This window comes from Oncorhynchus clarkii, chromosome 28, assembly GCF_045791955.1.
Source record: "Oncorhynchus clarkii lewisi isolate Uvic-CL-2024 chromosome 28, UVic_Ocla_1.0, whole genome shotgun sequence".
Lineage (NCBI taxonomy): Eukaryota > Metazoa > Chordata > Actinopteri > Salmoniformes > Salmonidae > Oncorhynchus > Oncorhynchus clarkii.
Window position 1 is genome coordinate 17930586 of NC_092174.1, and position 124182 is coordinate 18054767.

The 124182-nt window shown below is 43.2% G+C and overlaps 2 protein-coding genes across 8 annotated transcripts; one reads left to right on the forward strand and one right to left on the reverse strand.

Annotated features, from left to right (window-relative positions):
- The first annotated feature begins 56175 nt into the window (after positions 1-56175).
- LOC139387611 (presequence protease, mitochondrial-like) lies at positions 56176-69811 on the forward strand. Of its 3 annotated transcripts, XR_011629196.1 has the most exons (28): positions 56242-56471; positions 56707-56812; positions 57071-57177; positions 57445-57596; positions 57680-57794; positions 57891-57987; positions 58120-58280; positions 58519-58645; positions 58953-59041; positions 59240-59368; positions 59517-59630; positions 59721-59817; positions 61012-61146; positions 61413-61551; positions 61639-61755; positions 62037-62166; positions 64007-64127; positions 64236-64312; positions 64506-64671; positions 64839-64939; positions 65046-65166; positions 65699-65755; positions 66062-66174; positions 66370-66492; positions 67364-67509; positions 67929-68031; positions 68218-68848; positions 69074-69811. XR_011629196.1 is itself a non-coding variant. In XM_071133979.1 (27 exons), the coding sequence occupies exons 1-27, from the start codon at positions 56425-56427 to the stop codon at positions 68309-68311; spliced, it is 3084 nt and encodes a 1027-aa protein (XP_070990080.1). In that variant the 5' UTR covers positions 56176-56424; the 3' UTR covers positions 68312-69811. The 3 variants fall into 3 exon arrangements, 2 of the variants coding, with proteins under 2 accessions (XP_070990080.1, XP_070990079.1); XM_071133979.1 differs by having other exon boundaries at positions 56176-56471; positions 68218-69811; XM_071133978.1 differs by having other exon boundaries at positions 56256-56471; positions 56636-56812; positions 68218-69811.
- On the reverse strand, positions 69801-115353 carry LOC139387612 (ATP-dependent 6-phosphofructokinase, platelet type-like). 5 transcript variants are annotated; one of them, XM_071133981.1, is made up of 23 exons: positions 107443-107554; positions 107048-107301; positions 96241-96314; positions 94425-94502; positions 92564-92753; positions 92141-92306; positions 91924-91968; positions 91605-91713; positions 90963-91058; positions 85597-85689; positions 85143-85268; positions 84846-84910; positions 84588-84657; positions 82246-82392; positions 78957-79027; positions 78713-78800; positions 76022-76174; positions 75010-75174; positions 73632-73693; positions 73115-73226; positions 72882-72981; positions 72563-72668; positions 69806-71395 (listed from the first exon to the last, which is right to left on the reverse strand). In XM_071133981.1, the coding sequence occupies exons 2-23, from the start codon at positions 107139-107141 to the stop codon at positions 71254-71256; spliced, it is 2352 nt and encodes a 783-aa protein (XP_070990082.1). In that variant the 5' UTR covers positions 107142-107301; positions 107443-107554; the 3' UTR covers positions 69806-71253. The 5 variants fall into 5 exon arrangements, with proteins under 5 accessions (XP_070990084.1, XP_070990083.1, XP_070990085.1 ...); XM_071133983.1 differs by lacking the exons at positions 107048-107301; positions 107443-107554 and adding an exon at positions 115118-115353 and having other exon boundaries at positions 69801-71395; XM_071133982.1 differs by lacking the exons at positions 90963-91058; positions 107443-107554 and adding an exon at positions 91316-91411 and having other exon boundaries at positions 69801-71395; positions 107048-107353.
- Between the last annotated feature and the right edge of the window lie 8829 nt (positions 115354-124182).

The window sequence follows — 124182 nt, forward strand, 5'->3', positions numbered from 1 at the left end:
GACAAACATTGACAGTAGAATGGTCTGTACTGAAGAGCTCAGTGACTTTCAATGTGGCACAGTCATAGGATGCCACCTTTCCAACAACTCAGTTCGTCAAATTTCTGCCCTGCTAAATCTTCCCCGGTCAACTGGAGCAACAGCGGCTCAACCACGAAGTGGTAGGCCACACAAGCTCACAGAATCGCACCGCCCAGTGCTGAAGTGCGCACCACATAAAAATCGTCTGTCCTCGGTTGCAACACTCCCTTGAGTTCCAAACTGCTTCTGGAAGCAACTTCAGCACAAGAACTGTTCATTGGGAGCTTCATGAAATGGTTTTCCATAGCCGAGCAGCCGCTCACAAGCCTAAGATATCCATATGCAATGCCAAGTGTGGGATAGAGTGATATAAAGCTCGCCGCCATCAGACTCTGAAGCAGTGGAAATGCGTTCTCTGGAGTGACGAATCACGCCTCACCATCTGCCAGTCCGACGGACGAATCTGGATTGGTGGATGCCAGATCAAATCCAATCAAATTTTATTGGTCACACACATAAACTCAGCAAAAAAGAAATGTCCTCTCACTGCGAACTGAGTTTATTTTCAGTAAACTTAACATGTGGAAATATTTGTATGAACATAAGATTCAACAACTGAGATATAAACTGAACAAGTTCCACAGACATGTGACTAACAGAAATTGAATAATGTGTCCCTGAACAAAGTGGAGGGGGTCAAAATCAAAAGTAACAGTCAGTATCTGGTGTGGCCACCAGCTGCATTAAGTACTGCAGTGCATCTCCTCCTCATGGACTGCACCAGATTTGCCAGTTCTTGCTGTGAGATGTTACCCCACTCTTCCACCAAGGCACCTGCAAGTTCCCGGACATTTCTGGGAGGAATGGCCCTAGCCCCCACCCTCCGATCCAACAGCTCCCAGACGTGCTCAATGGGATTGAGATCCGGGCACTTCGCTGGCCATGGCAGAACACTGGCATTCCTGTCCTGCAGGAAATCTCGCACAGAATGAGCAGTATGGCTGGTGGTAGGGTGGCAGGGTAGCCTAGTGGTTAGAGCATTGGACTAGTAACCGGAAGGTTGCAAGTTCAAATCCCCGAGCTGACAAGGTACATCTGTCGTTCTGCCCCTGAACAGGCAGTTAACCCACTGTTCCTAGGCCGTCATTGAAAATAAGAATTTGTTCTTAACTGACTTGCCTGGTTAAATAAAGGTAAAAAAAAAAAAAATAAATAAATAAATGTTGGAGGGTCATGTCAGGATAAGCCTGCAGGAAGGGTACCACATGAGGGAGGAGGATGTCTTCCCTGTAACGCACAGCGTTGAGATTGCCTGCAATGACAACAAGCTCAGTCCGATGATGCTGTGACACACTGCCCCAGACCATGACAGACCCTCCACCTCCAAATTGATCCCTCTCCAGAGTACAGGCCTCGTTGTAACGCTCATTCCTTCAACGATAAACGCGAATCTCACCCATGGTGAGACAAAACCGCGACTCGTTAGTGAAGAGCACTTTTTGCCAGTCCTATCTGGTCCAGCGCCGGTGGGTTTGTTCCCATAGGCGACGTTGTTGCCGGTGATGTCTGGTGAGGACCTGCCTCACAACAGGCCTACAAGCCCTCAGTCCAGCCTCTCTCAGCCTATTGCGAACAGTCTGAGCACTGATGGAGGGATTGTGCGTTCCTGGTTTAACTCGGGCAGTTGTTGTTGCCATCCTGTACCTGTCCCGCAGGTGTGATGCTCGGATGTCCCGATCCTGTGCAGGTGTTGTTACACGTGGTCTGCCACTGCGAGGATGATCAGCTGTCCGTCCTGTCTCCCTCTAGCACTGTCTTAGGCGTCTCACAGTACGGACATTGCAATTGATTGCCCTGGCCACATCTGCAGTCCACATGCCTCTTTGCAGCACGCCTAAGGCACGTTCACGCAGATGAGCAGGGACCCTGGGCATCTTTCTTTTGTTTTTTTCAGAGTCAGTAGAAAGGCCTCTTTAGTGTCCTAAGTTTTCATAACTGTGACCTTAATTGCCTACCGTCTGTAAGCTGTTAGTGTCTTAATGACCGTTCCACTGGTGCATGTTCATTAATTGTTTATAGTTCATTGAACAAGCAGGGGAAACAGTGTTTGAACCGTTTACAATGAAGATCTGTGAAGCTATTTAGATTTTTACAAATTATCATTGAAAGACAGGGTCCTGAAAAAGGGACGTTTCTTTTTTTGCTGAGTTTATTTAGCAGATGTTATTGTAGCGAAATGCTTGTGTTCCTAGCTACAACAGTGCAGTAGTATCTACCAAGTCATAACAATACGCACAAATCTAAAAATACAGGAATGGAATTAAGAAATATATCAGTATTAGGATGTGGAATGTCTGGGGCTCACGAGTGGTGCAGCGGTTTAAGACACTGCATCTCAGTGCTTGAGGCATTACTACAGACACCCTGGTTCGAATCCAGGCTGTATTACAACCAGCTGTGATTGGGAGTCCCATAGGGCGGCGCACAATTGGCCCAGCATCTTCCGGATTTGGCCGGTCTAGGCCGTCATTGTAAATAAGGATTTCTTCTTAACTGACTTGCCTAGTTAAATAAAGGTCAAAGAAATACATGTCGGAGGGGCATTGAGTAGAAATTTATACACAATATATACATATAAAATGAGTAAAACAGTATGTGAACATTATTCCAGTGACCAGTGATTCCATGTTTATGTACAGTGCCTTCGGAAAGTATACAGACGCCTTGACTTTTTCCACATTTTTCCACATAGTCTAAAATGTATTCGTCTGAGGAGGAGTAAAGATCGGACCAAAGCGCAGCGTTGTAAGTGCTCATGATGATTTTTAATTAAAACTCAGAACACTAAACAGAAAATAACAACGTGAATTTACAAAACCGAAACAGTACCGTGTGGCCCAAACACTCACATGGAAACAAACACCCACAAACCAACAGTGAAACCCAGTCTCTGATTCTCAATCAGAGACAACTAACGACACCTGCCTCTGATTGAGAACCATACTAGGCCGAACACAAAAACCAACATAGAAAAACAAACATAGACTGCCCACCCCAACTCACGCCCTGACCATACGTAAACAAATAATAAAATAACAGAACTATGGTCAGAACGTGACATGCTTTGAAAAAACAGAAATGCCTTATTCACCTAAGTATTCAGACCCTTTGCTATGAGACTCGAAATTGAGCTCAGATGCATCCTGTTTCCATTGATCATCCTTGAGATGTTTCTAGAACTTGATTGGAGTTCACCTGTGGAAAATTAAATTGATTGGAAATGATTTGGAAAGGCACACACTTGTCTATATAAGGTCACACAGTTGACAATGCATGTCAGAGCAAAAACTAAGCCATGAGGTCGAAGGATCGAGGGAAAGATGAACTGAGCAAAGTACAGAGGGAGCCTTGATGAAACCCTGCTCCAGAGCGCTCAGGACCTCAGACCGGGGTGAAGATTCACCTTCCAACGGGGCAACGACCCTAAGCACACTGCCAGGACAACGTAGGAGTGGCTTCGGAACAAGTGCGAATGTCCTTGAGTGGTGCAGCCAGAGCCCAGACTTGAACCCAATCGAACATCTCTGGAGAGACCTGAAAATAGCTGTGCAGTGACACTCCCCATCCAACCTGACAGAGCTTGAAAAGATCTGCAGAGAAGAATGGGAGAAACTCCTCAAATACAGGTGTGCCAAGCTTGTACCATTATTCCCAGGAAGACTTATAGCTGTAATCGCTGCCAAAGGTGCTTCAACAAAGTACTGAGTAAAGGATCTGAATACTTATGTAAATGTCATATTTCTGTTGTTTTTTATTCAAAAAACATATTTTTTATTGTGTGTAGATCGATGAGGGGGAAAAAAACAATTTGATCAATTTTAGAATAAGGCTTTAACCTAACAAAATGTGGAAAAAGTCAAGGGGTCTGAATACTTTCCGAAGGCACCGTAGGGCAGCAGCCTCTAAGGTGCAGGGTTGAGTAACCGGGTGTTAGCCGGCGAGTGAGAGTGACTAAGTTCAGGGCAGAGTACTGGGTGGAGGCCGGCTAGTGATGGCTATTAAACAGTCTGATGGCCTTGAGATAGAAGCTGTTTTTCAGTCTCTCGGTCCCAGCTTTGATGCACCTGTACTGACCTTGCCTTCTGGATGATAGCGGGGTGAACAGTCCGTGGATCGGGTGGTTAATTTCCTTGATGATCTTTTTGTCCTTCCTGTGACATTGGGTGCTATAGGTGTCCTGGAAAGCAGGCAGTGTGCCTTCAGTGATGCGTTGGGCAGACTGCACCAAACTCTGAAGTGCCCTGCAGTTGTGGACGGTACCTGGCGGGAATACAGACCAACAGGATGCTCTCAATGGTGCATCTGTAAAAGTTAGTGCGGATCTTCAAATCAAATCAAAAATCACATTTTATTTGTCACATACACATGGTTAGCAGATGTTAATGCGAGTGTAGCGAAATGCTTGTGCTTCTAGTTCTGACCATGCAGTAATATCTAACAAGTAATCTAACCTAACAATTTCACAACAACTACATCATACACACAAGTGTAAAGGAATGAATAAGAATATGTACATAAAAATATATGAATGAGCGATGGCCGAACGGCATAGGCAAGATGCAGTAGATGGTATAGAGTACAGTATATACACATGAGATGAGTAATGTAGGGCATGTAAACATTATATAAAGTGACATTGTTTAAAGTGACTAGTGATACATTTATTACATCCATTTTTCATTACTAAAGTGGCTAGAGATGAGTCAGTATGTTGGCAGCAGCCACTCAATGTTAGTGATGGCTGTTTAACAGTCAGATGGCCTTCAGATAGAAGCTGTTTTTCAGTCTCTCTGTCCCAGCTTTGATGCGCCTGTACTGACCTCGCCTTCTGGATGATAGCGGGGTGAACAGGCAGTGGCTCGGGTGGTTGTTGTCCTTGATAATCTTTTTGGCCTTCCTGTGACATCGGGTGGTGTAGGTGTCCTGGAGGACAGGTAGTTTGCCCCCGATGATATGTTGTGCAGACCTCACTACCCTCTGGAGAACCTGACGGTCAAGAGCCCGACAGGATGTTCTCGATTGTGCATCTGTAAAAGTCTGTGAGGGTTTTTGGTGACAAGCCGAATTTCTTCAGTCTCCTGAGGTTGAAGAGGCGCTGTTGCACCTTTTTCACCACACTGTCTGTGTGGATGGACCATTTAAGATTGTCAGTGATGTGTACACTAAGGAACTTGAGGCTTTTCACCTGCTCCACTGCAGTCCCGTTGATGTGGATGAGGGCGTGCATGAAAAGCTCTTTCATTTGGTCGACCTTGAGGGAGAGATTATTTTCCTGGCACCACCCCGCCAGGGCCCTCACCTCCTCCCTGTAGGCTGTCTTGTCAATGTTGGTAATCAGGCCAACGACTCTTGTGTTGTCTGCAAACTTGATGATTCAGTTGGAGGCGTGCGTGGCCACGCAGTCGTGGGTGAACAGGGAGTACAGGAGGGGGCTGAGCACCCACCCTTGTGGGGCCCCTGTGTTGAGGATCAGTGTAGGGGAGGTGTTGTTTTCTACGTTCACCACCTGTGGGTGCCCGTCAGGAAGTCCAGGACGTTGAATTGCCCCAATGCAGAGTGCCAACTGTGAAGGTTGGTGTTGGAGGTATTATGGTCTGGGACTGTTTTAAATGATTCGGGCTAGGCCCTTAGTTCCAGTGAAGGGAAATCTTAACACTACAGCACACAATGACATTCTAGATGATTCTGTGCTTCCAACTTTGTGGCAACAGTTTGGGGAAGGCCCTTTCCTGTTTCAGCATGACAATACCCCTGTTCACAAAGCGAGGTCCATACAGAAATGATTTGTCAAGATCAGTGTGGAAGAACTTGACTGGCCTGCACAGACCCCTGACTCAACCCCATCAAACACCTTTGGGATGAATTGGAACACCGACTGCGAGCCTGGCCTAATCGCCCAACATCAGTACCCGACCTCACTAATTCTCTTGTGGTGGAATGGAAGCAAGTCCCTGCAGCAATGTTCTAGTATCTAGTGGAAAGCCTTCCCAGAAGAGTGGAGGCTGTTATAGCAGCAAAGGGGGGACCAACTCCATATTGATGCCCATGATTATGGAATGAGATGTTTGACGAGCACGTGTCCAACCTACTTGGGCCATGAGGTGTAGCTATCGTCAAAACCCAGGTGACATACCAATCAAAGACAACTTTAACGCCAAGGGTCGTAGGATGAATTCCCGATGGGACCAACCATACGTAAAAAATGTATGCACGCCTGTAGGTTGGGTTGGATAAAAGCATCTGCTAAATGGCATATATTGAGTAATATAATCTTAAGTTAATTAATCATTTATACATGGAGATGCAAAACACTATTTCAATAATTTATTTATTGTCAACCGTGTTATGCTGCCGTTTGAGCTAGAGTTTTAACTCTGTATCCATATACAGCGAGCGTAAGTTCCCCGGTCCCATAGCTGTTGGTGGCTTACAGGGTTTCTATGGCAACAATGGGATGCACTCATGCTTGATTCCACCCGGCTGAGACCCTACTGTGTAGAACCTCAGGGGTAATTACATTCTACATTTTAGTCTTTCAGCAGACGCTCTTATCCAGAGCAACTTACAATTAGTGCCTTCATCTTAAGATAGCTTGGTGAGACAACCAGATAGCTAGCAGGGAGGATTGAAGAGCAATGACAACACAGAAGACATGCAGTTGAAGCTGTGTATTAATTAAGTGATAATGCCAGAGAAGCCGTGGTTTGGAGGATATAATATTTGCACAGGTGTTGTAGGCCCGAGACAAATAACTTAACTCGGAAGTATTGACAACGGTGTTTAACTGAAATGAAACAGAACAGAGAATCATGGGAGCAAACATACTGCAAAAAAACATACTGTATCCAGCAAAAATATATACAATAGTACAATAAAATAACTAATACAATAAATAATACAATAAAAAGCAAAAAATGTCAACTGTAATTGCCTTCAGAAAGTATTCACTCCTTAACTTTTCACACATTTTGTTGTGTTACAGTCTGATTAAATGTTTTATTAAATGTTTTTTAAAAAATGGGCCACTGGCCTACACACAATACCCCACAATGTCAAAGTGGAATTATGTTTTCGAAATGTTTACCAATTAATTACAAATGAAATGCTGAAATGTCTTGAAACAATAGGTAATCAACCCCTTTGTTATGGCAAGCCTAAATGAGTTCAGGAGCAAAAATAAGTTGCATGGACTGTGTAATAATAGTGCTTAACATGATTTTTGAATGACTACCTCATCTCTTGGCCCCAAACATCTGTAAGTTCCCTCGAGTCGGGTAGTGAATTTCAAACACAGATTCAACCACAAAGAGGAGGGAGGGTTTACAATGCCTCGCAAAGGAGGGCACCTATCGGTAGATGGGTAAAAATAAATAAAAAGCAGACATTGAATATCCCTTTGAGCATGGTGAAGTTATGAATTACACTTTGGACGGTCACTACAAATATACATGCGTCCTTCCTAACTTGCCGGAGAGAAAAGAAACCGCTCAGGAATTTCACCATGAGGCCAATGGTGACCATAAAACAATTACAGAGTTTAATGGCTGTGATAGGAGAAACCTGAGGATGGATCAACAACATTGTAGTTACTCCACAATACTAACCTAATTGACAGAGTGAAAAGAAGGAAGCCTGTACAGAATACAAATATTCCAAAACATGCATCCTGTTTGCAACAAGGCATTAAAGCAAAACTGCAAAACATGTGGCTAAGCAATTAACTTTTTGTCCTGATTACAAAGTGTTAATGTTTGGGGCAAATCCTATACAAAACATTACTGAGTCCCACTCTCCATATTTTCAAGCATAGTGGTGGCTGCATCATGTTATCGGTATGCTTGTAACCGTTATTGACTGGGGAGTTCAACACAGGCAAAATCCTAGAGGAAACCTGATTCAGCCTGCTTTCCACCAGACACTGGGAGATTAACTCACCTTTCAGCAAGACAGTGACCTAAAACACAAGGCCAAATCTACAGTGGATGTTCCTGAGTGGCCGAGTTAGTTTTGACTTAAATCTACTTGAAAATCTATGGCAAGACCTAAAAATGGTTGTCTAGCAATGATCAACAACCAATTTTACAGAGCTTGAAGAATTTTGAAAATAATAATGGGCAAATGTTGCACAATCCAGGTGTGGAAAGCTCTTAGAGACCCACCCATAAAGACTCCCAGATGTAATCGCTGCCAAATGTGCTTCTACAAAGTATTGATTCAGTGTTGTGAATACTTACGTAAATTAGATATTTCTGTATTTTATTTTCAACACGTGCACAATTGTCTAAAAACATGTCATCACTTTGTCATTATGGGGTACTGCGTGTAGATGGGTGAGAAAAAATCAATTTAATCCATTTTGAATTCAGGCTGTAACACAACAAAATGTGTTACATTCTAACAGGTAACTAAATTGAAAACTTCAGATAATGCCCTAAACTTGAGCAATTCCATAGAAATATATCAAGCCTCGGTATAGCTAGACAGTCAGTTTACAGACGTGGCACATGAATCAGGGCAGTTGTATGATAGTGCTGTTGCCTTTTCTGTTTCTGTCTCATTAATGTGAAGGTCAACACAAACAACCAATAGAGACATAAATATATTGTAACTATGACCCCCAGGTTCAGGCTAAATTCTCCACAGATCCACACTCACAGCCTCCTTTATTGGACGTTTCTATGACAATGGCAAGCTTGGTCAATGGCAGACGTGGATCGCCCTTAATAGTTATTAGTAAGCTGCTGTTATGGAAATACATTTGGTATGGAGTAACCCTTTCATGTTGTTTATAGTAGAGCAAGTGAGCCACGGACGTATAGGTGAATGGGCTTTCCCAGGACGGTCATTGCACTGTGCAAGCCCAGCCCCCATCCATCCCTGCCCTGTCAGCAGCCCCAGGGAGAGACAAAGATAATAATTGGCTCCAGTTTATTGTTGACTGGATTGTATTTCCCACATTTGATTTATTCATTGCCCCCTAACAGCACCAGTACAAAGGGGGTCATTCAACAAAAAAAAGGCAGTGATCTCATCCATGAAACATCCCTCTGGGGTTAGGCCCTAGCCAGCATGCAGAGTGCAGACATCCATTGGCTGCACCCTTTGCCCAGCTTAATCAGGTGTGTGTGTGTGTGTGTGTGTGTGTGTGTGTGTGTGTGTGTGTGTGTGTGTGTGTGTGTGTGTGTGTGTGTGTGTGTGTGTGTGTGTGTGGCAAGGGGGTTAGTAGTTTTTGAATACTTCCATTCATCCCCATGAATGATATAATCTACACTGTCTAGAACCTAAAATGGTTATTTGGCTGTCCCCATAGGATAACCCTTTGAAGAACCCTTGTTGGTTCCATGTAGAACCCTTTCCACTGAGAGTTCTACATGGAACCTAAAATGGTTATACTTGGAACCAAAAGGGTTCTACCTGAACCAACAATGGTTCTACCTGGAACCAATAAAGGTTCTTCGAAGGGTTCTCCAATGGGTGCAGCCGAAGAACCCTTTTGTAACCATTTTGTCTAAGAGTGTACAGCAGAGAGGCAGTTCACATTTAAAATCTAGTGTTGATGTGGAGGTGTAGAGGCTGAGAGTGAGAAAAAGAGAGAAAATAGAAGAGCGAGAGATCGAAAGGGCAATAAAGGGGGTTTCTCTAAAGTATGTTCATAAAAGAGAACGAAAGAAAGAGAGAGACCATGTTACCTCTAGAGACCATGTTTACAAGCATGGCCGGGATGCAGCAGGAACATACATTCCAATAGTTATCAATAAATATTCACTCAGCACTGAGACACTGGTTCTTTACTGCAATGGCAACAAAGCCTTTTTTTCCCCCAGATGGCTGATGACAGATTCGTGGACAGCGGTTGCATCCCTAATGACACCCCATTCCCTATATAGTGTACTACTTTTGACCTGGGCCTGTAGTGCACTATAAAGGGAATAGTGTACTGTTTGGAATGCGACCAACCTGTTTACAGTCACAATGCTATTGTTTTCCCGAACTGCAAGGGAGGATGACACATGGGGGGAATCCTTCAAACTTGACCCAAAGCCCCACTGTCTTATTCATAAAAGCAGCCCACAAAGGAAGAGACGTGTGAACAGATAGCAGCATTCTTTATGAGTACTGAAATGCAGTGTAGTACAGTGTAGTACAGTGTGTGGGGTATTGAACTTTGGAAAACCTAGAGGTTGTGGAGTACGTGCTTTGTTTCAGATTTTATTTTTTTGCAACAGTGGAAAGTCTTTACACTTGGCCTCCCATTTTCTTTATTCTGACATAAAATGCATTTTTTTTCTTACTCTTGTAGCGCTGCTGTCCTTAATCAACCAAAATACAATCCTACATTCATCCATTTAAAAAAAAAACATATTACATTTGGAAAGGGTAACTTGAATAACAGCAGTGCTTTTGAACGCAAACAAACCATTGGTTCTGACTGTTGGATGTGAATGTCCTGTGATGATGACATATTAGGCTATGGCAGAACCGCACTACTCAGACATTCCAGAGCATTTTACAGGCAGCTGGGGAATCACCATTTAGAGATTGTCATCTGTTGGGGATTTGACTCTGATCCCTTCAGTACTTACAGTACCATGTGCAGTACCATGTGCATTGTTGAGGACCGTACCCCATTCTATACATGAGCCTTTTTCTTGTTGACATTAACTTCAGTTGACCTTATTATTTAGAGAGAAAGTAGAAGAAGCAGTATGGTAATTCATATGTTTTGTCATCTTGAGAAATCCGTAGGCTTAGACACCAGAGGGGCATCCTGTGAAGCAAGCTATATCTACTCAGGGTTTTCTAAAGCTAACCAAGTTCATTTAGCTTCACATTCCAGCTCGGGCTTCATCCATACTACTAACGGTGGATATTGCTTATCCGCCTACCGCTAACTCGAGCAGGCTTGTAACTGTGTGTGCATGTCGCATGTGGTTAGTGGGACGGCAAAATATTAATTGCGACAATGCTGAACCATCAATCCATGGGTTAAGTCAATGCCACATTTTCATTTGTGCCGAAATCAAAATGAAAGAAAATTTTGCTTGCAAATTCAGCAGGCTATGGTGTGAAAGAGGCTTTTTAGAAGTGACGTCTTTATTAGATGAATTATCGTTAGTGCCGTCTTTATTTTATTACGTATCGTTAATGTGTGCTTATCAATGCACAAGCTCCTATTTTTCCCACATCTATCAATATATTTTGGACATTACGACTATTTAACACAATTTTTTTTTTGATTAATACAATTTTTAATCAGTCATCTTCCTCAAATGAAGGGGAGGGAATCTGATTTCGTTGGTGCTCAACTTGCAGCTCAGTCATTTCATTCAGGGTAAGTGGAGTTACTTCTGAAGGATTCATTGCCATAGAAATGTACCTGGCTAAAAGGTGAGCCATTTTCATGGGAACTGTTATCCCGAGTTGAACTCATAGTTGACCAGAGTTACCTCGCTGACGCCTCAAACCTGCTTCGTAAGATACCCCTCAGCTGATGTCAAACCCAACTTTTCTCCAAAATGTACACAGGAAGAGTAGAGAAAATGATGTGTGTGTGTGTGTGTTATTAGCTAGAGAAAGTCATTTTTCATTGTCTCAAATCTGGACCAGCTCCATGTCAAATATTTGATTAATAAGCGGACAGCAATAAGAGCACCTTGCAAGGGTCTGGAGGGAACTTCCACCAGAGAGTTTTGATATGACAACACAAACATTGGCCAAACCCTCTCAGTGTTCCTGTGTGTTATTACTCTTTGAACTGGCTCATGTTGCAGCTAAATAACAGATTTTAGCGATCTGGGGATGAGCATGATTTGAATAATGTTTTATGTCAGCTACTGGACCAATAATTTACCAACACAAGTCCACTACCTTCAGGGGAGGAAAGTGCTGTAATTTACTACCAAACCCCCCTCTCATGTACCTTGTGCTACATCGAATTCAGAGGGAAGGAAACCAATTTACTATATTTCACAAGCTGCAATTTGAAGCTGAATATCAAAACCTAGGCACACACTTCTGTTTTTATGTTTAGACAGTAAGGTCTTTGTTCAGTATAGTCTTTTTGAGACATGGTATTTAATTAGGTAATCTGTACCTTTACTGTATCAAAATAACAAAATATAGTGATTGATAAACAAAAAGGTATTTGATGTTTTTGACCATTTTAAACACAACACAACCACACGGGTGGATACTGTATAATGCCATTCAAATAATCAAAGATGACACAAAACAAGTTTCATAACATATTTCCATTGTGGTCCTCTTGAAAAGACATGAAAACATGAAAAGACATGAAAACGAAATATAGACAAGATTATAACATGAAAACAAAATACATCTCAGATACATGTCATCAATAGGGAGGAAACAGGTGAAGGAATAAAGCAGATGACCAAGTCATGTTCATTAATACAATTATACTTTCTTTATGCAGTTTTAAAGCATTTTGCCCATAACCCATTTCCTCAGGTTTATCTTAAAACTCCCCTAGCATAGTGATGGATTTTATATGGTTTGGTACACCATTCCATTCCTCTGTAACTCTGTAAGCTTTTTTCAGCAATGCTCCTACAGCACAGCGGTCGGATACTGGCAACACTATCTCTGGTGTGATGGCTATGAGAGTCTATAATGAAATTGAAATAACCAGATAAGGTAATGTATAACTTGAAAAAACATCAATAGCTAATCTGCACCACCCAGAGATCAACTGGAAGCCAGTTAAGTTCCCTACAATTCTTAGGACCAATGTGCATCCTAGGGCTGAGCTTGAGTATAATTCTCATCAATTTGTTTTGGGCCTTGGTCCTAAAGATTTTTTGTTATGTCACTGAACCATGAGATACAGGCATAGTCACAGTGGCACTGTATCGGAGATGTTGCCAGGGTCCTGATGACCTTCAGAAAGTTCACCTGTCATGTGTGGTCCAGTTCACATCTCAAGTATGTAACAGAGAACTTCTCCTTCACCGCTACACCATTATACTTGACAGAGAATTTGGAAATAGAGGTGTTATGGTGACTATATTACCGCCACACCAGCAGTCATGAGTCATGACCGCAGTAAAGTTCCACGTGACCATTGAGTCTGCACTCTGGAATGCTTTGGTAGTACCCAATTTGCTAACTACCATCAGATCCTAATGGCCTAGTACTCAGGGCTCTATTTTCCCTGCATCAGGTCCTAATGGCTTGGTACTCAGGGCTCTTTTGTCCCTCCATCAAGTCCTAATGGCCTGGTACTCAGTAGAGGTCGACCGATTATTATGATTTTTCAACGCCGATACCGATACTGATTATTGGAGGACCAAAAAAAGCCGATACAGATTAATGGGACGATTTTTTATTTATTTTTTACATTTATTTGTAATAATGACAATTATTAATGATTAATAATTAATTAATTATTAATAATGACAATTACAACAATACTGAATGAACACTTATTTTAACTTAATATAATACATCAATAAAATCTATTTAGCCTCAAATAAAATGAATTTGGTTTAAATAATGCAAAAAGAAAGTGTTGGAGAAGAAAGTAAAAGTGCAATATGTGCCATGTAATAAAGCTAACGTTTAAGTTCCTTGCTCAGAACATGAGAACATGGGGGTTCCTTTTAACAGGACTCTTCAATATTCCCAGGTAAGAAGTTTTAGGTTGTAGTTATTATAGGAATTATAGGACAATTTCTCTCTATAAGATTTGTATTTCATATACCTTTGACTATTGGATGTTCTTATAGGCACTTTAGTATTGCCAGTCTAACAGTATAGCTTCCGTCCGTCTCCTCGGGAGAGGAAGGGGAACAACCACTGCAAGTCTCAGAGCGAGTGACGTTTGAAATGCTATTAGCGCGCACCCCGCTAACTAGCTAGCCATTTCACATCGGTTACACCAGCCTAATCTCGGGAGTTGATAGGCTTGAGGTCATAAACAGCTCAATGTTTGAAGCACAGCGACGAGCTGCTGACAAACGCACAAAAGTGCTGTTTGAATGAACCTGCCACCTGAGCGATGGCTAGCTGAGCGATGGCTAGCTAGCAACTTACCTTGGCTTCTTACTGCATTCGCGTAACAGGCAGTCTCCTCGTGGAGTGCAATGTAGGTGGTTAGAGCATTGGACTAGTTAACTGTTAGGTTGCAAGATTGAATCCCCGAGCTGACAAGTTAAAAATCTGTCATTCTGCCCCTGAACAAGGCAGTTAACCCACTGTTCCTAGGCCGTCATTGAAAATAAGAATGTGTGCTTAACTGACTTGCCTAGTTAAATAAAGGATCAATAAAGGTGTAAAAAAAAAATAAATTGGCCAAATCGGTGTCCAAAAATACCGATTTCCGATTGTTGAAAACAATTAATTAATGAATGGCCCTAATTAATCGGCCATTTTGATTAATCGGTCAACCTCTAGTACTCAGGGCTCTATTGTCCCTCTAACCACTCTGACATCATTGCAAATGCAATAAAAAATCACATCAAACACATCATCAAAACAGTATCATGCTTTTAAAACTGTGATGAGCAATTTGAAGGAAGTTTCACAGCAGGTTGAAACTGAATGTAATACATGGTCATTGTGGATGTTGTTTCAAAACCTAACATAACGAAATGGACAGGGCTTTCTTTCTAAGGTGATAATTAATTCAAAACACTATCCGCATATTAGACCTTATGCATATGTATGAATTATGAACCCAAGCCCGAAAAAAAAACGTAGAATTAAAATGATCTTAGTGCCCTTATACAATATACTATATCACGCATGGCAAAGAAACATAAAACAAAACTGATTTAAGATGTATTTGGTACGTTATTGGTCTAGCGAGCTTATACTCCAAAATCAAACTAATTCCAGTGTTGACTGGTTACCTTATGCTACGTTCCAAAATGTATATCCACGAGTCTGGGAGAGAACGTATAGCCCTAGGTGATGCAATTGGTTCATTGATTGTGGAGGACGATTTTGAAAAGCCTAGTAATAGTTCAAATAAAATAAAAACTTTCAAAATGAAATAGTTGACACATTACCTTTAACTCTTGGAACTACCCATCCCGGATCCGGGAGAATTGTCATCAACTACTCTGTAATTAACTATACAGAATATCTCACCACCATGCGTTTCACCTTCTCCTCTTCCTCCTTAATTCCTTTCTCGAGCGCGCTGAGGGGCGCACGCTTCTAGCGACTAGCAATCCCGTATCCGGGAGCGTAATCATAGCCTCAAGCGCATTACCATAACGCAACTTTTCCTATTCATGAAAATCGCAAATGAAATTAAATAAATATATTCAAACACAAGCTTAGCCTTTTGTTAACAACACTGTCATCTCAGATTTTCAAAATATGCGTTACAGCCAACGCTAGACAAGCATTTGTGTAAGTTTATCATGGCATAATGCTATGCTAGGCTCTGCTGGCAGCAGGAAACATTTTCACGAAAATAAGAAAAGCAACCAACTTAAATCATTTACCTTTGAAGAACTTCAGATGCTTTCACTCAGGAGACTCCCAGTTAGATAGCAAATGTTCCTTTTTCCAAAAAGATTATTTTTGTAGGCGAAATAGCTCCCGTTTGTTCATCCTGCTTGGCTGAGAAATCGACCGAAAAATACTTCAACTATAACGCCAAACTTTTTTCAAAATTTGCTCCATAATATCGACAGAAACACGGCAAACGTTGTTTAGGATCCATCCTCAAGGTGTTTTTAACATATGTATTCGATAATATATCCGTCGAGGCAGTTGGTTTCTCATAAGAAGCGATTGGAAAAATGGCTACTCTGCGGGAGACACCATGTGACCACATTCCATATATGGTCCCTTACAGCCATTCTTCAAGGGAAATGCCTAAAAAGACGTCACAATGCTGTAGATACCTTGGGGAAAACGTGGAAAACGTAAGCTCATTCGTAGCTCATTCACAGCCATATAAGGAGTCATTGGCATGAGGCGGTTTCAAAAAATGCGGCACTTCCTGATTGGATTTTTATCTGGGTTTCGCCTGTAACATCAGTTCTGTGGCACTCACAGACAATATCTTTGTAGTTTTGGAAACGTCAGAGTGTTTTCTTTCCAAAGCTGTTAATTATATGCATAGTCAAGCATCTTTTCGTGACAAAATATCTTGTTTAAAACGGGAACGTTTTTCATCCAAAAATTAAAATAGCGCCCCCTATATCGAAGAGGTTAACAATTTAGTGAAATATGTTTCCTTGCGAAAACATGTTGCTATTGATGTTCCCGAACATATTTCACTTGGTTTCCCAAAATAAGCACGGGGTAGCTGCAGGAACAAGGTTGGGGAGCAATGACATACAGAATTTGGCGGACTGTCAACCGTTGCTATCTCGACTTCCACCGAAGCTGGCTCCTCTCCCTGTTCGGGAGGCGCTCAGCGATCATCGTCGCAGGTCTACTAGCTGCCACCGATCCTTTTTCCTTTTCAATTGGTTATGTCTGTCTTGTGTTTCACCTATGTTCGGTTTAGGGTAATTAGGGGGGAGTATTTTATCTCGCCATAACCTCTGGGTTTTGTGCGGGATTGTTACGTTGCTGTCATTTAGTTTGGGTTGCGTTGCGTTTTCTTGTGTTCAGGTGTTTTTTTCCTGGACGGTGTCCGGTTGTTTTGAGGCTACTGTTGTAGTCCAGTTTCCTGTTATTGGGACTTGTTAATAAAAGCTTCTTTTCGAAATTTGCTCTCTCCTGCGCCTGACTCCACACCCACTTCTCCTTGGGGAGATTGTTTGACATTTGCGCAGCGAGAGCATGCTCCCCAACCAATGGTTGATGCATGGAGTGAAATAAGTGTTCTTATATTAATTCCTCAGATGCTCATAATAACCACTTGCTGCTTAGGCTCTTTTCAACAGCAGTGACTGTGAAACCAAGAGGGCAGAATCATCTGCACACAGGAACAGAGGGCACGAACAGGCAGAGTCCATGTAATTTATGTAGAGAAAAAAAAGCAAAGGCAAGAAAAAGCTTCCCTGGTGGACACCACAGTTTATCTCCTTAGCATCAAACAAGTGTCTCGCCCACATCCACTCTTTGGACCCTATCAGTTAGGTATGACTTCACCTATAATAAGGAGTCAGTGCCAAAACCAATTGCTTTCCATTTTACAACAAAATATTATGTTTCACAGTATCAAATTATTTTTGAAGGTCAAGCATGACCATACCACAGAAGTTGCCTTTGTCAATTTCTTGCTTGATAAAATCTGTCAAGTAAAGTTAACATGTGTCGGTGGAATAGGATGGTCTAAAGCCAGACTGAAGTTCATATAAAATGGTATGGTCATCAATGTAAAATCTTTGAAAACATACTCAAATGACACTGGTCTGTAGTTCCCTTGTTCACAGTGACTTCCTTTTTTGTATAAAATAACAACTCTTGTATGTTTCAACTCCTGTGGTACCTTTCCATGTTGAATGGAAAGGTTGATGATGTGTGTTACCTAAGGTCCAATACGATCAGCATCATCACTCAGGAATCTAGCTGGGATTCCACGCTTCAAGATTGTTTAGATCATGTGAACTGGGATATGTTCCGGGTAGCCACAGAGAATAACATTGACATATACGCTGACTCTGTGAGAGAGTTAATAAGGAAGTGTATAGGAGATGTACCCACTGTAATTAAAACCTTCCCTAACCAGAAACCGTGGATGGATGGCAGCATTCACCCTAAACTGAAAGCACATTCCACTGGGTTTAATCATGGCAAGGTGACCTGGAATATGGCCGAATACAAACAGTGTTGTTATTCCTTCCGTAAGGCAATCAAATAAGCAAAGTGTCAGTATAGAGACAAAGTGGAGTCGCAATTCAACGGCTCAAACACAAGACGTATATGACAGGGTCTACAAACAATCACGTATTACAAACAGAAAACCAGCGCCATCGCGGACATCGACGTCTTGCTTCCAGACAAACTAAACACCTTCTTTGCCCGCTTTGAGGATAATACAGTGCCACCGACGCGGCCCGCTACCAAAGACTGTGGGCTCTCCTACTCCGTGGCCGACGTGAGTAAAACATTTAAACGTGTTAACCCTCGCAAGGCTGCCAGCCCAGATGGCATCCCTAGCCGCGTCCTCAGAGCATGCACAGAACAGCTGGCTGGTGTATTTACGAACGTATTCAATCTCTCCCTATACCAGTCTGCTGTCCCCACATGCTTCAAGATGGCCACCATTGTTCCTGTTTTCATATGGAAAGTAGTATGTTCAATAGAAAAGTAAAATGAGCAAGTGCGCATCCTCCTCGTCGCACGCCCACAGATTGAGTTCCAACTGTGACTCCTTGTACCAAAACTCAAAATTCTTCCTTGTTTTGGAAGAAACAAGTCTGAAACCTTGATCAAAGACTGTTGACGTCTAGTGGAAGCCATAGGAATTGCAATCTGGGAGCTGGAATTAGATAGGACCCATAGCTGTCCATTGAAAGAGCGTGGGAGCTCATAAAAACAAAATTCCGGTTGGCTTTTCTTTGGGTTTTCGGCTACCATATCGATTGTGTTATAGTCTCATACATTATTGTAACATTTTGACAAACGTCAAAGTGTTTTCTATCCAATGGTAAATATCCTGGCTTCTGGGCCTGAGTAACAGGCAGTTTACTTTTGGCACGTCAGTCAGGCGGAAATTCTGAAAAAAGGACCCTAGTGTCACACCCTGACCATAGTTTACTTTGTATGTTTTTATGTTTTGGTTGGTCAGGGTGTAATCTGAGTGGGCATTCTATGTTACATGTCTAGTTTGTCCAGTTCTATGTTCAGCCTGATATGGTTCTCAATCAGAGGCAGGTGTTCGTCATTGTCTCTGATTGGGAACCATATTTAGGTAGCCTGGGTTTCACTGTGTGTTGGTGGGTGATTGTCCTTAGTGTCTTGATGTCCTTGTTTGATGTTAGTTGACACAAGTATAGGCTGTTTTCGGTTTTCGTTTCGTTTATTGTTTTGTAGTGTTCATGTTTAGTCGTGTTTACGTTTGTTTAAATAAACATGGATCGCAATCGACACGCTGCAGTTTGGTCCGACTCTCATTCTCACCAAGAAGACCGTTACAGAATCACCCACCACAAACGGACCAAGCAGGGTGTCAACAGGCAGGAGCAGCCCAAAGAGGAGATGCGGAATAAGGATTTCTGGACATGGGAGGAAATCCTCGATGGGAGAGGACCCTGGGCTAAACCAGGGGAGTGTAGCCGCCCAAAGGTGCAGCGGGAGAAGAAACAACAGGAGCAGCCCAAAGAGGAGTACAGTATGGATTATACTTCTTGGGAGGAGATAGACAGGTGGGCGGTCGACCCAGGTAGAGTGCCGGAGCCCGCCTGGGATTCGATGGAGCAGTGCGCGGAAGGATATAGGAGAATGGAGTTTGCGACGCAAGCAAGGCGGCGCGGACGGAGGTCCGAGAGTCAGCCCCAAAAATGTATTGGGGGGGGGCTCAGGGAGAGTGTGGCAGAGTCAGGGTTCAGACCTGAGCCAACTCCCCCTGTTTATCGTGAGGAGCCAAGGAGGAGACCAGAACCAGAGCCGGTGTTGGAGGTGAGCGAAACAGAGACTGTGAAGGAGTTAATGGGGAAATTGGAGGAGAGAGAAATGAGGGAGTTGCTGTGTTGGTGCTTTTTGCATGGAATTCGCCCGACGGAACGTGTTGGGGATTTGATGGCACCTGGGTTAGTGCTCCATACTCGTCCTGAGGTGCGTGTTAGTCGGCTGGTGAAGTCGGTGCCAGCCTCACGCACCAGGCCTCCTATGCACTTCCCTAGCCTTGCACGTCCTGTGCCAACACTGCTCTCAAGATCTCCAGTACGCCTTCACGGTCTAGCCCATCCTGTGCCACCTCCACACTCCAGTCCTCCGGAAGCAGCTCCCTGCACCAGGCTTCCTGTGCGTGTCCTCGGCCCAGTACCACCAGTGCCAGCACCACGCATCAGGCCTACAGTGCGCCTCGCCTGTCCAGCGCTGTCGGAGCCTTCCTCCTCTCCAGCGCTGTCGGAGTCTCCCGCCTGTTTAGCGCTGTCAGAGCTTTCCGCCTCTACAGCGTTGCCGGAGTCTCCCGCCTGTTCAGAACTGCCAGTCTGCAAGGAGCTGCCAGTCTGCAAGGAGCTTCCAGTCTGCATAGAGCTGCCAGTCTGCAAGGAGCTGCCAGTCTGCAAGGAGCTGCCAGTCTGCATAGAGCTGTCAGTCTGCAAGGAGCTAACAGTTTGCATAGAGCTGCCAGAGCTGCCAGTCTGCAGGATGCCGCCAAAGCTGCCAGTCTGCAAGGAGCCGCCAGAGCTGCCAGTCTGCAAGGAGCCGCCAGAGCTGCCAGTCTGCAAGGAGCCGCCAGAGCCGCCAGTTAGCATGGAGCAGCCAGAGCCACCAGTCAGCATGGAGCAGCCAGGGCCGCCAGTCAGCATGGAGCAGCCAGGGCCGCCAGTCAGCATGGAGCAGCCAGGGCCGCCAGTCAGCATGGAGCAGTCAGTCAGCATGGAGCAGCCAGAGCAGCCAGTCAGCATGGAGCAGCCAGAGCTGCCAGTCAGCATGGAGCAGCCAGTCAGCATGGAGCAGTCAGAGCTGCCAGTCAGCATGGAGCAGCCAGTCAGCATGGAGCAGCCAGAGCTGCCAGTCAGCATGGAGCAGCCAGAGCTGCCAGTCAACCAGACTCTTCCAGATCTGCCAGTCAGCCAGACTCTTCCAGATCTGCCAGTCAACCAGACTCTTCCAGATCTGCCAGTCAACCAGACTCTTCCAGATCTGCCAGTCAACCAGACTCTTCCAGATCTGCCAGTCAACCAGACTCTTCCAGATCTGCCAGTCTACCAGACTCTTCCAGATCTGCCAGTCAGCCAGACTCTTCCAGATCTGCCAGTCAGCCAGACTCTTCCAGATCTGCCAGTCAACCAGACTTTTCCAGATCCGCCAGTCAGCCGGGATCTGCCAGAACTGCCAGTCGGCCAGGATCCGCCAGTCGGCCAGGATCTGCTAGATCCAACTACCTGCCTGGGCTTCCTCTCAGTGCTGAGCTTCCTCTCAGTGCTGAGCTTCCTCTCAGTGCTGAGCTACCCATCAGTCCCAAGCTACCTCTGTCCCGAGCTGCCCTTCTGTCCCGAGCTGCCCCTCTGTCCCGAGCTGCCCCTCTGTCCCGAGCTGTCATTAAGGAGGGTAACCTATCTAGGGACGCTAAGGAGGTGGACTAAGACTATTATGGAGTGGGGTCCACGTCCAGCGCCAGAGCCGCCACCGCGGACAGATGCCCACCCAGACCCTCCACTATAGGTTCAGGTTTTGCGGCCGGAGTCCGCATCTTGGGGGGGGGGGTACTGTCACACCCTGACCATAGTTTACTTTGTATGTTTTTATGTTTTGGTTGGTCAGGGTGTGATCTGAGTGGGCATTCTATGTTACATGTCTAGTTTGTCCAGTTCTATGTTGAGCCTGATATGGTTCTCAATCAGAGGCAGGTGTTCGTCATTGTCTCTGATTGGGAACCATATTTAGGTAGCCTGGGTTTCACTGTGTGTTGGTGGGTGATTGTCCTTAGTGTCTTGATGTCCTTGTTTGATGTTAGTTGACACAAGTATAGGCTGTTTTCGGTTTTTGTTTCGTTTATTGTTTTGTAGTGTTCATGTTTAGTCGTGTTTACGTTTGTTTAAATAAACATGGATCGCAATCGACACGCTGCAGTTTGGTCCGACTCTCATTCTCACCAAGAAGACCGTTACACCTAGCCTTATCCGACAACAAACTGTCTCTGCATTTAGGCAAGACAGAATGCATCCGGTTTGGTTCCAAACACAAAGTTAGAAACTCTTCCATTTAGGGCTGTGGCGTTCATGACATTTTGTCAGCCTGCCGTTCTCACGATAATTGACCATTAATTGGCATAAACACGTTTAGTATCTCCAGGCCTTCACACATGCAAGCTGGACACAAGCCGCTGATGTGTGCCTTTGCAACATCTACATTTTAAAAAGTATAATAAATAAACTGAATACACACCATCACAATAAATCTGTTCTTAATTTTAGTAAAGTCTAAAGAAACACTATGATATGAAGAAAACGTTTCAGAAGAACAGAATAGCTTATTAATTGGCTGCTGTATGTTACCTGGCTATGTTCCATGCCATAGGCTGTAGGCTTTTTGGTTTAGCTGACAAGTTATGCTTATAAGTCCAATGCCATTATTTTATATTATATGATTTTATAGTAAGAAGAATATAATTGAACTTAGCTGAATAAAATAGAAAGGACCATTCCGGAGTGAGTACACATATGATATGAAGTTAAGAAGTGGCTATATTGAGCGTAATTATTTGAAACAGGTCCTATATGTTAGATTTAGAGTTGTTTAGCTACTTTAGTTGTGAATGATACAAACCTTAGAATGTCTTAGAAAATAAAACATACATGAGCGGCATGATGCAACTATAGGCTATTGCTGATTTGAGAATCGCAAAAAAGCTTGTGCTCTGTTCCTTACCTCAAGCTGCACAGCTGTTTTCTCATCAAGTGATCATATTATCACCCATCAGCAGTGGTGTAAAGTACTTAAGTAAAAATACTTTAAAGTACAACTTAAGTATTTCGGGGGGGTATCTGTACTTTACTCTTTATATTTTTGATTACTTTTACTTCACTACATTCCTGAAGAAAATAATGTACTTTTTACTCCATACATTTTAACCTGACACCCAAAAGTGCTCGTTACATTTTGAATGCTTAGCAGGGCAGGAAAATGGTATAATTCACGAACTTAAAGAGAAAATCCCTGGTCATCCCTACTGCATCTGATCTGGCGGACTCACTAAACACAAATGCTTGGATGGTAAATTATGTCTGAGTGTTGGACTGTGTCCCTGGCTATCCGTAAAATTTAAAAACAAGAAAATCATGCCGTCTGGTTTGCTTAATATAAGGAATTTTAAATTATTCATACTTTTACTATTGATTCTTAAGTATATTTTAGCAATCACATGTACTTTTGATACTTAAGTATATTTAAAACCAAATACTTTTTCACTTTTACTCAAGTACTATTTTACTGGGAGACTTTCCCTTTTACTTGAGTGATTTTCTATCAAAACCTCTTAGGGATTGAGGACTGCTAGCGGTCCATCTGCGACAACTTCCGATGATATTGCAGAGCGCCAAATTCAAAATAAGAAAATCTAAATATTAAACATTTATGAACATACAAGTGTCTTACATCATTTTAAAGCTTAACGTCTTGTTAATCCTTACGCATTGACAGATTTCAAAAGGCTTTACAGCGAAAGCATGCCATGCGATTATCTGTGGACAGCGCCCCACATCAAAATACTTTTTCAACCAGCACCGGCTTCACAAAAATCACAAATAGCGATAAAATAAATCACTCACCTTTGAAGATCTTCCTCTGTTTGCAATTCCAAGGGTCCCAGCTATACAATGAATGGTCGTTTTGTTCGATAAAGTCCTTCTTTATATCCAAAAAAGTCTGTTTAGTTGGCGCCATTGATTTCAGTAATCCACTACTTCAACATGCATACAAAGGCATTAAAACATCTGCCGGTAAACTTTGTCCTAACAAGTCAAACAATGTTTCTAATCAATCCTCAGGTACCTTAATATGTAAATAAATTATAATATTTCAGACGGAAAGAACAGTGTTCAATAGAAAAGGAAAAAAACGAAGACCTGTCCTGATGAGAACACCTTATAAACTACAACTACTTGTTCGTTTTTCAAGAAACAAGCCTGAAACCATTTCTAAAGACTGTTGACATCTAGTGGAAGCCAAAGGAACTGCAATCTGGGTCGTTTTTTTTGTATATCCCATAGGCTAGCATTGAAAAGGCCTGTGACCTCAAAAAAAAACATTTCCAGTTGGATTTTCCTCACGTTTTCACCTACCATATCAGTTATGTTATACTCACAGACATTCTTTTAATAGTCCTAGAAACTTCAGAGTGCTCTATCCAATGTTACCAATTACATGCATATCCTAGCTTCTGGGCCTGAGTAACAGGCAGTTTACTTTGGGCACGTCAGTCATCCGGAAATTCAGGATGCTGCCCTTAGCCCGAAGAGAGTATGAGAATTGGGTATTTTTTCCACCACTCCATCAGACTATTTTCAATTTAATATTGTCTTTACTAATATGCAAAACTAGTTTTGATTTAGAATGACCCATTATCAAATGGGCAGCGACAGGGGGGAAAATATGTAATCTGTATGCACTGGAATAGTGACTGGAGGCTGCGCGCTTTCCCGCCAGTCTACTTCGGTTTTATAGCTGAGCATGTGCTAAAGAGATTAAAACCTCTACAGGATCAGTTTCCCCCCTGCGGGACGGTTGTGCTAAAGTAGCCTAATGTGATTAGCATGAGGTTGTAAGTAACAAGAAACATAGACATACCAGGACATAGACATGTCTGATATGGGCAGAAAGATTAAATTCTTGTTAATCTAACTACACTGTCCAAGAACGTGGCTAACGTGCAATCAGTGGAAAATAAAATTGATGACCTACGGTTAAGATTATCCTACCAATGGGACATTAAAAACTGTAACATCTTATGTTTTACCGAGACGTGGATGAAATATGGACAATATAGAGCTAGCGGGATTTTCCATGCACTAGCAGAACAGAGTAGAGGTCAACCGATTAATTAGGAAGTTTTCATAATAATTTGAAGTTTTCATAATAATCGGTAATCGGTATTTTTGGACACGGATTGTGGACAATTTTTTTTTTTTTTTTTTTTTTTTTTTTTTTTACACCTTTATTTAACCAGGTAGGCAAGTTGAGAACAAGTTCTCATTTACAATTGCAACCTGTCCAAGATAAAGCAAAGCAGTTCGACACATACAACGACACAGAGTTACACATGGATTAAAACATACATACAGTCAATAATACAGTAGAAACAAGTCTATATACGATGTGAGCAAATGAGGTGAGGTGAGGTAAGGGAGGTAAAGGCAAAAAAAGGCCATGGTGGCAAAGTAAATACAATATAGCAAGTAAAACACTGGAATGGTAGATTTGCAGTGGAAGAATGTGCAAAGTAGAAAATAAAATAATGGGGTGCAAAGGAGCAAAATAAATAAAATACATTCAGTAGGGAAAGAGGTAGTTGTTTGGGCTAAATTATAGGTGGGTTATGTACAGGTGCAGTAATCTGTGAGTTGCTCTGACAACTGGTGCTTAAAGCTAGTGAGGGAGATAAGTGTTTCCAGTTTCAGAGATTTTTGAGTGATTTTTGAGTAGGCAGCAGAAGGCTCGTAAGCATTAATTCAAACAGCACTTTCGTGTGTTTTCCAGCAGCTCGTCGCTGTGCTTCAAGCATTGAGCTGTTTATGACTTCAAGCCTATCAACTCCCGAGATTAGGCTGGTGTAACCGATGTGAAATGGCTAGCTAGTTAGCTGGGTGCGCGCTAATAGCGTTTCAAACGTCACTCGCTCTGAGACTTGGAGTAGTTGTTCCCCTTGCAGTGGCCGCGGCTTTTGAGGAGCGATGGGTAACGATGGTTCGAGGGTGGCTGTTGTCAATGTGTTCCTAGTTCGAGCCCAGGTAGGGTCGAGGAGAGGGACGGAAGCTATACTGTTACACTGGAAATACTAAAGTGCCTATAAGAACATCCAATAGTCAAATGTATATGAAATACAAATGGTATAGAGAGAAATAGTCCTATAATTCCTATAATAACCTCAACCTAAAATTTCTTACCTGGGAATATTGAAGACCCATATTAAAAGGAACCACCAGCTTTCATATGTTCTCATGTTCTGAGCAAGGAACTTAAACGTTAGCTTTTTCACATGGCACATATTGCACTTTTACTTTCTTCTCCAACACTTTGTTTTTGCATTATTTAAAACAAATTGAACATGTTTCATTATTTATTTGAGGCTAAATAGATTTTATTGATGTATTATATTAAGTTCAAATAAGTGTTCATTCAGTATTGTTGTAATTGTCATTATTACAAATGAAATAAATAAATACGTTTTTTTTTTATCGGATTATTAATCGGTACCGGCTTTTTTTGGTCCTCCAATTATCGGTATTGGCGTTGAAAAATCATAATCGGTCGACCTCTAGAACAGAGACGCTACATCTGGTAAGACGAGGGGTGGGGGTGTGTGTCTTTTTGTCAATAACAGCTGGTGTGCAATTTCTAATATAAAAGAAGTCTTGAGGTATTGCTCACCTGAGGTAGAGTACCTTATGATAAGTTGTAGACCACACTATCTACCGAGAGAGTTCTCATCTCTATTATTCATAGCCGTCTATTTATACCACCACAAAACGAAGCTGGCACTAAGACCGCTCTCAACCAACTCTATAAGGCCATAAGCAAAGGAGAAAATGCACACCCAGAAGCGGCATTCCTAGTGGTCGGGGACTTTAATGCAGGCAAACTTAAATCAGTTTTACCAAATGTTTACCAGCATGTCACATGTGCAACCAGAGGGGGGAAAAAAATCCTAAACCACCTTTACTCCACATACAAAGCTCTCCCCTGCCTTCCATTTGGCAAATCTGACCAGAATTCTATCCACCTGATTCCTGCTTACAAGCAAAAACTAAAGCAAGAAGTACCAGTGACTCGCTCAATAAGGAAGTGGTCAGATGACGCGGATGTTACACTACAGGACTGTTTTGCTTGCACAGACTGGAATAGGTTCCGGGATTCATCCAATGGCAACTAAGTCATCAGCTTCATCGATAAGTGCATAGATGACGTCGTCCCCACAGTGACTGTACGTACATATCCCAACCAGAAGCCATGGATTACAGACAACATCCGCATCGAGCTAAAGGCGACTCCATTTTGTTGATCCCTGCCTACAGACAGAAACTAAAACAAGAGGCTCCCACGCTGAGGTCTGTCCAACGTTGGTCCGACCAAGCTGACTCCACACTCCAAGACTGCTTCCATCACGTGGACTGGGAGATGTTTTGTATTGCGTCAGATAACAACATTGACGAATACGCTGATTCGGTGTGCGAGTTCATTAGAACGTGCGTTGAAGATGTCGTTCCCATAGCAACGATTAAAACATTCCATAACCAGAAACCGTGGATTGATGGCAGCATTCGTGTGAAACTGAAAGCGCGAACCACTGCTTTTAATCAGGGCAAGGTGTCTGGTAACATGACCGAATACAAACAGTGCAGCTATTCCCTCCGCAAGGCTATCAAACAAGCTAAGCGCCAGTACAGAGACAAAGTAGAATCTCAATTCAACGGCTCAGACACAAGAGGCATGTGGCAGGGTCTACAGTCAATCACGGACTACAGGAAGAAATCCAGCCCAGTCACGGACCAGGATGTCTTGCTCCCAGGCAGACTAAATAACTTTTTTGCCCGCTTTGAGGACAATACAGTGCCACTGACACGGCCTGCAACGAAAACATGCGGTCTCTCCTTCACTGCAGCCGAGGTGAGTAAGACATTTAAACGTGTTAACCCTCGCAAGGCTGCAGGCCCAGACGGCATCCCCAGCCGCGCCCTCAGAGCATGCGCAGACCAGCTGGCCGGTGTGTTTACGGACATATTCAATCAATCCCTATACCAGTCTGCTGTTCCCACATGCTTCAAGAGGGCCACCATTGTTCCTGTTCCCAAGAAAGCTAAGGTAACTGAGCTAAACGACTACCGCCCCGTAGCACTCACATCCGTCATCATGAAGTGCTTTGAGAGACTAGTCAAGGACCATATCACCTCCACCCTACCTGACACCCTAGACCCACTCCAATTTGCTTACCGCCCAAATAGGTCCACAGACGATGCAATCTCAACCACACTGCACACTGCCCTAACCCATCTGGACAAGAGGAATACCTATGTGAGAATGCTGTTCATCGACTACAGCTCGGCATTCAACACCATAGTACCCTCCAAGCTCGTCATCAAGCTCGAGACCCTGGGTCTCGACCCCGCCCTGTGCAACTGGGTACTGGACTTCCTGACGGGCCGCCCCCAGGTGGTGAGGGTAGGCAACAACATCTCCTCCCCGCTGATCCTCAACACTGGGGCCCCACAAGGGTGTGTTCTGAGTCCTCTCCTGTACTCCCTGTTCACCCACGACTGCGGGGCCACGCACGCCTCCAACTCAATCATCAAGTTTGCGGACGACACAACAGTGGTAGGCTTGATTACCAACAACGACGAGACTGCCTACAGGGAGGAGGTGAGGGCCCTCGGAGTGTGGTGTCAGGAAAATAACCTCACACTCAACGTCAACAAAACTAAGGAGATGATTGTGGACTTCAGGAAACAGCAGAGGGAACACCCCCCTATCCACATCGATGGAACAGTAGTGGAGAGGGTAGCAAGTTTTAAGTTCCTCGGCATACACATCACAGACAAACTGAATTGGTCCACTCACACAGACAGCATCGTGAAGAAGGCGCAGCAGCGCCTCTTCAACCTCAGGAAGCTGAAGAAATTCGGCTTGTCACCAAAAGCACTCACAAACTTCTACAGATGCACAGTCGAGAGCATCCTGGCGGGCTGTATCACCGCCTGGTATGGCAACTGCACCGCCCTCAACCGTAAGGCTCTCCAGAGGGTAGTGAGGTCTGCACCACGCATCACCGGGGGCAAACTACCTGCCCTCCAGGACACCTACACCACCCGATGTCACAGGAAGGGCATAAAGATCATCAAGGACATCAACCACCCGAGCCACTGCCTGTTCACCCCGCTATCATCCAGAAGGCGAGGTCAGTACAGGTGCATCAAAGCTGGGACCGAGAGACTGAAAAACAGCTTCTATCTCAAGGCCATCAGACTGTTAAACAGCCACCACTAACACTGAGTGGCTGCTGCCAACACACTGACACTGACTCAACTCCAGCCACTTTAATAATGGGAATTGATGGGAAATGATGTAAATATATCACTAGCCACTTTAAACAATGCTACCTTATATAATGTTACTTACCCTACATTATTCATCTCATATGCATACGTATATACTGTACTCTATATCATCGACTGTATCCTTATGTAATACATGTATCACTAGCCACTTTAAACTATGCCACTTTGTTTACATACTCATCTCATTTGTACATACTGTACTCGATACCATCTACTGTATCTTGCCTATGCTGCTCTGTACCATCACTCATTCATATATCCTTATGTACATATTCTTTATCCCCTTACACTGTGTACAAGACAGTAGTTTTGGAATTGTTAGTTAGATTACTTGTTATTACTGCATTGTCGGAACTAGAAGCACAAGCATTTCGCTACACTCGCATTAACATCTGCTAACCATGTGTATGTGACAAATAAAATTTTATTTGATTTGATTTGATTTGAAGGCTGGAGCTGCTGCTTTCAAGTAGCAGGAGACGAATCCGGATGCTTATAAGTCATCCCGCTATGCCCTCAGATGAACCATCAAACAAGCAAAGCGCCAATACAGGATTAAGATTGAATCCTACTACACCGGCTCTGACGCTCGTCGGATGTGGCAGGGCTTGAAAACTATTACGGACAACAAAGGGAAACCCAGACGCGAGCTGCCCAGTGACGCAAACCTACCAGACGAGCTAAATGCAATTTATGCTCGCTTCAAGGCAAGCAACACTGAAGCATGCACATGAGCACCAACTGCTCTGGATGACTGTGTGATAACTCTCTCGGTAGCTGATGTGAACAAAACCTTTAAACAGGTCAACATTCACAAAGCTGCTGGGCCAGACGGATTACCAGGACGTGTACTCAAAGGATGTGCGGACAAACCGTCAAGTGTCTTCACTGACATTTTCAACCTCTCCCTAACTGAGTCTGTAATAGCTACATGTTTCAAGCAGACCACCATATTCCCTGTGCCCAAGGAAGTAAAGGTAACCCGCCTAAATGATTTTCCGCCCGGTGGCACTCACGTAGGTAGCCATGAAGTACTTTGAATGGCTGGTCATGGCTCACATCAACAGCATCTTCCCGGACACCCTAGACCCACTCCAATTCGCATACCACCCTAACAGATCCACAGATGATGGAATCTGTTGCACTCTATTGCACTCCACACTGCCCTTTCCCATCTGGACAAAAGGAATACCTACGTGAGAATGCTATTCAAATCAAATCAAACTTTATTTGTCACATGCGCCGAATACAACAAGTGTAGACTTTACCGCTTACTTACTTAACCAATAGTGCAGTTCAAGAAAAATAAAATATTTACCAAGTAGCCTAAAATAAAAAGTAATTTCCCATCTGGAAACTTGTTGGTATTACAGACTCTGTCAGGGACAGGTTGAAAATGTTAGTAAAGACACTTGCTAGTTGGTCAGCGCAGGCTCAGAGTACACGTCCTGGTAATCCATCTGGCCCTACGGCCTTGTGAATGTTGACCCGTTTAAAGGTCTTACTTACATCGGCTGTGGAGAGCGTGATCACACAGTCATCCGGAACAGCTGATGCTCTAATGCATGCTTCCGTGTTGCTTGCCTCGAAGTAAGCATAGAAGTTATTTAGCTCGTCCCGGGTGTGTTTCTCTTTATAGTCTGTTATAGTTTGCAAGCCCTGCCACATCCAACGAGGGTCGGAGCCGGTTTTGTACGATTCAATCTTAGTCCTGTATTGACACTTTGCCTGTTTGATGGATCGTCGGAGGGCATAGCAGGATTTCTTATGAGCGTCAGGGTTAGAGTCCCGCTCCTTGAAAGCAGCAGCTCTACCCTTTAGCTCAGTGCGGATGTTGCCTGTTATCCATGGCTTCTGGTTGGGGTATGTACACACGGTCACTGCAGGGACGACGTCATCGATGAAGCCAGTGGCTGATGTGGCGTTCTCCTCAATGCCATCGGAAGAATCCCGGAATATATTCCAAGCTGTGCTAGCAAAACAGTCCTTTAGCTTAGCATCTGTGTCATCTGACCACTTCCTTATTGAGTACCTTACTGGTACTTCCTGCTTTAGTTTTTGCTTGTAAGCAGAAATCAGGAGGATAGAGGTATGGTCAGATTTTCCAAATGGAGGGCGAGGGAGAGCTTTGTACGTGTCTCTGTATGTGGAGTAAAGGTGGTCTAGAGTTGTCGTCCCCCCGGTTGCACATTTAACATGCTGGAAAATATTCAGACCCCTTGACTCTATCCACATGTTGTTAGGTTACGGCCTAATTCTAAAATCCCAAATCAATCTACACACAATACCCCATAATGACAAAGCAAAAACAGGTTTTTAGAAATCTTTGCTAAATTATTAACAATAAAAAATGGAAATATCACATTTACATAAGTATTCAGACCCTTTACTCAGTACTTTGTTGAAGCACCTTTGGCAGCGATTACAGCCTTTTTGGTATGACACTATAAGGTTGACACAAATATATTTGGGGAGTTTCTCCCATTCCTCTCTGCAGACCCTCTCAAGCTCTGTCAGGTTATTTCCAGGTCTCTCCAGAGATGTTCGATCAGGTTCAAGTCCGGGCTCTGGCTGGGCCACTCAAGGACATCCAGAGACTTGTCCCGAAGCCACTCCTGCGTTGTCTTGGCTGTGTGCTTAGGGTCATTGTCCTGCTGGAAAGTGAACCTTCACCCCAGTCTGGAGGTCTGGAACAGGTTTTCATCAAGGATCTCTCTGTACTTTTCTCTGTTCATCTTTCCCTCGATCCTGACTAGTCTCCCAGTCCCTGTCACTGAAAAACATCCCCACAGCATGATGCTGCCACCACCATGTTTCACCGTAGGGATGGTGCCAGGTTTCCTCCAGGTGTGACGCTTGGCATTCAGGCCAAAGAGTTCAATCTTGGTTTCATCAGAACAAAGAATCTTGTTTCTCATGGTCTGAGAGTTCTTTAGGTGCCTTTTGGCAAACTCCAAGCGGGATGTCATGTGCCTTTTACTGAGGAGTGGCTTCTGTCTGGCCACTCTACCATAAAGGCCTGATTGGTGGAGTGCTGCAGAGATGTTTGTCCTTTTGGAAGGTTCTCCCATCTCCACTGTTACGGATACAGGTGTCCTGTGTGTGTGTATGTATCCTGTGTTCTTTTCTCTCCTTCTCCCCTTACAGGTGAAAATCATCACTCCCCAATCAGTCACCAATCAATTATCAATCAGAAGACACACCTCCTCCTGTTTCCTACCCAATCACAGTTCCTTTCCCTTGGTTTAAAAACCCTGTCAGTAGTTTGCTCTAGAGCTCAATCTCTCTGTAAATGCCCTATGTCTGTAGATTGCGCTGTTTCACCCTCGCCCATATCGCTCTATCTCTCTTTATGTATTGAGCTATCTTTTGTTTGAGCACCTCCATATCACTTTGTCCTAACCTGGGAGTATTGTTTTTGGTTATGGTGGTTGTGTTTGTTTGCTGGTGGGAAAAGGGGGAACCAAGACAAGTCGCCCATGGGCATACACTACCCGTAGGTAAACTTAGTTAAATACACTAGTTAGAACTGGGCGGACCACTCACTGTATTTTTGGTTAGTTAGTTAGCTGTTGTTAAAATAGGCTAGTCTAGCTTAGGGGTGTTTTGGATGCTTATTGTTTCTTTCCTTGAGTCCAGCTCAGCCCTTTTTCCTGCCCCCCCCCCCCATTACTGTGTGTTTACTAATAAACCCTGAGTTTGACGGTAGATTTCAGTTGTGGTGGTTATTTCGTTCTCACTTTTACTTTGTCACTATTATAAATTGCATGAGTTATGTTACGGGTCTCGTTACCATCTCCCCTGTCGGGCCAAAAGGGATTCGTAACATCCACAGAAGAACTCTAGAGCTCTGTCAGTGTGACCATCGGGTTCTTGGTCACCTCCCTGACCAATGCCCTTATCCCCCGATTGCTCACGTTGGCCGGGTGGCCAGCTCAAGGAAGAGTCTTGGTGGTTCCAAACTTCTTCCATTTAAGAATGATGGAGGCCACTGTGTTCTGGAGGACCTTCAATGCTGCAGACATTTTTTTGGTACCCTTCCCGAGATCTGTGCCTCAACACAATCCTGTCTCAGAGCTCTACGGACAATTCCTTCAACCTCATGGCTTGGTTTTTGCTCTGACATGCATTGTCAACTGTGGGACCTTTATATAAACAGATGTGTGCCTTTCCAAATCATGTCCAATTAATTGAATTTACCACAGGTGGACTCCAATCGAGTTGTAGAAACGTCTCAGGGATGATCAATGGAAACAGGATGCAGCTGAGCTCAATTTCGAGTCTCGTAGAAAAAAGGGTGTAAATACTTACTTATGTTGTAAATAAGGTATTTCTGTTTTTTTATTTGAAATACATTTGCCAAAATTTCAAAAACCTGAGGGGTCTGAACACTTTCCAAGGGAACTGTATACTCCTCAAGAAACAAAGGCTATCATTCATTCAAGTCTAATCCCAGATTGCCCCTTTAAAAGTGTCTTGGCTTTCAAAGTGTAAAGAGAAGAGACAGAGATGGTGAGCTCATCATAAATGAGCTCATCGGGGTATCACAACTGAGGAAGGCATCATGGGTGACTGCATGACTCAAGGGGATTGCCTTCCCTGACACAATCCACTCCCCCCACCTTCTCTCACCACCTCCTTTACTACTGACAGCCTCTACACTTGACTTTGATCACATACCATTGCCAACATCAAATGCACTTGGTGACTTACACTGATACTGAATCATTGTGTGAAATACAAAAGGTAGAATATTAAAAAGTGTGTTTCAAATTATTAACACACATTTATCAAATACACTTCATATGCAATGCTAATTAATTAGTGGTATTTTATCTATTAACACAAAGAAACAAACTTGCCTGTGAGATATTTATTCTGTGTTAAAATTCTACATTTTGGTGACGAAACCAAGGTAACTGAAGATAGAAAGCATTTCTTATTCAGTGGGCATATTGTGAGGCTGTGTCAGATTTTCTTCAGACACATGAGACAACATTCTGCAGGTCTTGAAATCCAAGGACATCCTGGTTTATTGAGAACCTTTTTAAATACTGTTTGAATTCTAGGAACAACAGTGGCAGCATTTCAAATGGCACCCTATTCCCTATACAGTACACACGGCCCATAGGGCTCTATCAAAACTAGTGCTTTATATAGGGAATAGGTTACCATTTGTGACGGGAACAGTTAGGCCAACACAAGAAAACAAATCAACACATCAGCAACAATATGCAGTATTGAGCGAGACTGCCTGTAAGCATCCCACAATAAAAACTGCAAAATTGAGGCGGGTAAATCAGCTTGCTATTACTATCATCACTCAACTTCACGAGGTGTTCAATTGCCTTGATTATAAGTACAATCAGTTTGATCCAGTCTTATTGGTTAATCATGCCCCTTTCAGACCACTTGGGCAAGCCTTATCTGCTTCCAAAATGGCGCCTTATTCCGTATGTAAAGCACTACTTAAAAGTAGAATGATAGGGCTCTAGTCAAAAGTAGTGCACTATATAGGAAATAGGGTGCCATTTGGTATTAAACCATAGTGCTGCATGCAACAGTACTGTATAATTGACTTAAAACCTAACCCTTGTTGGAATGAAAGGGTAGCCTATATTTCCTATAAATGATTAACTCCCAACACAGGAAATGTAACGACACAATGCATACTGTAGTTCAGTGGCACTCTGCTCAGTGTGAGAGTGCTGGCTCCCATCCTTTTCTTTGTGTCTTTACACCCTTAGTAGCCTCAGGGTTGGGATTTAAATGCAGTCAGACACTACTGTATGTAACACTGCACCCAAGGGACTCAGGGATTGGCGCGCCAACAGGGTCAATGGGAGTGCACAGGTGCGTAATCTTACAGTTGGTCTATATGGCTGTGAATTTTTTATGGACTTTTTGTGTCTTTTTAGAAATGTAACAAATTCTCACAGAATTGTGGAGAGCAAGGTCTTTAGTACTTTCACTAGTGAATGGTTTAGAGATAGATATTGTAGGCAATATCACTGGGTTCAACCATATTTGAACAAACTGAAGTTGAGGGAAATATACAGTAAAATGTCAAATATACAGTACATATATATATATCGCTGTGATATCAAATCTGATGAAAGCTCAACTTCAGATTGTTCATATATGGTTGAACCCAGCGATATTGCCTACAATATCTATATATATACAGTGGGGCAAAAAAGTATTTAGTCAGACACCAATTGTGCAAGTTCTCCCACTTAAAAAGATGAGAGAGGCCTGTAATTTTCATCATAGGTACACTTCAACTATGACAGACAAAATGAGGGAAAAAAAATCCATAAAATCACATTGTAGGATTTTTAATGAATTTATTTGCAAATTATGGTGAAAAATAAGTAATTAAATTTAATTATTTTTCATTCTACATCTCCTAGTATTTTTAGCATCTTGGCATACATACCTAATACACCTCCATTTTTAGCCTCTGCTGTATTGCATATTGCATATACAGGTCAATATATCATCTACTGTAGGTGGAGGGAGGCATGTTGATAGCTCAACTTAAATGTCTGTTGTATTAAAGTCAAAGTGGGAATAGAAATTTGTTATTTTTTGGCCCATTCAAGTTCAGACTGTCATGGTTCCACCTGTCACCAGAGTGCGACAGAGACCGTCCTTGAGACAATAATGACACTCAGGTGTGTTCTATTACTAATTATGATTTCCCTTTTAAGAGAGGTGTGTTTTCTGTTTCATTTTGCAGAAGCTTGATTCGTTTGCCATGTGCTTTTGTCTCCAGAGTGAGTTTTTGAGCCCTAGTGTTTGTTGGTTTCTCAGTGTTACTGTGATCCTTCTGTTACCGTTTCTCAGTAAAGTATTTACGTTTATCCAAACCACTGATTCCTTGTCTGGTCTCTGCTCCTGGGTCCCAACCTCATCACGTGATACAGACATCTCCATAAAACCATAACAATTCTGGACAGAACCACAACAACCACTTTCCGGCACATAAGTAAAGGCTACATTATCTAATTTACTATACTGTTTAGATCGAGACATGGTTGAAAGTTTGTAGCCCTAAGTCACTGTAAGAACCGTCATTTGTTCATGTTTTTGGCCTGTCAGATGCCTCGATAAGACCATAAAGCTCCAGAAGGTCTGATCACAACCCCAACAAATATGTTCTGGCAAACCCAGAGAGTCCAAAACAACCAGTGAAGCAAAAGCAGTACAGACATGGCCAGAGTGAAGACGTGATATAAACTCAGCAAAAAAAGAAACGTCCTCTCACTGTCAACTGCGTTTATTTTCAGCAAACGTAACGTGTAAATATTTGTATGAACATAAGATTCAACAACTGAGACATAAACTGAACAAGTTCCCACAGACATTTCACTAACAGAAAATAATAATGTGTCTCTGAACAAAGGGGGGTTCAAAATTAAAAGTAACAGTCAGTATCTGGTGGCCACCAGCTGCATTAAGTACTCTAGTGCATCTCCTCCTCATGGACTGCACCAGATTTGCCAGTTCTTGCAGTGAGATGTTACCTCACTCTTCCACCAAGGCACCTGCAGCTTCCTTTACATTTCTGGGGGATTGGCCCTAGCCCTCACCCTCCGATCCAACAGGTCTCAAACATGCTCAATGGGATTGAGATCCGGGCTCTTCACTGGCCATGGCAGAACACTGACATTCCTGTCTTGCAGGATATCACACACAGAACGAGCAGTATGGCTGGTGGCATTGTCATGCTGGAGGGTCATGTCAGGATGAGCCTGCAGGAATGGTATCACATGAGGGAGGAGGGTGTCTTCCCTGTAATGCACAGCGTTGAGATTGCCTGCAATGACAACAAGCTCAATCCGATGATGCTGTGACACACCGCCCCAGACCATGACGGACCCTCCACCTCAAATCGATCCCGCTCTAGAGTACAGGCCTCGGTATAACGCTCGTTCCTTAGACGATAAACACGAATCCGAACGTCACCCCCGGTGAGACAAAACCGCGACACGTTAGTGAAGAGCACTTTTTGCAGTCCTGTCTGGTCCAGCGCCGGTGGGTTTGTGCCCATAGGCGACGTTGTTGCCGGTGATGTCTGGTGGGGGACCTGCCTCACAACAGGCCTACAAGCCCTCAGTCCAGCCTCTCTCAGCCTATTACGGACAGTCTGAGCACTGATGGACGGATTGTGTGTTGTTGGTGTAACTCGGGCAGTTGTTGTTGCCATCCTGTACCTATCCCGCAGGTGTGATGTTCGGATATTCCGACCCTGTGCAGGTGTTGTTACATGTGGTCTGCCACTGCGAGGACGATCAGCTGTCCGTCCTGTCTCCCTCTAGCGCTGTCTTAGGCGTCTCACAGTACGGACATTGCAATTTATTACCCTGGCCACACCTGCAGTCCTCATGCCTCCTTGCAGTATGCCAAGGCACGTTCACGCAGATGGACCCTGGGCATCTTTCTTTTTGTGTTTTTCAGAGTCAGTAGAAATGCCTCTTTAGTGTCCTAAGTTTTCATAACTGTGACCTTAATTGCCTACCATCTGTAAGCTGTTAGTATCTTAATGACCGTTCCACAGGTGCATGTTCATTAATTGTTTATGGTTCATTGAACAAACATGGGAAACAGTGTTTAACTGAGTTGAAATGTATTTGGTTAAGGTGTATGTAAACTTATGACTTCAACTGTATCTGTGACCAACAGATGCATATCTGTATCCCCAGTCATATGAAATTCTTAGATTAGGGTCCAGTGAATTTATTTAAAATGTTTGATTTCCTTAAATGAACTGTAACTCAGTTAAATAGTAGAAATTATTACATGTCGCATTCCTATTTTTAGTCAGTATATTTAAAAAACTAGGCTCCCAAAATGGCATCCTATTCCCTTTAGTGCACTACTTTTGGGATGCATACACAGTCATCTTTTTTTATATAGGAGTGCTACGACTCACCCAGTACAGTTTAGATTGGCACAGTAGCGATAATACGGAACCACTGAACCATTTAAACTACTGCTGACACGAATAAGTGTTCACAGTCCTCATTGTAGGCCGTAATGTATGTTGAAGTGCCCAGTCAAAATATTTGAGAGGCACTCAGAGTCATCGTCCCAAATGGCACCCTATTCTAATAGGCTCTGGTCAAAAGTAGTGCACTACAGAGGGAACAGGGTGCCATTTGGAGAGAAGCAGCAGCTGGAGCATCAGCAGCTCCACTGTACTGTTACTATTTTTTATATTGTGTTTCCTTGAGCCTGCCATAAGTCGTGGATATGAATTGTTTTAACTGCGTGGCAGGCAGACCTCATGGGATTTCCTCCCACTCAGCAGTAATGAGCAGTGCAGGCAATATTTTGCTTATAGGCCCATAAACAACATACTTATTAAGATGAAAGTAGCCGGAGGCACCCGGGCTAATTCAGACACGGTGTTGGTGCACGGTGCACTGGGGGGTGATTTCATACAGGCAAGATCCAGGGACATGCAGTTCTGCTAGCTGTTTCAGAAGCAGTCCATCAACTGGTATAACACTCAATGGAGCGAGCTTAGGGGAGTCTAGTTTTTTGGTGTGTATGTCAAGCCGTTGTACTGTAAAGCAGGCGGGAGGGAGACTTGGAGGGAGCTAGCCTATTAATAAATGATGCTATTGAGATCAAAGATGTCATAAATTGACTTGTGTATAAAGCTTCCCTGATGAGCTGAACTCTTACAGAGACCTCGGATGTACAAACGAGAAACTCAATTGGCATTAATAAGGGATCGAGAAAGCCTTTTGGAGAGTCAAATCTGTCAAATGAGTTCCCTTTTAACATTGAAATGTCAGACAGCAAGCTGCCTCTGCCTGCCTGTGGTGATACAGTAGGCTCAATTGTGTCAACTCCATAGCGGATGCTCAATGGGGAAGTTGCTTTGTGTTTGGTGGGTGGCGTTCAAAGAAAAGAGGATAACAAAGTCTGTTCAAAACTGAGTCCTCTCCTCTCCCAAAAATGTTCCTTTATTCTGGCGTTTACACACCACACACAAGTGCACGCACACGCACACACAATTACACACACAGCTATTCCCTCTTACACTGTGTTATCCATCCATTTTTGTGACTGTAGAGTCTGTTTCCATGGAAACCCAAGGAGAATGTGTTAATGAAAGACTTCTGATTATGTAATTCAAACAAAACATTCACCCTCACCTGTACAATAGTTCACTCAAGAGTTGACTTTAGTGATAATGCCCGAGAAGCCGGTGTTTGGAGGATATAATATTATTGGCCCGGGTGTTGTTAGGCCCGAGACGAAAACCGTGCCAATATATCCTCCAAACACGGGCTTCGAGGGCATTAACACTCTTATACAACGCATTACCAACATATTAAAATAACGATGATCATATTTTCATAAAAAATATATATTTTGATGAATTTATTCATACGATTTCATCCTTCCACAAGATATAGTCCCGATATAAATCTAGGGTTGCTACCCACCCGGCTGGTTGTTCGTTCTATCGTTTCAGGTTGCCAGAGATACCCAGTCATTAAGTATTTTTGTTTTAAATCTATGGACGTCCATTCTAAATGTTCCATTGCCATGATGGCTGGCAACGTTCCTATCCCTTGCTTGCTAGCTAGCCAATTTTGGCTAACACAGTTTTGTGTTTTTCTATTGACATTTCTTTGTATATATCCATAAACATGATGCTGATTAATGATTTTGACTGGCTGAGAAAAGCTGCCAGCCTGTCTGTCAGGTCCTGACTCCCGACAAGATCATTACCATAGGACATTTGGAGATCGAATTTCAACACTGAAACAATGTTGCATATGTCGGAGAGACAGACAGCAAGGTTATTACAAATCTCCGCTGTTGAAAGCCAAATCCTGGTCTAAAGAAATGGGAGATAATGTCTATATGCTTTTTACAGTGTAGATCTAGTATATCAATTGCCAGGCTGAGCTGATGAGACAGTGGATTGCGTAGTCAGATGGAACAGAGTGAATAGGCATGTCAATGTCATAGAGTTAGCCAGTGGTAATTTGTGGAATAGACACCTGCTGGAATGCTGTTTTAACCAATCAGCATCCAGGATTAGACCCACCCGTTGTATAAAACTTATTATAAACTGGGTGGTTGGAACCCTGAAAGCTGATTGGCTGACAGCCCCTAAATATCAGCCAGTATACTATAGGTATGACAAAAATATATATATTTTTTTACTGCTCTAACTACGTTGGTACCAGTTTATAATACCAATAAGGCACCTCAGGTGTGTGTGGTATATGGCCAATATACCATGGCTAAGGGCTGTATCCAGACATCCACGTACCGAAATTCTGTACATTACCTTGGATATAATGGATGACGAGGCGGAGCTGAGTACATTTTTCAAGGCAATGTACAGAAGAGAGGCGTTTATCTCAATTCTGCCAAAGAAAACAATACTAAAGCACACATTTACTAGTAGAAAAAAAAAAGTGTTTATATTTTCAAATTCATAATTTTTCATTTTTTAGTTGCTAGAGACGTGACCCCGTCGTTCTTTCAATTAGTTTGATATTTATTGATGCGACCCAGTCATTCGTTTTTTATGTTCCGTTGCCATGCTCAGTGGCAATATTTTTTTTACCTCGCTAGCACACTAGCTAACGTTATGGCTACACAGTCACGGCCTCTGCAGCCAGAATAACAGTTTTTTGCATTGCTTTTGTTTAAGCTGTTTATGCCGCTTATACCACAGTTGCCAAAAGAAACAATACTAAGCACACATTTACCGGTAGAAATCAAAATATATATATATATTTTAATTTACATAAACAAATTTATACTTTCTCATCTTTTGGTTAATAGAGACAATACCCAGTCATTCAATTATATGCTGACTACACCGGCCACGGCATGCGTCCGCATCGACACCAGACATGATCATGACATGCAGGTTTAAATATCAAAATTAACGCTGAAGTCTTCTTCTTCTTCTTCTGTGGATTTTATATGGCAACCAACTTTAAGGTGCATTACCGTGTGGACCTTGTTCATCTTTCAATCACCCACGTGGGTATATGCTCCTAAAAACCAGTGAGGAGATGGGAGAGGAGGGACTTGCGGCGCGTTCTATTTTACACACACGAGCAGTTTGGATGAAATGATTGAATAACATGTATGGGTACATTTATTTTGCAACGCTCACGCACGCAACGTGGGCGGTGTGGTCAGCATGTTTGTTTAATATTTATGGATGCGACCCTGTCGTTTGTCCTTTATGTTCCATGGCAATGTTCTTATCCCTTGCTTGCTAACTAGCTAGCACAGTCATGACCTCTGCAGACAGAATAACAGCAAAGTAGCTGTTTTCTATTGACATTCATTTGGATACATCCATACCAATGAGCTCATAATGCCCTATTCGCCTAGCATAGCTAGAAAAGTGTGGCTTCTTGTCAGAACAGTTGACACTGTTCATTTCTAGGAGATCACATTGCATATCAAACAATAGGCTAGAAGCTAGCTAAATAGTTTGTTGCTAGCAAACCTGCCAATACGACAATCGAATTCAAAAATACCAGTTGCTGAAAACCGCTGGTCAAACTAGAAACGTGGGAGGATTTGACAGCATAGCACCACTTGCGTCATGACTGCAGCCAACAGTAGGGACCAAAGAAATTCATGTTTACCACTCACCATGAGCTCATCAGATACTCCCCCAAAAAGTATCTGCCAAAACAAACAAATGCTAGCTAGATAACTGCGTTTTCCCTCATTGGACCTGCGTTTACATTTGTATCCAATTTCGGTGTGTGGTTGTTGGTTTAGCTTTCTGTAACTTTGAAGCAAGTAGGCTTATTGCGTCATGATTGCAAGGTGTTTATATATTTTCCAACTGTCCCTTTATCTGGTTTTACTGTCCAGTCTAGAATGCCCATGTAGCCAATCATAAACGAGTATTCACTAACGCTGTGGTATAAACATATTTAATATTGTGTATATTTTTCATGGTAAGCAAAAAAAGCAGCCTAATGGTCTCTAAAAGGATAGTCAATTCTCATGTTTATGAAACATGGAAATTCATATGTCAACAACAAGTTCAAAGGTCACTGAAACCTTTATGTTGTTGTTGACATACATACAGTATGTACCCTTACATTTGCCTTCATGAATGTTTGAATGTGCATAAGATGAAATGTAGTCTTATCTAATCTTCCATAAAAGGATCATATAACATCAAAACCATTTCCAGCTCATTAGATATCAGATGCACAAGGAGAACTATGAAAGGTTGTCATCTAACAAAGGGAAGCTTCTTTTAGCCTTTTCCCCACTGAGCTCTGAGCTCCATAATTTCTGCCTTTCCAGGTGAGTGAGCCCAGAGGCAGATAAGACTGTCACCGTCCACTAGATGAACCCAGAGCAGATCTAAATACCAGGGTTGTGTCCCAAGTGGAACCCTATTCCCTATAGAGCCCAGGTCAAAAGTAGTGCACTATGTAGAGAATTGGGTGCCATTTGGGACACACACAGAGAAACTACTGATGCACAATGATAACGAGCCAAGGACTCTGGAAGGAAGTGAGGCGCACATCAAATGCATCCTATGTCTCAGAACATCCTACCTGGCAACCAGTCATCCTACCTTCTAGTCTACTACCTCTGTCGTGCACTCACAAGTCACCGAAAGGTAGAGAGCATAATTGATAATTGTTTTGTTCCCCTGAGGTCGCAGTGAATTAATTTTTATATAAACACCCAGTTACACCCCCCCCCCCCCCCCCCCCCCCCCCCGCCCTCAGAACGACCTCAATTCGTCGGGGCATGGACTTGTTCCACAGGGATGCTGGCCCATGTTGACTCCAATGCATTACACAGTTGTGCCAAATTGGCTGGATGTCCTTTGGGTAATGGACTCGTACTGATACACACAGGAAACTGTTGAGCGTGAAAAACCCAGCAGTGTTGCAGTTCTTGACACTACCCGGTGCGCCTGGCACCTACTACCATACCACGTTCAAAGACAGTTAAATGTTTTTTCTTGCCCATTCACCCTCTCAATGGTACACATACACAATCCATGTTTCAATTGTCTCAAGTCTTAAAAATCCTTCTTTAACCTGTCTCCTCCCCTTCATCTACACTGTTTGAAGTGGATTTAACAAGTGACATCAATAAGGGATCATCGCTTTTACTTGGATTCACCTGGTCAGTTTGTCATGGAAAGAGCAAGTGTTCTTAATGTTTTGTAGACTCAGTGTATAGGGAATAGTGCAATTTGGTAAGCAGCCCATGACTCTGGTGAACAAGTCTGTGCATCTGAAATGAGCTGTGGAGAAAACACAGCCAGACATGGGCATAAAGCAAGGGTCGTAAATAGCATGGTCATTAATCTCTGTATGAGAGTAGAGTTGAGGGATTCAGGTATTACCAGGTCTGTGCCCAACATGGGTATAAGGCAAGGGTCCAGCACAGTAACAAGGGTTGTGTGGCCATTATTCTGTGTACGTGTGTACACCCATGTAGTTAGCAAGCAAGGGATAAGAATGTTGCCATGGAACATAAAGGACAAACGACTGGGTCGCATCCATAAATATTAAACCAACATGCTGACCACACCGCCCACGTTGCGTGCGTGAGCGTTGCAAAATAAATGTACCCATACATGTTATTCAATCATTTCATCCAAACTGCTCGTGTGTGTAAAATAGAACGCGCCGCAAGTCCCTCCTCTCCCATCTCCTCACTGGTTTTTAGGAGCATATACCCACGTGGGTGATTGAAAGATGAACAAGGTCCACACGGTAATGCACCTTAAAGTTGGTTGCCATATAAAATCCACAGAAGAAGAAGACTAAATGAGGAGAGATTACAAGGAACTAACTATGTTTCCCCTTTTATCTGTGGATTAATTGTCAGAGGAGAGAACACACAATTTTGTGTGACTCAAAATTGGTCAATAATCTACAAAGATCCAGCAAAAAAGGACCTTGTACATTTCAGGTAAAATAACAAGCCAATGTTTATATCCCAGGAACAATTAGCAAGCATCAGCAAGCTAGCTAGCTAAATGCCCATGACTGTTTTATACGTATTTTGACCACTCCCCAAATTAGTATAGTTGGTTCAGCGTTAATTTTGATATTTAAACCTGCATGTCATGATCATGTCTGGTATCGATGCGGACACATGCGCGTGGCCGGTGTAGTCAGCATATAATTGAATGACTGGGTATTGTCTCTATTAACCAAAAGATGAGAAAGTATGAATTTGTTTATGTAAATTCAAATATATATACAGTGCCTTGCGAAAGTATTCGGCCCCCTTGAACTTTGCGACCTTTTGCCACATTTCAGGCTTCAAACATAAAGATATAAAACTGTATTTTTTTGTGAAGAATCAACAACAAGTGGGACACAATCATGAAGTGGAATGACATTTATTGGATATTTCAAACTTTTTTAACAAATCAAAAACTGAAAAATTGGGCGTGCAAAATTATTCAGCCCCTTTACTTTCAGTGCAGCAAACTCTCTCCAGAAGTTCAGTGAGGATCTCTGAATGATCCAATGTTGACCTAAATGACTAATGATGATAAATACAATCCACCTGTGTGTAATCAAGTCTCCGTATAAATGCACCTGCACTGTGATAGTCTCAGAGGTCCGTCAAAAGCGCAGAGAGCATCATGAAGAACAAGGAACACACCAGGCAGGTCCGAGATACTGTTGTGAAGAAGTTTAAAGCCGGATTTGGATACAAAAAGATTTCCCAAGCTTTAAACATCCCAAGGAGCACTGTGCAAGCGATAATATTGAAATGTCGTTCCACTTCATGATTGTGTCCCACTTGTTGTTGATTCTTCACAAAAAAATACCGTTTTATATCTTTATGTTTGAAGCCTGAAATGTGGCAAAAGGTCGCAAAGTTCAAGGGGGCCGAATACTTTCGCAAGGCACTGTACGTTTTGTTTTTTTCCCTAGCACTACACAGCGAATTAAAATAATCAAAGCTTGATGATTAGTTGATTATTTGAATCAGCTGTGTAGTACTATTGCAAAAACCAAAATGTGCACCCATGGGGTGGCTCCAGGATCCAGTTTGGAAACCCAAACAAGTGCGATGACACTTGTGCCCATGTGAGGTTCTCTGGCACGTCGAATCAATTTGTGCTTCATAGAAAATAACATCTCTCCCCTCTTCTCCCATTAAATGTAATTAAAAAAACCTTGCCTTTAAGCCATGGTGAGTAGTGTTGGTCCCTTTTATGACGTTGGCTTTCTATCTCTGTGTAGGTACCCCTGTGAGGGAGTCTTATTGAGTGTGCTGATCTCTATGTGGCATGTCGGCTTTCTGTTGTCTTTCATTTTCCATTTTTATGTTTCTTCTGGCAGCGATAGGCTACATTATTGAATGGCTTTTTTTGTAGTAGATATTTTCTGCTCACTCATGCAATCTTAAAGTCACAGGGGACACACAGACAGTCTTTAATTAAACATTTCGACAAGACAAATACAATTCCATGCCTTGTTTGGCAGGTGTACCTTTGATTAAATAAATGTACCTTGAGAGTGAGATAAACTTACAGAGTAAAGCAAGAGAATGAATACCTATCTTATTTGTTTATAGCCCCATTTTCTAGTCCCTTTCCTTAAAAATCTCTTGCTGCTTTGTCAACAGGTCTGCTGGAGCTGTGATGGCTTTACACGGCTCCAGGCAACGGAGCCCCTGAGGAGAACAAGGAGCCAATCAAGGAGTGTCACTGAGTTAACAGTGCCTGTCTCTTGGGCAGCGGAGAACAAAGAACAAGACCCAGGGGATCCAAACTCTGGGGTTCGACTTTGGAAGCTTTCATTTTTTACAAAGTGGTATGAGGAATTATTGCATATGACAGTGATAACGAGTGTCTGCATATTGGGATTATATTGCTCTGTGAAGTTCTTTGCATTCCCCATTAAATATGCATGAATGTTTGAGAGATAAAAATGAATTTGGGGATTTTTCGACAACAATGTCAAAGTATATAATGATATTCCTGTCTATAATAACTCTAATGAATAATTTAAACATATGACAACATTGCATTAAAGGAAGCTTTTTAGAAACTGCCAAACAAGGTTTGCCTTTCATGACCGTGGCTTGTTAAATTGATATCGCTGTCAACTATTCGTTAAAAAAATCCTATGTGCTAGAAACACACTTCAAATGTGACACAAAAAAACCTGGCATTCAGGGTTACAATGTCAGATCACATCACATTAACTATTCTGTGTGATTGCCATTTCAAAAACAAATGTTGGCAACAAGTTGTAAATGAGAACTTGTTCTCAACTGGCCTACCTGGTTAAATAAAGGTGAAATAAAGTGTAGAGTAAAGGCTTACTGTTAGGAAGTCTACACTACTGTACATGTGCTCATAATCACACAATAGAGAAAGTTTACACCAGAGCCACAGCATACACCCCAAATGACACCCTATTCCCTTTATAGTGCACTGGTCAAAAGTAGTGCACCACATAGGGAGTAGGGTGACTTTGTCACTTCTAGGACGATTTCTACAGACTTAATCCCAAAATATCTCCAAGTTTAACCATCATTGTAGAGCCCTAGTTATTTTGTGGCTTTGACAAAGTAATTTCTGAAGACTATTATTTATGTAATGTGATTAGTGATTAATTTATGCCTGTCCCTCATTTTAAAGTCAACCCTGTTATGTGAACTGAACTCCCATTTTAATATGTGAAACAATTCCTTTTAAATATTTTTTTCTAAAGAAACAATTAACAGTGTAAAAGCAGGTGAGCTGGTTCTACTCTTTTTGGTAATTTTCTGGTGTTTTGTGGTGGAAAACTGAGTCAATTCGTTACCCATAAATAGACAGGCTAGAGATGTTTTGTGAAGCTTGCATTCAATTTCCACTCCTGTTGAATGCATTCAGTTGTGCAACTGACTAGGTATCCTCTTTCTATGTCCATGTTGCACACAACAAGCTTCCTTTCCCCCTGTCAAGAGGCTGATATGGCTGATTTAAGATGAAATCGTCAACCCTGTTATAGTCAACCGTGTTACTTTATTAGGCACTTAATAGGCACTTACTAATGTCATTTTTTACATTAGCCTCTTCAGATGGGAAAACATGTTTTTTGTTGAACGCGTTATTTATGACAGAATGTTCAAATTTTGTGAAATATAATTTTTTGGGGGGCCGAGTTACACTTCTCAAAAGGCACCTATTGGTGGAACGACCCTTGGGCTCTGAGGCAGACCTACCCAGTTCACAGATGCTAAACCTATTGATGATAGTATCTAATGACCGGGGGAGTTTTAAGAGCACCAATGCTTGCTCTAAACATTAACACGCATCACTTGCGGTACAGTTTTGGAAACATAAGGAGCAATCTTTCATATCAGCGAGAAATCGTCCGCAATTGCTAATAACCCGTCGGTAATCGCCAGACTATATGTGATAAAGTGAAAATCTGAGGCCCGCACCCAACTCTAACCCACTAATATAGAAAATGCGCTGTAGGTTACAACTATTTTTAAAATACTTTTTGCTTGATTTAGATGTTTCTGCTTATAATTTCCTGCATTATGGTAGGCTATTTGTTAGTCTATAATTAGATATGCGGCTTCTCTTCTGTCATTTTCCATAGAAGACTAAATAAACCCATTCTTACCAGAATGTCATTAAGAATGCATGCTTCAATCTAGTTTACATTGGTAAAGTGTTCGCTGTTATCTCTGCTTATTTCGGAGAAAAGACGTTTAGCGACCGGGGAGAAAATGCAATAACAAAAAAAATGTTTCTGATAAGATTTAAGTTCGGTTAGAACGCATATTTTATGTGGTTGAAATTCTATCCGCTTTCATGATGCTGATAAAGAGGGAAGCTTTACAGATGGTATCTAACGGCGCATTCGCATTCTCTCAAGATGCTGAAAGAAATCATTTTTCTCCACTCCTGTTCCCGAGTCAAAATGTAGCCTACATTTGCTGTATCATTGTACTGCAAGAAATGCTTAATTCTGCAGAGTTAATATAAAGGCTTTGTGAGGTTATACCTACAGTCAGTGTCTAGATTTCAGCTTCCATTTAGCCAATCTGAACAGTAGGCGACAGTTCCCTTGATATGCCATAGGCCTATTTGAAGTCCCCGTCTTGTAACTGGCATGTTAACGCGTCACAACCATCACACGTAACATAGCCACAACTGCTATCATCCTCTTTTACCACTTTACCAAACATTAGCCTACTTTCTTGGCCCTCTCTTCTCTTTATTTTCAACTTTCCATTTTGCAACATTTATTTTATTGCACTAAACTCAGACATGGTCATTTTGCCTCCTTGGATCAACATGAACTTTTCTGCCCGTTCCCAAACGCATTTGGCATATAGGCTATTTGGCGTGCGTCCGAGCTAAGTGATGTGTCAACCCGCACATCACTACTACACACCTTAATATGGTTAGCGTTCCCAACTTCCCACACGTCTATATTTCCATTTTACAGCGCTTGTTTACGGAAAACAGACGGAAGACAGAGTGGACTACCTGTGCTAATTAACCATCTGCGTCTCCGAACACCTGTGTGTCCACTACGGTCGATGTCTGCGCCCCCACGAAAATCGAATAAGCATAATACAAAAATCCCCCCCAAAAAAATCTGTTAGTTGAAGCTAGAGATAACTGATATATATTTCTGCATTGGATGCATCTCAATCCACCGCATGCCCCTATGTCGCACTTCAGCATCTGCAGTGAAATATTTTCTCACAAAATAGTCGGTAGTTGCTGAACGGTTTGGCCTTCAAACTATTATGAAAGATGAAAAATGTGACTCTTACAAACATGATGGTGTTCTCCGTTTTGCTCTCCGACCTCCACAAGTGTCTGGAGCAGTACAGCCGATCTGACAACTTCTGTCTGTAGTGTCCGAACAGTTTGGGCTACACACTAATACACCTCTGTGCAAAGGTGAGACTCATGAACATGTAAGTGTCAGTTGTTTTGCTCTAGGATGCCCACAGGCCTCACAAGACTTGTCTGAAGGTCCCCTAGTGCCAGTTGTAAAAAATTATGGAAGTATACAGTGCATTAGGAAAGTATTCATACCTCTTTACTTTTCCCACATTTTATTACAGCCTTATTCTAAAATTGATTAAATAGTCAATCTACACACAATACCCCATAAAGCAAAGCAAAAACAGGTTTAGAAATTTTAGCAAATAAAACACAGAAATATCATATTTATATAAGTATTGAGACCCTTCCCTCAGTACTTTGTTGAAGCACCTTTGGCAGCGATTATAGCCTTGAGTCTTCTTGGGTATGACACTACAAGCTTGGCACACCTATATTTGGGAAGTTTCTCCCATTCCTTGCAGATCCTCTCAAGCTCTGTCAGGTTGGATGGGAAGCACCGCTGCACAGCTATTTTCAGGTCCCTCCAGAGATGTTCAATCGAGTTCAAGTCCGGGCTCTGGCTGGGCCACTCAAAGACATTCAGAGACTTGTCCCGAAGCCACTCCTGTGTTGTCTTGGCTGTGTGCTTAGGATTGTTGGAAGGTGAACCAAAGTACAGATCTCTCTGTACTTTGCTTTGCTCATCTTTCCCTCGATCCTGACTAGTCTCCCAGTGCCTGTCGCTGAAAAACATCCCCACAGCATGATGCTGCCACCAACAAGCTTCACCGTAGGGATAGTGCCAGGTTTCCTCCAGGTGTGACGCTTGGCATTCAGGCCAAGAGTTCAATATCTTGGTTTCATCAGACCAGAGAATCTTGTTTCTTATGGTCTGAGAGTTCTTTAAGTTCCTTTAGGACAACTCCAAGCGGGATGTCCTTTTACTGAGGAGTGGCTTCCGTCTGGCCACTCTACCCCAAAGGCCTGATTGGTGGATTGAGGCGGAGATTGTTGTCCTTCTGGAAGGTTCTCCCATCTCCACAGAGGAACTCTGGCGCTCTGTCAGAGTCACCATCAGGTTGTTTGTCACTTCCCTGACCAATGCCCTTCTACCCTAATTGCTCAGGTTGGCCGGGCGGCCAGCTGTAGGAACAGTTTTGGTGGTTCCAAACGTCTTCCATTTTAGAATAATGGTGGCCAATATGTTCTTGGGGACCTTCAATGCTGCAAACATTTTTTGGTACCCTTCCCCAGGTTTGTGCCTTGACACAATCCTGTCTCGGAGCTCTACTGACAATTCCTTCAACCTCATGGCTTGGTCTTTGCTCTGACATGCACTGTCAACTGTGGGACCTTATATAGACAGGTGTAGGCCTTTCCAAATCATGTCCAATTAATTTAATTTACCACAGGTGTACTCCAATCAAGTTGTAGAAACATCTCAAGCATGATCAATGGAAACAGGATGCAGCTGAGCTCAATTTCAAGTCTCATAGCAAAGGGTCTGAATACTTACAGTGGGGAGAACAAGTATTTGATACACTGCCGATTTTGCAGGTTTTCCTACTTACAAAGCATGTAGAGGTCTGTAATTTTTATCATAGGTACACTTCAACTGTGAGGAATCTAAAAAAAAAAAAAAATCCAGAAAATCACATTGTATGATTTTTAAGTAATTCATTTGCATTTTATTGCATGACATAAGTATTTGATACATCAGAAAAGCAGAACCTAATATTTGGTACAGAAACCTTTGTTTGCAATTACAGAGATCATACGTTTCCTGTAGTTTTTGACCAGGTTTGCACACACTGCAGCAGGGACTTTGGCATAATCCTCAATACAGACCTTCTACAGATCCTTCAGGTTTCGGGGCTGTCGCTGGGCGATACAGACTTTCAGCTCCCTCCAAAGAATTTCTATTGGGTTCAGGTCTGGAGACTGGCTAGGCCACTCCAGGACCTTGAGATGCTTCTTATGGAGCCACTCCTTAGTTGCCCTGGCTGTGTGTTTCGGGTCGTTGTCATGCTGGAAGACCCAGCCACGACCCATCTTCAATGCTCTTACAGGTAATGAGTGGAGAACAGGAGGGCTTCTTAAAGAAAAACTAACAGGTCTGTGAGAGCAGGAATTCTTACCGGTTGGTAGGTGATCAAATACTTATGTCATGCAATAAAATGCTAATTAATTACTGAAAAATCATACAATGTGATTTTCTGGATTTTTGTTTTAGATTCCGTCTCTCACAGTTGAAGTGTACCTATGATAAAAAATTACAGACCTCTACATGCTTTGTAAGTAGGAAAACCTGCAAAATCGGCAGTGTATCAAATACTTGTTCTCCCTACTGTATGTAAATAAGGTATTTCTTTTTTTTTTCTTTTTAAAATGCATTTGAAAACATTTCTAAAAACCTGTTTTCTCTTTGTCATTATGGGGTATTGTGTTAAACGGAAGATGGACGCCACAAACAAGTTGTCACTGAAAAATACCATCGGCTGCAACCGTGTTAAAACCGGTTAAAACAGAGTACATATAGTTAGTGTGATTTTTGTATTCGGGCAATTATTTTGACATGATATGAAAATAGAGGGATTTATTTTTCCAGAACCATACCGCAAATGTTTTGCTTCCAGAGCCTACTCGCCTTTAAACAGAACTAGACATGTAAGGTCCTTGGACTATAAGGAGTAATGTTAGGCTCCTTTAGTCCATTATTGGGCTAAAGCAGCCCATGCAAAGCAAACTGGATCTGAGTGAGAGCTTCTCACTCACTGAATTCATCTTTGGGGAACTGTTCAAACAGCAGAAGGAGAATGTCCATGGGGTCCAGTCTAAGGAGAATTGTCCACTAGAGTGAAGCACAGCTTAGTTAATAAAAGCAATGGGGGAAACTGGAGCGATACAGAAGCTAATGGTATCGAATTTGAACATTTGGCTCTGATTAGTTATACATTTATTTATATTTTTTTCTCACAATTGAGGCTGCTGTGAATAGCCTACTTGAGATATACAGGACAGTTTTACATTTGAATGAAACAATTCCAACTGGGCCACAGAGGGATTTGAAAAAGCAAGATATTAAACTCTAGCAGTCTACCTGACTCAGAATATAGTGACTTTGCATGTTATCGACCTCTTGGCTCTCTCCAATTAACCTCAATCTCACAAGTGCTGTTCATTGTGCTGTTACAACATGGCAGATTTTTTATATAGTGCCACAGCATGGTTTTTACTGTGTCTGAATAAAAGAGAGCAGGACCCGGGGCCATTCGTCAGAGAGAGAATCCATCTAAGGTCTATATGTGTTGAGTGGATATCTGTCCTGATAATTGTCCCACTGAGATCAACTCTAATATTTCACACCAAACCCATCAGGAGAGCGAGAGAGAGATGTGTGTGCGTGAAAGTGAGTGCATACTTGGTCAACCTAAAATGTTTGATTCTGCCCATTTACATTGGCTACTTGATGGTACCTGAGGGCTGGACATGGCACATCAAAACAGCAATAGCTCACAGGAGACAATATCAGAATCCTTATCAATACACTATCCTGCACAGATGCCTGAATGAAGATCTTGGATCCTGTGTAGACAGCCTTGTCCTGCACAGCACTGGCCATAACAACAGTGTGTGCTAGAGAGCACATTGTTTAGCACACCAGAAGCCTGTATTTGAATATGATGCACTACAAACACTGAATATGATGCATTGCTACCTACTGTATGATGCACTCTACTTCTACATTGTGTTCTAGGCTCTAGATCTAGGGTTCTATATCACTGGCCACTTTTTTAAACCAGCTTTGCTTGTATTTGTCAAGATTCCAAGTATACAATCTGATGCACTTTTCTTGTGGTATCTCAATGGAACAGATCATACAGTATACTGTAGAGCAGGGATAATCAACAAGATTCAACCGCAGGGAGATTTTTTTTATTGAGCGGATGGTGAGGGGACAGTACACAATTTGACTGCAAATTGAATGCAAGAAGCCCAAACAGATATAATATTAGACTAAAACATAATTTCAAACCTTGCTTACATTTGTATGCTATACGATCGCATATATCTCTCTATTATTCGTAGGAATACTTTGGTACATATTTCCTATATGATAATCACTTGGAGCTGATTTGCTGGTGTTAGTCTTACGTCCAACAATAAAAAAAATACATCTAAAAAACTTTGTCCCTTTCTGCTCAAGGCAAGCGGTTTCATGCCTCCAGCTCAAGGTCTCCTCATGCTGACCTCCAGCTCAAGGTCTCCTCATGCTGACCTCCAGCTCAAGGTCTCCTCATGCTGACCTCCAGCTCAAGGTCTCATCAAGCTGACCTCCAGCTCAAGGTCTCCTCATGCTGACCTCCAGCTCCAGGTCTCCTCAAGCTGACCTCCAGCTCAAGGTCTCATCAAGCTGACCTCCAGCTCAAGGTCTCCTCATGCTGACCTCCAGCTCAAGGTCTCCTCATGCTGACCTCTAGCTCAAGGTCTCCTCATGCTGATATGGTGGAATAACTTCAGTTTGTTGTCATTGGAAATGCACATGATGACCCTGAGTGCATCAATCATATAAATTGCATTACATTACATTCAGTCAATACAGTTGGCCGGGTATATCAGCACAAGCAATATTTGTAGTGTGTGGGCAAATAGCCTAGTTTGTGACAAGTACCTGAAGCTTAATCGCACTTTAACGTTAGGCTACAGATCTCTGCTAAAGTAATCATATGGAAACTGACCAAAATTGCAACATTTTGACTCAAACGTCCATAATTGGAAGACATGACCCTCTACCACCATCTGCTGGTAGACCAAGCAACTTACAGCCAGACTATGAACTGGAAAGAGATTGTTTATCTCTAGCTAGATACTTTCTCTGCTGGGAACATAACTGGAAAGTGTGCACAAATGTAATAGTGAAACATAAAAATGCAGTCTAAGTATTGACTATGGACGTGTTATGTTTTGAATACTTTACATTTATATCTGTGCTCGTCTTAATCACCTTTTGGTGCAACAAATTAAAACGGTTGAAAGAAGAACAGTCATCAAATTCACGAGTAATATCACAAACTCCTCAATTTAAAGGAACATGAATTCAAACACTCCCGCTTCTGAACAATGCCATCTTGGTCCACATGTTACCCTTCTTCTTCTTTGATATCATGGCAGTCCAAACATTTAATGTGCATGCCACCACCTACTGTGCTGGAATGTACGATCAGTTATGATCTGCCCAATTCTGTACTACCATTAAAAAAACTATGTTCAAAACCAAACAAATCCCTACTAACTTCTACCACACCCACACCCTCCCCCTGCCCAAGCCCCCTACCCCATTAAACGTTATCTATATCATACTGAAACACTCCAACCATAGGATTGTTCAGCATGTCAACAATCATTTCAACTTTAACATTGGTTACCCCCAATATCTCTTTTACCGTCTCCAAAATAACCTTCAACCTGGCATTTCTGCTTTCCACAACCCAAGTCGTATTGATAACCTTCCCAATAAAAGCTTTGAAGTCAACTTTATTCATTATTAAAGTGTCCTTTGACACCACACATTCATGAGCACAAGATTTATGAACAGGCCTCAAAACCGCGCCAAGACCAGCAGAAGCACAGCTCTGACAGTGTGTCCACTTACTACAGGAACATCCACGTAAGCTCAATCAGTCCGCACTGTAGTTCTACTAATCTGTTTTACAGCCTCTGCATACGATACAATATGACTGATTCTATATCGCACTTCTTGGCTGCCTTTCCTTCACTCTGCGGTCTAACTCATCCCAAACCATCTCAATAGGGTTGAGGTCGGGTGATTGTGGAGGCCAGGTCATCTGATGCAGAACTCCATCACTCTCCTTCTTGGTCAAATAGCCCTTACACAGCCTGGAGGTCATTGTCCTGTTGAAAAACAAATGATCGTCCCACTAAGCGCAAACCAGATGGGATGGTGTATTGCTGCAGAATCACCAATAGTGTCACCATCCAAAGCACCCCCATACCATCACACCTCCTCCTCCATGCTTCACAGTGGGAACCACACATGCGGAGATCATCCATTCACCTACTTTGTATCTCACAAATACACAGAGGTTGGAACCAAAAATCTAACATTTGGACTCGTCAGAGCAAAGGACAGATTTCCACTGGTCTAATGTCCATTGCTTGTGTTTCTTGGCACAAGCAAGTCTCTTCTTCCTATTTGTGTCCTTTAGTAGTCGTTTCACTGCAGCAATTCGACCATGAAGGCCTGATTCACACAGTCTCCTCTGAACAGTTGATGTTGAGATGTGTCTGTTACTTGAACTCTGTGAAGCATTTATTTGGACAACAATGTCTGAGGCTGGTAACTCTAATGAACGTATTCTCTGCAGCAGAGGTAACTCTGGGTCTTCTTTTCCTGTGGCAGTCCTCATGAGAGCCAGTTTCATCATATCACTTGAAGGTTTTTGCGACTGCATTTGAAGAAACTTTCAAAGTTCTTGATATTTTCCAGATTGACTGACCTTCATGTCTTAAAGTAATGATGGACTGTCGTTTCTCTTTCCTTATTTGAGCTGTTCTTGCCATAATACGGACTTGGTATTTTACCAAATAGGGCTATCTTCTGTATACCACCTCTACCTTGTCACAACACAACTTATTAGCTCAAACACATTAAGAAGGAAAGAAATTCCACAACTGAACTTTTAACAAGGCACACCTGTTAATTGAAATGCATTCCAGGTGACTCCCTCATTAAAGTGGTTGAGAGAATGCCAAGAGTGTGCAAAGCTGTCATCGAGGCAAAGGGTGGCTACTTTGAAGAATCTCAAATATAAAATATATTTTGGTTACACTTTCTTGGTTACTACATGATTCCATATGTGTTATTTCATAGTTTCGATGTCTTCACTATTATTCTACAATGTAGAAAATAGTAAAAATAATGAAAACCCCTGGAATGAGTTGGTGTGTCCTAACTTTTGCCTGGTGCTGTATGTCTTTCTACTACAGACCATTCCGATCCTTGACCCTCATCCTCCCGCTCCATATCATCAGAATTAACACCCAAACATGTTCTCCACTTCGTCCGCACTACTCGCTGCACGCTAGCTACGTCTCGAACCACGTGTTGCCAGGGTTAGTTATAAATATTTGATGTTGCCCGAAAATTTCCGGACGTCATGACGTTGTAACTGTCGTCATACCACGTTTACCCAATCATATCGGATGTTCTTACCTACTTAGCCAATAGAAAGTTAAGTTGTACAACACTGAAAGTCTAGTCCATCAACTCTAAATAGCAAGCCGCAATTTATGTAGATCTATCAACAACCTTAACCCACGCATACTAATATCAATGAGTGACTTGGGTCAACACATGTATTAGTTTGTCATTGCGCAGTTGACGCAACGTTGACATTGTCCACTTCAATTTCCGTGTGTCAACTAGCTACAACAGTATTGTCGGCATGAGAGGACATGGATGTGTAACTAACCAAAACGTGATTATTATTTTTTAATAGTAGAGCTGTTCCGAGCGTAGTATTCTGATATGCATGTGTACGGATAAATACCCATTATATTTATTGTCGCTAAATTAAGGAAATAATGTTTAGGCAGAGTAAAACAGTTCTCCAGAAACTTCGATCTTTAAGGTGAGTAATGTAACGTTAGCTAGCTAGCCTGTCAGCTAGCCAGTTATATACTGTAACGTTATATTCAAACACGTTTCCTTCAGTGGTGTCAAGTATATCGATGCTTTCCTTACACGTAGGTAAACCTGTACAGCTGTATTCTTGCTCTGTGTTCTGCTGTCTAGAAAGACACAATGTATAACGTGATGCAACAGCTGATGCAAGCCAGCAATGGTCTCTCTCTTGGCAAATCCAGTTTCCAGGGGCATAATCCATCATGGAGGTTCAGGAGCACCCCAGCAACAGAGAGGGCATTGCAGTACCAGGCAGGACAGAAGATCCATGGCTTCACAGTCAAGGAGGTGAAATAACCAAGTCATCACATTATTCACAACTGTGTATCTCAGTCATGGTCCTGTTTTGCCCTAGCACTAAAACACCTGATTCCACTAATCAAATGCAAAAACAAAAATGTGCATCCCTTTGGGACCCTAGGATGGAAAAACACCAATCCACAACAAAAAGATTACCCCGATTCTGATCATCTTCACATACAGTTTTAGTCAAGGGTTAGCGCAAGGTAAAGATAACATGTGAATTATCTTCCTGTATTTCTGCAGGTGGTTGATGTTCCTGACCTGTTCCTTACTGCTGTCAAACTGACCCATGACAATACAGGCGCCCAGTATCTACACGCAGCTAGAGAAGACAAAAACAATCTCTTTAGGTAATAATCCCACATTTGTGGGATTTAATAATCCCACATTTGTGGGATTGTGCTTTATTTGGATTAGGTCAAATGTTATTTGGATTAGGTCAAATGTAACCTTAGGGACTTGTCCCCAGGCTCAATTGCTACCGTGACAGAGAAAGAGCGGGCTGGTGGAAAAGATTAGATCAAATTAAATATTTAGTTTAATAACAAAATACTTATTTTAAGACAATGCTTTTTGTAATGACAGTGTTTCCTTCTCTTGTCCTATCACCTTTGCAGTGTTCAGCTCAGGACGACCCCGATGGACAACACAGGGGTCCCACACATCCTGGAACACACAGTGTTGTGTGGCTCAGAGAAGTACCCCTGCAGAGACCCCTTCTTCAAGATGCTCAACAGATCACTCTCCACCTTCATGAATGCATTCACAGGTGTGTGTGTGTGTGTGTGTGTGTGTGTGTGTGAGAGAGAGAGAGAGAGAATGGTGTCTAAAATCATTGTTTTTCATTCACAGCCAGTGATTTCACCATGTATCCATTCTCCACACAAAACGGGAAAGACTTCCAGAATCTCCTCTCCGTGTATCTGGATGCAGTGTTTTTCCCTTGTCTGGGGGAACTAGATTTTCGGTAAGTGTGATGTTTAAATAGATGCCTCTTTAATCATAATCGGTGACATCAGAAGTCTGCCATTCACACCCTTGTCCTCAATGGGTTTCATTAAAGGCAGGAGGGATGGAGACTGGAGAATGAAAACCCTACAGATCCTAGTTCCCCTTTGGTCTTCAAAGGAGTTGTCTTCAATGAAATGAAGGGTGCTTTTGTGAGTTATTTCTTTCCAAATTATTAATAGCTAGATAATTAGGCTATGTTAATTACAGAATCATTTGCTCAGGAGGTGGACAAATGGATGTCATATTGGAGTCTTACATTTCCTCTCTGTATGTGATTTCAGTCAGACAATGAGCAAGTGTATGCCCAGCACCTCCAGAACAAGCTGTATCCTGACCACACATATGGTGTGGTGTCTGGAGGGGAACCTCTGGCCATCCCTGACCTCTCCTGGGAGCAACTCAAGCACTTCCATGCCACACACTACCACCCCAGCAACGCAAGGTACAGTCTAACATGCTGCCACACTAGCTACTGCTCCATACTAGCAACACACTGTAAAGTACATTGTGATACACCATGACCTGTTCAGTACACTGTCACATATTACCACTTAGCAATGCACGGCACAACACACTGTCACACACCCCAATATTAAATACTCGGTACAGTCGCACTGTGTCTTGTCACACAACTCTGTTGGGCCTTGGCAGTAACAGGGTTTCCCTTTTCTGCTCCTCAGGTTCTTTACCTACGGGGACCTGCCCTTAGAGCAGCACCTGAAACAGATCCATGAGGAGGCTCTGTCCAAGTTTGAACGCACTGAGCCTGACACTGCTGTCCCTAACCAAGTCCACTGGGACAGGCCTGTGAGTCTTCCCATTTAGTATCATTGTAGCTCAGTCAGTACCAGCTATCAGATATTAGTTAATTCATTATCAGCTCCTAGATTTTCCAAATCTGTTCTCTCAACTTGAGCGACTTTGGCAAGGTCTATGGTTTGGAAGTTTGAATACATTTCACTGTAATTGCTTATTTGAATGATCTTGATGATAAGGTGCTGTTTGATAATGTTTTGATGTCTTTTTTTTACATGTGAAGCCAAATGTAAATTTCCACATTGTGTGGACAATAAAGCTTTTATAATTCCTGTAATTCTAATTGATTTGTCCACAGAGAGAGGACCATGTGACCTGCAGTCCCGATGTTATGGCGCCTGATGCAGCCAAACAGAACACACTGTGTATGAGCTACCTGCTTGGAGAGTATGTAATGCTGATCTACTACAACACTAACAGTTGTTTCTCTAAAATTTTGTCTGGGATAGTATACATTGGTCAGTTTTAAAGCGACTGTAACCTCAATTGGTGCGTACTGTGATTTCCATATGCATTTTGGTCATTTAACTTGAAATCAGTAAGTGATAATGTAGTGGTGTCACTCATGTGTTCTTCTCTCTGCAGTATCACAGATACATTTGAGGGCTTCACCCTGAGTCTGATGTCCTCTCTGATGATTTCTGGACCTAACGCTCCCTTCTACAAGGCCCTTATAGAACCCAAGATAGGAACAGACTTTTCTTCTGTCGTAGGGTAGGTTCAAGTGGGAGGCGTTTAGAACTTGTTACACGAGAACAACATTGTCATAGTATGTTGGGGAGAAATGTAAGAAATGTTGTTTAAACTGTTTGCCTTTTGAGTGGAACAGTATTTACTTAATTTACCGGTGTATATTTTTCAGATATGATGGGAGCACCAAAGAGGCATCGTTCAGTATTGGCTTACAAGGAATGGCCGAAGAAGATACCGAGAAAGTCAAGCAAATCATCATCCAAACCTTTGATGAGATCATTGCGTAAGTGCACTTGCTGCTAATGTTTCTTGTAACTTTTGTCATCACAATAATGCCGTTTCATCTAACTGTACTTCCCTCCTAACGGTCCAGTAATGGATTTGAAGAGGAGAGGATAGAGGCCCTGCTTCATAAGATTGAGATCCAGATGAAACATCAGTCTACCAGCTTCGGCCTGTCTCTGGCCTCGGTGAGTACAGTACAGGGCCACAGCATGACTAGTGCCTCCCCTGTGCTTTAACCATGAACAAGTCCTTGTCAAGTCCCTAAACACACACATGTTCACCCTAAACAGAGATTAAATGTGCAGGGAATGACATTGTACAGTGAGCTCCTAAAGTATTGGGACAGTGACACATTATTTGTTGTTTTGGATCCTGTTCTCCAGCACTTTGGATTTGAAATAATACAATGACTATGAGGTTAAAGTGCAGACTGTCACCTTTTAATTTTAGGGTATTTTCATCAATATTGAGTTAACTGTTCCGAAATTACAGGACTTTTTGTACATAGTCCCCCATTTTTTAGGGGACCAAAAGTATTAGGTCAAATGTACTTTTATTTAACCTTTTATGTAACTAGGCAAGTCAGTTAAGAACACATTTTTTGTTACGACGACGGCCTAACCCGGACAACGCTGGGCCAATTGTGTGCCACCCTATGGGACTCCCAATCACGGCCGGTTGTGATACAGCCTGGAATCGAACCATGGCATGTAATGATGCCTCTAGCACTGAGATGCAGTAAAAGTTAAGTATTTGATCCCATATTCATAGCACGCAATGACTACATCAAGCTTGTGACTACAAATTTGTTAGGATGCATTTGCTGTTTATTTTGGTTGTTTTTCAGATTATTTTGTGCCCTGTGTGTCATTTTGGAGTCACTTTAATTGTAAATATGAATAAAATATGTTTCTAAACACTTCTACATTTAATATGGATGCTACCAATGTTATGGATAATCCTGAATGAATTGTGAATAAATAATGAGTCGGAAAGTTAGATGCACAAATTGTATCATTTCAAATCCAAAGTGCTGGAGTACAGAGACAAAACAACCAAAAATGTATCACTGTCTCAGTGCTTTTGTAGCTCACTGTATATAAAGACAGACTCAAGAATGTACACATAACCATAGTGATTGTCCTGTGACTGTATACAGTATGACCTCTGGTAAGCTTAGTATTTCGTTAGTCAGCACCTCTCTAACTATGTTGGTGTTTTGTGTGGGTCAACTCATGCTTACTTGTCTCTGCCGTACATAACTTCCTGCTGGAACCACGATGGACACACACAAACAAACATACACACACACACACCTGGGCAGCTCTTATGTACAGTGTAACCATGTTTCACCCTGTATGTTGTCTCTCTGCTAACAGTACATAGCTTCCTGTTGGAACCATGATGGAGACCCGGTTCAGCTGCTGAAGATCTGCGACAGTGTGACCCAGTTCAGACAGGCCTTGAAGGACAACCCTCGCTTCCTCCAGGAGAAAGTCGTGCACTACTTCAAGGTGAGTAACCAGACAGGAGAAAATAAGTTGAGTTTTAAGTTTCAGTATAGACAGCATCTAAATCTGAATTACGTATGTAACAGGAAATTCAACAAAACAAATCAATAAAGGAGATTCAGCAGTCTAATCAAGGAAGTTGAGAAGTCATCGTGCAGGGGTCATAGACCATGGTGTTGTTGAAAGCAGAACATGACATCATCAGTGTAATAATGTCATTTACATTATTTAGTGTTGTGGTCATGAGTGTCATGTTTGTGCCTGTGCAGGATAATACTCACAGACTGACTCTGTCTATGAGTCCTGATGAGGCGTACCTGGAGAAACAGGTCAAAGCAGAGGAGGAGAAACTCCAGAAGAAGATACAGGCTCTGTCTGAGAGTGACAAGAAAGACATCTATGAGAAAGGTCAGTTCTACGTCTATAAAGGAGAATAGAGAGACTCATTGACCTGATTCTGAAAACATTTTTTATTTTGTGTTGTTTTCAATTCAGGTCTTGAGCTGCTATCGATTCAGAGCAAGACCCAGGATGCTTCATGTCTCCCTGCCCTGAACGTATCTGATATTGAGCCAACGATAGCAGTCACACATGTGGAGATGGGCACTGCAGGTACAGTACTTACTGTATTAATGGATACATGCTGACGCTACACTCTAGTTGCTCTGGGTTCTGAGATTAAACTCTAGTCCACCCAGTCTGTCTGTTTTGATAGACTAAACCCCTAATTTAAAACAACATGCACGGTACTATGGATACGTGTTGATGTATAAACTCTGTAGCTCCCTGGAGAATCAGTCCTTGAAGTTCAACGTTAGGACACTCAGGTCATTTGTCTCATGGTTTTGCCTACCTTTGACATTTGTCCTGTTCTACTCTCTTCACCCCACTAGGAGGAGTGCCAGTACAGTACTGTGAGCAGCCCACCAATGGCATGGTCTACTTCAGAGCTATGTGTAGTCTCAACAGCCTCCCTGAGGACCTCAAACTATACGTGCCCCTCTTTTGCAGTGTCATCACCAAGTGAGTCCAGAACCAATATGATATGAAAGATCATTTGTGTATTGTCCTGCAGCTTTAGCTCGTGTGGTTTCATATACATGTGTTAAAGGTAGAGGTCGACCGATTATGATTTTTCAACGCCAATACCGATTATTGGTGTACCAAAGAAAGTCGATACCGATTAATCAATAAATTGTATATATATTTGCAATAATGACAATTACAACAGTACTGAATTAACAATTAACCCTTTTATTTTGACTTAATATAATACATAAATAAAATCTATTTAGTCTTAAATAAATAATGAAACATGTTCAATTTGGTTTAAATAATGCAAAAACACAGTGTTGGAGAAGAAAGTAAAAGTGCAATATGTGCCATGTAAATAAAAAAGCTAACTTTTTAAGTTCCTTGCTCAGAACATGAGAACATATGAAAGCTGGTGGTTCCTTTTAACATGAGTCTTCAATATTTCCAGGTAAGAAGTTTTAGGTTGTAGTTAGTATAGGAATTATGACGCGTCGACTTTTTCTCTCTATACCATTTGTATTTCATATATCTTTAACTATTGGATGTTCTTATATGTACTTTAGTATTGCCAGCCTAATCTCGGGAGTTGATAGGCTTGAAGTCATAAACAGCGCTGTGCTTCAAGCATTGCTAAGAGTTGCTCGCAAACGCAGTAAAGTGCTGTTTGAATGAATGCTTACGAGCCTGCTCCTGCCTACCATCGCTCAGTCAGACTGCTCTATCAAATATCAAATCATAGACTTAATTATAATAAACACACCGAAATATGAGCCTTTGGGCATTAATATGGTCAAATCCGGAAACTATCATTTTGAAAACAAAACGTTTATTCTTTCAGTGAAATACGGAACCGTTCCGTATTTTATCTAACGGGTGGCATCCATAAGTCTAAATATTGCTGTTACATTGTACAACCTTCAATGTTATGTCATAATTATGTAAAATTCTGGCAAATTAATTCCGGTCTTTGTTAGGAAGAAACACAGTTCGTAACGAGCCAGGCGGCCCAAACTTGTTGCATATACCCTGACTCTGCTTGCACTGAATGTAAGAGAAGTGACACTATTTCCCTAGTTAATATTGCCTGCTAACATGCATTTATTTGAACTAAATATGCAGGTTTAAAAAAATATACTTCTGTGTATTGATTTTAAGAAAGGCATTGATGTTTATGGTTGGGTACATTTGTGCAACGTATGTGCTTTTTCGCGAATGTGCTTTTGTTAAGTCACCTCCCGTTTGGCAAAGTTGAAGTAGGCTGTGATTCGAAGATAAATTAACAGGCACCGCATTGATTATATGCAGCGCAGGACAAGCTAGTTAACCTAGTAATATCATCAACCATGTGCTGTTAACTAGTGATTATGTGAAGATTGATTGTTATTTTTTTATAAGATGAGTTTAATGCTAGCTAGCAACTTACCTTGGCTTCTTGCAGCCACAAGGTCAGCCTGCCACGCAGTTTCCTCATGGATTGCAATGTAATCGGTGTCCAAAAAAGGCTGATTACCGATTTTGTTATGAAAACAACTTGAAATCGGCCCTAATTAATCGGTCTACCTCTAGTTGAAGGTAATGGAGGTAGTTGCAATTGTGATACCGACTATTGAGCTAACATGTCTTGAGATTGTGTGTCAGTCTGGGTTACTGAGGTGATTGTGAGATGGCGTGCTGTGTTGGCTGTTAGGTCAGTAGGATTTGTGAAAAGGTCATGGGAGCGTGTGTTCTTTCTTGATGGGATGTAAGGTGAATATGATAAGGAGTGTGTGTTGGTCTCGTGTCGCTGTAAAATGAGACATATGATAATTGAGACGGTGTGTTATTTCAGGATGGGCTGTGGAGGGCTGGACTACAGGCAGCAGGACCAGCAGATGGAGCTGAAAACAGGAGGCATGTCCATCTCCACATCAGTCCACCCTGACTACTCTAACATGGATATGTATGAACAGGTCAGTCCCCAGCCAGTCAGTCACCATAAAGCCTAGTTTATACCCTACACAAGTACGCAATGCAATTAGCTACAAGACAGAGCATTCTCAATCACCTCTGATTCACAGGGAGTCCTCCTTTCATCTTCCTGCCTGGAGAGGAATCTTCCTGATATGTTTCACCTGTGGAGTGACATATTCAACAGGTAGGTTCACATGTCCATTAGAATAATACAATGGAACAGTAATACATGGTTATATGTTCTTATCAGATAATTATCAAACTTTAAATAATACATCTATCACTAATGATCCACATGTCCATTGTTTTCTAATAAGTAAGTTGATATTATTTGAGCCCTTGTCCCTCTGCTCTGACCCTTGAACTTTGACCCACAGCCCGCACTTTGATGACGAGGAGCGTCTACGTGTTCTGGTCATGATGTCGGCTCAGGAACTGGCCAATGGGATCTCTAATTCTGGTCACATGTATGCCATGACACGGGCAGCTCGCAACCTTACCCCAACAGGAGAACTACAGGAGACCTTCGGAGGGATGGAGCAGGTGAGAGGGGGGAGTCAGACCATGTAACCTGAGGGTCTACAAGTGAACAAAAAGCTCTAATGACGAAGGACACTGGTATTGTACCCTCTGAATGAGAATATAATGCACTTCTTTCTGTACCCTCAAATGAAAGAAATCTCTGGTATCTTGTGTATCTTGAATATCAGGTCAAGTTTATGAAGAGGGTCGCAGAGATGCCAGACCTCACCCAAGTTCTACGGACACTTCCTAGAATCAAGAGACACATTCTCAACCCACTGAACATGAGGTGGGTAAAGTCTTTACACGTGACAGTTACTTATCAACGGTTAAGATATTACTATGATTTCTCTATGTTGACTTTACGTAAAGTGTTTTACAACTTCTTTGGACAGATGTGCGGTTAACGCAACACCGCAGAAGATGTCTAATGCCGCTGGACAGTTGGATAACTTAATGTGTAACGTTTCTTCCAATAAGAAGGATCGCAAACCAGTCCAGTCCAATATCACTGAGGTATGAGTTTGTTACACTATCTTGGTACTGTACTGAGACTGCACTATAACCAATTGAAATGAGTACTGTGGGTTTGTCCCAAGTAGCACCCTATTCCCTACATAGTGTGCTATTTTTGTGTCACGTCTGCCCACCCCCCTGGTGCTTGAGGGCGCCAGCCTGCCCTGCATCACGCACTCCTATCATCCATTACGCACACCTGCCTTCCCTCGTCACGAGCAGCAGCGACATTGGACTCACTCCATCACCTGTTATTACCTCCCCTATATTTGTCAGTTCCCCGCTTCTGCATTGATTGTCTTTCCTTTGTGTTACCTGTTTGCTGACGCTGTTCCTGTCTCGTTCCATGTCCGTTATTTATTACCTGCTCCATCTCTCCAGCATCATTCCATGTGACATTTTGATCAGAGCCCATAGGAATCTGGTCAAAAGAAGTGCGCTGTGAAGAGAATAGGGTCGCATTTGGGACGAAGCCTGTATTTCACTGTGAGTTGACAGGATTTTTCATTCACTTTTCTTTTGATCCTAACAGAGACCTCTTGACCCACTGGCACCCCCTGGATCTGGCCCAAGCAGAAAACTTGTCGCTGTGCGTATCGCCTCCACTTTTAACCTAGGCCCCGGGGCTGTATGTACTGTATAGAGCATCTCAATAGGAATACATACTGATTTAGGATCAGTTTTGCCTTTTAGATCACAATGAATAAGATTACATGGTGGACAGGGGACCTGATCCTAGATCAGCACTCCGACTCTCAGACGCTTGATCCATACAGCCCCTGAACATTAGTTTGATCTTACTATCATTGGTCTCTGACCAATGGTCTTAATTGGTCCCTGACCTCCATATTCTACCATTGAGCTAATGTGAGTGTGTTTGATCATCCCCACACAGGAGCCCAACTTCAAGCCCTGCCAGATGAAGACATTTTTCCCAATGCCCTTCCCAATCAACTTTGTCAGCGAGTGTATCCGCACCGTGCCCTTCACCCATGAGGACTGTGCCAGGTGACTGTCTTAATACTGTGTTAAGCTATCGCCCTAGTAGTTCATGTTCCATGTCTTTCCATACCCTCTCAGATCCATGTTTACATTTACTAGGGTTCCAAAACTCTGGTTACTTTAGAAAATGCACGAAATCCAGAATCCTTCAACTGGGGTTCCTGTAAAACTTTCCCATGCTCTGCCCCCTCTCTCCCTCAGCCTGAATATCCTGGCCCGGATGATGACGTCTAAGTACCTGCATGGAGAGATCAGAGAGAAGGGTGGGGCCTACGGTGGAGGGGCCAGGATGGGAGGAGGACTATTCACCTTCTATTCATACAGGTGTGTAGTGTATTAATGTACTGCAATAAGACAGGATTATATTGTACTCAAACCGGTTTTAACAGTTGTTAACCAGATTAAAACATGACTCACTGTCGAAAGAAAATCTCCAAAACTGGAACATTTCAGGAAATGGAAAATAATACATGCAATCACAAAACATTGGAACTACTTTGAATGCATTTTTTTAAAATCTTAGAGTCGTGAAATTGTTAGTTTTTACTCTGTTTATTTAGTACCTAACGGACAACTAGGAAAAGCTAAAACCAAGTTTATTCACCCAATGGGTCAGAGAGCTGAACAGACAAAGACATGTTCCCACATGTGCATGTATATATACCCCACTTTAGGTTGAGTCTTCTCCTTTTCTCTGAACATAACTTCCTGCCTAGCAATGAAGATGTAAAGTGACGTGGGTAATAAACTGTTCCTTCTCCCTTCATGTGACCTGACGTCAGCCCCCATTCCTCACTAATCCACAGCTATCCACCCTTATCAGTGACCATAACCATGTGATTGCCTTTCCCTTCCTCAGTAACATTCCAAGCCCCTGACTCATATTCAACCTTTATTGACCCACCATATACATTCCTCCTACAGATAACCATTAACTTCTGATCTAGCAAGTATTTCAAATTACAACCCAACAACTGAAACCAGACTGTGGCCCTTCTCCTTTCCATAGGATACCTGATGTCTAACAATAACATGTTCTGACAGAACGTAAACGTTCTGCATTTCATATTTCACGTTTAGAAGTCTGAACCTATCAAAATGTACATTAAGGAGAGTTATTTAATAATAAAACATTTACATTTTTGCATTAGATAACTTCTCATGTTTAATTTGCATGTCCCTGTGTTTATTTCAGAGACCCCAACACAGTGCAGACTCTGTCAGCATTCCGTAAGGGTGTGGACTGGGCCATATCAGGACAGTTTACCCAGCAGGACATCAATGAGGCCAAGCTGTCCGTGTTCTCAGCCGTGGACTCCCCCGTCGCCCCCTCCGATAAAGGTAAAGCACCATATTCCCTATTTAGTGCACTACTTTCGAACAGAGACCTATGAGTAGCCCTATGGGCCCTGGTTTAAAGTAGTGCACTATGTAGGGAATAAGGTCCCATTTGGGACTCACTCAGAGCCTTCCATACTGAACAGAAATCCCACTGGATGACAAAAGATGAGCTCTTCCTTATCTCTCCTGGAGTTGTCCCAGCTCTCAACCTCTTTACCTGACATTTAACATGCTGTTCGTTTATGTCCTGTTAACTTTTACTGTACATGAGGACAGCACTGGACACATGTACAGTGTCTACAAAGAGATGCATTGCATTAGAGACTTCTAAATGACATGTTATAAATGGACCAAAACAAAGAGATGAAATAGACCGACTGTCAATCCATGTCTTGACACATCACACCACCGTGTTGCAGGTATGGGCCGCTTCCTGAGTGGAATCACAGACGAGCTGAAACAGGCCCACAGAGAGAGACTCTTTGCTGTCACAGACAAGAACATTGTCGATGTTGCTGGCAGGTAATATCATTTCAAGTGTTGAATTTGTAATATAGATATGAACCTGTTTTTTGAGTGCTCCAACTACAGTTTACCATGAATTTGTATGTTTTGAAGTTGTCCCTAGGTTAGCCATATTATTGGACTGAATAAAATGTTATATGCAGAGAATGGCCATTTAATATTTTGGATTTCTGTTTTACACAGGTACCTTGGCATTGGACAAAGGACATGTGGAGTTGCTATTCTGGGCCCTGAGAATGACATCATCAAGAAAGACCCCTCGTGGGTGGTAAAATAACCAGACATAGAATTATCCACTTTTCTATTTTACAATTAAGCGACTTCAGAGGCACTGTGTCATAAGATGGTGAACATCAATGTTACTTGATTGTCCTGAATAACTGGACTGTGTCCAGTAATAATATAACTTGAATTGTATTGAATTAACCAGAAAGTCTATTTGGTTTATGACAACATACATTTAATTTATTAGTGTACTTTCTAGACATAGACTCACCTCTGGTTTCTAAATGTATGCAAGTATGTACAAAGATGGTCTATTGAAATACTGTATTTCCATAGGGTACATATAATGAATACTGAACAAAAATATACAACACAACATTTAAAGTGTTGGTTTCATGAGCAGAAATAAAAGATCACAGACATTTTCCATTCACATAAAAAAATAAATTTCTCTCAAAAAATGTGCTTACTTCCCGTTTAGAGAGCATTTCTCCTTTGCCAAGATAGTCCATCCACCTGACAGCTGTGGCATATCAAGAATCAGCATTATTCATGATTAAACAGCATGATAATTACATAGGTGCACCTTGTTCTGAGGACCATAAAAGGCCACTTTAAAATGTGCAGTTTTTTCACACAACACAATTCCACAGATGTCTCAAGTTGAGGGAGCATGCAATTGGCATTCTGACTGCAGGAATGTTCACCAGAGCTGTTGCCAGAGAATTTAATGTAAATTTATCTTCCATAAGCCACCTCCAACATTATTTTAGAGAATTTGGCAGTATGTCCAACCGGCCTCACAACAGCCCAGGAGTGGAACCACACCAGCCCAGGACCTCCACATCCGGCTTCTTCACCTGCGGGATGGTCTGAGACCAGCCACCCAGACAGCTGATGAAACTACAAAACCAAAGTATTTCTGCACAAACTGTAAGAAACTCTCTGGGAAGCTCATCTGCATGCTTGCTATCTTCACCAGGGTCTTGACCTGACTGCAGTTTGGCGATGCTCGCCTTCAAGGGCTATTTTCAGCATGATAATGCATGGCCCCATATCGCAAGGATCTGTACACAATTTCTGGAAGCTGAAATTTTCCAAGTTCTTCCATGGCCTGCATACTCACCAGACATGTCACCCATTGAGCTTGTTTGGTATGCTCTGGATCGACGTGTATGACAGCATGTGTTACAGTTTCCGCCAATATCCAGCAACTTCACACAGCCATTCAAGAGGGGGACAACATTCCTCAGGCCACAATCAACAACCTGATCAACTCTATGTGAAGGAGACGTGTCGCGCTACATGAGGCAAATGGTTTTCTGATCCACGCCCCTACTTCTAAAAATGTATTTTAAGGTATCTGTGACCAACAGATGCATATCTGTGTTCCCAATCATGTGAAATCTGTAGATTAGGGCCTAATTTATTAATTTTGATTGAGTTACAGTTCATAAGGAAATCAGTCAAATTTTTGAAATTGTTTCATGTTGCGTTGATATTTTTGTTCAGTGTTTGTATAAAATATGACCATTAAATTCTCATGTTGTAATACGTGTCATTTATGATATACAGTATCAATCAAAGGTTTGGATACACCTACTCATTCAATGTTTTTTCTTTATATGTACTATTTTATGCATTGTAGAATAATAATGAAGACATTAAAACTATTAAATAACACATGGAATCATGTAATAACCAAAAAAGTGTTAAAACAAATCAAAATATATTTTATATATGAGATTCTTCAAAGTAGCCACCCTTTGCCTTGATGACAGCTCTGCACACTCTTGGCAAAGCTACACCTTATGGTACAGCGGGGACTGTGAAGCAACACAAACATAGACACATGCATACACACACATGATAACATGCGCACTATACACACACGTACGCATGGATTTTGTGTTGTAGATATGTGGTAGTGGCATATGGGCCTGAGGGCACACACTTAGTGTGTTGTGAATTCTGTAATGAATGTAAATTGAATAACTGCCTTAATTTTGCCGGACCACATGGAGAGTTGCGGCCTTGGCAGCAGCTAATGGGGATCCATAATAAATACAAATACAGCGCTCAGTCGGTTTCACAAGGCTTTGAACTTCCATCTCTATACCAGACACAATTCTACATGCATTTTTATTCTGTGAGGTTTACATGCCCTTCCTCTGATATGTTGAATAGTGTTGATGTGCTTGAGGTTTCACAAGTATTCTTTAATTGGAGAAAACATACAGTGAGTCAACATATTAGTACAAGGTTATATTGCATAATAATGGTTTTCACACATCCTCAACAAAGCAACATAATACAGCAGCAGAACAAACATGACCCAGGGCTCTATTCAATCTGTATCGCTAAAGCAATGTAAAGGTCATTTCCTACTGAGCCGGCATCTTCAGCTAACGCGGGAACGCTGAATTTCTGCAACATGGATTGAATACAGCCCCTACTCTTAAGTGCCACAAACTGCTTACAGGGTAAGAAAGCCTCTGTGTTCTTTTTCTTTTATTTGGGTGAACTATCCCTTTAAGTGCCACACACAGCCCAGGTTTGATACAAAGTGCAAGTATAGAGTAACAACACACAGTGGAATAGACCTACAGTAGGTGATTGGAGACACAGTCGGCTCTCCCTTTAGAAGAACATGGAGAGGGAAGAAGAACCTATGGGAGTCGACTGAAGCTACATCCTGATTCTCCACCCTTTTCCAGAAGTGTGCACTATAACACGCCCAGTCATGAATTTAAAAGCACAAGTGTTGGCTGGAAGCCGTTTTCACCATTGTAAAATCCATAAGAGAAAGTGTGCAAGTGCATACTTCGGATGAAGGGTGGAGTTTCTGAGGAGACATGAGAATGGGATGGACTGAAAAGTGCTGGTAAGAGTTATCATGATAAAGTGAATAGATCAGCTCAGAGCAGCCTAGGCCTCTACAGACTAGCCTATCTAGTCTAGCTATCTGCTGGTCAGCAAGGCTAGATGGTCTGTTCAGTCTGCCTTCTTGGGCCTGACCCGGGTCACTGGCTCCAGCTGGCCAGAGTCAGACACATCGTAGCTAGTCTTGTACTTAGCCAGGATCTTCATCAGGGGGTGAAGCTTCAACCACCACTGTTCCTTAGGGATCCTGTGGCTATATATATATATATATATACACACACACACACACACACACACACACACACACACACACACACACACACACACACACACACACACACACACACACACACACACACACACACACACACACACACACACACACACACACACACACACACACACAGAGAGAGAGAGGAAGATAAGAGACACACATGCTGTGTATGAGAGACCATAAAGACAATTAAATTTGCCACTATACGTTTGAACGGGTGGACGTTGTAAGGAGTTGTAAGCGGCTGATCGTGGACTACAGGAAAGGCGGGCCGAACAGGCCCCCATTAACATCAACGGGGCTGTAGTTGAGTGGGTCGAGCATTTCAAGTTCCTTGGTGTCCACATCACAAACAAACTATTATGGTCCACACACACCAAGACAGTCGTGAAGAGGGCATGACAACACCTTTTACCCCTCAGGAAACTGAAAAGATTTGGTTCCCAGATCCTCAAAAAGTTCTACAACTGCACCATCTAGAGAATCCTGACCGGTTGCATCACCGCCTGGTATGGCAACTGCTCGGCATCTGACCGTAAGGCGCTACAGAGGGTAGTGCACGGCCAAGCTTGCTGCCATCCAGGACCTATATACCAGGCGGTGTCAGAGGAAAGCCCCAAAAATTGTCACCCAAGTCATAGACTGTTTTCTCTGCTACTGTATGGCAAGCGGTACCAGAGCGCCAAGTCTAGGACCAAAAGCTTCTACCCCCAAGCCATAAGACTGCTGAACAATCGCTTCACCCCTACCTACATGTACAAATTACCTCGACTAACCTGTACCCCCGCACATTGACTCAGTACCGGTACCCCTGTATATAGCCTCGTTATTGTTATATTATTGTGTTACTTTTTATAATTTTTTACTTTTGTTTATTTGGTAAATATTTTCTTAACTCTTTCTTGAACTGCACTGTTAGTTAATTAAGGGCTTGTAAGGAAGCATTTCACGGTAAGACCTACACTTGATTTGAAGTAGGATTAGTCAGTCATATTGAATAAATAATTGTACTTCTCATTATGTGCTACTGTGGAAGTCTACACAGAAAAATTACTCTCTCTCATTTGAAGAGCAGTCATTGGTTGAAATCCTAAATGGGTGTCTGTGTAAGTGCTGTGCCTGAAGGTACTGTAAATGTTGTCTTACGCAAAGTCTGTCTCATCTTTCAGCTGCACTACTGGTTGGAAGGCCATGGTTCTGCGACGCATCCCCAGCAAACAGGCCGTGTCCTCTGTGTTAGCGAACACTTTCCCTGCATGGTAAGGGAATACAGTCAGCACACATTTATGTATGTCCCAAATGACACCATATTCCAAATATAGTGCACTACTTTTGACTAGAGAGACCTATGGGCCTATAGGGTGCCATTTGGAATGTAACCTTAATCAACAGGGAAACTAAAGAGGCCACATCCTGTTAGTACTAAAAAAGGATTTATGAACTACATTCAGTACATGTACAGTACCGTCTTTGTAGGACTCCTTTAGCTTTCTTGAAATCCACTGAATTGCTTTTGCTGCAATCTTCGTTCCAAAGTTCCTGTCAAATGGAGAAGGAGCCCCTCCCTTTGGAAATAAATAAAAACAATTGATCCGTTTTACTCAGGTCAGGTTCATGGGTTAGGGTTGGAGTAGGCTAATAATATTATGTGGAATACACAGTTGTGTGTGCGTGTGGTGGGTAATGAGCTAACCACACCTGCTGCATATGTCCAAGCACGTTCTTCCTGCAGTCAAACACCCCTTTCCCCTCCTCAGAGTACAGCTGGTAGATGAAATCTGTGGTGAAGTTCTCGTTGGAGTTCTCATTCCTGTCCCGTCACACACACACGCACGCACGCGCACACACAATGTCAAGGTTCCAGTTGTCCTGCTGCTGCAATACAGGGGGAGTCTTCCCTCTCAGTTCAGTTACACAGAGCGATGATGAGTGGCCTTGATAGAGCCTCCATAGAATATAAACAGTACAGGAAGAATTAGGGCCCGTTCACAATATAAATGGGCCATAATTGTGATGAATAGTTCCAAAAAGGTTATATTTTAACATACAAATGAAGAGTTTTATTAGACAATTTGTATTAATAGCCTATACAGTATGGCATAAAGATAGTCATACTATCATACATAGCTGGCGACGTACACATATGCCTTCATTGTTAACATACTGTTTACTTGTTAACAGGCTATCATGCTGGACTCTGCCTTTGCTCACTTACCTCAGCACCAAGCCTCTCTGGATCCCCGTCTTCATCTTCTCTGTCAAGTGCTCGACGTTGGACTGAAAGCAGTGAGAAAAATCCTCACATTAGCTGTGAGAAGACTGGAGTATCCTAGAGTATTCCTCCTCTATCTCTAACCTGCACGAACTTTCAGAGCTGCGGAATGAGCGCTCATTCCTCTGCTGTGTCTCAGGGACAGAGCACTGCAGTGTGCTCTGGTGACCAGGAGGTGGCTCACGTCTTACTGATTTTCTGTCCACTTAGAGGAGTTGTCGCCATTCACTCCGACCAATGTAGGCTACAGCTTGAACATTGTGGTAAGGGTATTGATGAGCACTCATTACACAAAATCAACACAATCTTTTGTTTATACTGTGTGTGCTCTTTGCAACACATGGGTAAATATCAACATCACCTCGTTTCACAATGTAGCATATCCATAACGTTCATGGCATTAAATAATACTTTCATTTTGATGTCATTGGTCTAGTCTTAGAAGGAGACTGCATATTTTCTCCATAATCTGAGGGGATCTATAACTTTTGTGTACCTGAAAACAGCAATGTGTCTCTCGGACAATAAAAACGGGCACATCAACAACTCTCTACTGATGTTGAGTAGACCTCCTCAAACCATAATGTGATGTGTCTTGATCAGAGTTTACCACTCCTGGAATTATGATGCTCTCCACCTATTAATAACTGCCTTATCTACGTACTGTATCTGGGTCACCTGAGAAGTCCTAAAATAGAGGCCCCGTTGTGCTGAGGGAGGAGAGAGTGATTGGCAGGGGAACAATGGGTTATCTGCCTTGTTCAGGGGCAGAACGACAGATTTTTACCTTGTCAGCTCAGGGATTCGATCCAGCAACCTTTCGGTTACTGGCCCAACACTAGGCTACCTGCCGCCCCATCCTTTACAGTGCACCACTTTTGACCAGGGTCAAAAGGGCTCAAAAGTAGTGCACAATAAAGGGAATACAAACATTGCTGTCAAGGATGCTCTTTCCTTGGAGTGTAATTGTACTGTACAGGACTGTATAAATAGGACAATGTAACCATTGACAGCCACATGGAGATTGTTCTCCATACTAAAAAACTGCTTCAACTTAGAAAGTTGTCACAGCTGCACATATATCCACTGAGGAATGAACTATGATGCAAACATTTACATTTGTAACAATGTACTGTATACTGTGTAGAACTAGGTTTCCAAAATTCCCCTGGTTTTCCATAAATCATGGTTGGAGGTTTCCGAATTTCCTGTTTATTCCCTCCTGATTCCGAGAATCTTCCAACCGGGATTTCTATAAAAACTGTGATTTTTGGGAAAGTTGACGGAATTTTGCAACCCTTTGTAAAACAATGGTCCTCACCTGGAGGTCTCTGATGTCGAAGGGTTCCTCATAGATGTAGACAGTGTCAGCCCCCGCAGCCAGCCCCCCGACACTGGCCAGGTACCCACAGTACCCCCCCATGGTCTCAATGATGAACACACGCCGCTTGGTCCCACTGGCAGACTGCTTGATGCGGTCACATGTCTGACACACACACACACACACACATAGATGCTCATAGTCAGATCAAATAGACACACTGCCTGCATCCCAAATGGCACACTATTCTCTATGTAGTGCACTACAGGGAATAGGGTGCCATTTGGGACACAACCACTGTAAGGTTATCAATAGCTTGCAGACAATGTTATTTTGTTAGGTAGTAGGTACATACAAAAATGCTGTCTATACAGTAGGTATCAAATGCTCACACAATTGCCCAAAACATGCTCCATGTCCCAATATAATACGATCATAAAATACAAACAGTATTGCAAGATTTACCAGGATGCAGAGTCTGATAAAGAATTATTCCATAACACTAAAGCAGAAAACAGTCAGTAAAGGGAAGAGTAATTCTAACTATTAAAGTATGCATGTTGTAAGTGCACAGAAATGGGTTTGTGTACAGTGTGCTTGTATAAGTCTGTGTAAATGTGGGAGAGACATTGTGGGAAATGTCTGTGTCTGTTGTCAGTCTATATTCCCAAGTACATTTGTGCATTCTTCTTTTCCACAATGTCAACTAGGGTCTGTCCAATAAGAGAATTCTTGACTAAACTATTTTTGTTGTTGTATTTTAGCTAATACAATGCTCATAAGTATACTTGAAGATCTCTAGGAAAGCATACCACATAATAATACAAATCGAGTGATGGTTGATAGTACGGTATAATTTCACCCCTATTGAAAGTTGTGAGGTCTTGCCTGAGTGCTAGTCTGTTTGTGCTCTCATGCCAACTCCCTGTCATGCTTGTCTTGACAATGACAGCAATAGAGCTGGCAAGAGCACAAACAGATCTGGGACCAGACTATGTGAGTTCTACCTTACCTCCACAATAGCATTGAGGGAAGTGTCTGCCCCGATACTCAGATCAGTACCGGGCACATTGTTACTAATGGTGGCAGGCAGCATACACATCGGGATGCAAAAGTCCTCATGGCTGGTCCGGGCCTCACAGAGCTGCAGCAGACACTCAAACGCCTGGAGGTGGTGCGGCACAAACGTGTTAGACTACTAGGGGGGGCACTCTCAGACTCAAAGAGAAATCCTACTTCATTTTACCCCGACTATGGGCGTTGTCTCAAATGGCACCCTATTCTCTATGCAGTGCACTATTGGGACCATGGGACTCTGGTCAAAAGTAGTGCACTATAAAAGGAATAGGCTCTCATTTGGGAGGCAAAACCTCCTGTTACCCTACTAGGGCCTGATCTAGAAAATGTAGTCTGTGTATCCTGAGGGTGGCTATCTCCGTGTGATAGGGGGGTTGGCTTGGCATCCCATTGGTAAAGAAGAGAAGTGCGGGGTTGGTCGGTCACCCTGGCTGGCAGACAGACAGAAGTGTTGACGTGGAAATAACAGTAGACTCAGACTGTCACGATGCAGCCTGGCGACACTGCACTTGGCCTCACGACGTGAGGGAATGTTTGAACGCGAGTGGAAAAATGCTGGCTGTTATTCGTGAGGTACACTACCGATGCAGACAGTGTTTAAAACAAGATGGACGTCTGGCCTGGTTCAAGACAACAATTTGATAGCCTAATACTGTTCTATGACACATTCAATCTCCATTTTTCACCATTAGCAATATATTCTCAGTAAACACAAAATAAGATACTGTGTTTGATCACAACAAGTAGGTTACTTAAGTGAATTCACTTCCTTCTCCAATACAGTATAGTGACTATTCAAATGCTTTTCAGATGCTTAGTGAAAATCTAGTTTTGGTTGATGATGGGAATTAAAATCAACTAGATGGGTGAAAGTAAAAATATTGGTTAGAGAAGACATCTAAATGTTACTACTACTACTAGTTCTCCTTCATTAATACCCTTCCCTTAAAAACCTCCACCTCATCCAACTGGCTTGTAGACAAATGTATAGCAGGATAGGAGTGTTGTAAAGATAGCAGGATAGGAGAGTTGTAAAGATAGCAGGACAGGAGTGTTGTAGAGATAGCGGGATAGGAGTGCTGTAGAGATAGCAGGATAGGAGTGCTGTAGAGATAGCAGGATAGGAAGTGTTGTGTTAAACCAGACCAGGGACAAGTCAACTCATTGTGTTTAGTAAACAAGCATAGAAAGGTGCAGCTGCAGGCAGAACAACGCTAGCCGCAAAAACATGCCACTGACGTCACTTCATGCCAGTACGTATCACTTACCTGGGATCTTCAATGTGATATTTACCAGCAACAGTAGCCTCAGACTGAAAGACCTAGACTTACAGGGACAGTTACCAGACACAGATTAAGCCTAGTTCTGGACTAAAAAAACATTAGGAGAATCTCCATTGAAAGTGTTTTTTAGTCTACGACAAGGCTTAAAGTGTGTCCGGGAAACTGGCCCCTAATCATATACTACTTTACCTCTGCATGGGTTGAGCTTGAATGAAAACACTGTTTTGTAACTGCTTGCTGTTTCTAATGTATACATTGTTTGCAGCTGATCAGACAATGAGTTGTCATACCTTATCTTGCTATTTCACTGTGTTTATTATTCCCTTCTAAGGCTTTTTAAACTCTACCTAACTATTTTCCTTCAGATGATATAGGAGCACATGCACACCTAGCTCAACACAAATCAGTATGGTGTGTTTGGGTTAGACCTAGTTATGTTCAGCCTGTTGTGATGCTGGTACACGCAACGCCCCAAGCTGCAATCAGTGAAGTCCTTTATTCGGATTGGGTGGTAGGTGTTCTAAACACATCTGACCTCGCGACCTCTGATCCCCAGCCACACTTACATAAGTAATAGCATTTAAAGCTGTGTCTGCGCCAATGCTGAGATCAGAGCCCAGTATATTGTTAGAGAAAGTGGCAGGGACCATAACCATGGGGACACAGAAGTCATTATATTTCTCCCGGGCGGCGGACAGTTCTATGACTCCCAGGATGGCCTGCAGTACAGGGCAGAGCCAGAGCCAGGTCTTAAGAGTGAGGAGTTAATGTGTTTGCACAAACTGACTCTCTATTCCCTATGTAGTGCACTACTTTTGACCAGGGCCCAGAGGGTGCACTGTATATGGAAAAGGGTGCCATTTGGGACACAACCATGAGTAAAGATGAGACAAGGTGGCCGGAGCCAGGGTGAGGGAGCCAGGCCTATCACAACGGACAGTGTGACTCAGACTGGGGAGGGACACACAGGGAGGAAAGAGCCTAAAAGGGGTTCTTTGAACATACAGAAATATGTTCTTGATTATTATAGGAGGAAATAAAGGAGAATATTTTGTAACTTTAGATTGTGAAATGAATGAATATAACTGCGTGAAACACTTAAGAAAAAGATACAAAGACACATGAGAAGAGAGTATATGTTTTAGTATCACTCAAAGATTCAAATTTTACTCATACGCTTAATGTTAATAACTTTTCGAAATTATAAAAAGTACAATATACAATTTGGTACTGCAAAATAGTGGTATAATTCTGTAATAATATTGTAAATATATTACATATAAAATGTAAATATTCAACTGTGAATGTAAAATGTACTTGATGCTGTTATGTGTTCTACATACCTCGAATCCACCGATAACAAGCAAAGCATTGATGTTATGTATCCTGATTTGTTCAGCAATCTTATCAAGATGCTTCGCTGGAAGGGTTCTAAAATTAGAAATGAAAATCCAATAATCACCTACACACTACAGTAAGTCAGTGTTGATTTTTTTCAATGGCACTCTATCGGCCCTGTTCAAAAGTGGTGCACTATATAGGGAATAGGTTGCCATTTAGGTCCCACAGACATAAACATTAGCCTACCTCTTTGTTCCCAGTATGGACCCCCCTTGGCCGGTCCAACCTGCTACATCTCCCCATGTAATCTCCTTTATCTGTGTGGAGACAAAAACAACAAAACTGTGTTTGAGAATGAGGTTTCAAATGTGTTCTGTGTAGTCTCCAAAAAGCTGTGCTAAATGTGAACATCATCATGTTCATTTCAAGGGGTCACAAAACATTAGCATTTAAGCTAAATGAATGAATTACATTCTAAAAAGCAATCAAGCACATCAGATTTACAATCAACATTTATCTTGCTTTGTATGACAATATCCCCCCCCAAATTGTCACATGCGTTGAATACAACAGGTGAAATGCTTACTTTACAAGCCCTTAACCAACAATGCAGAGTTGTTTTTAAAGTAAGTAAGAAAATATTTGCACAAATAATAAAAAAAAAAAATAAGTAAAAAAATAAAAATAATAAAGTTTCCCAATAAAATAACGATAACGAGGCTACATACCGGGAGTACGGGTACCGAGCCAATATGTGGGGGTACAGGTTAGTAGAGATAATTGAGGTAATATGTACATGTAGGTAGGGGTAAAGTGATTAATAAACAGTGAGTAGCAGCAGCGTAGAAAAGGGGGTCAATGCAAATAGTCCGGGTGGCCATCTGATTAACTGTTTAGCAGTCTTATGGCTTGGAGGTAGAAGCTGTTAAGGAGCCTTTTGGACCTAGACTTGGCGCTCCGGTACTGCTTGCCGTGCAGTAAGCAGAGAGAACAGTCTATGACTTGGGTGGGTGGAGTCATTGATTTTTAGGGCCTTTCTCTGACACGGCCTGGTATAGAGGTCCTGGATGGCAGGAAGCTTTGCCCCAGTGATGTACTGAGCCGTACACACTACCCTCTGTAGCGCCTTGCAGTCGGATGCCGAGAAATTATGACTGAAAAGGACCCGTGCAAAATTTTTACTGTCACTTGAGGGGGAATAGGCATTGTCGTGCCCTCTTCACGACTATCTTGGTGTGTTTGGAACATGATAGTTTGCTACTGATGTGGACACCAAGGAACTTGAATCTCTCAACCAGCTCTACTACAGCGCCGTTGATGTGAATGGGGGCGTGTTCAGCCCTCCTTTTCCTGTAGTCCACGATCAGCTCCTTTGTCTTGCTCACGTTGAGGGAGAGGTTGTTGTCCTGTCACCACACTGCCAGGTCTCTGACCTCCTGCCTATAGGCTGTCTCATCATTGTAGGTGAACAGGCCTACCACTGTTGTGTCGTTGGCAAACTTAATTATGGTGTTGGAGTCGCGCATGGCCACTCAGTCATGGGTGAACAAGGAGTACAGGAGGGGACTGAGCACGCACCCCTGAGGAGCCCCCGTGTTGAGGATCAACGTGGCAGATGTGTTGTTGCCTACCCTTACCATCTAGGGGTGGCCCGTCGGGAAGTCCAGGATCCAGTTGCAGAGGGAGGTGTTTAGTCCCAGGGTCCTTAGCTTAGTGATGTGCTTTGAGGGCAATATGTTGTTGAACGCTGAGCTGGCAGCTTGTCTGTACTGCAGCACACAGGCTATAATCTACCAACAACCCTCTACCCACATCTTACACATCCCCCAATGTTGGCCGAGGTACAGTAGCATTAGACAATGTCTGGATGAGCAGCCAATGCTTTTCAATCACTTATCCCTGCCTTCATGCTTTCCTCCAGTTGAACATAGACTGGCCCAGGCAGTGTTGTGAGGCCTGGGTGAGGGCACGAGATATGGGTGAGAGAGTGACAGAGAGAGGCAGTGGGGGTGAGGCTAAGAGAGTGGGGGTGAGAGGCCTGGGAACTGGGTGAGAGGCCTGGGAACTTGGGATGAGAATGGGGTGAGAGAGAGGCCTGCATAATAGAGAGGGGGTGAGAGTGGGGGTGAGAAAGAGGCCTGAATTAGGGAGACGGGGTAAGAGTAGGGATGAGAGAAAGGCCTGCATAAGGGAAAAGGGGTGAGAGTGTGGGTGAGATAGAGGCCTCCATAAGGGAGAGAGTAAATGGCTTACTGTAAGCTGTTTATCTCCCCACACAAGTTGTATCTGTAAAACACTGTCTGTGCCAGCGTCATGGGCACAGGGGTATAGGTGACTTATACTGCTTTCACATAGGATTGACGGTATGTTGCCTGTAAAAAAATTGGGCAATGTTTCTATGATCCCATTTCAAACAACCCTATTTCTACGTCTTTCTTGTCGGCATTCCCCTTTTATATCGCCATTGCTTTAGCCGGCAAGGAGCAAGAGACGTTTAACTTTGACCCTAGCTCCTAGACCCTGTTGTTGCAACAGTAGTCATGGTAACATGAGTGACAGCTGCAAGTTGTTCTATTTTTTCACATTCACAACAGAAGTTAGCAGCATGCCATACTTGTAAATAATTACTTTGTAATGTGTTAATTTTCCTGTTATGGTGAATAAAAAGTTTGCTACAGTTGAACTCAAAACATTGTTAGATATGTTCTCTTAATTATATGAGCTGGCTAGCCAGCTAGATAGCTAGCTAACAAACTAACGTTAGCAACACACCAAAACATTGTCTAGAAAATTCGCTTTTAGTTCCCTGGCTTGCTAGATTTAATAGCTACATATCCTAAATAAACGTTTAAACCAATGTTTTTTTTTTGTGCTAACAAAAATGGGCAGGTAATGTTGCTATTTGGACCAGGCTGCTGCGATGTCATGCAGACAGTCATTTGTGTGTTTATACTGTTTCATAATGACAAAGCCAGTAAGATGAAAGGGGACATTTATACAGAGGGGTTGGCGGGACTTTTAAATAATACCGCAATCATGACTAGGTCGGTCGGCGGAAATAAAAGTACAGGCTTTGTTGCCGGCAACACCTTTCAGATATAAAGGAGATGGAAAAAAGATGGCAGCATGCTAAAGTTGGCGGCAAAACATCTTGGTTTGAAAAGTGTATTACACTAACAAGGTCACTATAACCTATAGCTTACCTGTTTTCGCTGTCATGTTTTCATCACAGCCAACACTGTCTGATATCTTTTGATCAAATATGCAGAAGTATTCTGGTTTTGCTAGTGATTTCAAGATATAGTGTAAACAACATAACTATTTCTATGGTGTAAACAATACTAGGGGACTAATACGGTCAAAATGTGTTTGTGTTCTTATTACGTTGACCTGTTGATCATGTGGTAGTGAGGCGCTACTAACAATAACAGGAAGTAGGCGTCATAGGGGCGTGATAAGTGACAATAAATCTCATTGGGTAAGAATGAAATGACAACAAGGTAAACTAAACAGATTTATGTCTTAACGCCAGTACCTGTCCCTTGTAGAATCCCTCGAAGCCGTCATTAACGGCAAACATCTTGTGCCCCTCTTTGATGCCCACCCTGACGGCCGAGCGGACAGCTGCGTTCATGCCCGCCGCGGGGGCGCCCACGTTCAGCACAGCCACGTTGAAGGAGCTCTGAGGATCAACAGCACAGCACAACCGTCACACACACGAGCATATGTGCAGACACATACACTTTTAGACAGCGAGGATGGCGACAATTCTTTTTCAATTCAGTTCATGTCAAAACACTCATTGAAGATAAATGGCACTTATCCAATTCTTTAAATAGAATTGGCCCCAACTCCAAGCCGTTGACACACATATCAACAGCAGATCCCTCTGTATACAATAGGAGCACATAGTGCTTGATGTTCAGGAGAAATGCTGTAAAGGCTTGGCAAAGCTGCTGTCTCTGCGGAGAATGGAGCAGCATGCATTGATAATCTCTAACAAGGCCTCATGCTATGGCTCCAAGATGTTACATCTTTATAGGCTGCTGTTGTACTTCATTCACATAGACCACTGGCTCTGAGCTTAGGAAAATTATTTAGCTGTCAATCACATGATGATCACAGTAAGATCATGGACAGATAGACCCCACGTATAATGAGTGACATCATAAGCGTTGTAATCACCTACAGTAGCATTCAAAAGTTTGGGGTCACTTAGAAAGTTCCTTGTTTTTTAAAGAAAAGCAACAAAAAAAATGTCCATTAAAATAACATCAAATTGATCAGAAAAACAGTGGACATTGTTAATGTTGTAAATTACTATTGTAGCTGGAAACGTCTGCTTTTTAGTGGAATATCTACATATGCGTACAGAGGCCCATTATCAGCAACCATCACTCCTGTGTTCCAATGGCACGTTGTGTTTGCTAGTCCATGTTCATCACTTTAAAGGCTAATTGATCATTAGAAAACCCTTTTGCAATTATGTTAACACAGCTGAAAACGGGCCTTCTTTAGACTAATGGAGTATCTGGAGCATTAGCATTTGTTGGTTCGATTACAGGCTCAAAATGGCCAGAAACAAAGAACTTACTTCTGAAACTCGTCAGTCTATTCTTGTTCTGAGAAAGGAAGGCTGTTCCATGCGAGAAATTGCCAAGAAACTGAAGATCTCGTACAACGCTGTGTCCTACTCCCTTCACAGAACAGCGCAAACTGGCTCTAACCAGAATAAAGAGGAGTGGGAGGCCCCGGTATACTACTGAGCAGGAGGACAAGTACATTAGAGTGTCTAGAATGAGAAACAGACGCCTCACAAATCCTCAACTGGCAGCTTCATTAAATAGTACCCGCAAAACACCAGTCTCAACGTCAACAGTGAAAAGGCGACTCCGGGATGCTGGCCTTCTAGGCAGAGTTGCAAAGAAAAAGCCATATCTCAGACTGGACAATAAAAATAAAAGATTAAGATGGCCAAAAGAACACAGACACTGGACAGAGGAACTATGCCTAGAAGGCCAGCATCCTGGAGTCACCTCTTCACTGTTGACGTTGAGACTGATATCTGACAAGGTATAGCTATAGTTGCAACTTGGCGTGGTCTAAGGCACTGCATCGTAGTGCTAGCTGTGCCACTAGAGATTCTGGGTTCAAGTCCAGGCTCTGTCTCAGCTGGCCGCGACCGGGAGACCCATGGGGCGGTGCACAATTGGCCCAGCGTCGTCCGGGTTAGTGGAGGGTTTGGCCGGCAGGGATGTCCTTGTACCATCGCGCACTAGCGACTCTTGTGGTGGGCCAGGCGTAATGCACGCTAACATGGTCACCAGGTCTTCCTCCGACACATTGGTGCGGCTGGCTTCCGGGTTAAGTGGGCATTGTGCCAAGAAGCAAGCTTGGTTGGTTTGTGTTTCGGAGGACGCACGGCTCTCGACCTGCGCCTCTCCCAAGTCTGGGAGTTGCAGTGATGAGATAAGAGTGTAACTGCCAATTGGATACCACAAACATGGGGAGAAAAAGGTTTTAAAAAAATGTATAATAATTAAAAATAGATATAGTTGCAACTAATTGTTGGCACTTAGGAGCACTGAGCTAGAACTGTTATAGTATAATAGGCTACAGTATAGTACATACATTATATGGGGGCTCATCCTCCTCCTATCCCCTTAAAACAGAAGCAATTGAACAAACACTGTTACTGTCACAAAAAGACCTCCGCATGACCCACAATGCACCTCAACAGAAAGTATCTGTTCCTAACGCGCAAATCTGAGAAATGCTGGAATGACACAAACATTAGGAGGAAATAAATATGAATGTCACAGTTACTTTGTGTATGTACATTATTCATTTTATCTTGGGTTATCTGAGGTTACTTACATTTGGGAGTTCAGAGTCTGCTTTGTGGTAAGAGAGGAGTTTGTAGGTGTTCAGGTTGTTTTCGAAACTCCTGCAAAATATTAATGAAACATACTGTTATTTATCCTTCTACCATTCTCCAGAAGCCTCCATTACTGAGTTGCATAAGCTTTTAAAGGCCAGTGGAAAATCCATCACAATTCAATGAAGCTTCCAAATACAGAGATTTATGTTTATTTTACCAAAGAAATCCTATATACACAGAGTCAGATAATGTACCTCCCACGCAGTCTCACGGCTTCCTCAAAATTCTTCTCGTCCATGGATTTCTGGACATCTTGTGTCTAGTGAGAAAATAATTACGAATGGTAATTTGTCTCTAATCAACAGCCTACCAATTATATTAATTCATAATATATCTATAATGTATACTGTAGGTAGAAGTACTTGGGGGTGTACAACATAAAAACACACCACTAAAATGGGGTAGGCTATCACTCCATATGTGTGCTTCATTTACAGTTGAGTAAAGCAATCTTGAACACACAGTGTAAGTGGCAGGCCAACAGCACTTACCATCTGAACACACTCCATGAGGGGCAGACGGACAGCCTGGTTCCCACACAGAGACACCACACAGGCCGGGGTACTGTCTGACGCCTCCAGCAGGGCCAGGACCGCCTCCACTCCCATACGACTGGCCTGGACAGACAGGTCAAAGGTTACACTGTATTTTGGGACGCTGGGAAAATACTGTAACTTCAGGTTCAAGTTAGAAATTGCTTAATAGTATGACATGCTTTTTCAATTATGATGACCACTCTGAAACTTTGGCTGCCTCATGGTCACTAACCAAAACAAACATACCAGGGATATTATGGAGCTATTAGACAAGCAGCAGCACAAATGGCTGTGACTCCAACTGAAAAGTAGCGCACTATATAGGGAATAGGGTGCCATTTGGGAAGCAATACTGAAACTGTAAGTGCCTTTTAATGATGTAATTTTGGTATGTGGATGTATCACTCACTAGGATCCTGTCGAAGGCAGAGGGGGTTCCTCCTCTCTGGACGTGACCCAGGATGGTGACTCGGGTGTCAAACCCCAGACAGCTAACAACCAGCTATAGCAGGAGAGGAAGATCAGAGTGTACTTAAATAACACTGGTTACATCCCAAACGGCACCCTATTCCCTATAAAATGCACTGCGTTTGACCAGACAGCTCTGATCTAAAGTAGTGCATTATATAAAGAATAGTGTGTCATTTGGGACGTAACTATTGACTATTTGAAAACGTGGTATTTGAGATATGTTACATAATACACTATGTATGGCAGAAAGAGAATGAAAATGGCATGCTATTTCTCAGGAAGTAAGACAGAAGGGGAAAGCACAAGCACTGTAGACACATGCAAAACACTTCCTGCCATGTACACAGTAAGTGAGCCTCCTGTTTTGCGGCAGGTCAAGGAGACACAGGATGAGCAATAGAGGGCGTGGCAGGAGCAGATTTTACAGTACCCCCCCCCCTCGACCAGGCTCATCTGGGTGTGAGGTATAGAAATCACGTAAGAGGGAGGGGTCCAGAATGTGACGGTGGTGCACTCAGCAGTGCTCCTCCGGCCCATACCCCTCCCAGTCCACTAGGTACTGCCAGCCGCAAGCCCGACCACGTCAATCCAAAAGCCGCAGGATGGTATAGGCAGGATGGTCATCGATGAGTCGAGGGGGTGGAGGAGCTCTTGCAGGAGGAGACGGGACTGGAGCACACAGGTTTAATCAGGGATACATGGAAGGTAGGATGGATCCTGAGAGAGGCTGGGAGTTTCAGGCGCACAGCAGAGGGGTTAATGACACGGTCAATTTCAAAGGGACCAATGAATTGGGGGGACAGTTTCTTCAATGGCAGGTCCTCTGATGAGAACCATACCTTTTGACCTGATGTGTAGATTGGGGCTGAGACCCGGCGACGGTTGGCTTGGGACTAGGTCCTGTCGGAGGCATGAAGAAGGGCAGCCCGAGCCTTTCTCCAGGTACGATGACAACAGCGCAGATGGTCCTGGACAGAGGGGACCGCAACCTCAACCTCTTGGATGGGGAACAAGGGGAGTTAGTAACCCAGAGCACACTCGAAAGGTGACATACCTGATGAGGCGTTGGTGAGGGTGTTGTGGGCATATTCAACCCAGGTTAGCTGAGCGCTCCAGGAAGAAGGGTTAGCAGAAGTCACGCAGCGTAGGGCAGTCTCCAACTTTTGGTTGGCCCGTTCGGTCTGGCCGTTGGTCTGGGGGTGATATCCAGAAGAAAGACTGACATTGATACCAAGAGCTGAACAGAAGGATCTCCATACCTGGGAGTTGGGTCCCCAGTCGGTAATGATGTCAGTGGGAATGGCATGCAGACAAAACACATGGGATACTAGCAGGTCCACAGTCTCCCTGGAGGACGGGAGCTTGGAGAGGGGAATGAAGTGAGCCACTTTGGAAAACCTATCAATAATGGTGAGGATGACGGCGTTACCGTTAGATGGGGGAAGGCCAGTGACGAAGTCCAGAGCGATGTGTGACCAGGGGCGACTGGGTAAGGGAAGAGGGCGCAGCAGTCCGGAAGTGGGTTTAGTGGAAGTTTTGTTCCAAGCACAAACCGAGCAGGCTGAGACAAACTCCCGGACATCTCTCTCCATGGTGGGCCAACAGAAGCGCTGACGCAGGAAGGCGAGGGTCCGGTTCATACCAGAGTGAATGGTGAGGTGAGTAGAATGGCCCCACTGAAGAACAGAGCGAACACAATCTGGAACAAACAAAGCATTCTTTGGACCGTTACCCGGATCAGGCTGGTTCTGCTGAGCCTGGCGGATACGGGACTAGATCTCCCAGGTGACGGTGGCAACGATGCAGGTGGATCGCTCAATGGCTTCTGCCTCGGTACCCGTGCTGTCGGTGGTGAACTGGCGGGAGATGGCATCAGGCTTGATATTCTTTGAACCGGGGCGATAAGCGAGTGTGAAATTAAATCTACCGAAGAACAAGGCCCACCTGGCTTGCCGGGAGTTCAGACGTTTGGAAGTCTGGATGTAGGACAGATTTTTATGGTCAGTCCACACAATGAAGGGGAGTACAGAGCCCCCCAGCCAGTGATGCCATTCCTCAAGAGCCAGGAGTTCACCGTTTCCGATGTCAAAATTCCTCTGCAGGTGAGAGCTTAAGGGAAAAGAATGCACATGGGTGGACCTTCTGAGGGGGAACATTGAGACAGAACAGCACCTACCCCGGTGTCAGAGGTGTCCAACTCCACGATGAACTGGAGTCCTGGGTTGGGCTAAGTAAGGACCGGGGCAGAGCTGAAGCGACGCTTGAGTTCCAGGAATACTGCCTCTGCCTCAGGAGTCCATTGGGATGGAGTGGAGGTGGAGGTGAGAGTGGTGCAGCTAGACGGCTGTAGTTGCAGATGAAACGTCTGTAAAAATTTGCAAACCCCAGAAAACACTGTAGCTGCTTCAGGTTGGATGGCGCAGGCCACTCTGTGACTGCCATGACCTTGGTAGGGTCTATACGTAACTGTCCCTGTGCAATAATATAACCAAGGAAAGACACTGAAGCAGCATGGAACTCACATTTCTCAGCTTTAAGAAAAAGCTTATTCTCCAACAGCCGTTGAAGAACTTGGCAAATGTGTTGATGGTGAGCCTCAGGGTCCTTGGAAAAAATCAGGATGTCATCTAAATAGACAAAAATGAAGTGTCCAATCACATCCCTCAGCACATCATTGACTAGGTTCTGGAAAACAGCAGGGGCGTTAGTTAGACCAAAAGGCATGACCAACTCCTCAAAGGGATCCAGTGGATCCCTCTCTTATGCGGACAAGGTGGTAGACATTCCGGAGGTTGAGTTTGGTAAACACTTGGGCACCATGGAGGGGGGCAAAAGCAGAGCTGATGAGTGGCAAGGGGTACTTGTTCTTTACTGTGATATTATTCCGCCCACGGAAGTCTACGCACGGCCTCAGTGACTAATCCTTCTTCACAAAGAAAAACCCAGAACCCACCAGGGAGGAAGATGGCTTGATAAGTCCTACAGCCAGAGAATCCTGGATGTACCTCTCCATAACCTCTTGCTCGGGGCGAGAGAGGTTAAATAACCGGCTACTGTGAAGAGGACCTCCAGGCTGGAGGTCAATGGCGCAGTCGTAAGGCCAATGAGGCGGGTGCTTGCTGAACACAGGAGGTAGATCGTGATACTCTGGAGGAACTGATGACAGGTCCGGAGGTTCTAGAATGAACTGGGGCACAGAAAAGGCAGGGAGAATGGCAGAATGTAGACAATTAGAGTGACAAAATGAACTCCAAGTGGTTACCTTTCCGGAAGTCCAGTCAATCTGTGGGTTGTGTAGCTTTAACCATGGATGGCCAAGAACCAGGGGGAGTAAGGACAGTCGATTATGTGGAAACTGATCTTTTCCTGGTGGTTTCCAGAGAGACAGGATGACAGGTACGGTTCTCTCACAGACACGGGCGAGGAGCTGTCCGTTGAGAGCATTGGCATTGAGGGGTTGAATCGAGTGTGACAGTGTCCAGGCCCAACTGAGTAACGACACCTCGGTCCAGGAAGCTCCGGTCAGCGCCCGAATCGATGAGAGCAGAGTGAGGAAAAGCCTGGCTCTGCCACACAGGGTTGCCTTCAAGCAGGGGTCTGGGGGAAGATGGGCAGGCGATTTGGCTCAACAGTATATCCCCCACTACCTACTTTTGCTGTACGCAGGGAACCAGTGGAGACAAAGTGACCAACCTGGCGACAGTATAGGCAGCTCCTAGCGCCGATTCGCCACTGCCTCTCCTCTGGAGAGATGGGCCCGGCCAAGCTGCATGGGTTTAGGATCAGGAAGTGCCTTGGAAAGGGATGCAGTCGGAGAAGGAGGACAAGGTGTTGAAGCAGATATTATGGTGCATGCAACCTTACCTACTCTCTCCCTCCGACGCTCATTGAGACTGTTGTCGATGCAGATGGCGAGAAAGATGAATTCATCGAGTCCATCAGGCTCATCCCTGGACACCAACTCGTCCTTGATGGTCTCAGTGAGCACATTCTGGAATGCTCCCTGAAAGGCCTCCTCATTTCAGCCGCGAGGGTGCGAAACTCACATGCCATCTCAGCAACACTATGGTGGCTTTGACGGAGGGACAGGAGTCATTTAGCCGCATCCTTACCGCAGACCAGGTGGTCAAAGACTTTTTTCATCTCCTCCGTGAATCTAGAGTAGAAGAAGCAGATGGGGGACTGTCTCTCCCACACCGCTGTGGCCCAGGAAAGCGCTGCTCCATGGAGGCAGCTAATCAGGAAGGAAATCTTGGCATGTTTGCTAGCATAAGATTAGGGCTGTTGCTCAAATACTAGTGAACTTTATACTAAAAAGGCTCTGCAAGCTCAGAGGTTGCCATCGTAGAGCTCGGGAGTTGGAAACGGCTCCCGAGGCAGAGAAGAATGACTTGGGACTGGTTGTGAGCTCGTTGTGAAGGTTCGGCCCTGTAGGTCAGACAGGCTCTGTGAAAACTCATTGATGTGCTCCAGAAGGGCTTTCAGGTCTTGGTCATGTTGCTCGAGCAGGGCGCCTTGGCCAGAGAGGGTTTGGTGGAGAGTATCTGAGTCCGCTGGGTTCATCTCTTTGGCCAGATAGTACTGTTACGTGGCAGGTCAAGGAGAAACAGGATGAGCAGAACAGGGCGTGGCAGGAGCAGATGTAACACCTCCAACACTTTTGTGTCCCAAATGTCACGCTATTCTGTATATAGTGCACTACTTTTAACCAGAGTCCAATGGGTCCTGGTCAAAAGTAGTGCACTATATAGGGAATAGGGTGTCACTTTGGACTCAATCTTGTTCTTCTGTTCTCCCAGGTAAAATGTACTGTATAGGACTCTTACCGGCACAGAGATAAGTTATATATGTAATTCTATGCTTACTAGGTTCTTAGGTGCGGTGACGAAGAACAAGGTGGCAATGCACAAACAGGAAGGAGTATAATTCACAGAACTTCACATCACTAAGAAAGGTCCATGAAAAGACTTAAAACATGTACAGCATGTTGTTAATGGGACAGAGAGAGTGAGAGATGACAATGTCCAACCAGAAGGAACCATGGAAACAAAGGAGTACTGTACCAGACCTGGGTTCAAAAACTATTTGAAATCATTTAAAATACTTAAATTGGGCTTAATTGAGCTTGGCTGGCGCTTGGTAACAATAGAATAGTCGCAAAACTGCAAACCCCACCCATCTGCCACTCAAGCAAACATTCAAAGTATTTGAAAGATTTTAAACCGGATTTGAACTCAGGTCTGCAGATGAGTACTGTCCCAGTACAAGACAGCTGGGCTGGGCTGGTCTTCTCATAGCACTTACTTCCTTAATATGGTTTGTAGTGATAGGCTTGTTGTGGCAATCTATCGCCCCCTCAGCTACAATAATGATATTGAGCCGTTTCTTATCTGCACGGTTCTATAGGAATACAAACAAAGCACAGATATACAGTACATGACAGAAAAGTTTTGCATTTGGCTTGTCAAAAGCTGGACCCGGTTTATGCTGAAACAGCTGCATGCCTAGAACGAGAAAGAACAGATATGTCTACTACCTCTTCTTTCTTTCTCTATCTTTCACTGTACAGATTCCTTTCATCTGTAAAGCATGGAGCTATTCACGCATCTGTCGGACCTGCTTTTGGTTCCCCCTTCGTTGCATATTCAGGTACTCACATCCTTGACATTATCAACAGTAATAGCCTTTCCTTGTCTGTCAATGGCTCCTTCAGCAACTATGATTATATTCAGCCTTGAACCCCTGGATCGGCTCTGGGCATTAAGAAACACTGCATGAATGAACACTGTTGATTTTGCTTGAAGGGAATACAAGGGAATACAATACACTACAACACTTGTGATCACTAAGCAGTACATCCCATTCAATGTAAAGCATAGATTAAAATGTGTTTATTGTTACATCTGCACATGTCAGATGTCACCTGTGCGTGTGTGTGTGTTTTACCTCAGATAGTTTCTGACACATATGTTCCTCCCAACCATCCTCAGGGGGCATCTCAGGGATCAGGACCCAGTCGGCCCCACAGGCCAGAGCACTGACTAGAGCCAGGTACCTACACACGCATACACACACGCACGCAAACACACACACATTAGAATATAATAAACTATAAATAACTACATGCAAACACAAACCCATTTGTATGTATTATGAACAAACATTTTCAAAGCAAGACCGCTGAGAGCCCATAGCTAAATTCCAGCAAGGAAATACACAAGAATAAAGCAGGAAGTCAGAGCAGCAAATAAATGTCATTCCATACCCACAATGCCTTCCCATGACCTCTAGCACAAACGTCCTCTGGTGGCTGAGAGAAAGGAGAGAAGTTTGTGTAAAGGTTGAGTGTGTACAAACAACACCACTGAGCTGTAATATGTACCCTTTATTAAATTCACTGGATGCTTCCCAAATACATAGTGCACTATATAGGGAATAGGGTGCCATTTGGGACACACTTGCTATACTGTTTCTGTCAGTACCTCTGTGCAGTAGTCATGATGGCGTCTACCACCTCTATGATTCTGTGCAGGGCAGAGTCTGTCCCGATGGTCATGTCAGTGCCACAGAAGTCGTTGTCGATGGAGCCCACCATTCCCACGATGTGTAGCTCTGAGTTGTTCTGGGCAGCCTCCTCATCAATCAGACCTTTAAACAGGATACACAAGACCACAATTTAACCCACTGGTTTTACTACTGAGTAATGTACACGCATAGGTGGAATGGCTGTATACAGGCTTTGGTATACAGACTTTGGTAATACCTAGTAATACATGTCTTACTACATATCATGTGGGAAAATATTTTTTTTTGCAATTTGCGTAGGAAATTAGTTATCTAATTTAGTGATGGAGTAGATTACTGTGAACATTTGGTCCACTACATGGAATACAACGTTCAGTTACCCTGTCGAACAAGTTCTTCCAGTAGTCCGCTCCACTCCTCTCTGAAGAGGTTGGCCCCCGTGAGGCTACCGTCCCCTCCGATCACACACAGGTTGGTGATGCCACGCAGAACCAGTTGGTGGGCAGCCTTTAGACGCCCCTCGTGGCTGCGGAACTCCTTGCAGCGGGCACTGCCAATGACTGTGCCACCCTGACAGGAAAACACAACAGCTAAGAATTCAAATGAATGGATGAATGACAGTTGGAAAGATGGATTGCTGGATGGATGACAATTTCATTGATGGATAGGTTGAGGTTGGATAGATAGATGAAGGAAGATTGGGTAGATGGATGAAGGATATATGGAGGGATGGATGGATAAATGTGGATGGATGGATGTTGGATGAATGGGCAGATGACGGTTGGATGGATGGAACACAAAGCTCTAGACCAAACCAATGGATGGCATAATCTGACACAATGGAGCACTGCTGCAGTCATTGATATGCCTCATTAATTCAACCTCTCATTTAGTTTTTTTGTTGTGTTGTGTGGTGTGTTTTGTTGTTGTCATTAACTAACAGGTTCATGCAGAATCCATAATGACAAGGCACCTTCCACTCTGTTTAGCATCAGGCAGAAATGCAGCTGCGCTCATCTGTCACATGCAATTTGTGAATTACAAGTCTGGGACCAAAATATATTTATACCATTTGGGATTTTATTCTGGATCCCCATTAGCTGCCAAGGCAGCAGCTACACATCCTGGGTTCCAATCACAATTACATACAATAAAACATGTCTGGGCTGTGTGCTAGTCACTTAAACAGACAGCTCAGTGATTTCAACATGTCAATAATGCTCACAAAGACAAGCAGTAATGTGGATTCTGCATCCACCCTGAGCCAGGAGAGATTGACATGGATATTATCAATGCTGGCTCTCCGTACACATCTAAGGGCCAGCTGCTCTGTTCTGATCCTACTGCAATTTGCCAACGTCCCTCTTTGTGGCACTTGACCATATGACTGGACAGTAGTCCGGGTGCAACAAAACTAGGGCCTGTAGTACTTGTTTTGCTGATAGTGTTGTTAAGAAGGCAGAGCATCGCTTTATTATAGACAGAACTCTCCCCATCTTAGCTACTGTTGCATCCATATGTTTTGACCATAACGGTTCAAATCCAGGGTTACACCGAGCAGTTTAATCTCCTAAATTTGCTCAATTTCCACATTATTCATTACAAGATTTAGATGAGATTTATGGTTTAGTGAATAATTTGTCCCAAATGCTTTTAGTTTTTTTTTTTATTTAGGACTAGCTTATTTCTTGCTGCCCATTCTGAAACTGACTGCAGCTCTTTGTTACATAGACACACAGGCTTTACTCAGTGCCAGTGGTTTTAAAAAAGTAAGGGGTCTAGACCGATGCCCTTGGGAATGCCTGGCTACCTGGGTTGTGTTGGAGAGGCTTCCATTAAAGAACACCCGCTGTGTTCCATTAGACAGGTAACTCTCCTTCACAATATAGTAGGGGATGTAAAGCCATAACACATCATTTTTCCAGCAGCAGATTATGATTGATAATGTCAATCATCAGCTGCACTGAAAGTCTAACAAAACAGCCCCCAGAGTTTTCTGATAAAACATTTTTCTCAGACATTTGCGTAAGTGTTGAATGCTCTTCACCATAAGCGTGCTGAAAGTCTGTTGCTAATTTGTTTACTTTGAAATAGCATTGTATCTGGTCAAACACTATTTTTTCCAAAAGTTGCCTAAGGGTCGGTAACAGCGGAATAACTTTCAACTCATATTCCTAGCATTGTATACTGTACATGGTCTATGGGAATTCTAAAGAAATCCCTAGTATTTTGCCTGCTTACCACTTGTAACATGCTGGAGACACTTTCCCATGATGCCTCTTCAATGTTATCTCCACCGTCTACCATACCCTGGTAACCCTGCAAGGAGAAAAGAAACCTTAACATTGGCCTATATTTCCTCATTTCCGAACATCTTCACCACTTATAATGTTGTTACATAGTATCAGTCATTGACTCTACAACGCAGCTTTGCTATCAGGAATATTGACATTGACTTTGAGATGACGATGCTAAATCATGCTAACTTCTGCCTGTAAAAGTAAACAACAGATTATCATAGATACTGTCACTACTGGCCTCCATAGACAACTCAAGGTATCCTACATCCTCTATTGAGTCAGACAGATTGTAACAATAATCAACAAGACCATGGAAATCAAAGGGCACATATATACCAATACTAATCAGTGGGAATATGGGACAGGTGTGTGTGATGAAAGTTCCGGAGGGATCCGTGACAGTGAGGAACCGTTTAAGGCCAATATCACTCAGCTCCCTGCCTAGCAATAATGATGCAATGTGTAGCGATAATGAGGAGACTCCACCCAAAGTGGAGTCTGTATACCACCACAGGTGGAACCATGGCTTTGTCTAATGCAGCTGTATTGACCCTCTGGGAAGAATAAACTTGGTTTGAGCTTTCACAGTGTCTGTTGAGTTCTTACTCTAATAATAGAACCTAACACCTCTTACTACTTTTGACCAGGACCCATAGGAATCTGGTCAAAAGTAGAGCACTATATAGGAAATAGTGCACTACTTCTGACCAGAACCAGATGGGCCCCGATCAAAAGTAAGGCACAAAATAGGAGACCTTATGGGCCCTGGTTAAAAGTATTGCACTATATAGGGCACTGGACAAAAATGGTGCACTATATAAAGAATAAGGTGCCATTTGGGACAAAACCAGTGAGTGTGATGTGAGCCTCCTCAACGGAATGCCTTTCATCACTCATTAAACACCAGAGTCTCTAACAATAGACAACACTTAAGCAAAGTTCCCTGCGACTGTTTCCACATGCTATCATTTTAACATTGGTGGAGGAAATCCCATTCAAGTCATGTGAACAATATTAGCATTTTTCGCGCATCATGTTCAAATCATCTAAGTGACTTTGTTGAGCTTCACCATAAATTGTAGATACTTTTGAATGATTTAGACATGATGCTTATATCAGTCCCATGACTTGAATGGTATTTGTGCCACAAATGCTAAAATGTTATCATGTGGAAACAGTGCTAGGGAAACAAAAACGCATGAATTGCTCTCCTACCTTATCCATAGACTGCTTACAGGGTAAGGAAACCAATGTGTCATTTTGTAATTTGGGTGAACAATCGCTTTAAGAAGCTACTTATCTATGGGAAACTACTCCCACTATCAACTGCCCCCATTTCCTATAAAGGGCCCCGGTCAAAAGTAGTGCACTATATAGGGAATAGAGTGCCATTTAGGACTGACCCCATTGTTAACTCGAAATGACACAACGACGTTCAACAACGTTTACTAAACCATATTAGCACACTACATGGTTGTCATTGCACTCAGGCCAGGTTCATCCACAACGAGACTGCTGCGCAGGAGTACTAATAACAGAGTGAATGCCCCGTAAAAACAGAACTATAGGGATACTTAAAACATGAACTTAACACCCATGACATGGCAAAATGTTAGATAACCTTACTTCTCATTTTCATGACCCTCATTTGACAGAATAGCTTTGCCCCCTGAACACAGAGCTTGCCAGAGTTGATTTGTCTCAGTGTCAGTGGTAGAATGGTACAAGCCCCCAAGTAGTGTCTGTCATGATCTCACCTCATGGATGAAGTAGACTTTAGCTCCCACATAAATACCCATGCGGACAACAGCCCGGACCGCAGCATTCATACCTGCACAACGAGAGAGAGAGAGAGAGAGAGAGAGAGAGAGAGAGGTTGGAGAGAGAATTAAAAATGGCAGTACATGAATGGCTATTGCACTGGATGTTCCATCCAGTAGACTCCAGACTGAAAATACTCATCAGGGAGATGGAATTAATCACAGAGATAAATCAACCAAATTAAAGTGATGTCCCACTGAATCAAGGTTGTTTTCAATGAAATGACGTGGAATAGACGTTGAATTGACGTCTTTGCCCAGTGGGGTGCTTCGTCCAGCAGAGAAAGTTGCTTGCATAGCCATCGGCCATGTGTCATTGCATTAATTCAATATCTAATACATTTTCCATTTACAGTCTGAAAACTGATCATAATGATTATAAAAACTGGCATCTTAGTTGCAATGAGACTGTAAACACTGGTACTGGTACTGTGGTTTGGCTAGTGCCAAGCAGTCATGCTAGAGTACCAGTACCGATATAAGATGAAGGAGATGAGTCTACACATGGAGAATGGCACAGATTTCTCAATGTGGATTAATAATGATAAACACTTCAAAAGTTATTCATCCACTGGAAGATTTCCTGAAGCATGGCCAATGGTTCTGTGAGTCATTATAGAAATCCCCCTATATACAGAACAAACTGATATTTTCTGGCAGGTAAGACTTGCAAGTGGTTTTTACTAACATCATGTGAGGAAATATGCATACCGCATTCTTTAGTTTACAAGGTGGAGTGGTTATGCAAATTGGCCGCACCTGGATTCTGATGGATTCTGATGAGACATTGGCCTGATACAAACTTGGCCAAGAGGTTGTGAGGTTGAGTCCCAAGTTAGCCAGGGGACCATGATACAACATTCTAAAAACATTCTTGTCCACAAACAGGGAACTAGATAACACTTGCAGGGGACGATGACTGGTTGAATTAATGTCCATTATACATTTGAAAATAAAATATTCTCAATAACATTTGACACAGCGTTTTCACGTGCTCAAATGTCATCACATGTGTAGTTGGCATGGCATCACATGTTGAAATTTTGCATCACCATTTTGTCACTTTTATTTCAAATGAGATCATGTATTCTTCACGTTGTTACATGTTATCACAGTAACTTCACATAAAATCCTGTGATCACGTTTTTCCCAAAGATTGGAAAGCTGCCGCGGTCATCCCCCTCTTCAAAGGGGGAGATACTCTAGACCCTAACCTTCTCCGCTATGCAATCTGCTTTCAGAGCTGGTCATGGGTGCACCTCAGCTACGCTCAAGGTCCTAAACAATATCATAACCGCCATCGATAAGAGGCATTACTGTGCAGCCGTATTCATCGACCTGGCCAAGGCTTTCGACTCTGTCAATCACCACATTCTTATCGGCAGACTCAACAGCCTTGGTTTCTCAAATGATTGCCTCGCCTGGTTCACCAACTACTTCTCTGATAGAGTTCAGTGTGTCAAATCGGAGGGCCTGTTGTCCGGACCTCTGGCAGTCTCTATGGGGGTGCCACAGGGTTAAATTCTCGGCCCGACTCTCTTCTCTGTATACATCAATGATGTCGCTCTTGCTGCTGGTGATTCTCTGATCCACCTCTACACAGACGACACCATTCTGTATACCTCTGGCCCTTCTTTGGACACTGTGTTAATTAACTAACCTCCAAACGAGCTCCAATGCAATACAACTCTCCTTCCGTGGCCTCCAACTGCTCTAAACGCAAGTAAAACCAAATGCACGCTCTTCAACCGATTGCTGCCCGCACCTGCCCGCCTGTCCAGCATCACTACTCTGGACGGTTCTGACTTAGAATATGTGAACAACTACAAATACCTAGGTGTCTGGTTAGACTGTAAACTCTCCTTCCAGACTCACATTAAGCATCTCCAATCCAAAATGATATCTAGAATTGGCTTCCTATATCGCAACAAAGCATCCTTCACTCATGCTGCCAAACATACCCTCGTAAAACTGACCATCCTACCGATCCTCGACTTCGGCGATGTCATTTACAAAATAGCCTCCAACACTCTACTCAACAAATTGGATGCAGTCTATCACAGTGCCATCCGTTTTGTCACCAAAGTCCCATATACTAACCACCACTGCGACCTGTATGCTCTCGTTGGCTGGCCCTCGCTTCATACTCGTCGCCAAACCCACTGGCTCCAAGTCATCTACAAGTCTCTGCTAGGTAATGTCACGTTCTGACCTCTATTTCCTTTGTTTTTGTATTTATTTAGTATGGTCAGGGCGTGAGTTGGGTGGGCAGTCTATGTTTGTTTTTCTATGTTTTGGGGCAGTTCTATGTTTTCGGCCTAGTATGGTTCTCAATCAGAGGCAGGTGTCATTAGTTGTCTCTGATTGAGAATCATACTTAGGTAGCCTGGGTTTCACTGTTTGTTTGTGGGTGATTGTTCCTGTCACTGTGTTTGTTGTCACAGGATAGGCTGTATAGGTTTTCACGTTCCGTTTGTTGTTTTGTAGAGTTAAGTTATTTCATGTATCGTTCAGTTTCCATTAATTAAAGAACATGAGTAACCACCACGCTGCGCTTTGGTCCGCTTCTTCTCCTCCTATAGACGAACACCGTTACAGAATCACCCACCACAACAGGACCAAGCGGTGTGGTAATGGGCAAAGGAGAAAGCAGCAGCAGGAGCAGCGCGAGGAGGTATGGACATGGGAGGACGAACTAGACGGTAAAGGACCTTGGGCTCAGCCAGGAGAGTATCGCCGCCCCAAGGAAGAACGGGAGGCGGCGAAAGCGGAGAGGCGCTGGTATGAGGAGGCAGCGCGGCGTCGTGGATGGAAGCCCGGGAGTCAGCCCCAAAAATTTCTTGGGGGGGGGCTAACAGGGAGTATGGCTACGCCAGGTAGGAGACCTGAGCCAACTTCCTGTGGTTACCGGGGGGCTAGAGAGACCGGGCAGGCACCGTGTTATGCTGTGGAGCGCACGGTGTCCCCAGTGCGGGTGCACAGCCCGGTGCGGTACATTCCAGCTCCGCGTATCGGCCGGGCTAGAGTGGGCATCGAGCCAAGTGCCATTAAGCCGGCTCTACGCATCTGGTCTCCAGTGCGTCTCCTTGGGCCGGCTTACATGGCACCAGCCTTGCGCACGGTGTCCCCGGTTCGCCTGCATAGCCCAGTGCGGGCTATTCCACCTCTCCGCACTGGCAGGGCGACCGGGACCATTCAACCGGGTAAGGTTGGGCAGGCTCGGTGCTCAAGAGCTCCAGTGCGCCTGCACGGCCCGGTCTATCCGTCACCACCTCCACACCCCAGCCCTCCGGTGGCAGCTCCCCGTACCAGGCTGTCTCTCCGGCCCATCCGTCCAGAGCCTTCCTCCTCTCCAGCGCTGCCGGAGTCTCCCGCCTCTCCGGCGCTACCAGAGCCTTCCTCCTCTCCAGCGCTGCCGGAGCCTCCCGCCTGTCCGGCGCCTCTGCCGGAGCCTCCCGCCTGTCCGGCGCCTCTGCCGGAGCCTCCCGCCTGTCCGGCGCCTCTGCCGGAGCCTCCCGCCTGTCCGGCGCCTCTGCCGGAGCCTCCCGCCTGTCCGGCGCCTCTGCCGGAGCCTCCCGCCTGTCCGGCGCCTCTGCCGGAGCCTCCCGCCTGTCCGGCGCCTCTGCCAGCGCCGCCCGTCTGCCCAACGCCGCCAGCGCCGCCCGTCTGCCCAGCGCCGCCAGCGCCGCCCGTCTGCCCAACGCCGCCAGCGCCGCCCGTCTGCCCAGCGCCGCCAGCGCCGCCCGTCTGCCCAGCGCCGCCAGTGCCGCCCGTCTGCCCAGCGCCGCCAGTGCCGCCCGTCTGCCAGGAGCCGCCAATGCCGCCCGTCAGCCAGGAGCCGCCAGTGCCGCCCGTCAGCCAGGGGCCGCCAGTGCCGCCCGTCAGCCAGGGGCCGCCAGTGCCGCCCGTCAGCCAGGGGCCGCCAGTGCCGCCAGTCAGCCAGGGGCCGCCAGTGCCGCCAGTCAGCCAGGGGCCGCCAGTGCCGCCAGTCAGCCAGGGGCCGCCAGTGCCGCCAGTCAGCCAGGGGCCGCCAGTGCCGCCAGTCAGCCAGGGGCCGCCAGTGCCGCCAGTCAGCCAGGGGCCGCCAGTGCCGCCAGTCAGCCAGGGGCCGCCAGTGCCGCCCGTCAGCCAGGGGCCGCCAGTGCCGCCCGTCAGCCAGGGGCCGCCTGTGCCGCCAGTCAGCCAGGGGCCGCTAGAGCCCCTCCGCCCGGAGCAGCTGCCCCTCTGTCCCGAGCAGCTGTCCCTCTGTCCCGAGCAGCTGTCCCTCTGTCCCGAGCAGCTGTCCCTCTGTCCCGAGCAGCTGTCCCTCTGTCCCGAGCAGCTGCTTCACCTCTGTCCCGAGCTGCCCCTCTGTCCCAAGCAGCCCCTCTGTCCAGTGGGGTCATTGAGAGGGGTGGGCATGGTGAGTAAGCCACGGAGGCGGACAATAAGGCGGACTGAGACAATGGCGAAGTGGGGTCCGCGTCCCGCGCCAGAGCCGCCACCGCGGACAGACGCCCACCCAGACCCTCCCCTATAGGTCAAGGTTTTGCGGCCGGAGTCCGCACCTTTGGGGGGGGGTACTGTCACGTTCTGACCTCTATTTCCTTTGTTTTTGTATTTATTTAGTATGGTCAGGGCGTGAGTTGGGTGGGCAGTCTATGTTTGTTTTTCTATGTTTTGGGGCAGTTCTATGTTTTCGGCCTAGTATGGTTCTCAATCAGAGGCAGGTGTCATTAGTTGTCTCTGATTGAGAATCATACTTAGGTAGCCTGGGTTTCACTGTTTGTTTGTGGGTGATTGTTCCTGTCACTGTGTTTGTTGTCACAGGATAGGCTGTATAGGTTTTCACGTTCCGTTTGTTGTTTTGTAGAGTTAAGTTATTTCATGTATCGTTCAGTTTCCATTAATTAAAGAACATGAGTAACCACCACGCTGCGCTTTGGTCCGCTTCTTCTCCTCCTATAGACGAACACCGTTACAGGTAAAGCCCCGCCTTATCTCAGCTCACTGGTCACCATAGCAGCACCCACCCGTAGCACGCGCTCCAGCAGGTATATCTCATTGGTCACCCCCAAAGCCAATTCTTCCTTTGGCCCACTTTCCTTCCAGTTCTCTGCTGCCAATGACTGGAACGAACTGCAAAAATCACTGAAGCTGGAGACTCATATCTCCCTCACTAGCTTTAAGCACCAGCTGTCAGAGCAGCTCACAGATCACTGCACCTGTACATAGCCCATCTGTAAATAGCCCATCCAACTACCTCATCCCCATACTGTATTTATGTATTTATCTTTGCACCTTTCCATATTTGCACCCCAGTATCTCTACTTGCACATTCATTATCCTACCTCATTTGCACACACTGTATATAGACTTTTTCTATTGTATTATTGACTGTATGTTTGTTTATTCCATGTGTAACTATGTTGTTCTATGTGTCGAACTGCTTTGCTTTATCTTGGCGAGGTCGCAGTTGTAAATGAGAACTTGTTCTCAACTAGCCTACCAGGTGAAATAAAGGTGAAATAAATCAAATAAAAAAGGTGTTTTTTTCCATAAGGATTTAAGACAAATTAAAGTTATGAACAACTAGCCAATTTCCCAAATAGCCTAAGAAGTTACTGTTCTCCTAAAGTTGCAGCTTTTAAGAATAATGGAAATCGGAGTCTATAGGCTATTCTCAATCACAGCTTTATGAGTGATATAACAAACAATAGCCTATTAAAACAGGCTGATGAGGCAACGCAATTATCATCCAGTTCTCAAGACTGTAGACTTTGTTTCTATAACACCCATTATTTATAACCTAACTCACTACGGTAAAACAGCCTGTCACTTTGCTCCATCATATGTACGAGACACAGACACAGACAGACACACCTGTTCCATGCTGAATCTCCACCAGAAGTAAATATTATATTTTCCTGCACTTAACCTCTGCTCAGGCTTCCAACAACAATATCTTTGGTCATGATTTGTCCAGATGTAGCATGCGATTTTGAGCTATAGCTCAACGGGGGTTTTACCAGAGGTGTTCATTTTGTTTATTTAGCTAACACACCTGACTCCAATAATCAACTAATCATGATCTTCAGTTTAGAATGCACGTAGTTTAAATCAGCTGTGTTTGCTAGGGATGGGGGGGGGGAGTGTGACACCAATCGGGCCCCCAAGGACTGGGATTGCCCAGGCCAGGTATAGCACAATATTTAGTGAGTACATAATCACGACAGGACAAAGGTTGACATCGCCCAACCCTATTGTGGAGAGCTAGAATTGTCATTACATGATCATAAATGAAACTTGTAGGCTCCTGTCACTGGTGCTCTGGTGAGAAAGGGAGTAGCCCACTACTCTACTCCCCACCACGTCACACTTCAATGACAGATAGGCTATTATTGCAAATGTAGCCTACTACAGTATCCTAAGTTCAGTGGAAATCTCAGCCTACGGTAGCCTGTATGCCAATAAGACCATCCATACTCAGAGAGTGCAATATTGTTACTGGATGACAGCCAGGCATGAAGCAATGAAGGACTGAGTCACTATTACTCTATTACTACCACAGTCCTTAACTGGGATGTCAGTTGGGTTTCCACATTATAGTAGCCTCCTGAGACTCATTTTTGTTCTCTCTAACGAACATTCGTTTTTGGTCCATATCTCTAAGACCATACTTGCCACTGTGTTAGGTAGGTCCTGTTGTACCTTTAAGAGGACATTCTGGGTTTTTCAATGATGCCATATGTGTATGAGTGTCACCTTGATCATTTCTTCTTTCTGGTTCTTCAAAATGGCAACCATCACAAATTCCATTACAATTAGCACATTTTATGGTAAGTGCGTGTAATTGTGTAATTATAATTTTTGTGAGTTTGATATTCAAATTGTTTCTAATAGGTAAATATCTCAGTAACAGTTTGGTGAGTTTTCATCTGGATGTTTTCTACCTACTGTCAACATTTACTGTAATGTTACATTTTTCATATTATCAGCTGAGATCCACTGAGATAATTTTATGGAATATTTCAAATAAAATAAATGAAATAAAAATATTTATTTATTTTAATGTTCTTTGTAAGATGTTTTTTCCCACCCCAAACACTTATGTGGTGTAAAAAAAAAAGTTTTTTAAAAATCCAACCCCTTTTTTTTTGCTGGGTCTCAGGAGGATAGTCAGTTCGAGGAAGAGGAAAAGTGAGAGGTTTTACTCTGCCCAAAATCTGTCCACGAAAATAAGCCCAAGAAGTGAGGAATTTTTGTATGGAGATCAACAAGAGTGTAAAATTGGTCAACACATTTTGTTATTGCGAATTTGCTTGATCAAATAGAAGATGGTTAGGTTGTTATGAATGTTACGAATGGACTGATATAAGTGGATGCATGTGAAGTTGAACCTGTTCTATAGATAGAGTATTCATTATGGATATAACCTGTTTAAGCATGGACATTGCCATTTTAAAGTAGTCAACAGGGTGGGGATTACTATGAGTTGGGAGCATCGGCTCAGATGCGAAGTTTTAGGCCACACAAGCTCACAGAACGGGACCACCGAGTACTCAAGTCCACAGTTGCAACACTCACTACCAAGTTCCAAACTGCCTCTGGAAGCAATGTCAGCACAAGAACTGTTCGTTGGGAGCTTCACAAAATGGGTTTTCATGGGCAATCACCATGCACAATGTTATCTGGCAGTCCGACGGATGAATCTGGCTTTGGCGGATGCCAGGATAATGCTACCTGCCCCAATGCATAGTGCCAACTGTAGTTTGGTGGATGAGGAATAATGGTTTTTCATGGTTAGGACTAGGCCTCTTAGTTCCAGTGAAGGGAAATGTTAACACTACAGCATAAAATGAGATTCTATACGATTTTGTGCTTCCAACTTTGTGGCAACAGTTTGGGGAAGGCCCTTTCCTGTTTCAGCATGACAGTGCCCCTGTGCTCAAAGCGGGGTCCACGCAGAAATGGTTTGTCGTGATCAGTGTGAAAGAACTTGACTGGCCTGCACAGGGGCAACCCCATCGAACACTTTTGGGATGAATTGGAACGCCGACTGCGAGCCTTACATAATCGCTCAACATCAGTGCCTAACCTCACTAGTTCTCTTCCCAGAAGGTTGAAGGTCATGTAGTGTACGTCAGCTTTTAGCAAGGCTGGAGAACTGACAGTGTACAAGATCGTGTTTATGAGCAGAATAGAACAGATCACATTAACTGGGATATTCCTTCTCATGGGAGCTGAAAGCCACGCCTGCAATATTATGATAGGCTGCCACTTCTACAGTATGCTGCCAATTAGCAAGTAATGTTGCATGTTGTCAACAGAAGAGTCAGTGAAGGCACATAACATTACTGGCATGTATTGCTCATGGCAGCCAGTTGCCTGTAACTTGCACTGGCATAACCCTCAAACTTAATCTGCAACAACACTTCCACTGATGGTTGGCACAAATATACATATATTTGACTGTGTCCCCAAATATGCTAATGAACCCCACCAGTACATTGCCCCCACCTATCAAAGCGCAGCGAGGATCGTACCTTATATTAAAAATATTTGGTGAAAAAATGTCCCATTATACAGTTGAAGTCGGAAGTTTACATACACCTTAGCCAAATACGGTTAAACTCAGTTTTTCACAATTCCTGACATTTAATCATAGTAAAAATCCATGTCTTAGGTCAGATAGGATCACCACTTTATTTTAAGAATGTGAAATGTCAGAATAATAGTAGAGAGAATGATTTATTTCAGCTTTTATTTCTTTCATCACATTCCCAGTGGGTCAGAAGTTTACATACACTCAATTAGTATTTGGTAGCATTGCCATTAAATTGTTTAACTTGGGTCAAACGTTTCGGGTAGCCTTCCACAAGCTTCCCACAATAGGTTAGGTGAATTTTGGCCCATTCCTCCTGACAGAGCTGGTGTAACTGAGCCAGGTTTGTAGGCCTCCTTGCTAACACACGCTTTTTCAGTTCTGCCCACAAATCGTCTATGGGATTGAGGTCAGGGCTTCGTGATGGCCAATCCAATACCTTGACTTTGTTGTCCTTAAGCCATTTTGCCACAACTTTGGAAGTATACTTGGGGTCATTGTCCATTTGGAAGACCCAGTCTTGAGATGTTGCTTCAATATATCCACATAATTTTCCATCTTCATGATGCCATCTATTTTGTGAAGTGCACCAGTCCCTCCTGCAGCAAAGCACACCCACAACATGATGCTGCCACCCCCTGCTTCACGGTTGGGATGGTGTTCTTCGGCTTGCACGCCTCCCCCTTTTTCCTCCAAACATAACATAATTTTCCAAGCTGTTTAAAGGCACAGTCAACTTAGTGTATGTAAACTTCTGACCCACTGGAATTGTGATACAGTGAATTATAAGTGAAACTATCTGTCTGTAAACAATTGTTGAAATATTTACTTGTGTCATGCCTAACCGACTTGCCAAAACTATAGTTTGTTAACATGAAATTTGTGGTGTGGTTGAAAAACTAGTTTTAATTACTCCAACCTAAGTGTATGTAAACTTCCAACTTCAACTGTTTATAAACCCTGGACTGGGAATTGAGAGGCTTTGAACCAAAAGATCGAACATATTGGCATTCCCCAGTAGGAGCAGTCCTCCACAGGAATGAATGGAATTCTACAGTTTTTCAATTAAATGTTTCAAGAACAAAATTACATGTATTTAAGAATGTTTTGGTTGTAGCGGGGCCAGTAACATTAGTCATCTCCAAAAATGTATACTCTAAGGAAAATGTTTTCATATATTTTCCTTTTTTATGCTTAGCTCACATAATATAACTTAAAAGTATGATGTCTGTAATAGAATAAGCGTGGCAAAAACGAATGTAGACATTAATAAATGCATTTCTATCAATTCCAAAATATTTTTTGACAAGGTAGGGGCGTGCCAAAATGGAGGTCCGGTGGCTTCAACATAGCTCCCCCAATCGGACATCTAGTTTATATATAAATCATTGGGAAAACCCCGCTACTTCCCGCTCCTCACGTAGGCCTGGTCTACAGTACATGACCCCCGCCCTTCCTCACAACTCAAGTGGATGTCTGCCCATCTGTCATGCACGTTACAAGACCTGTTTTAACGCACAGGGGAAGTCGACGATGAAAGCCATTGCAACAGTCTATAAAGTTACATTCATTACAATATTGGGTAAACGCCAATGATGGAATTTGAGGTGTAGGTCTGTCTATATCTTTGCTCTCTAAAATCTTGGCATGTAGACTTTAAGATGCAGGGCGCGATAGCTGCAGACTGACATTTCTGCGCCACGTAATCTACCCAACGATTGAAAGTCTGCAATGCAGGCTTCAGTAACCTCAAAGATGGTATCCTAACTTATTTGCTCCTATAGGCTACATGTGTTTTATCGGTTATAAGAGTGCATAATCACATTTCTTTAAATGACGAGATATTGTAACATAACTTCCAAATAATTCCAAAAATAATGGTTAGGCCCCTACATTTAAAATGTTTCTGTTAAATAGCTTATACGACTGTCAGTGTCAATACTCAACCATATCATCTGTTGCATAATTTTGTTGACCATACGATAACAAATAGGCCTACTGTAAGATAAATTGATCCTTTAGGCTAAACAATGCCAATGACAACACTTGGAAAAATGATAACTCAACAGTTTATTTCCCTTTTAGTATCATGTCGTTCTTACACTGTAATCCATTTTATACAATATATCACTCTTATCCACTTGTTTCAAGAATCGATACCTTGAGCATCTCCTCCGCTTGTCAGAACGCCGATGGATTTCCCAGCGCCAGAGAGATCCTCAAATAATTTCTTTGTGTCCTGCTGCTTCGCCATGGCTCCTCGTCTATCCTTCACAAATATAATATCTGAACACCGGTAGTTGTATTTTGTTGTGAAATAAAATAAGTGATTACGCCCCCTTTTCCTGCTCTCGACACGCTCATCTCCCCACTGTTCCCGATGGCAGCAGTGAGCCTATGAGGGAGCTTTCCTCCTGTAATTAATTAATTGACAGTGCTGTTATCCATTAGATTACTGCATCACGTATATTCCTCAAACTTTTCTGACCAATTGGGTCATTAGAAACTACTACAGCGACACGATGGTAGGGACTAGGAAGGTGTCCACTACTTACCAAAGCGACAAAGTCAAAATTGAATATATTTTTTTTTCTTGGATCTTTTTGGTCTTAATTTAAGGTTAAGGTTAGGCATAATGTTCGCAGTATGGTTAAGGTTAGGTTAAACGTTATGTTTAGGTTTAAAATCACTTTTAAACTGTATAAATAGGCGGGGTTTATGCCTTTGAGGCTGTGGTAACTAGTCACGACCGAGGAACAGTTAAACAGGAAGCAATTGAGTAAAGTGCTGTAGAGACGGTTGTACTTCTGGCAGGTTCTCCCATCTCAGCCAAGAAACACTGTAGTTATATCAGAGTGGTCTTGGTCACCACCCTGACTAAGGTCATTCTTGCCCGGTTGCTCAGTTTTGTCGGACGGACAGTTCTAGACAGAGTCTGGGTAGTTCCATGTTTTTTTTCAATTTCTCAATGATGGAGACCACTGTGCTCTTGGAAACTTTCAACACTATAAAAATAGTTGTATAACCATCCCCAGATAGAATTGTGATGAGGCATATATCTTGGAGTTTGTTGGACTTCATGGTATAGTTTCTGCTCTGACGTGCACTGTCAGCTGTGGGACCTTGTGTAGACAGATGTGTTTCTTTATAAATCATGTCCAAACTACTGAATTGGCCACATGTGGACTCCAATCAAGTTGTAGTGACAGCTCAAAGATGATCAAAGACCATTATAAAATTCAGGCTATAGCACAATAAAATGTGGACTAAATCAAGGGGTATGAATACTTTCTGAAGGCACCGTAGGTATCCAGTAGCAGCAGTCATGGAGTGTGTGTGTAGCGTGGGTATGTGTGTTCTGTGTGTGTGTGAGAGAGTGGGAGTGTGTTTGTGTGTGTGTTCGAGTCTAGGTGTGAGCTTGTGTGAGTGTGTGTATACAGTGGGGAGAACAAGTATTTGATACACTGCCAATTTTGCAGGTTTCCCTACTTACAAAGCATGTAGAGGTCTGTCATTTTTATCATAGGTGCACTTCAACTGTGAGAGACGGAATCTAAAACTACAGGAAACGTATGATCTCTGTAATTGCAAACAAAGGTTTCTGTACCAAATATTAAGTTCTGCTTTTCTGATGTATCAAATACTTATGTCATGCAATAAAATGAAAATAAATTACTTAAAAATCATACAATGTGATTTTCTGGATTTTTGTTTTAGATTATGTCTCTCACAGTTGAAGTGTACCTATGATAAAAAATGACAGACCTCTACATGCTTTGTAAGTAGGAAAACCTGCAAAATTGGCAGTGTATCAAATACTTGTTCTCCCCACTGTATGTGTGTTAGGGTGCAGGGAGTCAGTGCAAGAGACCGGTTGAAGATTTCAGTTCTCTGATCGCTTGTGAGTAAAAGCTGTGTCTGAGCCTGGAGGTCTGGGCCCCGATGATGCTATTATTATTTAATAATAATGATGGTATTAAAGGTCACATAACCCACACTAAGCTTGTTACCATCCTTAGGTACAGTAGACTTCATTTTTGCTTTAGTCTAGACTGAAATGATACCTCTGGAGGGGTGGTTATAGAATATTTATGTGAAGCATAATTTGCATGGCCAGAAAAGAGAGAGTGGTACACACTGGTAGAAAGGATAAGGAAGATGAAGAATTAACACCAGGATAATATGTCAGTAGCATGCAGTATTCTTCCTTGAAAGCCACCCCTTGAATCTGAATGAAAGGGCAGGTGGGGAACAGTAGATCATTTTTTGTGTATGTTATTCTCCGAGTCAATATGATATGCAGTGATGCAGAAGTTCTAAATATAGTCAGGCTTGTGCTCGAGGTGATGGAGAGGGCGAGGAGGAGGGAGGAGCACATAGCACTGGAGGTGCGGAGGGGGGGGTGCACACAGCTCTGGCCATAGTCATTATAGTCATTATTATTAAGTAATAATACCATCATCGGGTCTCAGACCTCCAGGCTCAGACACAGCTCTTAAATGCAAGTAAAACTAAATGCATGCTCTTCAACCAATCGTAGCCCGCACCTGCCCACCCATTCAGCATCACTACTCTGGACGGTTCTGACTTAGAATATGTGGACAACTACAAATACCTAGGTGTCCTCTCCTTCCAGACTCACATTAAGCATCTCCAATCCAAAATTAAATCTGGAATCAGCTTCCTATTTTGCAACAAAGCATCCTTCACTCATGCTGCCAAACATATCCTTGTAAAACGGACCATCCTACCGATCCTTGACTTTGGCGATGTCATTAACAAAATAGCCTCCAACACTCTACTCAACAAATTGGATGCAGTCTATCACAGTGCCATTAGTTTTGTCACCAAAACCCCAAATACGACCCACCACTGCGACCTGGATGCTCTCGTTGGCTGGCCCTCGCTTCATATTCGTCACCAAACTCACTGGCTCCAGGTCATCTATAAGTCTTTGCTAGGTAAAGCCCTGCCTTATCTCAGCTCACTGGTCACCATAGCAGCACCCACCCGTAGCACTCGCTCCAGCAGGTATATTTCACTGGTCACCCCCAAAGCTAATTCCTCATTTGGCCCCCTTTCCTTCCAATTCTCTGCTGCCAATGACTGGAATGAATTGCAAAAATCACTGAAGTTGGAGACTCATATCTCCCTAACTTTAAGCACCAGCTGTCAGAGCAGCTCACAGATTACTGCACCTGTACATAGCCCATCTGTAAATAGCCCATCCAACTACCTCATCTCCATACTGTTTTTATTTTATATTTTTGCTCCTTTGCACCCAAGTATCTCTACTTGCACATTCATCTTCTGCACATCTATCACTCCAGTGTTTAATTGCTAAATTGTAATTATTTTGCCACTATGGCCTATTTATTGCCTTACCTCCCTTATCCTACCTAATTTTCATACAGTGTATATAGACTTTTCTCTTGTGTTATTGACTGTATGTTTGTTTATTCCATGTGTAAAAGTCTGATACTGCACATACAGCACAGAGCAGGTTTGGTCCTGCATATGACCACGCAACACAGTCTCAAAATCAATTCATGCATATATGTACAAAATGCATTTCAGCAAATTCCGTGCGTTTTTGTGCGTTTTTCTGGCTTAATTCGTGAGAAAAGTAGTCCCTCATTGACAGCCTTAACTGGCCGGGAGTTGCTCAATCATGTTGCGTAAACATCTCCTTTGTTTCTAAGGGTTCTAACTGGTTGGTTGTTTAACCCTATTCAAAAGGTCAAACACATGCAGGCATGCAAGTTGTCTAAACACTGTGTCTGAAATGATTTGTCAAACAAGTAAAGAAAAAAAGGCATCACTGTTTTCCTTAAATTTACTGTTTTACTACTTAAACATGTGCCCATGAATTCCAAATGAATAGTTTTTGTCATAGAATTCCGGTTCATTTGGGTATTTATTTGATGATGAGAAAAGTCTACCCTAACCAGAAACCGTGGATAGATGGTAGCATTCGCACAAAACTGAAAGCGCGAACCACCTTCATTTAACCATGGCAAGGCGACTGGTAATATGGCAGAACATAAACAGTGTAGTTATTCACTCCGCAAGGCAATCAAACAAGCAAAACGTCAGTGTGGAGATAAAGTGGAGTCGCAATTCCACGGCTCAGACACGAGACATATGTGGGAGGGACTACAGACAATCACGAAGTACAAAAGGAAAACCAGCCACGTCGCCGAGACCGATGTCTTTCTTCGGAACAGGCTAAACAAATTCTAGTACCCTCCAAGCTCATCATTAAGCTCGAGGCCCTGGGTCTGAACCCCGCCCCCTGCAACTGGGTCCTGGACTTCCTGATGGGCCGTCCCCAGGTGGTGAAGGTAGGAAACATCACCTCCACTCCGCAGATCCTCAACACTGGGGCCCCACAACGGTGCGTGCTCAGCCCCTCCCCCCCACCCTGTACTCCCTGTTCACCCTGTTCACCCATGACTGCATGGCCAAGCACGCCTCCAACTCAATCATCAAGTTTGCAGACAACACAACAGCAGTAGGCTTGATTGCCAACAATGACGAGACAGCCTACAGGGAGGAGGTGAGGGCTCTGGGAGTGTGGTGCCTGGAAAACAACCTCTCACTCAACGTCAACAAAATAAAGGAGATGATCGTGGACTTCAGGAAACAGCACAGGGTGCACCCCCTTATCCATATCAACGGGACCGCAGTGGAGAAAGTGGAAAGCTTCAAGTTCCTTGGTGTACACATCACTGACAAACTGAAATGGACCACCAACACAGACAGTGTGGTGAAGAAGGCGCAACAGAGCCTCTTCCACCTCAGGAGGCTAAAGAAATGTGGCTTGTCACCCAAAACCCTCACACATTTTTACCGGTACAGCAACTGCACCGCCTGCAACTGCAAGGCTCTCCAGAGGATGGTGCGTTCTGCCCAATGCATTACTGGGGGGAAACTATCCGCCCTCCAGGACACCTACAGCACCCGATGTCACAGGAAGGCCAAAAAGATCATCAAAGACATCAACCACCCGAGCCACTGCCTGTTCACCCTGTTCACCCGCTATCATCCAGAAGGTGAAGTCAGTACAGGTGCATCAAAGCTGGGACCGAGAGAAGCAGTTTTTCTTTCTATCTCAAGGCCATTAGACTGCCAAACAGACATCACTAGCACATTAGAGGCTACTGCCTATAGGCATAGATTAGGAATCACTGGCCACTTTAAGGAATGGAACACTAGTCACTTTAATAATGTTTACATATCTGTCATTACTCACCTTATATGTATATACTGTATTCTATGCTATCTTAGTCACTTAATGTTTACATATCTGGCATAACTCACCTCGTGTATATAATGTTTTCTATACTATTCTACAGTATCTTAGTCCGTTCCGCTCTGACGTCAATAGTCCATATGTATATAGTCTTAATACATTCCTACTTGTATATGTTGTGTAATTTGTTAGATATTATTACTTGTTAGTGCAATAATATCTATCGGAGCTAGAAGCACAAGCATTTCGCTACACGCGCAATAACATCTGCTAATCACGTGTGTGACAAATAAAGTGTGATTTGATTTGGTTCGAGAAGGCATCTGTTTGGTTACTGTCAGTCAAGAGAGACATCTAGTGGCATATTGTATCTCTGCAGGATGTTGTGAACCTCTATGAATGTACTTCTGCTTTCTAACCAGAAAGGGGCGCTCCAACCAAAGAAAAAGACTCAAGTTAGACAGGAAAACCTGAGAGTTGCTTATCATTTGATACTAAAACAGCATGATTTCGCAGGGGGAAAAAACAACAGAACAACACTAAAACAGCACCCCCAAATAAGTAACATTTTCTGTGTCAGATTTTTTTTTAAAGGAGGGGGACAAAGATTGGTTTACAACACCATAGTGCTCTCAAAGCTCATCACTAAGCTAAGGACCCTGTGACTAAACACCTCCCTCTGCAACTAGATCCAGGACTTCCTGACGGGCTGCCCCCAGGTGCAAAGGGTAGGTAACAACACATCCGCCACGCTGATCGTCAACACGGGGGCCCCTCACGGGTGCGTGCTCGGTCCCCTCCTGTACTCAAATCAAAATATAATTTTAGTTGTCACATACACATGATTAGCAGATGTTAATGCGAGTGTAGCAAAATGCTTGTGCTTCTAGTTCTGACCATGCAGTAATATCTAACAAGTAATCTAACCTAACAATTTCACCACAACTACCTTATACACACAAGTGTAAAGGAATGAATAAGAATATATGAATGAGTGATGGCCGAACGGCATAGGCAAGATGCAGTAGATGGTATAGAGTACAGTATATACATATGAGATGAGAAATGTAGGGCATGTAAACATTATATAAAGTGGCATTGTTTAAAGTGGCTAGTGATACATTTATTACATCAATTTTTCCATTATTAAAGTGGCCAGAGTTGAGTCAGTATGTTGGCAGCAGCCACTCAATGTTAGTGATGGCTGTTTAACAGTCTGATGGCCTTGAGATAGAAGCTGTTTTTCAGTCTCTCGGTCCCCTGCTTTGATGCACCTGTACTGACCTCACCTTCTGGATGATAGCGGGGTCAACAGGCAATGGCTTGGGTGGTTGTTGTCCTTGATGATATTTTTGGCCTTCCTGTGACATCGTGTGGTGTAGGTGTCATGGAGGGCGGGTAGTTTGCCCACGGTGATGCGATGTGCAGACCTCACAACCCTCTGGCGAGCCTTATGGTTATGGGCAGAGCAGTTGCCGTACCAGGCGGTGATACAGCCCGACAGGATGCTCTCGGTTGTGCATCTGTAAAAGTTTGAGTATTTTTGGTGACAAGCCGAATTCCTTCAGCATCCTGAGGTTGAAGCGGCGCTTCTGCGCGTTCTTCTCCACGCTGTCTGTGTAGGTGGACCATTTCAGTTTGTCCGTGATGTGTACGCTGAGGAACTTAACTTTCCACCCTCTCCATTACTGTCCCGTCAATGTGGATAGGGGCTGCTCCCTCTGCTGTTTTCTGAAGTCCACGATCACCTCCTTTGTTTTGTTGACAGAGTGTGAGGTTATTTTCCTGACACCACACTCCGAGGGCCCTCACCTCCTCCCTGTAGTCGATCTCATCGTTGTTGGTAATCAAGCCTACCACTGTAGTGTCGTCTGCAAACTTGATGATTGAGTTGGAGGCATGCATGGCCACGCAATCGTGGGTGAACAGGAAGTACAGAGAGGGCTGAGAACGCACCCTTGTGGGGCCTCAGTGTTGAGGATCAGCGGGGTGGAGATGTTGTTACCTACCCTCACCACCTGGGTATGGCTCGTCAGGAAGTCCAGGACCCAGTTGCACAGGGTGTGGTCGAGACCCAGGGTCTTAATATGTCCCAATACGCCCATTAACATACCAGCCAGCTGGTCTGCGCATGCTCTGAGGACGCGGCTGGGGATGCCGTCTGGGCCTGCAGCCTTGCGAGGGTTAACACGTTTAAATGTTTTCTCACGTTGGCTGCAGTGAAGGAGAGCCCGCAGGATTTGGTAGCGGGCCCGTGTCAGTGGCACTGTATTGTCCTCAAAGCGAGCAAAGAAGTTGTTTAGTCTTTCTGGGAGCAACTGCTCGGCCTCCGACCGCAAGGCACTACAGAGGGTAGTGTGTACGGCCCAATACATCACCGGGGCCAAGCTTCTTGCAATCCAGGACCTCTTTACCAGGCAGTGTCAGAGGAAGGTCCTAAAAATTGTCAAAGACTCCAGCTACTGCTACCGCACAGCAATCGGTACCAGAGCGCCAAGTCTAGGTCCAAGAGGCTTTTAAACAGCTTTTACCCCCAAGCCATAAAACTCCTGAACATCTAATAAAATGGCTACCCCCCCCCCCTTTTACACTGCTGCTACTCTCTGTTATTATCTATGCATAGTCACTTTAATAACTCTACCTACATGTACATATTACCTCAATTAACTTCTTGACGCACCCATCCCTTTAGCGGGATAATTTTCATCAACACCTGCTGAATTGCAGCGCACCAGATTCAAATTAAATTACTAAAAATATTTTAATTTTCATGAAATCACAAGTGCAATATAGCAAAACACAGCTTAGCTTGTTGTTAATCCACTTTGCGTGTCAGATTTCAATACAGCTTTTCGGCGAAAGCATAACAAGCGTTTTTGTAAGAACATCTCTCTCGGGGGACAAAATATTACAAAAGCTAGCAGCCAAGTAGATTGGTCACGAAAGTCAGAAAAGCAATAGATTAAATCGCTTACCTTTGATCTTCGGATGTTTGCACTCATGAGACTCCCAGTTACACAATAAATGTTCCTTTTGTTCCATAAATATATACTGTATATCCATTATATCCAAAATACCTCAATTTGTTTGGCGCGTAATGTTCAGAAATCCACAGGCTCAAGACGGTCACGACATCGCAGACCAATTCCAAATAGTATCGATAATGTCCACAGAAACATGCCAAATGTTTTTTATAATCAATCCTCAGGTTGTTTTTAAAATATATAATCGATAATATATCAACCGGGACTGCCGCTTTTTCAATAGGAGAGGGAGAGACAATTGCTGCCCCACTCTGTTGCGCAAACAAAACTCTGCGAACACCCAGCTATCCACTGACATGATGTTATCTTTCTCGCTCATTTTTAAAAATAAAAGCCTGAAACTATGTCTAAAGACTGTTGACACCTTAAGGAAGCCATAGGAAAATAAATCTGGTTGATATCCCTTTAAATGGAGGCAAGGCATCCATTGGAACAGAGAGCTTTCAGGAAAAACAGCACTTCCGGGTTTGATTTTCCTCAGGTTTTTGCCTGCAATATTTCTGTATCTGTATCTGTTATACTCACAGACTCACAGACAATATTTTGACAGTTTTGGAAACTTTAGAGTGTTTTCTATCTTAATCTGATAATTATATGCATATTCTAGTTTCTGGGCCTGAGAAATAGGAAGTTTCAAGTGGGTAAAAAATCATGCCCCCTACACTCAAGAAGTTATCTCGACTAACGAGTGCCCCCACGTATTGACTCTGTACCGGTACCCCCTGTATATAGCCTCGCTATTGTTATTTTACTGCTGCTCTTGAATTATTTGTTACTTTTATTTGTTACTTTTTTCCTGTATTTTTCTTAACTGTATTGTTGGTTAAGGGCTTGTAAGTAAGCATTTCACTATATGGTTTACCTACACCTGTTGTATTCGGCACATAACATTTGATTTGATTTGAACTTATTGAGACTAGCCTACTCAATGGACGATTGCTCCATTCTACCTAGTTACTCAGGCCTCAGTGTAAAATACAGGTTAGATCTTATCTTATTGTCTTCAGGTTATAACTGAGTCAGACTGACTCTTTCTAGAACCAGCTTCTCCCAATCATGTAACACTGCATGAAAAGGCACATTTATGTGTCGAACACTCCAGTGAACAAGTCCGAAAATGTACTATTTCGAAAATGCCCAGCAATGTTCGGCACTGCACACTTCCCGTAAATTTCAGACAACGAACCACTTTAGTGCACGGATGTGCACAGACGTATATATATGGCCAGCAACACTTCAGTAAATCCCCAGTAAACACGTCCACCCACTTACCAGGACACATCCAGTGCACACCTTTGACGTGTACTGGAGATGCAAAACATCTTTGTCCACATCCGCCAACGACTCGCCAATAAATGTCAGTGTTAATGAATTACAGTGAGTTATGAATGACTGGATGAACACGTTAATGTTATTAATATCACACATTGGGGTTCCTACACCTTTTCAGAAATAAAATTCAAGCACCACTATCAAGGTTTTTCCAGCACCTCATGACATCGCTTTCCTAAAACAATTCTTAGTCCCTTGAATAAAAGACACAAAATCACTTCTTGAAGGATGACAATTCATGTCAGTAGAGCAGGAGAAAGTAAGTAATAGTATCTGCATTTAGACTAAGCAGGGCCTGAAACTGAAGGAAGCCCGATGGAGGCTAGCCCTGGGCCAAACTGGAGAACTACTGCCTGTACTCTGCTTCATTCTTCTGAAAACCCTTTCGCTAATCTTCGAATTTCAAATGTGGTGTTTACCTGCTTACATGGGTTAAAGAGGGTGGGGGGGTATACCTCAATATGAAAGCCTATTCAAAATTCAAAGATCAACACAAGTGTTCACAATAATCAAGCACAGTACTGCCAGGAGTCATCCAGCTTGGCTTCGGGACAGCCTCCATTGGGGTTACTGTGGTGAGGGTTGAGGGGTCCGTGGGATCTAGATTTGCAGGCCATCCTCCTCATCACTCATCAGGTCTGCATTCACTCTTGTGCAAATGTCTCTCTCATCCTCTGCATGCACTCTCGACCATTCATCTAGGTGTAGAAAAAGAAAAAACAATAGAACCCAGTAAACAAATGCATCAGTCTCAAGTCATGCATATTCATATAATTCATATAAAGCAATCAGCAATAGAAACAATAACAAAGTGCACTCCCTGCCCATTTCAGTAAAAAGCTGATGATGCGGGAGAAATGTAACCACTCTCAAATTCATAGACAGAGCTATGGATACAAGGACTGACCATCCGTGATAATAAAATGATAGTTTTAACCATGCTGTGTGGCTATATAATGTTTGTTTACATTTACATTGTTTACAAAAATTTGAGTAAAACAAGCTTATATTTAGGGTTCTGATGGGGTACGGCGGTTGAACTAAGCTCATGAGGCATAAGTTGTATTTTTCAAGAATCAATGGACACATAATTCATTTATAAGTCTAAAAATGGATGTCACAACTGCTAATTCCCCCGTTAAAGCCATATAAAATACAGATTGAGAGATATTAAAGGAGAATTCCAACCTTTGACAGTTATCACTCTTAATGTGATTTTTTTTTTATCAGGGGATGCTGCAGCACCCTCAGCACCACTACTTCCCATGGCTATGCCCAAAGATCATTATAATCAAACAAGATATACTACAAGTTTTGAATGTGATACTGTCAGTGCACAGAGCTACAGGCATGTGGACTAGAGTAGGAAATATCATTTTTGCCAAAACGTGAACCTAGCTCATGATTACTGTTATTTTCAGTAAAACAGTCAATGGGGTTCTGATACAGAGGCAATTACTATGGCAACAAAGTATAGCAATCAGTGATTAACGGAAATAATGGGGCTATAGCAGCCACTCTAGACCAGGTGATTCATGAAACTAATGGGGCTATAGCAGCCACTCTACACCAGGTTATTAATTAAACTAATGGGGCTATAGCATACACTCTAGACCAGGTGATTAATGAAACTAATGGGGCTATAGCAGCCACTCTACACCAGGTTATTAATTAAACTAATGGGGCTATAGCAGCCACTCTAGACCAGGTGGATAGAATTCAATTCTGTTTTTATTCTACTCTTCTAGACTCAAATATATAACTTGAAACATGTAATAGGGCCATGCATGCACTTTGTATTCCAAGGACCTGAACTAATACAGGAGTAATTAACCGCTTTCTCATCTGGTGACCCTTCTTTGCATGTTTCTCCAAGATTGTGTCCACTATGTTCTCAGGTAAGCCTGAGAGATATGCCCACCTCCAGTGGCGTGTATTCATGGATGCCAAGGGAGCCAGGCTTCCACAAAACATTGACCAAGAAAAAAACATTAATATTTAGTCTCTCTGTGTTTCAGAATTGTCCTTCATTTCGCAAGAGGCTGAATATATCTCACTGGAGAAAGAATTTGTGCCAGCGAAACAGCGCTCCTCTGTCTCTGGTTGTGTAGGCCATCTATCTGATGCTGTCTGGTCCAAAAGAGTATGACGTTGTTGCCGCCCATAGAATTGAATGCAAGGGAAGCCAGCGAGCATTTGGCCTCCATTGATTAAAAAAAGTACAACATAATAGCCAATCAGTGTTGAGATAAACTGAGTGAGCAGAAGCCAGTTTGGATTTGGCATCACTCCTATCAAATCGCATTGAGAGCATAAATCATTGACAGAAACAACTTGAATTGTTCCTTCTTCTTGTGTTGTTGTCCTCCGGTGGCTAGCTAGCTAGCTAAAATGGTCCCTTTCCTAAATTGGAGATAGGATTAGGGTTTTACTACATTCTCCGTACTGGCCAATGATTATAATAGCGAATCTGATCCAACCATTATTTCATACATTGTGCCCCTGGCCTGAGAGGATAGAAGTTCAATATTTAGGTTGATGTAGCAGGCGATTGTTAACTAGCTAACGTTGCCAATGAAAGGAAGGTTGGCTAGCGAGCAAGCATTGTAGCCAGGTAGCCTAGGACAACAAAAAATAAAAAAGTGTGTACTGTATGACAGAGAGAGGGACCGTTTCGTCAACATGAGAAAGGAGAATGGGGCCTCCCGGGTGGCGCAGTTGTTAAGGGCGCTGTACTGCAGCGCCAGCTGTGCCATCAGAGTCCCACCGGGAGGTCCGTGGGGCAACGCACAATTGGCCTAGCGTCTTCCGGGTTAGGGAGGGATTGGTCGGTAGGGATCTCCTTGTCTCATCGCGCACCAGCGACTCCTGTGGCGGGCCGGGTTAGCCAAGGTTGCCAGGTGCACGGTGTAGCCTCCGACACATTGGTGCGGCTGGCTTCCGGGTTGGATGCGCGCTGTGTTAAGAAGCAGTACGGCTGGTTGGGTTGTGTATCAGAGGACGCATGACATTCAGCCTTCGTCTCTCCCGAGCCCGTACGGGAGTTGTAGCAATGAGACAAGATAGTTGCTACTACAACAATTGGATACCACGAAACTGGGGAGAAAAAGGGGTAAAATTTAAAAAATAAAATAAAAAAAGAGAGAGGAGAATGGCATTCTCTTCAAGTAGGGTGAGTCAACATGTTTTTTCTACCTGCACAAACGTGCACACACCAGGGAGAGTTACCGCAGGTCACAGAAACAGAAATCAGAACCATGGGCAGCCGCATCATATTTAGCTTAAATTGATTCTACTAAATTGTTGTTGGTATCTTTAGTTGTCACTGTATTAGACTAAGCATAGGTGATTTGATGATGTTGAAGTTGAAATGGTGCTGAAATAGTGGAGGTAGCTCCTGTTTTCCTTGCGACCTGCGGTAACTCTCCCTGGTTCTAAATCTATAGTTGTTTAGTAGTCTGAAAATGTCGGAATCATTAACTTGCTGGACCATGCTGTAGGTCATGTAACTGTGTTACATGCAATATGTTTTGTGGACTTCACCAGACAGATGTTGCTCTCTGGTTTTGTGATGAAACAAAGGCCTGGTTGAATTTATTCTGCCACTGTGTTTTCTTATTGTCTTGGCCTTTAGGCCTATATATACATCACAGTCGCAAGGCATATGAACTAACAGGTTCTAAAGAAAACAACGCAATTATATCACAACACATAGGTTGTAATATGGCTTTTTTTCTGGCTTCCCCAGTGATTTTACCCACGCACCGCTACTTCCCACCTCACAATCTCGTAATAGGTGGCACAAGAACCTGCAATGGATATAAGCACAAGGTACATTTTATGTTGTTTTGGTGGCCAGCACATTGCTATTAAGGGTATAGATTTGTGTTTTTATAATCGTTTTTATTTCGATATGTTTTTCCATTTTTATTTGAGGTTAGTTTTCAGACCTGATTTACAAGTTTTTATTTAGTTGTAGTTGTATACAGCAGTGGAGGCTGGTGGGTGGAGCTATAGGAGGATGGGCTCATTTTAATGGCTGGAATAAAACAAATGGAACAGTCAAACATGTGGCTTCCATATGTTTGATACCGTTACATTTATTCCATTCCAGCCAATACAATGAGCCCATCCTCCTATGCTCCTCCTATGCTCCTCCCTCTAGCCTCCTCTGGTAAACAGATATTTCCATTTAATTTTATATTATTCAGTTTCAGTTTTAGTGATAGGGACAGAAAGGAAGCATGGGAGGCTAGGAGCCATTTGTGTTGTTTTTTATTTATAATATATAAGGTGATGGGTCAGGTTAGGTTTAAATTATTAAATCAATATTAATGTGACTTGGATTTGAAGTGGGTGGATCATCAGCGATGGGTGTAACCCAGAAATGATTTGATATTGATATAAAAATGGCTGCATTGGTGGTTGGTCGGGTCTGATGGTTTGTTTATGTAGCAGGTTAGGAGAATTAACATAGCAAGTTAGGAGAATGAGGTTAAGGTAAGGTAAAGGGTTAGGCTTAGCTAAAATGCTCTCATAGTTGCAGCATTGGGTGGCAACAAATCTGCCCAATTAGCTTTTCTATTGCACCCACTTGCGTTGATACACCCCTTTATGTTAAAACACCTTTGTCCGGCAGCCATGTTGAGTTGCAGTTACCCATGACTTGATTATTTTCTACTGATAGCTATAGTGACAGTGATGCACTAACCTCATTTCTAGGTTATTACACACAGCGCATGTAAGCCTGGCTTATCAACGATTCAAAGTTGGTCTATAATTTGATGACATGTCAATGCCACCAGGCTTTGGATATGAATTATGTACACTCTTTACATAGATAGTTGGCTGGAAATGTTACATCTAAAAGATGATCTTTGTCCTATAATCAACATAAAGTTCACCTGCTTAATTTGAGTCACATGAATGTTCTAATCATCCCAAACCCAGGGTTGTATTCATTTGTGCACAGTGTAGCAAAACATTTTGCATGGGAAAAACGAAAACAAGCTTTTCTTATTGGACCAATTCAAGTAGGTTCCTAGTGAACATGTCAAGTTGATCAAAATGCCTAAATCTGCACATTTATATTCAGCTGACATTCAGTGTTTCGCCTAAAGCAGACAATTTAAGGTCCACTTCTGCTACAAGGATCTACTATTACTCTGAGCATGAAGGACTGAACAAAATTTGGGCCCTTGCCTGAGTTTTTCCTCATCAGGTCACGTGGTCAGGAAAAACTCAGGGCCCAACCTATCAACCATAAATTGTATATATTGTTTTAGACATGACTGTAAATGATTTTTTGTAAAAAATACTTGAAATGAAAGACATATTTGATCATGCCTTAGAAGAACAAGAACTCCTAGGTAACTGTATCCAGCTGATGTCATCATGGGTTAGTGATAGTGACAGAGATACAGTAAGGAGTTTGTGAGATATGAAATGATACCCTACCCCCACACCACTATACTTAAACTGCCAGTAAATATTTAGTTAGCCATTTGGTATGCCTTCCAAATATTCAGGAAATCGAATCAAGTTAACCATAATATTATCTTTATTACACATCTTAATGAAAGATCCTAGTATGGAATTTTCAATCAAGCATGACAGGATTAGTTGACTAGTGTCTCAGAGATACCAAAAAACACCCCCCGACACCCGTCTCCATTCAAGATATGAGGGACAATGTCAAAATTTGATGCTGACAACTGTTGCAGGTTACATATGAAAAATGTGAGAGCCTGGTTTCATGCCAAATGTTGCATTCAACTAAATAGAAAGTGTTACAATCATTATCACATTTCCATTTGATGCTAAAACTGATTGAAGAAAACAAAGAAAGAATAGAGAGCCAAATATTATATGGTCAAACGTCACTTTAAAAATACACATTTTTCCACATGTCTTGGAGGAAGAGATACTTCCAGTGGAATAGGGTCAGATCTGTTTTCTCTAATGCCTGGCCTCAGGAGAGCACATACAAAATGTTGTATCCTATCTGAGTGGCCTGTGTTAGGATCATTTAGGCAGCAGCTCATTCCCCCTGCCTGCCCCCTGGGCTCTCAGCCACTGACTGGAGCATGTGTTATCTGTTCCTTATGAGACACAATGAGGACTTGGATTTTCTCTTATGCCAACACAATGCTGAAATCTTATATTAAACTCAACCTGAACTGAGGTGAAAAGAGGTCACATCACTGGCTTGTGTTCCAAATGGAACCCTATTTCCTACAAAGTGCACTATATAGGAATAGGGTGCCATTTGGGACGCAGACCATGTTTCATCTAACCCTGTCCCACCGTTTCCATCCCAAAGTTGGGATGTATCCTTAAATCCTAAAGTTATTCCACATGACACGGCGTGACAGAGGCATGAGTATAGTCAATGTTAAACCCAGTGGGGTTTTCTCCCACCCATGAGGATTATTTTAGCTGTAGCCTATATCTGTGTCCTAAATGTGACCCTATTCTCTATAGGCACTGGTCAAAAGTAGTGCAGGAAATAGGGATTCCAATTGGGACACAGGTCATAGCTCAAGCAGGTGCATGCCTCTAGATACTGCCCAAAGAAAACATTTGAAAAAGGGCTGCATGAGATGGTTCTCAAGATCACATTAGGAGTTAAGGTTCTGTGTGTGGTAAACAAATGTTTACAAAATGGAGAGATGCACAAACATGACAGCAGGTTGATCCACTGAATGGTAACAGTTACATTGCTGGAATTTCCATTTTTTTCATTTTTAATCAAAACAGTTTGTGTGTTAAAGTGCTAAATCATGTTTTGTACTCTGCCCACCACCAAGGCTATATTCCTCTTACACAATATACATGTAGGGCACTTAACACCAGCAGCAATGTGTCTCGGAGAATCCTAAAAGGATGGTATTAATTATACTGTACCTTTTTACAGTAATAAACCTGTTAATGTGATATGAACAGAGGACATTTACCACTGGTGACATTATTTAACATAGTGTAGTGAATGAGTCTGTAAAAAAAATATATTTAGAATTTTCCCAAATTCATTCCTTTATCTTAAGGCCTTCTAAGAACAGATTTTGTATCAGACAAACAATGAAAGTACACCTTGTTACTACCAGGATGCTCCCGAATTGCACTCTGTTCCTATATAGTGTTCTACGTTTGACCATTTGACCAGAGTGAAGCGTCAAAAGTAGTGCTTAAATAGGTCATAGGATGCCATTTGGGACTCATAATCTCAAGTAGCTGTGGGGTAGAGGCTAAAAAACACACAGAGGCAGTGAGGTGAAAGGCTATCTGGAAGAAGGGATCCCAAAGGGCTCGACACAATCCCCCAGACACAGCATTGGAATCATAGATAAAGGAGGTTACAGTATCAAACTGATCCCCTCGAGGAGGCTTATAGTTAAAATCGACCCCGCCTTAGAAATACAAGGACACAAACAACCTGAACCTGCATCTCTCCTCTCCATACAGCTGGAACTGAAACAAATATGACAGCCACAATTAGCAAGATATTGATATGGTATTGTTGCATCCCTGTGTACAACGTGTGCCATAAGTTGGAATCATAATTGGAATATTATTTATGATAATCATCCTTCTGGGGACCACAATGGTATGTGACTGGCAGGGATTAAACACCAGTTAATTAAAAGTAAAGTTGAAATGGTATT

Bases quoted from the DNA above. Each gene is read 5' to 3' on its own strand.
- LOC139387611 (XM_071133978.1), top strand. From the start codon at position 56,645: ATGTATAACGTGATGCAACAGCTGATGCAAGCCAGCAATGGTCTCTCT. The intron at 57,988-58,119 runs GTGAGTTATTTC...ATGTGATTTCAG, and splicing joins ATGAAATGAAGGGTGCTTTT to TCAGACAATGAGCAAGTGTA. The intron at 58,281-58,518 runs GTACAGTCTAAC...TCTGCTCCTCAG, and splicing joins TACCACCCCAGCAACGCAAG to GTTCTTTACCTACGGGGACC.
- LOC139387612 (XM_071133982.1), bottom strand. From the start codon at position 107,141: ATGGCGAAGCAGCAGGACACAAAGAAATTATTTGAGGATCTCTCTGGC. The intron at 78,801-78,956 runs GTAGGCTAATGT...TTCTAATTTTAG, and splicing joins TCCATACTGGGAACAAAGAG to AACCCTTCCAGCGAAGCATC. The intron at 76,175-78,712 runs GTATGTAGAACA...CACCACCTCCAG, and splicing joins TTGTTATCGGTGGATTCGAG to GCGTTTGAGTGTCTGCTGCA.